The sequence below is a fragment of the Tachyglossus aculeatus genome, chromosome 6 (assembly GCF_015852505.1).
Source record: "Tachyglossus aculeatus isolate mTacAcu1 chromosome 6, mTacAcu1.pri, whole genome shotgun sequence".
Classification (NCBI taxonomy): Eukaryota; Metazoa; Chordata; class Mammalia; order Monotremata; family Tachyglossidae; genus Tachyglossus; species Tachyglossus aculeatus.
Window position 1 is genome coordinate 34,024,736 of NC_052071.1, and position 144,179 is coordinate 34,168,914.

The following is a 144,179-nucleotide window of genomic DNA, read 5'->3' on the forward strand; positions in this document are numbered from 1 at the left end:
AGTCTAAAAGGGAGGGAGAACAGGTAATTTAAGAAACTAGCTTGTTCTTCCTGGGATTTGATACTGAAGACATAATTTCATTAAACGCAGCATTTTTCAGGAATACAACTTCCACACCATGGGGAGTTTTACTTTAATGCAAATGTTCATAAACTTGTTCAATTTTTGGAATAAATGGTGCAGGAGAGGACCTAGCATCCATGGCTGGCCTAGTGGAAAGAGCATGTACTTGGGTGTCAGAGGACCTGTGCTCTAATACTGGCTTCACCACTTGCCTGCTGTGTGACCTTGGCCAAGTCACTTCACTTCCTCTGTGCTTCAGTTTTCCCATTTTAAAAATGGGGATTCAGTACTTGAACTACCTCCTACTTAGATTGTGAGCCTCGTGTGGGGCAGGGATGGTGTCTGACCTTGAATAACTTGTATCTACCACATCACTTAAAACAGTGCTTGACACAAAGCAAGTGCTTAACAAATACCGTTATTAATAACAATAATAATGATGTTTTATGGGTAGGGGAAGTGAACACACTATGCGTTCCCCACTCCCTGCATCCTGCTCGTGGGTGTAGAGGTACAGGCTATGCTCCTGATGGGTTTGGAGTTGTTTGGCGTTGTTTCCAGGGGAGCTGCCAGGTGCTGATAGCACATAAACAGTCAACATGGCAGTAGCTGCTCCTCCATCCTAGAACAGCCTCATGTCTAGTGGAAAGAGCATGGCCCTGAGAGTCAGAGGATCCTAGTTCTAATCGTATCCCCGCCACTTCCTTGCTTCATTACCTTGGGGAAAAAAGGTAACTTATTTGCCTCGGTTTCCTTATCCCGTTCTCCCTCCAACTTAGACTGTGAGCCCCATGTGGGACAGAGACTGTGTCTGCCTTGATTAACTCGTATCTACCCCAGGGTTATAGTTCTTGGTACATGGTGAACTACCTCTCAGGTTGACACCTGTGGAGTTCCCAGTACTCTACCAGTATCAGCTGTGGGAGGGAAAGTCAAGCAGAGGCATACCCATTCCATTCCTAGCTTGGGCAATGTCTAGCAAATGGAAGGCAATCTGCTACAAGGCAAAACTCACCTGTGCTGGGCAGCAGCGGCATGGGAGAGAGTCAAGGGTGGAGACTTAAGTTTACTGCGTGGAAGAAGGCAGTGGTAAACCACTTCTGGATTTTGACTAAGAAAACTCTATGGATACACTACCAGAACGATTACAAATGGAGAGTGGGGTGTTCTGGAAGAGAGGTATCCATCGAGTCTCTGTGGTTAGGAGACAACTCAACAGCATAAGACAAAACAAGACATGGTGAGCACCAAATACCCCAATTATGATTATTTATCATTATTATTACCAGGCAGCTCTGAGAGCTGTTAATGGAGAAAGCACAAGCCCACTGCTCCGGGCCAGTCAATCTCGGAGTCAGATAGGAGTGAGCTTGCCTAAATTGCAAAATCAGGAAAGGGAAGGAGTGAGCTGGCTCATGCCACAGACTCCAGAAGGTTCATTGCTGTGTTCTCTCAACCAGATTGTAAGTGCCTCAAGGGCAGGGATTGTACCTACTTACTCTGTTATATTCTCTCAATCACTTGGTACAATGATCTGCACACATTAAGCACTCAATAAATATCATTGATTGATTGGGGGCCACAGGACTTTGGGTTGGGCTGAACTTTGGCATTTTAAACATGGGCAGCTTGGTTTCCCATTGAACTCTTGTAAATCAATGACCACATTATATTTCAGACTCCTTAAACGCTGCCGCAAAAGCGGCATCTAACTGCTGATGAAAAGCAGGAGAGGAATATGTAATGATAATGTTAAAAAAGTCTGGAGATTTCAAAGTTTTAAATACTCTTTTAATAACTGTGGTATTTGTTAGGTACTTACTATGTACCAGACATCGTACTAAGCATGGAGGTAGAAACAAGATAATCAGGTTGGACACAGTCCCTATCCCACATGGGGCTCACAGTCTAAGAAGCGGGGAGGAAAGATGTACAGATGAAGGAACTGAGACACAGAGAAAGAAGCTAAGTAACTTACCCAGGGTCATACAGTAAGAAGGTAAGTGGCAGAGCCAGGATTAGAAACCAGGTCCTTTGATTCCCTGGCCCATGCTCTTTCCACTAGACCATGTGAAGATGAGCCTTTATTTTTTTGGGGGGGGCAAAGTAATTAATCACAAGAAATTCTATTTCATAGCAATTTAAGAATAGCTCAGATATAAAAAATAATATATTTTGGAGTAATTTTTTTTGAAAAATACTTTAATTCTGTGTTGTGCTTTTAGTCTTCCAAAGAGTTGGTTTCCCATCATTTATCTCACAACATCCATGTGAGTTAGTCAGTTGTGATTATTGAGCACTTACTGTATGCAAAGCACTGTACTAAGCACTTGGAACAGTATAATAATAAACAGACATATACCCTGCCCACAGTAAGCTTACAGTCTAGAGGGTAGACAGACATTAATATAAATAAATGAGTTACTTTTCCACATTTTGGGTACAGTGGTAGAGACAGGATAATCAGGTTAGATACTGTCCCTTTCCCAAATAGGGATTGCCAGGGATAAAAGAGAGCTAGCTCAGGTTAGTAAGAAAAGAATGGTAAATTTTCGTTATTCATTGACACATACAATACCTTATTTAGAAACTAAGGGTTCTTATTTCTTGTTCATGTTACTTATGAATGATTGTAAGAAGAAATGAACATAAATTAAGGACAATTAGGTGAAATTAAAAAAAAAATCCCAGGGGACTTTTCTTCCCATGTGTCGTTTCAAAACTCCCTTTGTTTCCCATTTTTATATGCCCCCTTAAGGGCAGCATATTGCAATTGCTGATCTTTCAGTCACTGGGGGTAGAATTCACATTAGAAGCTATTCACATTATTTCATAATCAGGATAAGAATTTGTGGTCAAGTGATAGGGACTCTCCTCCCTTCCCACGGACTGAATGGGCCAACTGTTAGTTGATCCGGCTACTTGTGTATCTTATATTTCATCTGAAATCCTCTCCAAGAAATGTCAGGGAATTACATGCATAGTTCCCATCAGCTTTTAGAATTTCAAGCACTAGTAGTAGTTATAATGATAATAATGATATTAATAATGATAGTGGTATTTAAGGGCTATGTACCAAGCACCGTATTAAGTGTAGGAATAGGTACAAGATAAGTACCCCACAGTCCCTTCCCACATGGGGCTCATAGTCTAAGTAGTAGGGAAAACTGGTATTTAATACCCATTTTACAGTTGAAGGAACTGAAGCACCAAGAAGTTGCAGCTTGCCCAAGATCACACAGCAGGCAAATGGCTTCTTCCCCACTGCTTTCAAACACGCTTATGTCTCCCCTATCCTGCAAAAGCCTCCCCTGACTCCAAGACTCCCTCCAGTTATCCTGCCATTGCTCGCCAACTCCTTGAGTGGGTTGCCTCCAGTCGCTGTCTCCACTTCTCACCTTGACCCCTTCCAATCTGACTTCCATCCCCTTCAGCCACTGAAACAGCCCTCTCAAAGATCACCAGTGACCTCCTTCTTGCCAAATCCAGTGGCCTCTACTCCATCTTAATTCTCCTCGACCTCTTAGCTGCCTTCGATACTGTGGACCACCTTCTTCTCCGGGAAACGTTACCCAACCTTGGCTTCACTGACACTGTCCTCTCGTGGTTCTCCTACCATCTCTTTGGCTGAATACTCTTCATTGCTTTTGTGGGCTCCTCTTCGGCCTATAACCTCCTAACTATGGGAGTCCCTCAAGGCTCAGTTCTGAGTCCCCTTCTATTCTCCATATACACCCCATCCCTCGGAAAACTTATTTGCTCCCATGACTTCAGCCACCATCTCTATGTGGATGATTCCCAAATCAACATCTCCAGCTCTGTTCTTTCTCCTTTTATAAAGTCTCATGTTTCATCCTGCTTTCAGGACATCTCTAACCTGAACATCTGAAACTTAACAGATCTAGACCAGAGCCCCTTATCTTTCCACTCAAACCTTGTCCTCCCCGTGAGTTTCCCGTCTCTGTAGACAGCACCACCATCCTTCCTGTCTCACACATCCATATTCTTGGCATTGTCCTAGACTCATCTCTCTTATTCAACCCACATATTCAGTGCCACGAAGTCCGCTAAAATCTGCCCTTCCCTTTCCATCCAAACCGCTACTACTTTAATCCTAGCATTTATCTTGTCCACCTTGATTACTGCATCAGTTTCCTTGCTGACCTCCCTTCCTCCTGTGCTCCTCACTGCAGTCTGTACTTCATTCTGCTGCCCAGATCATTTTTCTACAAAACTGTTGAGTCCATGTTGCTCCACTCTTCAAGAACCTCCATTGTTTGCCCATCCACCTCCACATCTGACAGAAACTCCTTACTCTTGGACTTAAAGCACTTGTTCATTTTGCCCTCACCTACCCCAGTTCTCTGACTTCCTTTTACTTTTATTATCCTTTTACTGATAATAATTATGGTATTTTGTTAATAATAATGATGATATTTGTTAAGCGCTTACTGTGTGCCAAGCACTGTTCTAAGTGCTGAGCACTCTTGTAAGCATTACGCGCTTATTATGTGACAGGCGCTGTTCTAAGTGCTGGGGTGGATACAGGCAAATTGGGTTGGACCAGTCCCTGTCCCACATGGGGCTCACAGTCTTAATCCCCATTTTACAAATGAGGTAACTAAAGTACAGAGAAGTTGAGAGACTTGCCCCAGGTCACACAGCAGACAAGTGCCAGAACTGGGATTAGAATCTAGGTCCTTCTGACTGTCAGGCCCATTCTCTGTCCACTAAGCCATGTTCCTTCTTTTGAATTTGCACCCTTTATTCATGCTTTCCTTATCGTACAACACTTATGTACATATTCATAATTTATTTATATTGTCTGTCTCCCCCTTTATACAGTAAGCCCACTGTGGGTAGGGAACCTGTCTACAAACTCTGATATATTGCACTCGCCCACGCGCTTTATACAGTGTTCTACACACAGTAAGTGCTCAATAAATACAACTGATTGATTGACTGATGGTAGCTCAGAACAATACCTCAGATCTGGGCTCCACACAGAAGGGTGTATTTTCTTTTCTAAAAATTCACTGTGGCTTCCTGGAGATCATTTTATAGAAACATAATTATTTTTGAATCCTCCTTATATTTTCAATGGGAGTGTCCCATAGGAAAGAGAATACAGTCATTCCCGGACCATCAGGAAAAATAGGCAAATATTCCTATTTCCCAAACATTTTGTTAAACTCGTAAAGATTTCAGCACAGAAATTTTGTAAAAAAATTGTCATATCTCTAATACATTTGCATGCTAGCCGTCATATATGTCTGTAGTGACTGCTCCAGAAACAAAAAGGTCCTTTAAAACTTTTTATGTGGATGTTTTAAAAAGGGAGAAGGCAATTTTAGAAACAGGACCTTGCATTTTGCAGACGTAACCATGTCTAAGATTATTTCAAGTTTTACTGGACGTTTTTGGTCTATGAATTAAAATACCTTAGATAGCTGAAAATTTTTTCCACCTCTCCTAAATGGTGATTCAGATATTTTATAGAATTTTGTCTAGTCTACACAGCATTGTTTCTGTATAGATATATTTGTAAATATAATGGGGTCTATCAGAAAAAAAAATTCTTCCTCAGCTCCCCGTCCCTTCCATGTCAACTCTGCTTTCTCCCGTTGCTCTTCCCCCCCTCTCCCCGCCCCACAGCACTTAGGTATATGCATATATATCTATAATTCTATTTATTTACACTGGTGACTCTTTACTTGTTTTGATGTCTGTCCGTTTCCCCCCCACCCCCAACTGTAAGCCTGTTGTGGGCAGAGATTGTCTCTCTATTGCTATATTGTACTTTCCAAGTGCTTAATACAGTGCTCTGCACACAGTAAGCACTCAGTAAATACGATTAAATGAATGGATGAAAAGCAAAGAGCCCTTGTAGAGGTGGTCATCCCTCCTTTGTGACTGCAGTAATTATGGTGTAGTTCTCTTTAGTCAGACTATGTTTGCAAATGTAGTTTTTTTTCTTCCTTTTATAGGAAATATCTCTAATCTCCAGCTGCATAAAGTTATCCTTTATCTTTGAATATGACCTCCTGATAATGATAGTGTTACCTCTGGGCAGAGGATGGCTGAAGAGTCTACTTTTAACCAGTATTATTTTGGGGAGCAGGAAAGAAATATAGTCTATTCTTTGGTTAGTGGCCATGACCCATGAATTTGGGCAAGATCCTCTAGTAGAGGATCATGACTATGTCCAAAAGAAGCAAATTTTATTGCTAATTGCAACTTTCCTTCATCTGTCTTATGGTTTCACAGCAAAATAAGTAGGCACCATTTCAGACAGCTCTTTTGATTTATGACTTTATTGGTAACTGGAAAATGGAAAATCTGTGCTTTCTCTGTGTAACTGTTTGGAAGAGAAGAAAATTCCACAGCTCCAGGAAAGTTTTACCTTAAGTTGAGTAAACTTTCCCCTAAGTAAAAAGTTTCCTGGTACAACATGTGCAAGGAGCAGATATTCCAGAGGACCATAATGCATATAAAGGATTTTGGGGGGGTTTATTATTATTATTATTCAAACATTTTCCAACAGAGTAATGTCTCTTTCAGGTTTCTAATTTTTAACCTTTCTATTCCTTGTCTTCCCTAAACTTCCCCAGCACTGGAGTGACCCCCTTTTTGGAGCCTAGCGAATGATGTGGTGGGTTAGTGTCTCTGCTGCTTGCTGAATCTGGGGTCCGTGCTGTAATTTACACTGTGGAAGATGCTGGAATTGACTGTAACTTGTGAATTACAAATTACCTAAAGGCATATGTGGTGAAGCATGCACGAAAGTCAATATCCATTAGGACTGGTCTGTGGTTGCCAATGGAGGAAGGAATTTGATGAACAAGACAACTCCCTTTTTACCCTCTGTTTGAAAGAATTAACCCTCACACCTCCTCACCTCCCTCCAGAAACTCTATGAATTAATCAATCGTGCTTATTGAACACCCACTGTGTTCAGAGCACTGTAGTAAGCTATTGGGAGAATGCAACCCAAAAATATAACAGACACATCCTCTACCTAAAACGAGCTTGAGTACATGCCAGTTAAGCTATCCTACAGACAGAGAATGAACTAAAAACACCATTTTCCACATTTTTAAATCAGTCATGCCTCTTTAAGTTGGTGAGCTCCTTGTGGGATCAGGAGAGTATCCAACTGACTAATTATTATCTTCCCCAGTGCTTAGAATAGTGCTTGACACATTAAGTGCTTAAAACAACCACGATTATTTGTTATTATTAATTATTATTCTAATATAAAGAAGAATGGGAAATAATTACAGATTACCTATTTCTCGGTGTTCAGAAAAGAATGTAAATATGATCCATTTTATGACCTTGTTTTTTCATGAGGTAGTGGGTAACAACGGATTAGCAGAAAAGATTTCCAGGGCCTGTATACTGTGAGTTTATTTGTGAGGCAGATAGAAAGATTTCTGAGTTTTCTGAAGGAAACTTTGAGATTAAAGGTTTGACTCTTTGGATGTGTGTACACACCCTGTTAGTCTTTCTCTAGGTTTGCCACATTGGTCATTGGGCTATCGTGGTGTGTAGAGCCGTCCCTGAGAGCTCTGAGAAATGGACCCAGTGGATCCAGCAGCCAAACCTTTATATAACTGATCAGAAAAGTGATTTAACAAAAGCAGTTTTACCAGCTAAACTACTAAATTCATTGTCACATCGTCATGACGGTAGCACTTTGGGCTGCGCCATTTTGTGGCTTCTGTGGGAAGTGACTGGGAGAATAAAATGTCAAACTCAAAAGCAGTTGTTTGGAAAATGAGAAAAAATATCACTGTGTGATTATTTTTGTTGAATTTTATTTCATGGAAAATATTAACGATAAAAAGCCAAGCACACGTCCTTCTGTTTTTGAAAAAATTGGGGGAGTAAAAGCCAGTGGGGAAATTAAGAAGAAACTCCCAAATGTGGTTGTCTTTATTTTGAAAGTGAGGAGTGGATTTCTGGTTCAAATCGGTGAGAGCTTTTAAGTGTGGAGTCCAATGGTGTAGACAATAGTGGAAGGAGAAAAAGACAGTTAAGAGGAGGCAGAGTCAGAGAGAGTGAGGATGATGAAGGAGACTGACAGATGAGATCAAACCAGCTGAGACCTGTTCATCATCTGTGGAATTTTTGTGTTTTCTTATAGCCCTCTCAGTCTCATCACATGTTTTCTTTTCCTTCTTCAGTCTCTTCAAAATCATTCCCCAGGCTTCATCCTCCCCCCGCCTTCTTGTCTCCTACTACCAGTTTCTACCTTGTCTTCCTCCGGTTCTCCTGTTGCCTGAATCTTGTTTTTGTCGGCGATACTGGGGATGTGTATATTTCACTTTGGTTTCAGAAAGTTTTCTGTGCATGCAAGTTTCTTCCTATGTCTCTTTGTGATTTCCTGAATTTTTTGTTTTATGTGCATGCGTCTGTGAAGCTTGCTGCCGGTGTCTAGTCCTCCCCTGCTTTCGGTAAGCTGTATGATCAGGGTTAAGGGTTGTAGTTCCCCAGACGTGCAGCTAATCTCCCTCCGTGACCATGTTCTATGATCAGCACAGGATTGGGAGGGCCCACTTTCATCACTCTTTCCCATTGAACTGACCCATTCCCTGTGGCTTCCGGGGTGAATGAGTGGGGCCAGGTGAAGCTGCTCCTGGTGTCTTGGCCACTTATGGCCTGACGTGGGCACGCTAAGCCTGCATTCCTTAACATCCCACTCCTAATAATGTCAGCATTTCCTGAACTCAGAGATTGGACATGGGATCCACCAATCAGGGACTCAGAGGTCTATTTCAAAGCTAGGGTCACCTTATGGAGTTTCCTAAAAGGGAAGCACTTGATTTCCCTGGCATGTCATTGAGTTCACTGGGCTCTGGTGACTCTCTTCCTCCATTCCCCCAAGAGAAGCCACCTTCAGATTGGATCTCATAGATTCTTCTGAGTCTCCTAATGTTAAGGACAATCTGATCCAGTCAGTACTAAGCTGAGAATTTCCAAAGCAAACTCAAGGAACTGCCAGAAGTGGTGTGGCTCTCCATAAAAGTGCTTCGTTTGCTATTTCCGAGTTAGTCCCCTAGCATAGCATTAGGGAGTCAGTTTACTGTGGGAGCCAAATTTATCGTGTGTCGATGACAGACATTTTCCACTTCACTACTGATTCCTTTTGCTTCCTGTCCTTTCCCCTTGTTCTTCTGTCTTTGGACCATGCACTATATAATGTCTTCTGGGATGGAAAACCATAGTGTAAATGTAAGGAAAGGTCACAATACTGGGTCTGTGTTTTGCCCCAGGCCCCCACAGAACTAAGCCCCTTGATTTTTTCAAGAGGGTTTGAATCTTGATCAACAAAATGGGCAGTAGAAAAGACAAAAAAAACTGAACCATTTAAGGTAATGAATATCATAAAACACTGTTCAAATAAGATGAGCAACATAAAGGCCAAGCGATGGCGATTTTTCCATATTCTTCATCAAAGGATTTAACTCTCATAAAAGGTAGGAGAGAGCTTGTGTCATTCAGGCTCTCTGCAGTTAGTAATCGAAGCCACTGGAGTGCTGTTACGTAGCAGACAGCTCTGGCTCCGAAGAAAGTTGTTATTCCTTCTAAGATAGAAGTGGAAAAACGCTGTCCATTTTACCAAGTCAGCTTAATGTGGCCTTGGGGAAATTTTCTCGGAGGCATTGCTAAGAAAGCTTCATCCCATCCCCACCCACACTTAACCTGTGTCAGCTCGCTTTAGAAGCTACACCCAACCCCTTCCAAGTCATCTCTCTAAACAATGCCTGTCTCCATCTGCATGTGCTGGCCATGTTTGGTCAAAGGATTATCTTGTATCTATCCCAGTGCTTGGCACATAGTAAGCACTGAACTACCATTATCATTACTATTGTTGTTATTAGAGAGTGCTCAGAGTGTAACAGGAGGGGGTTTCAGGTCCAAAATTCCCCACCCCAGGAAATTACAATTTACTTGGAAAAGTACCATCCTTTCCCATCGTAGCATAAATTCAGCACGCTTGTTAGAACCAGAGAGACCTATTCCTGTTCTGTGTGTGCTTCGCCCAATTTGCAGTTGGGGAAAAAAAAACCTTGATCCTCCTGAGATTGTTTTTTCCCAGCTCTTCACTTGATTACTGTAAGACAATCTCGGTTGCTTTGTAATCTCTTTTCAAGTGTGTCTTGGCTAGTCATGTCACCATTAGCCAAGCAAATATCCAATGGAACAAGTCCAGAGATGTGACCATTTTCTTATTGTGGCTTTAAAACATTTCCTTTACTTAGTCCATTTTCAGTTCAGCTTAGTGCAGGAGAGTAAACTTGAATTAAGCCGATAACATCTTTCATGAATGATTTATATTTACTTTCCTCCCTTATTCCTGTTTGTGACATTTAATCTAAGTCCAGAAATGAACCAGAGAAATCTCGAACAGCTAATCCCCTAAAACTTCACTTTTAAGAAAGAGGAACTTAACTGGAAATTAATGCAAGAAGAAAGTTACAGCTCTCTTTAAAATTTCTGAAACTCTATTCATGGGTAACATAATGAATAAATAAGTCAAAATGTTTTAGTATTGTTCAGCCCTTAAAATTCTGCTTCCTTGTTTCTTGTGACGTTCAGTGTTGCATTTACTTTTGTTTCTGGGTAGTATTTATGTCCTGAGATATCCTGATAGAAACCTAATTTCTGATTCTGAGTTGTGGAAATTGTTACCAGTTAACACTGGGTTAAATGGACTCCCAGGTGGATGCCCAGTGGTTAATATGTGACCAAACTCTGGGTAAAACTTTTTGGCCCTTCTTCGTATGTGCTGAAACCAATATCCTTCTTTCAAGTCGACAGAATTTTTCCTTCGCAGAAGGAAGGAAAGGAAATATTTAAAGGCTTTTATGAAAACAGAACAAAAATCATTTTTTCTTTGCCTGAAAGGCATTGCACAGTTAATGTACCCCACTCTTCTCCTGTTTGCACCATATCTGTCTCACTGCCTTCTGATGGTGGCACACAGCCACCAACAGTTCAGTTTAAACACACACACACACACACACAACCCACCCCCACCCCCCTGCTGTTTATAATATGTACACTTTCTTAGCCATTCCTATTTTGTGGTGTTCAAAAGCTAGTTTGTGAGTTTTGAACTGAATCCCATTAGCAGGCTGTCCAAAGTGAAGTCAGCTAGCTTCTGAAAACGTGATAGAACACAGAGGTATCATAAATGCACAAGAGGCCGTCGCGTCAGGCTGAGGCATTTTCTGTGCAGTGGGCACAAAAATGAATGCCTGCCAGATTAGATCAGTATGAAACAATCTCTTTTATTGGGCTGTTGCCCAGACTTCTGCTGCAACAGTAAATCTAATTGGTTGCTTCCTCTTACCATGCGCAGCTCCATGTGGGAAATGCCCTTTTCATCTACAATGGCTGACTGCACTGTGCCGCACTGTCAGTATCTAGAGGTTTCCTGTTTTAAATGGGTACAGTTGCTTCCCTTAAAGCCTTAAAGCTAGAGTTTGAAAGGAGGAAATTGTATTGTTTTAGCTGATTCTATTTTTTTTTTCCTGCAGGTTGCTGAAAAGTGCCTTTCCTGAAGCCACCGCTGCTTGGATTTCTCTCTAGGGCTGCCTCTCCTTCCCTCCACCCCCTCTTTTTTTTCAAAAAAAATTTGGCGTTGCTTGCAGTTCATACCCTGACGGCAACTCATCCATCCTTTTTTTTTTCTTTTTCACTCAGTTTGCTCAGCCATTTTCCTTCCCCTGAGTATGTAGCAAATACTCTTTTTTTTGACAATTACAACATCTTTGCGCTCGTTGTAATGATTATGAACCTTACTTTTTAAACGCAAGAAATAAGAAGGAAAAAGTTTTATCCCCAAGGACCGAGACCATTCCACACACACTGAAGCGCTGCCAGCAGCATATGCTTTCTGCAAGAATAATTGAAACCATTAACTGGAGAGCACAGAATTCTTTTGAAAGTCTGCCAGTTATTTGCAAGTAACTTCGGCAGAGACACAAAATATAACACTTAATATTTTAACTTCTACAATTGCACTTTTAGGAGCTGGCCTCTAATTTGATTTTCATTTATTCTGATAAGATTTCTATTTTATGATTGGCTTTATGTTGAATTCTTGTTTGAACAGACACAATTTGACTTAAATGAAAACCTAAGTGCTGACGAATAGAAATTTTACCAAAGCAACAATTCACATTTAACTTGAATTCACTTTTTTACCCTTTTTAAAAATCAGCAGTGATATTGTCCTAAAAGAGGGTGTGATTGCTTGCATTTTAATTTTGTTTTTAATATGGCTGTAAACGTTTCCCTGGTTCGTGATACAAAATGGCTGACTTTAGAAGTATGTAGAGAATTTCAGAGAGGTACTTGTTCTCGATCTGATGCAGAGTGCAAGTTTGCCCATCCATCAAGAAGTTGCCATGTGGAAAATGGTCGAGTTATCGCCTGCTTTGATTCTCTAAAGGTGAGGCCCATTTTAACATGCAGAACATTTCATTTCATTTCATTGCCTTGTACTTTCTGAATCATTGAATCTGGAGAAATGAGAGCTATAAACATAGTAATAATGTACAAGTACTTTGTTTTTCCCTTCGGACGGGATGTGATCTGTGTGTGGGGAGTTATTCCAGCTAAAGACTAGGTTGGTAGAACTCCTCCCCTTCAGATTTGATTCATTCTTCTTGACTCAGATGCTAGAAGAATCACAGTGCTCTTGCAGAAAATATTAAAAGAACAGTGTTGGAAAAGTATTTGTGTCCTGTACCGCAAATCCAATTTGCCTCTGGTCCTGTTTTCAGTTAATCACTGCAGAGTGAGGGTCGTATAGGAGAGATCGTCAGTGCAGGACGGATGGTTCAGTTTCGTGACTAAATAAAATCGGAGAGAAATCTCATTCTGCGTAATCAAATCATGTATTTTAGAATTTCCAAATCACGGTTGCGTTACACCCAGGTCACTGAAATGGGCAGTTAGTGGAATCGAATAAAGGAGGCACTTGACATTCTTTCTAACTTGCTTGTTTAACAAATGCGCTGGTACCACGTGTTCTCTGCAATGTCTGCTGCAGTTTCAGATTTTGGAGCAAAGTTCTGTGTACTGAGTACCGGGCGGCATTTTGCAAAGACCTGAATCTTCAATAGTCTGCAAATGGGGCATGGAGTAAAATTTTGTGCCAAACCTACATGAATGATTTTAGGGAAGCTTTCATCACATTGTTCTATTTCAGTGTGCAGAATAATTTTGAAACTGAGAAGATTCCAGGGTCGAGGTTTTTTCTTTTTTCTTTTTTTTTTGTAACTGGAGGAATGAAGTAGGAAAAAAAGATGAAATAAGTCAGAATAAAATGAGTGATTGGGGCCTATCCAGCTTTCTGACATTGTTTTATTCATGCCATTTGCATGTTAACATTACCTAATATTTTCTCTTTCAATATACTAATAGAGAAATGGTTGCTATGTGAATCTTCAGGAAGGCTAATTTTGTCAAATTACTTGCTAACAACTTTTGTGCATTTCTTCATATTTCTGGCTTCATAATAGCAAACCATTTCAATTTCAAATTTTTTTCTATTTCAATTAAAAACGGTTTTGAAAATTTTTTGAAAGGCTCCTAGTTGTGGAACAGATATTTTTAATTAAGCGATCAATGTGTTTTTTTTAATTTACAGGCTAACCTGACTACCATAAATAGTTTGTGTGTGTTTTGAGAATATTTTTTTAGGAGTGTTTTAAAGTATTTGGGAGAGGAAATTATCTTCTTAAATTGCCCATATTCAGGAGTTGGATGTTTTGGGTGGGAATCATGCCTACCATCTCTCCCAAGCTTGTACTCTCTCAAACGCTTAATAACAGTGCTCTTCACATAGTAGATGCTCATTAAATATGATTCGTTGATTTAAACAAAGTCGTCATTTAATTGGAGGTAGTGAAAGTTAATGGCAGTGACTATGCCATAATTTCTTTGTGAGGTATACAAGGTTGTTCTTATAGAATGCAGTTTAGCTTTTGCCTCATCCAGAGATTTTGGATTGTGGAGTGAGAGGGACGTTCAAGGATATGCTGAGTGGTCTCTTGGCAATATGTCCCACTCTCAGTTTCCATTTTACCCAGGAAAGAGAAATCAAGGTCTTAGGGACAAATGTTTTGAAGAAGAGAAATATGGAAGATGTTGGCTTATGAAATGTATATTGTAGCTTTTGATTGAAGACTTGGTAAATGTTTAACCTGGTTAATAAGTAAATCATTAACAAATCTCTTGCTTATTCAAATAAACTGGGTATACTCTCTGCATTTAGTATTAAAAAGTGATCATTGTGTCTGTTAGTATTGTAATGACAGTTGGAGTTAAAAGGAGAGGAAATTTCTTCCACTTTGACATTGCTCCTTTTGGCTTTTTTTAAATGTTTTTTTTTATTTAATGGTATTTGTTAAGCGCTTACTGTGTGCCAGGCACTGTACTAAGTGTTGGAGAAGATATAAGCTAATGAAGCTGGACACATTCCATGTCCCACATGGAGCTCACAGTATTAATCCCCATTTTACAGAAGACGTAACTGTGGCACAGAGGAGATAAGTGACTTGCCCAAGGTGTCACAGGAGGCAAATAGCAGAACTGGGAGTAGAACCCTGGTCCTTCTAACTCCCAGGCCTGTGCGCTATCCACAAGGCCAAGCTACTTCTCATCTTATTTGATCATAAGATGAAAGTTATTGATCATTAATTATTTCTAAAATCGTAGTATAACTCAAATGCATGAAGAATTTCCAAGAACTTTTTTACTTGGTATTGTGATCACCTAATCTGAGTTTGGTTTAGGTTTGGTTCAAGTATACCAGATAATTTGGCTTCCGAAATGTTTGTCCTTCCCCAGTGTCTATCCAGCATACAAAGAAAAGTGTTCGAGGGAATTAGAGGTATGGCAGAGTATTAAACAGACCATAGCTAGGGCCAGATATGAGATTAATACCCTGTTTTATGTTTATTCATTAGCTCCTTTCTTGGAAAACTTTTATCTTCAGCCTGTCATGTTATGCATCCTTCAAATACGGGTCGCTGAAAGTTTGTCTGCAGAGACACACAAAGTGGGGTATCTTGATTAACAGCTAATTAATTGTGGCTGGAAAACCCCTTTGATAAGGCTAAATATCTTGGCTTGGAACCAGAGGTGGAAGTAAGACCCAACCATCCAGAATGAAAAGCAACGTGGCCCAGGGGAGAGATTGCTGGCCTGGGAATCTGGGGACCTGGGTTCTAATCCCACCTCTTCCACTTGCCTGCTCTGTGAACTTGGCCAAGTCCCTTAACTTCTCTGTGCCTCAGTTTCCTCATCTGCCAAGTAGGGATTCAATACCAGTTCTCTCTCAGACTGTAAGTTCCATGTGGATCAGGGATTGTGTCTGACCTAACTGTCTTGTATCTCCCCCAGCACTTAGTTCAGTTCTTGGCACATAGTATGGACTCATACCATCACAGTTATTACTATTGAATGGGACACTAGTAAAACAGTAAGTACCAGTGCCCAGGCTGGGGGCCAGTGAGGCTTCCTTCGTTCTCCTCAGGCTGCTTGGCGATTGGCATTTCCTTGCCAAGATTTTACCTGACTTGCATGTGCCCCCACCATCTGTGATAAGGCTTGGTCTTGTCAGAAAGGCCAAGTGGGAAAAGATACCGTCTCAGCTACTTTTAAAGGTCTTGGCCCACTCCCCCACCCCCTTTATTTAGATGAGTTTACTTTTACTTTCATCCCTATTTGGAACAAATCTCTGGAAGAAATGGTACTGGAGAGTGAATCCTTTTGTTTTGCTAGAAATAAATTCACTCATCTCACCACACAGGTTTATTCTTCCCTAAAACATTGGTTTGCAATGATATTAATGTAGTCTGTATCTAATGGGTGAAACCAGAATAGTTTCAGTGGTTTGGGGCTGAAGAGAGTATGTCTTATAAGTTATACCCAAAATGGGATCCTTTTTGCTCGAAAATAACTTCTCCCCAATGCTTTAATTTACCCCCAGGGAGTGCCATGAAACATGTCTTCACAAAGTCAGTAAAATGGATGATCAGAGTAGGTTGTACCAGAATTTTCAGTTGGAGTAGTTGACAGTGGGCAAGCCCATTGGTGGGAGCAGTCATGAGGCCTAATTGGAACTGGACCAGAGACTCAATCTGCCCTCTTCTCCAGTTGTAAATTATGACCCAGGAAAGCATCACGATCTGTTTCAGAGCACTTGTGAAGATGTGGCCTATTGTAGTGGAAAGAAGGCTAGCTATCTGTATTTGTGTGACCCCCCCCCCCCCCGCCCCAGTCCCCTGCTGTTTGCCCTAGGCCACCTGGCACAACCAGATACCAACTATCCATCAATGTTGACCCCTTAAGCCAATTTAGAGGCACTGCTCCATATTTATGCAAGCCCAGCTTGGTGTTATGGGAATTCATTCTAAATTGTGACCAAAAACACCAGTTGCCTTTCTCCTTTTGTTACACAAAGAATTAAGCTGAGATTTCAATGTCTGTAGACTGTGTGCACTAAATTCTTCCCCTTTTTCTAAATGGTCAGTTGTCTGCCTGTTGTAAATCTAGTGACTCCATTTCTCCCAGGGCCTAAGAAACACAGTCACCTCAGTCAGGATAGTGTTGGGGAAGGAAAGAGGGTAGAGGTTGAGAGGCTGTAATGGTGGAGACAGGAGGAAAAGGAAGAGTGAAATGGAGAGTAGGAAGAAAAATGGAGAGTAGGAAGAAAAATGGAGAGAGAGACCAAAAATAAGGTGGGCAGTGTGGAGAGAATGGGAGAGGGACAGTGGAGTAAGAGGAAATACAACCACCACTGCTACCTCTATCATTTCTGTCCGATTACCCTGATAGAAGCATAATAATAATAATAATAATAATGATAATTGCAATATTCATTAGGCATGTACTATGTGTTAAGCACTGAACTAAGCACTGGGGTAGATACATGGTAATGAAGTTGGACATAATTCCTGTCCCACTTGGGACTGACAGTCTAAGGGGGAGGGAGAAAAATATTGAATCTCCATTTTACAGATGAGGAAAGTGAGGCAGAGAGAAATTAAGCCACCTGCCCATGGTTACACTGTAGGCAAGTTGTGGGGCAGGATTAGAACCCAGGACTTGAGACTTTTTAAAAAAATGTCATTTATTATTCTCTTACTATGTGCCAAGTGCTGTCCTAAGCACTGAGTTAGATGCAAGATAATCAGGTTGAGCATAGTCCCTGTCCCTCATTGGGCACACAGTCTAAAAGTAGGAGGAAAAACAAGAGTGTAAACTCCCATTTTACATATGAGGAAACCGAGGCCCAGAGAAGTTAAGTGATTTGTCCAAGGTGGCACAGCTGGCAAATGGCAGCGCTGGAATTAGAACCCAGGTCTTTTGACCCCTAGGTCGTGTTTTTGCATTAGGCCATGGTGCTTCTGATAGCACAGGACAGGCCTAGTCACCCACAGCCACTGTTGCCAGGTTGTGAGAGGCAGTGCTGTGGCAGGTCACGTCAGATGGGGCCTAAGGCTGGCACCAGTGCCTGTGGCCGTCCTACAATATGGGAACACATTTCCCTCCCCATGAGGTCCCTCCCCACAGCTCAGATGCAAGCAAATCATTTTCTTTAAGTTCCTTTGGGACTCAATTGTAGTGTCAATCCCTAAAATTTTGGGATTGTCATGCCTGTAACTGGATGACCAGTCACAGTAACGTAAAGTTTACTTACTTCCTGAAAGTAAGGCTTTTTTGGAAGGTGTTATCTCTTCCAAGGGAACTGTTTGTTTATTGCTTTGAGTCCCAGTGACTTTTGTTAACACAGTATGAAAAGGTCCTGCAAAATGCCAATTGGTAAAAATGTGATTTTTATACCACCAGACCATTCTTAAATTGTCTAATTTTGATCTAGCTGTTTTACAAATTCCGGTTTCTCCTCCACTTCTTCCCTGAAGAAATGGCACCTTTTTGAAGGGTGTGGGGTGAAAAGTATGTGCATTTATCGTATGTCTAAGCAATAGCAATTAAACATTACAGCAGGAAATAAACCAGTGCCTAGGGATATGAATACTAGTGTTTTTAATGTCCAGACTAGTTCAGTCTTTCTTTCCCTTTGTCTCCAAACCATTGTTTCTGGTTTATTGAGAGGTTTTTTAGCATGAATAAGTCATCTGATTGGCTGTCAGTTACCATATCTTCCCCTGCTAAAAAACACAGACTGTGCTGCTAATCCAAGCCTGAATTTACTACCATAACAGTGAGAAGCAGCATGGCCTAGTGGATATAGTACAGACCTGGGAGTCAGAAGGACCTAGGTTCTAATTCTAATTCCACCTCTTATCTGACTGTGTGACCTTGGGCAAGTCACTTAATTTCTCTGTGCCTCAGTTACCTCATCTGGGAAACGAGAAGCAGCGTGGCTCAGTGGAAGGAGCCTGGGTTTGGGAGTCAGAGGTTCTAATCCCGGCTCCGCCACTCGTCGGCTGTGTGACTTTGGGCAACTCACTTACCTTTTCTGTGCCTCAGTTACCTCATCTGTAAAATGGGGATTAAGATTGTGAGCCGCACGTGGGACGACCTGATCACCTATCCCCCAGCCCTTAGAACAGTTCTTTGCACATAGTAAGCGCTTAGCAAATACCATCATCATCATCATCATGAGGATTAAGGCTCTGAGCTCCATGTGAGACAGGGACTGTGTCCCACTTGATTAGCTTGTATCTACTCCAGAAATGCTTGACACATAGTAAGCACTTGACAAATGCCATTATTATTATAATTGTTGTTATTAACAGTGAGATCCGGAGATATTCATCTTTGGGTGTAGTCATGTGACCATACTGAGCAGAGAATCATACCAGAACTCACTATTTTGATCGTAAATCCTGGACCAGGGTGTCAACATAGTTCGTGTTTTTCCCCAGGGAGAACTTGGTGAGTGAGTTACTTCCAATCAGCCTGATTGGCTGTCTGTGACGGTATTCCTGGGAGCTCAGTGCACTCTAATGGGATTTATAGTTGCAACAGTGAGCTTACAAGCGCCTGACCCCCAGGGATGGTTTTTGCAATTAAGCCTTGTCACTTTGACCCTGCCTATTTGGACCTGTAGAGCAAAGTCAGGTTGTCTGTGGTGTGGCACCTTTGTGGCTGCTCCTGGGAATTGATCCATAGCATTCCTGATGGAAAGCCGATGTCCTGGCACTGCTGGCACCACTCACTGCTTCCTACTTGGGGCACTGCTCTTGGGAGCAGGATGAAGGGAACAGAGACAGGCCGGGGCAAACGCAGAACAGTGTGGTCTAGTGGATAAAGCAAGGACATGAGATCCAAAGGACCTGGGTTCTAATCCTGGCTCCACCACTTGCTTGTTGTGTCGCCTTGGGCAAATCACTTAAATTCTCTGGGCCTCAGTTTCCTCAACTGCAAAATGATTCAATACCTGATCTCTCTCCTATTTAGACTGTGAGCCTAATGTGGGACAGGGACTGTATCTAGCCTTATTGAGTTGTATCTATCCCAGTGCTTAGAAGAGTGTTTGACACCTAGTAAGTACTTAAATATCATTTTTAAAAAATTTGAAGAGGATCACCATCACCATCACAGTCAATCAGTGTTATTTACTGAGCTCTTGCCATGTGTAGAGCCCTGAACTAAACTCTCGGGGGAGAATAATATAACGGGTGAACAGTCCAGAGGGGAAGTCTAGAGTTGATCATTCACTCATTTATTCATTCAATTGTATTTATTGAGTGCTTACTCTGTGCAGAACACTGTACTAAGCACTTCGAAAGTACAATTCAGCAACAAATAGAGACAGTCCCTGCCCACAGCAGGCTCACAGTCTAGAATGGGGAAGGCAGACACCAGAGCAAGAAAACAGGCAAGTGATCAGGGCTCTTGGGGAAGGCTTGGAGACAAAGTATGGGGAGGCTGCCATTATGACTGGTTTCTGAATCTACATGATGCAGCTCTTGGTTACTAAGCACTAATGGGCAGCTTGTTCTGTGAGGAATTATAGCAAATCTACTGATGAATGTTATAAAGAAAAGACTGCTCTTCAGGTGAAAACATGTGGTTCAGTAGCTGCTGTGGTAGAGTTGAAAACCCTCACCTTGGAATCATGACTTCAGACAAGGAGAAGCTCTGATCTTAGTTTTCAGAAGGGAAGTGAGGGCCTGGTTGTTGGCAGTGAGAAGGCTGCTATATGTAATCAAAATTGGTACATTAAACAGCTGAAGTTGGGGCAAAATGGGTAGGTTGTTTTTTATGAAAAAGAGCTCAGAGGAAATGGGACTTTGAAGTCAGCCGTACCCTAGTCACTAAGAGCATGAGTGTGTACTCTACCTATGACTTGGCAGTGGCTACAGTAGGTATTTTATAATGGCCATGCCTCAGGGAAGCACAGTGGATGCCTTGGAGATCAATAAAGCCTCTGTGTCAAGTTGCAGCTTCAGAAACTTTCATGAAATGATCTTTGGCAAGCAGACTAGTGAGTGAATTGTGGAACGTATGTTTGAATGAATATTTGACTGTGATTTAGCAAAAGGGATGGGGGAAAAATAACGTTGAGCAAAACCATCAATGTAAATCCTTATGGTAAGGGTACTTGCTAGAGAAAAGAAGAGCTGTAGATCATTTATTGGCAGGGAAAGTCTCGACCATTTCTGTTGTATTAATAATAGTAATAATAATAACAATGGTATTTGTTAAGCGCTTACTATGTGCAAAGCACTGTTCTAAGTGCTGGGGGGATACAAGGTGATCAGGTTGTCCTGGGTGGGGCCCACAGTCTTAATCCCCATTTTACAGGTGAGGTAACTGAGGCCCAGAGAAGTTAAGTGATTTGCCCAAAGTCACATAGCTGACAAGTGGCAGAGTTGGGATTAGAACTCATGACCTCTGACTCCCAAGCCTGTGCTCTTTCCACTGAGCCACGCTATGCTCCCAATCTTGTAGTACGGTGCTGTGCATATAGTAAGCACTCTATAAATATGATTGATAGATTGATTTGATTAAGGTGTCCAAAACGGTGAATTTTGGTAGGGGAAACATGACTGTGGAGCTGAGTATGAAAAATGCTCATAGTGCTGAAATTGCGTGTTCACGCAGCGATGTTTTTCTTCTTGAAATGGGTAAAAGTAACACTCATTCAGTAAATCAGTCAGTCACCAAATGTATTGGGCGGCTACAGGGTATATTGCTTTTATTAATAATGGCTCTGCTAAAGTGAATCTCAGAGAGATCTAACCTTCCTGATCCTTGACTTGTCATCCGTTGCCATCCTGGGCATATTTTTCTTTCCCACATTTCAGAGATGCCCAAAATCAAGCACAGTATCATTTTGTGACATTCAAAATTGATTAGTACAAATGATTTAAATGAAATATGTGTATTTTAGTATATGTTTAATAGTGGTGTGCACAAATTTGGACTGGTTCCCAGATGAAAAATAGTTGTTCCTTCTGGTCACATCTTTGTCAGGATCTATTATCCCCAGCTTGAGCCTAGTTAGTGAAGTATGAAAGAATAATCTTGGATTTGTTGTGCTGTCTCTTAGTGTAGCCCCTCTTTCTGTGAGCTTCAGTCTCTTTTCCCTCTGGTCTTGCTGCTCTGGGGACCTGTATTCTGCTTCTACTGTGTGACTCCCTCCTTAATGTTTAGTCAGTGCTTGTTGGGAAGGTTAGCCATAGAAATGAGGGCTGCATTTTCTGCTTTAATGGGTTAATTCTTAGATTTTCCCTTTTGGATTCCAGTCTTTAAGGAAATCCTGCTTCAGGTAAATATTTTCTGAGTAAATTATTATTGCTTGCTCATATTCTGTCAGTGGATTCTTTCTCAGGGGTAGTCACTGGCTGCTTTGTAACTTTCCAGAGAGCCCATGCAAGGCTCCAGTTGGAATCCTGGCCAAATTTTTTAGCATCTCTGTTCCTTCCGAACAGTCAGATGGGAGGAGGTCTATATCTTCGGATTCAGAATGTTTTGGCAAGATGGTTCGTTTCTCAATTTTTCAGATTGGCACCAGAGTTCCCAGGGTGGTTCTAAACAGCATTTCAGGTATTTGTGGAAATGAACTGGCCAGCCAGAGTTGAAGATGATCATAATATTTTTGTTCAAGACAAAGAAAAAACACCACCAAGGGAGAAGATAGAGATTTGAACTGGGGGTTGTTTTGAGAAGAGGAGAAGCTCTGGGTAGCTGAGATCCTTTCCATTCACGTGGGGGCACAAATGGCCCAAAGCCCAGAGCAGTTACCCCACTTGCTTTCTCTCCACTGTATTTCAGGAATAAGAACTGTACACGGAGTTGGCAGTTAGATTAAACCTGCAATTTTTATGGGATTAATCACCGGATGGTATTTGAAAGCTTTGTATGTGCTACTAAGCCCTTTGGAGAATACAGTAGAGTTAGTAAACGTGATCCTTGCACACAAATATCCTATAATCTAGTGGAAGACTGAATGGAAATGGCTAGAACTCCCTGGGTCAGTTTTTGGCACCTCAAACTAGGTACATTGCTCAAAGGAAACTGGGAACTTCATACAGAGTGATGATTATTCTTGCTTTTCTGGGTGTCCAGAAAAAGGGCTGGTTAAAAACAGAACACCCGAAACTGTTGTCATCTTCAGTACTACTGGGACAAGGGATGAGCACCAAATATCCCTCCTCCTCTCTTATCTCAACATGCCCCCCACCTTCAACCTCCCGCCCAAACTTCCAGCAGAAAAGGAAAACCCTTCATGAGGATCTGGGTCCAGGCAGACATATACATGGCTAAAGTGTATCAGACTGAGGATAATCCAACAGGTCTAACAAATCCAGAATTTTCCCATGGAAAGTTTTTGCCTTTCAGTCAAGGATGGCCTTGACCAGAACAATAAGGAGCCCGGGGACTGTTTACTTGCCACAGTTTCGGACTGCTGCTTATCTTGTTGGTGTCATATTGTGGTGCTTTTCTCTATTGAATTAATAATAATAATGACATTTGTTAAGCGCTTACTGTGTGCCAGGCACTGTATTAAGCACTGGTGTGGATACAAGCAAATCAAGTTGGACACATTCCCTGTTCCACATGGGGCTCACAGTCTCAATTCCTGTATTACAGATAAGGTAACTGAGGCCCAGAGAAATGAAGTCACTTGCCCAAGGTCACACAGCAGACAAATGACAGACCCGGGATTAGAACCCTTGACCTTCTGACTCCCAGGACCGCGTTCTCTCCATTATGCCACGCTGCTTCTCTAATTAGCTTGGTTATTTTTTCCCCAGGTGCAAGTCCTCTCTTTCTCTCTCCTCCTTTTAGATTATGAGCCCCCTGTGGACCAGGGATCATGAGTGATTCAAGGTCCTTATACATTTCCCCTGAGCTTTTAGTACAGTGCTTTGCAGAAAGCATTTAAATGTTCAAAATAATAGCAACAATGGTATAGCCGGCGCCCCCCAGGAGGCCCTGTCCAGTCCAACCCCAGCTCTTTTCTCTGGCGATCTTCAGCCCTGGCCAGTGGGAGGGCAGAGTACCTCTAATTGGGGCCTGCAGCTCACTAGGAGGATTCTCTTATTAAGATCTTTAAATGAGCCCCAGCTAGGAGCAGACTCCCTCTTAAAGAGCCAACATGGCTTCTTCCCAAGCAGGGCTTTAAAAATATGAGTGTTCATTCAGTCATATTTATTGAGCACTTACTGTGTGCAGAGCACTGTACTAAGCACTTGGGAGAGTGAAGTATAATAATAGACACATTCCTTGCCCGCAACGAGCCTACAGTCTAGGGGGTCTGCGTTAGTACTATTTGATGCTATAATCCTAATTCTACATCTTATAAATGACAATTTAGGTAAACCTGGCATAAAGAAAAGCACCCTTCCACAGGAGTATTAACAAAAATATATTTAAAATTTTGTATTGTCAATCTCTGCTGTTTTAAGAATTGGTATAACTAAAGCCAGTTCCCCGGGAGGTTTTGACTGCCCCTTGAAATCTTTAGGGCTATCTTCCAAAACTCAATTCAGCAACTGCTAATTCTAGTATATGATGCCGGACATTAAAAATTTCATTATCTTTCCAACATTCCTACATAAAGATATTGATCAGAATACGAACCAGAGAGCAGTAAGCTTCTCTCAGTAATTCTTTGAGAAACATTTACAGGTTAATTACATGCCTGAATCCTTTAGGACTTTCCACATTTAAAGATAAAGAAACATGTAGTTAAGAGCTAGAAAAAAGGCTTCTAGACTAAAGAAAATTAGGCCTTTTTAATAAAGTAAAAGATGACTGCCTCCATAACACTACTAACAGTGTGTGTTTAGGGACAGATGAAAACAATTTGAAATGTTTAAAATCACAGAGCAAAAAAAAATCATTGCTACATTTTTGAACTTTAAAGTCAAACAGTTTCTCCTCTTGCAACATTTCTGCCCTGTAAAAATTAACTTAGCATTTTTGGTCCAAAGTAAACAAGAATAAGAGTCCCTTGCTTTGTAGCCTGATAGCAAAGCAAGATTATGTTCAGTTTAATTCTGAATCACAACTCACCCTTTATCAATGGGATTGTGGTTGACATCCTGCTCTGAATTTGGACTAAGTCTTAATTGTGTACAAAGTGAGGACTCCACAGTTTCTAACTCATTGGCTAGGACTAAAGGATGTAGGCTGAAGAGCAGCACGTGGAAAACCAACAGTAAGAAGCTGCCTTTGTTGCACACACCACCTTAAAATAGTGGCTTCAGGAACACAGCCAGCTCATGGCTTCTCTCCCCATTTCCAGGGTGTGTAAACAGTACGACACACACTGTTTCCAGTCCATTCTCAGCAGCTTAAAAAAGCACACACCCATGCCTATGACTAAAAAGGAAGATTCTAGTCAAGGATATAAACCCAAAGTTCAAACTGCTATGTGGTTCCACCACTCCTCACAGGGGAACAATTTCTCTGGTAGCAGGACCAGACAAGGTACTGAAGTGTCTCACAACACATTCCAAGCAGGAGATGTAAGTTCTTGGTACTACTCCCACAGATGCCACTGCAGGCCAAATGGACGGGAAGCACAACGAGACATCTTTTTCTCAGTTTGTCACTTCTCTCGTCGTTTAAAAGATAGTCACATTATTCAGGTCTAACTGGAAGAGGACTGTGTATATGAAAGCATAAATTATGCATATCTATATAAAGGATTTAGCTAGAATCCAAAATTCAGAGAGTAAATATTCTTTTTTCCCCCCAACAATGGCTGAGGGAGAAAAGGAATCACTATATGTATCTTCATAATTCCCCCAAGATGTGCCACAGTGGCAAAAGATTGTTTTTTCTCTATAAGACCTTCTGAAAAATGGTTAGTGTTTTATTAATATAGATGGTATTACTATTACCAGTAATGTCACTAGCCAGGATTGTTTGTATTTCTGTCTAAAATACTATGTGGAAAATGGTGAACATTTTATTGTGTCGGTAATTGGGATAGATGACCACAAAAGTCTTCACATAGATGGAAAGTATTGTTTGAGCATAGGTACCTATGGAAATTGGTGGACACCCCCAGAAAGCCTTCCTGATAGTTCCGCTTTTCCTCTTTGCTAAGAGCTCTATGTTCATTTTCTTTTAAGTTGGTCTTACCAAATTCACATACAAAGTAGTTTGCTATGGTTCTTCCCATTTTATAGATGAAGAACTTGGCACAAGCTAAGTGACGTGTTTCAGGGTGTGAAGCAGGCTGGCAGCAGAGAGAAGATTAAACCCATGCCTGTAATGTGCCACACCTCTGCTCAGCTCACTGGGCCATTCTGCCGTCTAATCTTGGTGAACATTAACTTCTTATGGGCAACTTCTGTTGAAAGGCTTGGAGTGCGCGTCTAAGGCTTTAAAGGGAGGAGAGCAACATGAACCTTAAACTCTCCCGTGGCTAAACTGAGATGCTTGTGGGCTAGTTATGAAAAGGACATTCAAAGGGGCATAAGACCTCCCTTGGGATTCCTGGCTGAATGGCTACTTTCCTTTCTTTTTCATTTTTTAAAAGAATCACACAGTTTTTAAACCTTGGACACGGCATTTCACCTGGCTCAAAATTAACTTCACCTTGAAACTTGAATTTCAGTCCTAAGATCCGTGTTTCTGAATGATCAGTGTCAAGTGAACAGAAATAGATTTGATTCTGAAGAGCAGCCGACACTCCTGCCATCAATGAAGCAGGCTGGTCCTCCCAGCCCTGGGCCAGAGAAGTGTGCCAATGGGCTACCCTGCAGGCTGGCCAAGAACAAAGGCATGGGAAGTTGTGTGGCCTAGTGGAAAGATCAAGGGCCTGGGACTCAGAGGACTGACAGGGATTAGTTAGTACTACAAATTCTGTAAGTCAGTGAGAACTGCTACCCTCTTGGTCTTTTTCCACTAGAAATGGAAATATTCAAACTCAAATCATTCACAAAATTTAGAGTATTGCGTTTGACTGTTTCACTCAGTATCTGAGCCTGCCCGGGAAATTGGATTTTTCGCGAGGATTTTCCCAGAGGAAATATCCATTTATGTTCTAGAATGTGCACAGGGCAAATTTAACCCTTAAAACCAAAACAGCGTTAGCCAAGGGAGCATTGTGTCGGCAGCAGGAACATTTGTGATATCCGGGGCACAGAGAAGTGAAGTGACGTGCCCAAGGTCACCCAGCAGACAAGTGGCAGATCCAGGATTAGAACCCAGGTCTTTCTGGTTCCTAAGCTCATGCTCTATCCATTAGACCACACTGCTTCTCACAGCTTCTTTTGGATTGATGCTCTTATTCATTTAAAGAAAAAAATTTTCATTGTTAGCATTCTTTTAAAAAAACTAATTTTATTGTTACATTTGAATTATATTTTATTTTAATATTTGAGAATAAATTTTCAGCAGATGGTCTGCTTGCAAATTAAGGTATTTTTAGAAGCATGATTAGTGCTAATTAGTGCTAATAAGGTCATCCTGAGTGAAGCAGAAGATCGTAGTCTGCAGAAAAGGTCCTTGTTTCAAAGGTGACTCCATGTGCTGTATGTGAAAAGCAGGTACATCTCTACTAAAAATAAGTTAGGCCTCAAATACAAAGCTTTTAACTAGAGAAAAATAATAACTCAGTGCACTGCCCCAATTAAATTTAGCCCTTTCCGATAATATGTCTTTCAGACATGAGCATTGAGGTCCCTGTTTTGCAGGTAGAAAATAATTATGACTCGCCTACGTTTGCAAGCAATTCAGTAGCAATTCCAACTATAGATCCAGGTTTGCTGTCTCCAGCTTTGTGCTCTATTGTGTTTCATGAAATTTATTATCATAACTAAAATCCTGGTGAGTTAGTATTTGTTATGCCTCTTGTTTATCACAACTTTTTAAATGGAGAGTTGAGTTGTAAAATTCAGTTGTATCTTTTGAAAAAATGATCTTTAACTTTTTTTGGCAGTTTTCTCATTAATAATAATAATAATAATGATGGCATTTATTAAGCACTTACTAGGTTCAAAGCACTGTTCTAAGTGCTGGAGAGGTTACAAGGTGATCAGGTTGTCCCACGAGGGGCTCACAGTCTTAATCCCCATTTTACAGATGAGAGAACTGAGGCACAGAGAAGTTAAGTGACTTGCCCAGTCACACGGCTGACAATTGGCAGAGCTGGGGTTTGAACCCATGACCTCTGACTCCAAAGCCCATGCTCTTTCCACTGAGCCACGCTGCTTCTCTATAGGTCTAAATTTCGTGTCATATGATGACTTCCCTTTCCCAATGCTCCTTCCTTACTCATTTTGTGCTAAAATACTTTAGAACCAAACCCTACTTCAGAGTAAGAGAAACGGAGAGACAGAGACAGCATGCACACATGAGCATAGCTGAGCATATCATCTGTGTTCTGGGAAAAGGATCCCAGGAGCCTGCTTTATCGACACTGCTGTCCAGGTGTACTGTCTATCTTCCCTCTTTAGAAAAAGAAGTGTTGCAAACTTAAAAACATGCTTGTTTTGGTCTTTGCACTGAGTATGTGCAAAGATTACCTGGGCATTCACCAGTTGAAACTGGAGAATAAATTTCAAGTTAAGTCCCTTTGGGCAGTTGGCAGGGTTCTTTAGAATTAGAGAAGTGGACTCAGAATTTGCAATATTGATGACTTTCGTGGGCATTTTCATTTTTTTCTCCTCATGGGACAATATCCCTATAAATTCTTAGTATTTTTCCCAACCCTGCAGTTTTATCAATTTCTTCCAGCTACTTTCCCAATCCCTGAATTTTAACCCTGCCTTCCAGAGCTTTGGGCAACTGCGGTTCTGTGGTGACAAGAGTAAAGAAGGAAAGAGAGAAAGGAAAAGATGTAGGGAAAGTGAAAACTGCCCAACCAGATCAAGATGGCACCGCAGAAAATTGAAAGGAGGGCTAGGAAACCACTGCCCCATACTGCCACACATCGATGCAGGTTTGTTCATCAGGCAGGTGGGTGGACAAATGGGCAGGCCCTGAAGTGAAACCAGTGATATGAGGCTCCAAAAATATTGGTTTTGCCAGGATGTGTCTGTCTTTTTGCAGCCATTTGGTTGACTCTGGAGGTGTGCTATTCCCCTTGTTGATTCTTATCAAAACCTGAAATTTCCACTGGACTGGAGTGTGTATCTTAAAAATGATTTCAAAGACTATATGCAAACTAGTGGCGGGAGGAGGGAGAAGGAGAAGAGGGAGGTGTATATGTGACAGAGACAGAAAATAAAAATTAGGAGTTCCATGCCAATAAAATGCTTGCATTCCAGTGTGGTCATCCAGCACAGTGGAAATGAGGTGCCAGCAGTAGCACATTGTTGAAAAATTCAAACCATGGAATGGGGATGGAAAGAGAAGGAATAGGATGGTTTGAAATGTTAGAAAGTTTCAAAAAGTATCCCACTAAAGGGAAAGGAATGTTTAGGTGAAGAAGAACACGACTGAGACATTTTTCAAGTAATGTAACTTTTCTTTCAGATTTTTCAACTTTCCCGATGACCAGTGAGGGAAGCTCTGTTATAGATTGTAAACTCCTTGAGGGCAGGGATCGGGTCTACTTTATTGTAGTGTCCAAGCACTTAATACAGGGTTCTGCCCATGGTAAGCACTCATTAAATGCCATTGATTGAGAACTTCCGGGACATTCCAAGAGATTGTCATTGCATTTCTTGTTTGTGACTGTGAAGCAATCTTTTCTGTCCACATTAAAGCCAACTAAGGTATAACAGCATTCCAGTGGTTAGAAACTGGGGACTCATCTTTAATGTACACAACATATAGACTTTAAAAGTCACTCACAAGTAAACAGAGTATAGCTGCTTCATGTCTCTGAAGAGCAAAGAAAAAATAAATATCAAATCTCTTAGGTAGGTATTTGCTGTTCTGTGAAGAAAAGAAAGTGTGGGGTGCATTATAGTTTTCTTTTAGTTCTTTGTTATTGTGGATATCATATTCTCTTGCTGATCCACTTCAGGGTACACCTCCTGAGGTTTGCTTATCCTGTGCTTTGTACCTCAGGCTAGATGAGGAAAATGAAGCCCTGATTAGGGACTGGAAGACATGACCAGCATGAGAAACAGCATGGCCTACTGGATAGAGCACAGGCCTGGGAATTAGAAGGTCTTGAGTTCTAATCCCGGATCCACTATTTACCTGCTTTGTGACCTTGGACAAGTCACTTCACTTCTCTGTGCCGAAGTTCCCTCATCTGTAAAATGGGGATGCAGACTGTGAGCCCCACTTGGGACAAGGACTGTGTCCAACCCGATTTGCTTGTATCAATCCCAGCATTCATTCAGTCATTCAGTCGTATTTATTGAGTGCTTACTGGGTGCAGAGCACTGTACTAAGTACTTGGGAAGTACAAGTGGGCAACATATAGAGACGGTCCCTACCCAACAGCGGGCTCTCAGTACAGTGCCTGGCACACAGTAAGCACTTAACAACTCTCATAAATATTATTATTATTATGGCCAGAGGCAGGAGGAAAGGCAGGGTTTCCCAGCCACTCCTCCCGAACTCCCCAGGCTTAGCATATCTGTGGCTCTCCTTTAGGGGATTGGGCGTCAGGAAACTTGGGTTCTAATCTCTGCTCTGCCACTTAGCTGCTGTGGGCCCCTGTGTCTGTGCCTCAGTTTTCTCATCTGTAGAATGGGTATTCAGTACCTGTTCTCCTTCCCCCCGACCCAGACTGTGAACCAGGGTGAGATGGGGACTATGTCCAATCTGGTTGTCTTGCATCTTTCCTGGTGCATATCAGAGTGCTTGGCATATAGTAAATGCTTAATAAATGCCACAATTGTTAATTATTAGTATTACCCATATTATAATGCAGGGATTACTTACCTACAAATCCTGAATTAAGGAGCACCCTTTAGTACTCACCCATGGTACATGGGCGCAACCTTTCTTTCTAACATCCCACTGCATTGTACCCAAACAGACTCATTTTGTCATAAGAACATTCCTTAATTCTCTAATGGTGCTCAAGCAAAAACATGTAGTGAAACATGCCTTCTGACTGAATTGAGTGTAATAATAATAATGCTGATGGTATTTGTTAAGCCCTTACTTTGTACCAGGCACAGTACTAAGCGCTGGGGTGGATACAAACAAGTCGAGTTGGGCACAGTCTTTGTCCCATGTGGGGCATTTTCCAGATGAGGGAACTGAGGCACTGAGAGAAGTGAAGTGACTTGCCCAAGGTCACACAGCAGAAAGTGGTGGAGGCTGGATTAGGTCTCATGATCTGACTCCCAGTCCTGTGCTCTATCCACTACGCCATGCTGCTCAGATATTAGCAGGAAGAGTTTAAGTAGGCAGGGAGTACCATTGGGTGGGACCTTTTAAAAAAAAAATTAAGCACATACTATGTGACCAGCACTGTTCTAAGCCCTGGAGTAGATACCAGTTAACCAGGTCAGGTGCAGTCTCTGCCCCATATGGAATTCACAGTCCAAGTAAGGGGGAGAACAGGTATTGGATCCCTGTTTTACAGATGAAAAAACTGAGGCACAGAGAACTAAAGTGACTTTCCCAAGGTCACATCGCAGGCAAGGGGCAGAGCAAGGATTAGAACCTGGTGGTCTTTCCACTGGGTCATGTTCAAAAGGATGCTAGATATACACTAACAGAGCAGTTCAATAGGACATCAATAGCAAATTTTTCCCAAGATTAAAGTTGTTTGTAGATAGTTCTCATTGCTGCAAATAATATGTGTGCCCCTATCCCTTACCCCTCTTTTCCAAAGAAGCCCTTTCTTTGGCTATTGTTCCCTTGTTTATTTCAGAAGCAGTACTTCAACTCTGGTGAGAGAAGAAATGTTTACTTTCACAGCAGAAGAATTTTATACAAAAGCAGAGACTGTCTCACAGCCTGTTGTAGCTCTTGCCCTTTACAAAGAGTAGTAAAGTCACCAGTTAGTAATCTGGTTAAGCAGAAAGGCATGGGCCCTGTTTCTACATTCTTCTGCTAAGGGTGCTGAAATATTTAAAATGAATGGTAGAAAAATAAATTGATCTTTAAGAACAATTTCTAAGTTAGAAATATGTGGTACAAGGAGATTCATTTTTTTTTTCCCAGTTGAGATCAGTAATAGTCACTAGTACTCTGTCAGTAAATTTGGGGTTTGGTGTGATTTTTTTTTTAACCACTGTCACTCTTCTTTTAAGGGGCTCATCTTTACACTGAACCCCATTCTTCACCCTGAGTAGTAGGGTGGGAGAAGAGGGAGGAAGAGACTGTTAAACGCCTGCAGTTAGATGCCTTTGAAAATTCTGGTTGGTTTATGAAGGAGGAAGGGAGATGCTAAGTGCTCCTCCTCCAAAACTCTCTGCAGGATATTTAGGCATTACAGTATGGTGAATCCTCACACTACAGCACAGCGGCCAGGCACCTGGGCATTTCGGTTACCAAAACAGGTGCTGCTCCTCTTCCCTCCCTCATCTGAGGGAAGAGGGAGGAGGAGGAGGAGCTTGTGGAGGGAATAGGAGCATGGTGATGATCCGCTTGAAGCAACGCTAAGCCAACTTTTAGTGGAGAATAAGGGAGGAATTGCCTTCAGTAGCCTATGGGAGCTCAGGCAGGAGAAGGGGACATTTTGTGTTTTGTTATTTCTTCAAGTAGTTTGTAATTTGTGCAAAATAAAATGCCAAATATAAATACAATTTTGGGGAAATGACAGATCACCATTTTAGAATTAGGTAATAGCTTATGTTTAGTTCTGTTTTTGCATCTGCAGTACAGTATTACCCCGCTACATTTCCATGTATTAGCTGTCTTCTTGAGGTCTTTCTACCATTAAGGTAAAAAAAAATTAAAAAGCCCTCAATTTTTAGGTATAGTTAATTCTGAAAGAAAAGTATCTGAAAGAATTTCTCTACAAGATAAATCAGGCTTTATGACAAATGCCATCATTATTATCAGGCTCATAAAGAGCCACATGTCTACACCCCAGTGTGATTCCAAGCGCTTAGTACAGTGCTCTGCACACAGTACGCACTCAATAAGTGTGATTGAATGAATGAATGAATTAGAAAACAAGGCTGATTTTATTCATTTTCCATAGGAGGTAATGGGCAAGTAAACTTAATGGCCAAGATGGGATAGTATATCTTTGAAAATGTATTCATGAATCTGAGGTAACTTTTTAGTCCCCATTCTTCATCCCTGCAGAAGTTATACTAATTATAGCTTTGCCTGGCCTAGACTCGGCCTGAGTGATGATGATGGTGAAAATGATGATAATAATAATAATAGTAATTGTATTTATTAAGCACTTAGCTACATGCTGAAGCCCTAGGCTAAGTGCCCAAACAGGGCTCACAACCCAAAAGGTAAGGACAAGCAAGTCTCATCCCTCTTTTAAAGATGAGGAAACTGAGGGACAGGTTAAGTGACTTGCCCAAGGTCTCACAGCAAGGCATTGGCAGAGCTGGAACTAGAAGCAGTATCTCCCGATTGTCAATCCCGTGTTCATTCCACAAGGCCGTTCTGCTTCCTTGATTATGCCAAGGACCTATAAACTGTGTTATTAAGTCTAGTTTGGAAGAAGGATACTTAGGATTGAATATTGCATTTTTGTCGTTTTCTTGGGGTATGGTGACTTTAATCAGTCAATCTTATGTACTTATTGAGTGCTTACCATGTGCACAGCACTGTACTAAGCACTTGGGAGAGTATAATACTACAGAATTAGCAGACACGTTCCCTGCCTATAACAAGCTTACCGTCTAGGTCACAATGATCTACACTTATTTTATCCTCTGGTAAAACAGTTTATGTCATATCCTTAAACAATCTCTGATCAGATTCAGAGATTATTTACATTCACAAATTATGTATCAGTACTAGTATCAAGAATTCGGCAACAGTTACATGACTGTTTAATCCTGTCCCAGCTACATGAATGTCAATTCAGTGTTTTTTGAAGTCTCTGACTAGAAACTATATTTAGCTCATGTCCCCTAGAGTTAAAATATAGGAAATATCATCCCACGTGATTGTGCAAACAAACCATGCAGGTGCAAATTTAGGGGCCAGACTGAAACATTTTTCAGTTTGTGTCACGTTTTTCCCCTGGTGGGGATAATACTTCCAACAAATATTTGGGGCAAGGTTTATAGAACATTCTTACTGGCACCCTTCATCTATAGCATGCTTGCCATCTGAATGCTTTGGCATGTCCTGTGCTGTAGAACTGAAACCGTTCAAATATTTACACTGCCTGAACCTTTCATTTTTTTCACTGAAATAATTTTGCGGTGATCTAATCTGCTCAATTTGAATAATCCAGAATGAAAAAGTTTCACAGACGATAAAGAAAAACATGCCTTGAAAGTAAGCTGTTGGAGAGTCCGTCTTTTGTGGGCTGCTATGTTGTTGTTTTTTCACTTGACCCGCTCTGTAATGAGTGAAATCATCTGAAGGAGTTTTCAGTCCTGTTTTGTCAAGGGAGGTTTTTTTTTGGTTGTTTGTTTTTTTAAAAAACTTCACAGAGGCTTTGCCCTAACAGAGTGGAACCTAGATCCTGCAGTGGCCTGATTAAGCCAGCCTGTCCCCCTTTTCTCCCCCCATCATGAATAGGGCTACTGTATTAAAAAAAGATTCTCTTTTGTGTGTTGTTAATAGGAATGCACTAAATGGCTTCTGATAGCTGCAAAATGCACAAGGCCAGCCCTTTCTCTGAGTTTCTGTCCCTTCTCATTCTTTGCCTCCAGAGCTCAGCCTGCCAGCTTTCAGCAGGTCAAGGCCTTTTGTGCTTGTTCTCCCCTGTGGCCCTCAACCACCAGGTAATTTGAACCTGCTCCCCTCATGAAGATACATTTACTGAGAGGCTGTGGCCAAGAGGAAATATTTAGACTCCTAGTTATGCTTCAACAATGATCGAGGAGTATTGTGGAGTTTTCTGTCCCCTGTTTTATATCTGACCCATCTTTGGATGGGGAGAGGATTTCTGAAGCAATTCTCTGGACTTCTGGTGGGAAAGGGCCTTTTAAAGGCAGGCATACGAGTTAATCTAGTTCCCAGTATGACTTTCTCAGGGGGAGATATTTTCCCTCAATAGCATTTAATTTAGCCTCTAGACGAGAAAGAGGCAAGTAATGTTGTAATGTGGATTATTTTTAAAGTTTGGGGGAGTTACCCCCAGGTGTCTTTTCTGAAATGTGAACATTCATTTTAAGATAATTTTTATCTTTTCCATGTATTGTCCAAATTCTCTCTAAGTGGGCTTTCATGGATCACAGCCACATCATTTAGGGAATTTCAGCGCCAGCTTTAAGATTGGACTCTGACCCTGAGCTACCTCTTCAGCAAACATTGTGGCCCTGTGCAGTGGACTCAAACCAAAAAGATATCTATTTTCCCCAAAGTCTATTCTAGTTGTTAAATGCAAAAAATAAAAATAAAAGAAGCTCATCTCTTCCTCACCGTCTGTAAACCAGTGTTTTGGTTCTGATCCTACCAGTGGAGCTGCTTCCCTGTAGTTGTAGGGTCAGGGGCAGGAATTTGAGGAAGTGTAAATTTCTTTGTGGTTGAGAGGTGGTCTGTTGACCGGAACATGACCGGGAATTTGAAAAATGTTGCTCATTGTGCTTAAAGAGGAACAGAAGTAGGTTCATTTGGTTTTGTTTCCTCTCCAGCATGAATATGTTAGAAATATAAAAATACGTGCTCTCCTTCCTATTTAGACAGTCCCATGTGGTTCATAGAGAAGCAGTGTGGCTCAAGAGAAGCAGCGTGGCTCAGTGGAAAGAGCACAGACTCGGGAGTCTGAGGTCATGGGTTCTAGTCCTGACTTTGCCACTTGTCTGCTGTGTGACCTTGGGCAAGTCACCTCACTTCTCTGAGCCTCAGTTTCCTCATCTGTAAAATGGGGATTAAGACTGTGAGCCCCACATGGGACAACCTGATCACCTTATATCCCCTCCAGCACTTAGAACAGTTCTTCGCACATAGTAAGCGCTTAACAAATGTCATTATTATTATAGGCCTGACCTGATGTACCTGTATCTACCCCAGGTCTTAAAACAGTGATAAACACATAGTAAGTGCTTAGCAAATACAATAATAATAATAATATAAATCTCACTTGATCTTTATGCTGCAAGAAACTGTTTCCATTCTTACATCAGGACATATAAATTGTCCAATAATCCAAAATTAGACTCAAGATCACCTGCCTTTCAGTTTAAACTAATTTTAGACCTTCTCTATTTAGAGTTATAGTAATAGTTTTGTTCCAGTAGGGTCTTGTTTTGGTTTTTGTTTCTGTTTTTGACATGGGACATTTTTTATGTTATTTTACTTCAACTAATGTCCATTTCAAAACAACATTTTTCTTTTGGACTGGAAGTTCTTCTAGTATATTTGAAAGAGTGTGAGATGCAGTAAATGTGCTTGCACCAAGTAAAAGATCCTCTTCCTGCCCCCTTACTACAAACACTAATCTAACCCTAGCATCTAGGGCACTTTGACAGAGTCTGAGCTGTGCAAACTAAACCAAAGTTGAGAGGCTTAGCCCACTTCCAGGCTTACCCCTGGAACTCTGTCACCTCCCGTCCATCAGATTGGCAGAGGGGCATTTGCCATTTATCGAGAAACAGTAATGATTGGTCACATAGAATAATAATAATAGTATTTGTTAAGTGCTTACAATGTGCAAAGCACTGTTCTAACATGTACATGTTATGGTCCAATATAACTCACATATGAATAGCCTCAGGCTAGTCAGCTGGTTATCTAGCCCGTCCAAACCCATTGTAGAGTTTCAAGGCTCTATCCATGTTAAATTGCTTAAAAAAGCAGCAGGGTACCAAATCCTTCTTCATTAGATTTGTTTTAATGGTATTTGTTAAGCGCTTATTATGTATTATGGGTAGATTCGAGCTAATCAGGTTTGATGCCGATTGAAAAAAAGATCAGGGATTTTAGCACCATTAAGAATCTGGTGGGATTTTGTGAACTTTTTTTATCTTTATACTGTATTCATCTCTAATGATTACTAATTTTTGACATAAAGATCTCATTGTTATCAAATCTTTTATCAGACTTTTCAAGTCTGATCATGGTGGTGATGCAAGGATTAATTAGTTCTTTAATGCAGATAACATGAACAGTGCCATACTAGATCAGACCAATAGTCCATTTGGCCCTATATCCTGTTTATGACTTATGCAAATGGATGCTTGGAAGTACACTGTGACTACTGTTCTTCATGACCTCTACCGCACTGACTACGGTTGACCCATCCAACAGTTCTACTCTTCCTTCTAAGACCATAACTTTATAAAATCACACCTACAGTGACCCAAACAAGAGGTATTAAAACCATCCACAGATGGTATTTTAAAGTGCTTACTCTTTGCCAAACACTATACTAAGCACTGGGGTAGAGAAAAATTAATCAGGTCGGAAACAGTTCCTGTCCCACATGGGGCTCACAATCTAAAGCACTGTTCAAGCACAATAATAATAATAATAATGATGATGATGATGGTGTTTATTGTTGATAATAATAATAATGGTATTTGTTAAGTGCTTAAGATGTGCCAAGCACTGCTGGTGTAGATACAAGGTAATCAGATTGTCCTCCGAGGGGCTCAAAGTCTTAATTCCCATTTTAGAGATTAGGTAACTGAGGCACAGAGAAGTTAAGTGACTTGCCCAAGGTCACACAGCAGGCAAGTGGCAGAGCTGGGATTAGAACCCAGGTCCTCAAACTCCCAGACACATGCTCTTCCACTAGGCCATGCTGCTTTTGTATGTTAAAACATATGAATAATTGGAAACTTTAAGAAGTCTATTCAAACTAGGAAGCTTTACCTGCCATAACATATACACATATGTGTATGTATCTTAATTCATTTGATCGTATTTATTGAGCAGTTATTATGCGGAGCTCTGTGCTAAGCGTCTGGGAGAGTACAGTACAACAAAGAAAAGACACATTCCTTGCCCACAGTGAGCCTACAGTCTAGAAGAGGAGACAGACATTAATATGAATAAATAAATTACAGGTATGTACGTAAGTGCTGTGGAGCTGGAGGGGGGGAAGAGCAAAGAGAGCAAGTCAGGGTGACGCAGAAGGGAATGGAAAAATAGGAAAAGGGGACTTAGGGAAAGCCTCTTGGAGAGATGTGCCTTCATTAAGGCTTTGAAAGAGGGGAGAGTAATTCTGTCGAATATGCATATGTGTGTTTGTGGGTGTGTATACACATATATACATATGTGTATATATATATATCTATATATATATATATAGATATATATATATATATAGATATATATTTATGTGCCTGAAACCCATTTAAGTTCTTTACTGAAAAATACAAGCATATTTCGACCCCTGAATGTTTAGTCCCAAACTCCAAACTCACAGGACAATGTACTTGCCTGCTCGTTTTCCATGTTTTATTATTTGGTGTATTAGGAAGGAAGCAAATGAAGATGTTTCCAAGTAAAATCACATGAAAGTGACAGAGAAGTGATTTGGGGGTATCTTTTTTGGTTAACAAAAACCTTATCTGATTCCAAGATTAGCTATTAGGTAGGGGGATAGTGGAAATGTGTGCACAGAGGGGTTGGAGAGGAAAAAGGGAGCAAGGGAGAAAGAGGGCAAAGATTCCTTGGTGACGTCAGTTCCCGTATGCTAGAGCCCTAGGCAGGACTTGTAGGGGGAATAGGGTGAGGGTCACTGAGCAGCTCTCTTGTGGTGGCAGGGGCTTGGATATGTGCTCTCCTTCACCTCCTAAGTTGCTGGTTTTTATCAAACTCCACCTGCTTGCTCGTCACTGGACTCAGGAGCACTGTTCTCCTGCATTTCTACAGAGAAAAGCACTGCCTTTTGTCACAGAATCTTCTACAGTATTAACAGGATATGGAAGACTGAGTTGTTCTCATGAACTCTGGTTGGAGAGTTTGTACTCTCTGGGCCGAGTTCAGACCTGATTTTTATTTCTGGGTTTGCAGAAGTTGTGGTAGGAAAAACATCTAAATTGTGTAGAATGAATTGTCATCTTTTACAGGTATACCTGGGGAGGTGGGATGCATCAAAGAGTGATGTTGCTATTAGTCATGCACTGCCTTGTAAGAAATCCAGATATCTCCAAAATGTCTTACTCTCGGTTAGGTTACCTTACTGAATTATCAAGAAACCCATCAATTGTATATATTGAGTGCTGACTGTATGCAGCGTACTGTCTTCATTAAACCTACTTGTTATAGGCATTTTGCTAAGGCATGAATTTACAGTTTACCAGCCAACCTCAGTATTCCTCTAAAACTTATTCAACAAGCTTCTTGACTGTAAATGGAAATCTATCTCTGTTGTCTGTACAGTTCCCCCTGAATCCTTGTATGCAGGGATTATATCATCCAACTCTGTTCAACTGTTTTTCTTCCAAGAGTTTAGTACAGTGCTTTGCACACACAGTAAGTGCTCAGTAAATACTACTGTTTGAATGATTGTTGGATGTCAGGGATGCATACAAAAACTCAGTTGTTAATCGTTAATTTATAATTAAAAGATGATGTTCTGCCTATTGGGAGCCTGGGAATCAGAAGGACCTGGGCCCTAATCCCAGCTCTACCACTTGTGTGCTGTGTGAACTCGGCAAGTCACTTGACTTCTCTGGACCTCAGTTACCTTATTTGTAAAATGGGGATGAAGACTGAGCCCCTTGTGGGACAGGGGCTGTGTCCAACCCAGTTATGTTGTTTCTACCCCAGTGCTTAGAGCCGGGCCTGGCACATAGTAAGCATTTAACAAATACCACAATTATTTTTATTTGTTTATATAGCCAAGGTTTAGTTGTATGTTTTGAAAGCTACCATTTTTTGGTTTCTTATAAGATGAAACAAATAAAAATTACGTTTTTTCATGGTGTTAAGGGTTTACTATGTGTCAAACACTGTTCTAAGTGCTGCGGTAGGCACAACTTAATTAGGTCAGACACAGTCCATATTCTGCATGGGTTTCGCAGTCAAAGTACGAGGGAGAACAGGTATGTAATCCCCCAGTTGAGGGAACTGAGGCACAGAGGATTTAAATGACTTGCCCTAGGTCACGCAGCAAGCAATTGGCAAAGGTGGGATTAGAACCCAGGTCCTCTGACTAACAGGCTCATGTTTTGTTAAGCACGTATTTTGTCCTAAGCACTGGGATAAATACGAAATAATCAGGTCAGACACAGACATTTTATGTGAGGCTTCTAGTCTGTGGGGGAGGGAGAACCAGTATTGAATTCCCATTTTACAAATGAGGAACAGAGGCACATTAGTAAAGTAACTCTCCCAAGTTCACACAGCAGACAAATGGCAGAGCCTGGATTAGAATTTGGGTCCTCTGGTTCCTGGGCCCACGTTCTTTCCATTAGGCCATGCTGTTTTGATAACTTTCCGTATTTTAATGCTAACAAAGTAAACTGCAATAAAAAAAAAAACTATGATTATTCTTCAGAGTACTTCTGACTGTAACTAGTAACAGTAGCTAATGGGCAAGCAGAGTGGTTCTAGAGGATAAAGCATGGTCCTGAGAGCCAGGGGACCTGGGTTTTAATCCTGACTCCACCACCTGCCTGCTGTGTGACTTTGGGCTAAGCACTTACCTTCTCTGTGCCAGTTTCTTCAACTCCAAAATGGAGATTCAATACTTGCTGTCCCAACTACTTGACTAAGTCCAGTGAGGGACAGGGACTATATCTGGCCTGACTAATTTGTGTCTACCCCAATGTTAAGAATAGTGCTTGGCCCATAGTAAGCGTATAACAGATACCACAAAAAAAAAATGTTCCGTGCCTGTCTCTGGGTCTAAACCTGCCTCAGATTTGCCAATTTATTTGATGATAATGTTTTCTTGAATAAGTTATTATTGACAAGAGGTTCAGTTAATGTTTTCCTAAAGAATAATTGCCAGGATTTGTCCAAGCATAAAAGGGTTTGGTTTCAGGGTTATTATCCACTTTATTATTATAGTCTTTGGGAGGTGGAAATAAGAAAATACAAGTTTTGCTATTTTTTAAAAGGGAAAGCAAAGCAAAATTCTTCATTTCTTAAAATACTTAAGAATTTTTTTACCCTGAATGATTTTAACATGTTGTTCAATAAATTGGCTCTATTTTTATGTTAAGGTTGGTTACACAAAACAGAAATCCACATAATGCCCAGGCATCCAGGACTTGGTGGTTGTGTTGTCGACCAACTCCTCTTTATTATATCTACTTTCTTATCTCCCATCCGATTACCTTACAGCTCAAGGCTGTTGGATCAGAGATGCATGAAGGGTGGTTGGTATTTGGTCTTTGGCAAAGGCCATTTTCCAAAGTTTGTTGAGGCTGACATGTTTGTTCTAACACTTATCAGTAACTAATCAACATTGTCAGGCTTAACTTGATTAGTTGGGTGATGCATTACCAATATCAACCCCTGTCCTAAAGAGGGAGGGACTCTTATACATTTCCCCCTGGTCCCATGACCTAAAAGGAGGGGCAGCCCCTCCCCCAAGGAAAAAAAAGCAACCCCAATAAAACAAAACTCTGCTTTGGGCTGTAGTAGTCATGGTATATGGGGAGGGAGCCCATTGTGGAGTGGAACAGTGAAGCAGCTGTAGGAGAAGGTAAGGCACGGCAGTGATAACCATTCTTGGCTGCCCAGACTTTCTGTCTCCAAGCAACTCCAAGAATGGTTACGTGCAGTTCCACAGCAGACTACCGTGATACAGACTTCAGGAAGCCAGCAACAGCTGCTTTCAGAAGTTCTATTTCTTACCTCCTGCTGCATCTCCACTCTATGTCCAATATATCTGAGTGTTAGTGTGGGTTTCTGTGGGTGTGGGAGTGTACTCAAGTAGGTGTGAGTATGCCTGGCTTTTACCCTTTCTCAAGGCACACGTGTGTACTCTCTCTCCCCCGCCCTCTCTCTCCCCACCTCCCTCCCCTCCCTACCTCTGTCTTGTAGGCTATATCTCAGGCCCTATCTCCCTGTTTCTCTGTCTTCATTTCCTGCTTTTTTATCCTTCTTCCCCCTGAAGTATTTGGGCCTTTAGCTCCTCCCCCTGCCCCATTTTGAATTTCAGAAAACATGGTCCCTCTACATTGCTTCACCAGTTAAAAGTTTCCTAGGTATGGATGTGTCCATTCCATGTGCCAGTATGGCACCTAGAAAGCATCTTCAAGTGTTCTTGTCTCACTACACCATGGAATTTTACTTATTGCCCATTCTGAGAGAAAGCTAGAGAGAATGTAGTATATAAAATGCTGAATTGGGCTTGTTGAAGACAATAAATCAGGCTGGTTATATGCCGATAGGGATGAAAAGTTCATAGTTCAAGAGTTATTTCAAGTCCAGTTGACACGTTATTTTCTAGAGCTGACTTTGGTGACAGCTGATTTTGAATAGACAGATGTAAACTTCCTAGATCATAAACAGAGATTAGTGAGGTGAAATATTGTTATTGTGTTCCTAGGAAAGAAAAAGCTTGTGAATAGAATTGCCATGGGAAGAGAGTAGAAGTACAGGCACAGTGTTTTTTGCCAAAAATGGTTATTATCAATTTTGAAAATATTTGCATGGGAACTAGCTATCATTTTAGTAGAAGCATTAAAAATAATTATTGCCTCCTTTTGTAATCTGTTAATTTTTTTGAAAGAAGCTGAGAAGTTTCTAAGGAGATTTTTTTCAATTCCCTGTTTGCTTCCCAAATTAATGTAAAGTCAGCAGAATTTTAGGGAGGCCTTCCTTTTTCTATGTACCAGCTTTCAGAAATCACTGAAAGAAGACATTGTAGAGAAAAAGAGTATTATACATTATGTTTGATTATTCATGAATAGAGACTACACAATGTATAAGTATAATATATAAAATCTATAATATATAAAATCACTTTTTGAGGAAGAATGAGGGGAACTAAATTAGCACCTACCATTGAATATATTTATAACTAATGAATTTGCTCATGTGCAGCAGCAAACATTGGGCACCAACAGATGAATATATTTACTACAAGCCATGTATCCAACGTTTTTTAAGATGAATCGAAAAGATGTGCATCCTTAAAATCATTTTCAATTTTGGGTCACCTTGCTGGAAATGTAGAAGCATTTAAAATAATTTCATTGCGATTCAGCATATGTCATTTAATTTTTGAAATCAATCAGTGGTATTTATTAAGTGCTTACTGTGTGCAGAGCACTGTACTAAGTGCTCAGGAGAGTTGGTAGATACATTTCCTGCGCTCAATGAGTTTACGGTCTAAGGGGAGGAGTCAGATATTAATATACATAAATAAATTATGGATATGTATATTAGTGGTGTGGAACTGAGGGTGGGGTGAATATCAAGCGCTCAAGAGGGTACAGATTCAAGCGTGTGGGATAAGGAAAAGGGAGAGGGAGTCAGGGAAAAGAGGGCTTAATGGGGGAGGCTTTTTGGAGGAGATGAGACTTCGAAGTGGGGAGAATGATGGTCTGGCATATATGGTGTATGTGGGGGTGTGGGTGGAGAAAGCAAGTTTTTTAAGTTGGACCCAAGGCTAAATATTATTTGAAAAATTGGTCTGTAAGCCTGAATATAACAAAACGTCTTCTTGAACCAAAAAGAAAGGTGTTTGAAAACAACACTTTAGCAATACCATTAGAAAAGAACTTTCAGAAGCAATTTTTCACCTTAGACTAGAATGTTCATTGGCTTTGTGTTATTTTCTTATAGATGAATAGCAACTGTTGACCAAGTTCAGTGTAGCGGAGCAGTGGTGTCACTATTAAAGATGTCCAGTATTTGGCAAGAGAATATTTTTCTCTTCAGTTTTTTATAAGTTTATTTTCTTGTTTCTGGTACTGAAGGATAGGAGTTTCTCTCATGAGTGATAAAAACGAATTTCTTAAGGCTCATTAGTCTGTGAAAAGTTTCCCTAGATCACTGTGTCATAAATTCTCTTCCTTATGCTCTTATATCCCCATAACGCCCATGGACTTCAATAGAATTCACATGTCCAGTATTATTATTTTTTCTTTCAAGGGCCAGGCATCAATTGCACTGAATTTTCCCATCCCAGGAAAACCAAATGATTGGAAAGAGAAAATTGGGCAGGTTTCTGGGTGTGTTGTCTTAGTGTTCGGCAACCTTTTTTTCACTTTTGACCGTAGTCAGCTTTCTCCAAATGCACCCTTTCATTGCTGTTTTGAAGTACAAAGATGCAAGTTTTGAAGTATTGTGCTGAGAACACAGATCAAGAGAAATCCCACGGGTGGCAGCATAAAGAATGCCCTCTTTATATCACTTTCTTAATTTCTAACTCAGATACTATAGCAAAAAGCAACATCAGATGTATAGAATTTTCCCTTCCCAAGTTCCTGAACCTAAATAACCTAAATAACCTAAAGTTATTGCAGAGGGAAATTAAGGAATCTGCAGTAAATAAAATGGATTTCACTGTATTTGTTTTTTCCGGTTCTAAAAAATATCTTCACTGGTAAGCCAGCCGTGACTGGCAATTCAGGAGTCAGACACTTTACACAATGCATTTCCCTTAACTTCAGTTAGGTAATGGAGGTTAGGAATCAGCAGACATGTTTCTGTCTCTTTAGTCGCTTGTTTATCTCAGTATGTAGTGGCTAACCACTTCAGAATCTATCCTTAGTTACAAATTAAAGATCCTATTCTGAGGGGTTTTTATTCTTTGAAGAACAAGATTCAAGCAACCAGCGTGGATCTGTTTTTCCCTTGAAGATACAGAAAGTTCAGTGCATATTTCTTTCTCTCTCTCTCTCTCTTGCAATGAAAGAGGTTATTGAGCCTTTTTATATTCAAAAACATTTTTACTTTTAATGTACCTAGGGCTACTCCAGTTCTTTATACTATAGGAGAAAAAAATCATTTTTACCCAGTGCTAAACCAGGAGCACTTCCGCTCTGATTTTATTCCACCCAATTTTGCCCACAGAAACTTGTTCACTTGCCACTAAAGCCAGTGCCCCCATCCCCCCCAAGTCCCAAAAGCCTACTTGACAATGGGCCTCAAAGCAATGGGGACAGCAATGGTAGGTGAGGGAGAGGACAGAAGAACCCCACTGGTTTTCCAGTTAGAAATTTGTGTTTACATTAGCACTGCTTTTACCTCCTGCCTTCTCACACTGTAAAGTTCATGAATAAACCGTGGTATGTCCCTCTTAATGAGGGCCGTCGGCCTTTCCCACACACATTTGGGATTATCTTGGATTTGTGACACAATCCCAGCCGTTCTGAAATAGCCAAGTGCAGCGGAAGGCGGGGTGTAGCTTGTATTCTTCCCAGTGAAATCTGGCAACCCTACACTTAACCTCTTGGTTGGAGTTGAAAAGATTTCTAAAGAAAACTTCAAACAAAGTTTTTGGCTGGGGTTAAAATGCCCAAGATGATATTTTGTTCTGTGCCTTTGCAGTGCACATGCTCACACTGCATATGCTAAACAAGGTACATTTTCATAGGATTTTATGCAGTGTGTGTAAAAATTGTTTGCCTATGAAATATTTTATTCCACAGAAAATGTAGAAATTGAATAAGGTTTTCCATCATTGTAAGCATGTGATAGATTAGATAGGAAGTATTTTTTTTTTAGTTTTGAAGCACTTTGTCATGCATCATTGCAGGGAAAAGAATAATTCTTTAGTATCTGTGTTAGATTACAATAGAGAAGTGTAGTTTTATAATACAAAATTATATGCCTAATAAATCTAATGTATAATCATATAACTAAGATGAATAATTCTCTTGGAGCATCATGCTGGTTCATAGTTTTATAGCATTACATGATGTGCAGTTCACAAAGTGCAAATCAGACTTTCCATTTTATTTTCAGGTAGTAATACTATCTATTTCTCAATAAAAACTTAGGAAATGAAAAGTTGCTTTTGGTAGATGAAATTAACGCATGATCAAAGAGGCAGTCAGATTATTCTTGCAGAGTGGATATTTTTCTCATGCACTTAGTTCTCCTATAGCATGGGCTTATGTTTCTGATGTCACCCCCTAACTCCCCCCCCACACCTCCACACTCACATTGTGCTAAGGGAAATCAGAGTTGTATTATGCATGCTTTAATGTCACAACTACCAGGTTATTACATCGTGTTCTATCCAGACTGATCCACATTGTTGGAAAAATGTTTCTTCATTTCCTGAGAAACAGTCTATATAAAATGTTAGTGTAGTGTTTTTAAAAAGTAACAGTATAAGTACACCAAACAAATTTGTCATCAATTGACCTTATTTTAACTAGTGCGTTAGCTAGTACTTTAGTGTGCATGAAATGATTTTGAAATGTTTTCGTTTGCAGCCAGTGATGAAATCCATGAAGCCCAATTTTAATCTGCAAATAAAGAATGAATAGTAATTGCGTGACCCTTTTCATTAGTTTAAAATTAAGGATGTGTCCTCAACCATATTAGTCTTTAAAGGAAACATTGCATTCATTCTGTAAGTATTCTATGTAAAATGATCCGATATTCGGAGCACAGAGAAGACAGAAGGCAGGACGAAGGATCTAAACCTGTGGGTGGGGAGTGGAAAGATGGGAAAACGGAGGAGCCGGTTCGTAAACAAGCCTTCTCCGGGATCAGTGAAGGCAGGAAATACCAGGAACTCTGGAAAACTGTCAGCTTCTGTCTTGTGGTTTCCGTGTTCATCTCCTGCTCTAACTAACTTTCTTCAGTCATTTCTGCTTGGGCCCCATGTTTCAGTGCGTCCCTTGCGACCATGCCATGTGCATAGCAGGACATTTGCCTACTTAGCCAGTCAATCCATCAACCAGTCAATCAATGGTATTTATTCATTTTTAAATGGTATTTGTTAAGCACCTACTCTGTGCCAGGCCCTGTTCTAAACACTGGGATAGATACGCATGAATAGGTCCCAAGTGGGGCTCACAGTCTTAATCCCCATTTTACTGGTGAGATAACTGAGGTACAGAAAAGTGAAGTGACTTGCCCAAGGTCACACAGCAGACATGTGGAGGAGCCAGGATTAGAACCCAGGTCTTCTGACTTCCAGGCCCATGCTCTTTCCACTTGGCCATGCTGCTTCTAGCAAGTTCTAGTTCTAGCAAGATAATACTGCCAGGTGAATTTTGGATGAATGCAGCTATTCTGGGTTCATTGTATTTTGAAGAATTGAGTATTTCATCAAAATCAGGTAATAAATTCACTGTGAGAACCCGCAGTCCACAAAATGCTAGCACAGTGATGATTAAAACTGGGAAGCAGATATCAGTAGTTCGTTGTAGTATTCTCTCCCAAGCGCTTAGTACAGTGCTCTCTGCACACAGTAAATGCTCAATAAATGCCATTGATTGATTGAGCATTCAGAATGTATTGGAACCATAAATATTATGAGTAATAAAAGGAAAGGAAAACTGAAGTCTAGAAGCAGCATGGCTCAGTGGAAAGAGCACGGGCTTTGGAGTCAGAGGTCATGGGTTCGAATCCCGGCTCCGCCACTTGTCAGCTGTGGGGCCTTGGGCAAGCCACTTAACTTCTCTGTGCCTCAGTTACCTCATCTGTAAAATGGGATTAAGACTGTGAGCCCCACGTGGGACAACCTGATCACCTTGTATCCCCCAGTGCTTAGAACAGTGCTTTGCACATAGTAAGCGCTTAATAAAAATGCCATTTAAAAAACCACAAATTCCACTATAATTTTTATATATTGTTTACCTGAGTTTGATTTCATTAGGCAAATACCTTGAAAAAACAGACTGTTTCAAGTCAACATTTCCTCATGCCTTACTTTTCAATAAAAACTAAATTGCTAAGGTCTTCATTGTCAATCCTCACATGAGATGTGATTTGGGCAAGTCACTTAACTTCTCTGTGCCTCAGTTAACCCATCTGTAAAATGGGGATTAAGACTCTGAGCCCCACATGGGACAACCTGATCACCTTATATCCTCCCCTGCGCTTAGAACTGTGCTTTGTACATAGTAAGCGCTTAACAAGTGCCATCATTATTATTATTACTGGGTATTTTGGATAGAATGGCCTTACGGAATTAGGAATGTTTGTTTTATGTGGTGTTGTTTTTTAATGGTACTTGTTAATGCTTACTGTGAGCCAGGCACTGTACTAGGTGTGCTAGAGTAGATACACGGTCATCAAGTTGGACACGGTCCTTGACCCACATGGGACTCACCATCCAAATTGGAGGGAAGAGGATTTAATCCCAGTTGTACAGATGAGGTAACTGAAGCACAGAGAAATTAAATGATTTGCCCAAGGTCACACAGCAAACCAGTAGCAGAGTCAGGATAGAAAGCCGTGTGGCCTGGTGGAAAAGGCACGGGACTGGGGATCAGAGGGCCTGGATTCTAACCCAGGCTCTGCCACTTGCCTGCTGTGTGACTGGGCAAATCACTTAATTTCTCTGTGCCTCAGTTACCTCAACTGTGAAGTGAAGATTCAAAAACCTGTTCTTCCTCTTTCTTAGACTGAATGCCCCATGTGGGACAGGGACCGATCCTGATCTGATTAACTTGTATGTGCCCCAGCACTTAGAACAGTGAATGACACATAGAAAGCACTTAAGAAATACTATAATTGGTTAATTAGAATCCAGGTCCTTTGACTCCCAGGCCCATGCTCTTTGCTTATCCATCTGGATGGAACGTGATACAGCCTCAGGTACCGTCTCTATATGTTACCAACTTGTACTTCCCAAGCGCTTAGTACAGTGCTCTGCACACAGTAAGCGCTCAATAAATACGATAGAATGAATGAGTGAATCATTAATGTAACAACAAGAACCAAAGAAATGTCTTATGTTTTCAACATCTCTTCTATGAAGAGAGTTGGAGGAAAAAATAAGATTGATTTCCTTTAATTTTTAATATTTTTATTTTTCATAATCCACAAAAATTTAATATTTTGAACTGGATGAAAAATTTTCAACCCTAACTATGCCAGACTCAGCTTTGTTGCATGAAATAACACTGAATAACAGGCACAAGAGAGGCAACATGGCATAGTGCACAGATCCCAGGTCTGGGAATCAGAAGGACCTGGGTTCTAATTCTAGTTCTGCCACTCGTCTGCTTTGTGACCTTGGGTAAGTCTTTTAACTTCTCTGTGCCTCAATTCCCTCATCATAAAATGGGGATTAAGACTGTGAGCTCCATGTGGGACAGGGACTGTGTCCAACCTGATTAACTTGTATCTACCCCAGCGCTTAGAACAGTGCCTGGAACATAATTAGTGCTTAACAAATACCATAAAAAAGCAAGTGCAATGCCAATTTAGAAGGAATATCATTCTTAGTCCTGGTTTTTGCCAAAGTTTTTACTTGTCCTTAGCTTAATTTTGTCTTTGTTTGACTGACTGTCAACCTACAACCCAAGGTTTACTTTCTGCTACGTGGATTACCTCGTCTGTCATTCTGTAGAAAATTTTGTCTTTTAAACAGTGATTCTGACCATTGAGGAGTATAGCTAGTGTAATAACAATATTAATAGTTATTATGGTATTTGTTAAGTGCTTACTCTGTGCCAGGCACTGTTCTAAGCCCTGGGGTGGGTACAACCAGATTGGGTTGGACACAGTTCCTGTCCCAATTGGGGCTTTCAGTCTTAATCCCCATTTTACAGATGAGGGAACTGAGGCCAAGAGAAGGGAAGTGACTTGCCCAAGGTCACACATCAGACAAGTGGCAGATCTGGGATTAGAACCCAGGACCTTCTGACATCCAGGACCTTGCTCTATCCACTATGCCGTGGAGGTTAATAGGTGATTCTGGGTCCAGTCAAGAATTGCCTTCCTTCAAGTAGTATAAGAAATGGTCAGTGCTCATACCATATTGTAAAAGGCAGAAAACAAATTATCTGAATCAGAATGAGTTAATGTGCCAGATATTTAGGCTTTAGTACAGTCCGCTCTTGGCTTTGATGTGGTTCTGTTAGTTCAAAACCAGCTGATTTCCCGTTATGCCACAGGAGGCATGCCATGTAAACTAGAGCAAACCTAGCCCTGTACACACTCTTTAATTTGCTCTGCAAAGAGAAGCATTTATGTAAATGTCCTTTATTGCCTTATTGTTATTTCTTTCCCCTCTTGGGATCCTATTCCTTTCTAGTTATTGCAACTGTGGGCCCCTCTTTTAGCCTTTCTTCAGTAAAACCAATCAACTGAGTAGTGAGGACTGACTCTCCTCTTCTTATCCCTTGAGAGATAGCATCACACCATAAAATCATCTCCATCCATTTCCCAGGTTACACTCAGCCTGCTAAATAGCTCAGAAGCAAAATAATGTGAGCAGTTTCTCCGAATTGATGTCACTAGAATGTCTCCCAGTGCTGGATGCATCCTTTTCAAATTGCGGTGTGAATTGTAATGGAATTTCAAAGCACACAATCACATTCCAGCCCCATGGTGAGGATGCCACTGCAAAAAGTGTCAATGTTTTTCTTCCACAGCACTCAGTAGCCAAAACAGTGGGCGTTTGCACCAAAGGACCTTCCTGAACCTTCTGAGTGTAGGCAGAATTCTAGGGGAGGGCCTTCAGTTTTGTGCTTGTGATCTGTTTTCCAATCCAAGAGATGGAAATAAAGCTTCAGATTCATCCCGGAGCTTGATGGGGAGAGCATACTTTAAACCATTTTTCTAAAATTGCTTTCATGTATATTTTAATTGTGATTTAGAAGTTTTTTAAACTTTTTTTGCACAGTCAATTCAAAATGAAGGGAAAACTGTGATGAAAATGTAAGAATTAGGGCCATTCTGAAAGCCATTTATGTGCCTGATTCACTCCTTTGTGAATCTTGTGCAGCTATGCTAAGCAGTGATATAATAATAATGATGATGGTATTTGTTAAATGCTTACTATGTGCCAGGCACTAAACTAAGCGCTGGGGTGGATACAAGCAAATCGAGTTGGACACAGTCCCTGTCCCGTGTGGGGATTACAGTCTCAAACCCATTTTACAGATGAGGAAACTGAGGCACAGTGCTTTGCCCAATGTCACACAGCAGACAAGTGGCAGAGTTGGGATTAGAACCTAAGACCTGATTTCAAGGCTTTCCCCTGTTGGGATCCTATTCCTTTCTAGTTATGGCAACTGTGGGCCCCTCTTTTAGCCTTTTTTCAGTAAAACCAATCAACTGAGTAGTTTATTGAGGGGAAATCCCAGGGGATTCCTATCCACTTCACCATGATAACCTTATATCTACTCCAGCACTTAGCACATAGTGAATGCTTAACAAATGCTGGTATTATTATTAGATTTTATTTAAAAAGCTTCTTTGATTATCTCTGTTAACTTCCTGCATGTCGGAGACAGTTATAGCAGGTCTTGATTTTAAGATAGCTCATACTTCTCACACCTTTCTGCTTCTGAGTGGAAAGTGTCTTTAACACCTGAACAACAATTCCGAGCCCTAAACAGCATTAAATACGTGGGAAGTTTTAAAGAAAGTGAATATATCCAATGACCTATGGTCACATAAGGAGCCAATAACTTACACATTTTCATTTAAGATAATTGTCTAATTCCATCTAAAGAAGAGAGGGGAGTTATTTCAAGAAGACTTCAATGTTGAGACTTCATAGAAATTGTTGTTTCCAGGCTTAAGTTTATGGTATCAAGTTTTAAAGAAAATGAAATTTTCAGGCCAGGTTCTTAAGTCCCTGAAATGACTGGATCAAAGTGGATTGGCAGCTGGCAGTTGTAATTGTTTTCATTGTATAGGAGGTGTTCAGAAGCCAAAAATATATTCTTTTGGCATGTTAGCTGCTCAGAAGGAGCCCTTTGATGTCTAAAGTTGCTCCTCTCAGAATCTCTGTGAGTGTGGAGAGGTAATAAACAGTAATAATTATAGGATTTGTTAGCACTTACTGTATGCCAAGCACTGTACTAAATGTTAGGATAGATTTCGGATTTTACAAATGTTAATGGTACTCCAATTTTTTAGTCCTTTCAAGTTTTTCAGTGTACATTTCTTGAGAATCGGGAAGACAATCTGCCAGACTCTGTTATTCCAAAGTGTGTACAGTAGACAGAATAGGTATTGGAAGTTTAGAGGTCTCAATTTTTACCTGATAAGAATTGCTGAGGAACCTCTAATAAGTCATTTAACTTTGGTTTTCCCATTTCTCAGATGGGAATAATACTCAGTCTGGGAGTAAATACTGTGTATTAGTATAAGGTAGTACCGTTACTGATAAGTACAAGTTAGGAGCACAGGTAGGTTTCACCGTTTGCTGATTGTGGCCTAGCAGATAGAGCACTGAACTAGAGTCAGAAGGATCTGGATTCTAGTCCCAGCTCTGCCAATTGTCTGCTGTGTGTCCTTGGGGAAATTACTTAACTCACCCATTCCTTAGGAACCTCATCTGTAAAATGGGGATTAAGATTGTGAGCTCCATGTGGGGCAGGGACTGTGTCCAACCCAGTTTGCTTGTATCCACCCTAGTGCCTAGAATAGTGCCTGGCACATAATAAGTGTTTCACAAATGCAATTATTATTATTATTACCTCAAAATATGTATGTTCTGCTCCAATATTGATCCAAGTAACCCAGTACCCTGCATCTCCCTCCTCTGTCACCCCATCCCCAACCTGCCTTCCTCTGTTCCCAGCTGATTTTCTGCCCCCCTCCGTCTCCTGTGTATTGAACTGTACTTTTTAATTCAGTTTTTTGGTTCCTCGACCTTTCATTCTAACCCTGTCAAGTTGTTGCAGCAGCGACTGCCACTGTCTCCCACCTTCCTACCAAACTGCTTCCTTTCCTCTGGTTAGCAGTTCAGCTTCCCCACCCTAGTCAACAGACCCAGAGATGGAAACTTTGATGGGTTAGAGTGGCTGGGAATAGAAGACCACTGTCCCCACTGTCCAGCCCCTGGGCCGTTCCTGCCTCTGTCTTTGGACTGGAGCGAAGAGGTAGGGCTGCGGGCTGGTGGGTGGGAAGCAGAGGGGCAAGCGAGGTGCGGTTGTCATGGTGACCATTAAGGGTAGAATTAAAGTTTAAAAAAAAGAACCAAAAAACAGTTCCCCCTACCACAATTCAATTCAAAGAGGGGCATGGGGAGGAGAGGGGCAGAAAAGTCACTGGGAATGGAAAAGTAAGGAGAGGACAGTGGGTGGAACTATTCACTTAATTTGCACGCGGGACAGCTTGCCCCCTCAACTAGAGCTGGTCCATTCTATTTCCGTACAGTTGGACGGACTAAGGAATTTCAGAGTCAGAGGCCAGGAACTTTATGAAGAAAAAGAGAAAGGTGCAGTTCAACCTAAATTGGACAAATTCTTCACCTAATTTTAAAAACCAATACATATCGTGGTCATCAGATCAAGTATCTATCGTGGCAGCCTTCTTCAAAGACTCATAATTGTATATCACTCCTCATTTATTGTCATCTATGATATTTATGCTTTGAATTGTTTTAACAGATTTGACAATAGCTTGGTAATCTTTAACATTACAGTATATAGCACATAAAGGAGTTTTATATATTTCCAGAGATTCTGGGATGGAGCCCAACTTATAAATGTATATCTGTAGGATACTGTACCCCACTTTCTAGTCTTTATGTATTAGTCTCTGCTGCTCTTACTAGGGAAAATGTCAACTTAACAAGATTCCATGGGAAAATATGGATTCTCGTGTCACGTTCTGTTAATGACTTGGTGAGTCATTTGTTTCATCTAAAGGTTGCCTGTGAATTACTGAAAAACCACTGAAGAAGTCTTTGTCAGAAAATCCTGACTGACTCTTTAGTCCCACACAATTTAAAAGCTCCTCTCAGCTTCTCAGCTTCTTGATATCCAAAACATTCAGCTTTATCCATATCAATTGTTTTTATTAATAATAATAATAATAATAATGGTGTTAAGCACTTACTATGTGCCAAGCACTGTTCTAAGTACTGGGGTAGATACAAGGTAATCAGGTTGTCCCACATGGGGCTCACAGTCTTAATCCCCATTTTACAAATGAGGTCACTGAGGCCCAGAGAAGTTACGTGACTTGCCCAAAGTCATACAGCTGACAAGTGGTGGAGCCAGGATTAGAACCCATGACCTCTGACTCCCAAGCCCAGGCTCTTTCCACTAAGCCATGCTGCTTCTCTAATTTTATTAAGTGCTTATTGCGTGCAGACCACTGTACTAAGTGCTTGGGGGAATACAATATGAAAGAATTAGTAGACATGTTTTCTGCCTACAAGGAGCTTATATGTAAGGTGAGGGGTGGATTAGGTATGCAGAATAACAATAGAGAGGCAGCTGATTTGGAACTGTGTATAGAACTATGAAAAGCAGTGAAGCAGGTGTTTTGATGTTTAGTGACATTTCATTATAGTTTTCACCTAAACTTAATAAGTTGCAGTGAAGGATTACTTTGGAAGCTACCTGGGCAGCTGCTATGGGAAGACTCTTCAGTTGGCATTTCAGCGTTTCAGGCTGTCAGTTCTGATCAAGACCAGTTATTAGTAGCAGTGGAGTTGGGAGGTACGCAGAGATGGAAGCTTCTCAGGCTGCTTCCCCAAATACAGATCTACACAGTTAGCACCAAGACACACAAGGACCCGTAGTAAATATGACTGGACAATGAAGAGTTTGTTTTGTTTCTAAATATATTTAGAACTTGAGAAAGTTGCCTTGCAGAAAGACCTCCAGCAGTGAAGTTGTTTTCCCTCTCCATTTGGAGGAGCCCAAAGGGACCCTGCTGCTTCCTAATGGTCCAGAAGGGTCTGAAACATCTGACTTTCCACTGTTGTCTCAGGGAAATTGGCTCTCCAGATTGACATTGGAATTAGTCACCTGTCAACTTCCCCAATTACTGATTTTGCGGTGGTGGTTGTCTGGTTGCAAGCAGGCTATGGCAGGATCTCCTGTCTCATGGAAATTGCCATTCATAGTGCCTAGCATTTCCTCGTTTCTTCTCTGGAGCACTTTGCCATTGGAGCTCCTTACAAGGATTCATTTGATTTAAGAACCTTCCTAGGCCTGGCTCTTCAACCCCCAGCAGGAACTAATGCCCAAGTATAGAGGGAAAAGCAGTCTCCTAGTTAGTGCTCCCTCCTTCTGGATTCTCTCCTCCAGCTAAGTTTTAGCCTGGCTTAAGTAGAGTGTCATTTCATATTCATTCATTCATTTTCTCAATCAATAGTATTTATTGAGCACTTACTGTGCTCAGAGCACTGTACTAAGAGCTTGGGGGAGTGCGTTATAACACTAAACAGACACATTGCCTGCCCACAACGAGTTTACAGGGGATGATTCACATGCAACATCCTCAACATCCAGAGAAGCAAGTAATGCAACATCCTCAACATCCAGAGAAGCAGTGTGGGATAGTGGAAAGAGCACAGACCTAGAAGTCAGAAGGACCTGGGTTCTAATCTCAGCTCCACCACCCATCTGTTGCGTGACCTAGGACAAGTCACTTAACTTCTCTATGCTTCAGTTCCCTCATCTGTAAAATGGGGATTAAGACTGTAGGCACTGTGTGGGACAGGAACTGTGTCCAACCTGATTTCAGCTTGCATCTACTACAGTGTGTACTGTAGTGCCTGGTACATAGTAAACACCTAACAAATACCATAAAAAAAATCAAATATGTTGGTGTGCACTCCTGAGGAGGCACTCAGAAGAGGCAGCAGCCAGATCAGAATCTCGTGGCTCGATGGAAAAGCTGCGGACCTGAAAGCCGGACGTCCGGGTTTGAGTCCCGGCTCTGATGCCCGTTCCCTGTGTGGCCTTAAGCAGGCCACTTAACCTCCCCATGCTTCAGTTTTCTCAGCTGTAAATTGGGGATAATAATACCTGAATCCTACCTCACAGGGGTGTTGCAAAGAGTAAATACCTAGTGAATATAAGGCACTTTGGTAGTAAAAATACCACAGAGAAACATGAGAAGCATCATGGCATTTTGGATAGAGCGCAGGCCTGGGAGTCAGAAGGTCATGGGTTCTAATTCCAGCTCTGCTACCTGTCTGCTTTGTGAAGTTGGGCAAGTCACTTCACTTTTCTGGGCCTCAGTTACCTCGTCTGTAAAATGAGGACTGAGACTGTGAGCCCCACATGGGACAGGGACTGTGTCCAGCCCAACCTGCTTGTGTCCACCCCAGTGCTTAGTACAGTGCCTGACACATAGTAAGCATTTAACAAATGCAATAATAATAATAATAATTTGATGTCTTCTCTACCTAACCCACCCATAGAAGCAGTGAGGCTTAGTGGAAAGAGCACAGGCTTGGGAGTCAGAGGTCATGGGTTCTAATCCCAGCTCTGCCACTTGTCAGCTGTGTGACTTTGGGCAAGTCACTTAACTTCTCTGTGCCTCAGTGACCTCATCTGTAAAATTGGGATTAAGGCTGTGAGCCCCACATGGGACAATCTGATTACCTTGTATCTAACCCAGTGCCTAGAACAGTGCTTGGCACATAGTAAATGCTTAACAAATATTATTATTAACCTCAATATTAACAATAATTAAATATTATTGTTAACCTCAGCCCGGACAGCTTAGTGAGATAATGCGGACCCAGAACTGTCCCAACTTCCTTGGGGTCTTCTGCACCCTGCATGACTTAAATTCAGGATGGACCTGTTAAGGGCCACGGGGGACCATGATTGTCTATTGCCACACTCCCTTGTCTTGAGCTGGGTGGGGCCAGCTTCTGAGGGTACATAAGGAGAGCCACCCTGGTGCATTCAGCTGTGTGACATTTGGGTCAAATCTCTTCAGAATCAAAAGTAATGGTCCTCCATAGTTGTATCAGGGGTAATGAAACTAAGGACATAAGAAATGTCATTACTGGGTCAGATCGGCAGCCAGTCTGTCCAGGATTTTTTCTCCAACTGTGCCATCAGAATACTTGAAAGAACAGTGCAACAGTTTACCCCCCTTGGCATGTTATCCTAGGAGTTAAGGTTGTTCCATCTAATATTTGCAACCTCTATGTCCTTGACTTTCCTTCTGCTAACCCAGTAGATTGTAACAGCTAGAATCTTTCATATCTTTAGAAACCTTTTATGGTCCTCTTGTTCATAAATTTATCCAGACCTCTATTGTACTAACTGAAATCTTCAGCCAGCACATCTTCCTATGGTAACAAATTCCATATTTTCACTACCTGTTGTGTGAAGAAATACTTCCTTTTATTTATTTTGAGGCAACCTTCTTCAAGGTGTTCTGGCCTGGTGTTGTGGGGTTTCGTGAGCAATTCTCTGGTCACCCTGTCACATCCTTCAAGAAGTAGTAAACCTCAATTGTGCTCCCATACTGAAAATTCCTAGTCCTTTAGTGTCTCCTCAGATGGAAGCTATTCCAGCTCCTAACTTTCTCGTGCTCTTTTATGTCCTTCCTGAAGTGCAGCAACCAGAATTACGCAGTATTCCGTTGTTTTACCTGATTGCAAAGCTAAGTCTTTTGTTTCAGGTTCTTTTTCTGGTGATGCTGTTTCATTATCATTGAATCTCTTTTTGACATGAGAAAATAAGCTTTCTGTGGGGTACTTCGGTAACATCCAATTATAGGGTGCAAAGAGAAAATAACAGAAATAAGGTTCAGTAAATCAATGGTATTTATTGAGTACTTACTGTTTGCAGAGCACTGTACTAAGCCCTTGGGAGAGTACAGTACAGCACAGTTGGTAGACATGTCTTCTGCCCATAAGGAGTTTACAGCTTAGAGGGGAAACAGAGATTAAAATAAATTATGGATATGATCGTAAGTGCTGTGGGATTGAGGATGGGGTGAATATCAAGTGCTTAAAGGGTACAAATCCAAGTCCAAGGACAATGCAGAAGGGAGGGAGAGTAGGGAAATGAGGGTTTAGTTGGTGTAGGCCTCTTGAAGGAGATGTGATTTTAATAAGGCTCTGAAGGTGAGAAAGGTGGTGGTGTCTCGTTAACTTGGCGGGGGGAGCCGGGGGGTGGCGGAGTTCCAAGTCAGAGTGTGGGCAAGGGGTTGGTGGAGAGACATATGAGATCAAGGTACAGTACAGTAGGTTGGCATTAGAAGAGCAAAGTGAGTGGGCTGGGTTGTAGGAAATCAGTGAGGTAAAATAGGAGGGCAAGCTTATTGAGTTCTTTAAAGCCGATGGTAAGGAGTTTCTGTTTGATGCAGAGGTGGATGGGCTACCAATAGAGGCTCTTGAGGAGAAACATAGACTGAACTTTTTTTTAGAAAAATGATCTGGCAACTGAGTGAAGTATGGAGTGAGGAGAGATAGGCTAATAGTCTAGGCGGGATATGATAAGTGCTTATCAGCACAGTAGCAGTTTGAATGGAGTGTAAAGGGTGGATTTTAGGAGTATTGTAAAGGTAGAACTGACAATATTTGGTAACAGATTTATGAATTGAGGATAGTGCCAAGACTTATGAGATAGGGAAGATTGTGGTGCTCTCTGCAGTGATGGGAAAGTCAGGGGGACAATAGCATTTGGGTGGGAAGATGAGGAGTTCTGTTTAGGACATGTTAAGTTTGAGGTGTTGGTGGGACATCCAAGTAGAAATATCCTGAACTACAAGACTTCAGAGAAGGAGAGAGGTCAGGAATGGAGAGATAGATATGGTAATCATCTGAGAAAGGTAGTAGTTGAAGCAATGGGAGTGAATGAGTTCTCTGAGGAAGTGGGTGTAGATGGAGAATAGAAGGGAACCCAGAACTGAGTCTTGGGACTTCCACAATTAAAAGCTGGGCAGGGGCAGAGGAAGAGTTTGCAAAAGACACTGAGAATGAGCAGAGAGGTAGGAGAAGAACCAAAAGAGGACAGTGTCAGTGAAGGCAAATTTGGGTAATGTTTCCAAGAGAAGGGGATGGTGCACAGTTTCAAAGGCAGCTGAGAGGTCAAGGAGGATTAGGATGGAGTAGAGGTAATTGTTGACCTTAGGGCAGTTTCTGTGGAGTGAAGCGGATGGAAGGCATATCAGAGTGAGTCAGAGAACTAGAGGAGAGGGAGATGGAGACAGTGGGTGCAGACAGTTCTTTAAAGGAGTTTGGAAAGAAATGGTAGGTGAGAGATGGGGTGATAACGATGGATCTGTGGGATCAAGGGAGGGGTTTTTTTAGGATAAGGGATACATGATCATTGTTAAAAGCAGTGAGGAAGAAGCTATTGGAACGTTAATGGCTGAAGATGGTGGTCAGGGAGGGAAGAAGGAAGGGGGAGCAAGTGTATTGATAAAGTGCAGAGGGATGGGGAGGGAGGAGCAGATGGAGGGGGTAGCTTTTGAGAGATTTCCACTTGATATATGTGGGAGAGTCAAAGAGGGGCAGGAGGAGGGAGGGACTGGAGAGGAGCAGGGGAAATTTCAGGGAGATCACACTTGATGGTTTCATTTAATCAAAGTATAACAATAATAATAATGGTATTTGTTAAGTGCTTATTATGTGCCAAGCACTGGCGAGGTCATTGGGGCAAGAGGTGGGGACAGGGAGTTTGCGGAAGGAATTGAACATCTGAAACAGCTGGTGCAGGCAATGGACATGGGAGTCAATAAGAATGGAGAAATAATGTTGCTGGGCAGAGAGGGCAGAGTTAAAGCAGGTGAGAATTAATTTGAGATGGTTGAGATTGGCCTGATGTTTGGAAATCCAGATGTCTGGATTTTCACCAGGGGTGCTCCACAGCTTACGCACAGAAGTGAAGGATGCGTGCTGTGGAGATGATCCAGGGCTGTGGGTTAGTGGTATGAGATTGGTGGAGGGAAAAGGGTGTGAGTGTTGAGTTCAATGGAGAGAGCAGTATTGAGGGCTTCAATTTATGGTCATTCATGTATTAATTGTATCAGTCCGTAAATAGATTTCTTGGTGATAGGTTGTTATGGCTTATTTCAAAATTATCTCATATAATGAATTTAGATTGGAAGTAGTCCTGGACTTTTTGACAATTTCTAGTTTGTGCCCCTTCGGCTCCATGGAGACTTAGGGCCTTGAACTCACATATCCCTCTTAGGTTGTTCTGCGCTTTCCCAAGGGCTTAATTCAATATTCTGCACATGGTAAGCGATCAGTAAATATGATTGAATGAATGAATGAATCATGGGTGAATCAAAGCTGATATTGAATCAAAATAAAATTTTCTATTATGTCCTTTCAGAAACCTTGAACTGGTTTGCACTCTGACTCCCTTATTTTTGTTTACATTTTAATATATGGATTTGGAATCATCTTAATGTACATTAATGTAATTAATTGAAAATAGTGTAATGTAAATTGAATATTTGTATATTGACGTTCAGGTGTATATGATGGCAAATTACTAAAGTAGTATGTGCTTTTATTTTTAGGGCCGTTGCACTAGAGAGAACTGCAAATACCTTCACCCTCCTCCACACTTAAAAACACAACTCGAAATCAATGGACGCAACAACCTGATCCAGCAAAAGACAGCAGCTGCCATGTTTGCACAGCAAATGCAGTTCATGCTACCCGGCGCTCAGCTACAGCCAATTGTAAGTTATTCAGCATCTTAATTTACCCCCCAGGAGGAATGTCATTGATGTCTTTACATAAAGATGCAACTCAATTGCCCGTAAGACTTGGTGCTTCTGGTTTTCATTATTCCAGAAAACATGGAAAACTGATGCTTTTCTTTGAAGGAGAAAATTGTACTTTGGTCTTGTAAGAGACCACATACCAGTATAATTAGCAGCATCCCTGCCACTCAGGCTGCTGCTGGCCTTGCTCCCTTCCATTTAACCCCATTCCCTGCTGCTTTCCATGAAGCATCAGAGCAAAGGAAATGAACTTGAGGAGCAAAGTCGGGGAGGGAGAGCTGTTGACTCCCCTTAATGGTTGGGGCCCACAGGGCTTGTGGTTATTCAGGATAGAGCATGGTAAGGAGCAGGCCACTCAGAAAATATCTGACCCATCATGGACTTTTCAGAAGGACCCTTTACAACAAGTAACTTCAGACTCAATTCCCTTTCCGTCATCTAGTGCCAATTTTCCCAACCTCATCAAATATCCTTTACTAACATCTCATGACTCTGTAGCAGACTCAAAATCCTCAGAGTGGAGTATTATCCTTGTGCATGTTAAAGTGTTCCTGTGCTTATAGTGCTTGGAAAACACTTGGCCTGCTTTCATAAACTATCCCAATTCACAGGTGAACTTTATCAGCTGAAAATCAAAGACTTTTGAGGGTTTTCTGCAATGTAGCCTACTGGAAAGAGCATGGGCTTTGTAGTCAGAGGACTTGAGCGCTAATCCTGCTTTGCCACTTGTCAGCTGTGTGTCCTTGGTCAAGTTATTTAACTTCTTTCTGCCTCAGTTTCCTCATCTGTAAAATGGGGATTAAAACTGTGAGCCCCATTTGGGACATGGACACTGTGTCCAACCTGTTTAGCTTGTTTCTAACCCAGCACATAGAATAGTGCTTTATCCAAAACAAATACCGTAAAAAGGGGCCATTGTGTTCTAAGTGATTGCCATGTACCTTGCCCCATACTAAGGTGGAAGATCGCCACCCCCGAGATTCTGCTTGGGTAAATGTGAATGCCTGCTGAGTGCCACAAACTGTACTAAGTGCTTGGAAAAATGTAGTAGACTCCCATTAGACTTTAAGTTACTTGAGTACAGGGATCGTGTCTAGCAACCCTGTTGTACTCTTCCAGGCACTTGGTACAGTGCAGTAAGTGCTCAATAAATGCCTCCGATTGATGATTGATGGATTGAAGAAATATATTCCCCACTCTGTAGTCAAAGAGACAAACATACAAAACTCATACTGTTGTATCATTCCATATATCTATGAGGAAGGTAGTTCACCCACTCTCCATGGATGTACTGTTTCCAAAGTTAACTTGAGGACCTCAGAGAGCTATTTTGCCAGGTCTTTATGCCTCTGTTTCGTTCTCTCCTAGGGAGAAATTAGAACTGACCCCTTTTTGCCACAGTTCTTCCATGTCTCAAATTTAGCTCTGTGGTGTCTCATTCTAATCCCAGCTGCCCTACTTCTTTTACATTGATGGCAAGATAAATTTGAAAAAGGTTGTGTAATCTGTCTTTGGTATCCATTTCAGTAGTCTACATAACAAACTAAATGAATGCCGAAAGACTTAGTATGGTGAGAACTGGAGGCGGTTTACTCTCAGTAAGACCTGTCTTAGGGAAAAGAGATCATTTAGATGCAGGCTGTTCTTCCTTTACATGAATCCCTATTAATCCTATTTAATTAATGCTTAAAGAGAAACTTAGAAAAACTTGTGGCCCACTGAAACTTTTTACCGAAACCCCCTCCCTCAAGACTCACAGGCTGGATGAAACTGTCAGTAAATTTGGTATTCTTTACTACTGGTTAATCAGAAATAATATCCCCATGAGAAGCAGTGTGGTGTAGTGTATAGAGCACGGGCCTGGGTATCGGAAGTACTTGAGTTCTAATCCCAGCTCCATCCCTTGTCTGCTGGGTAACCTTGGGCAAGTCACTTAACTTCTCTGGGCCTCAGTTATCTCAATCTGTAAAATTGGAATTAAGACTGTGAGCCCCTTGTGGGACATGGACTGTGTCCAACGTGATTAGCTTCTATCGTCCCCAGTGCTTAATACAGTGCCTGGCACATAGTAAACACTTAACGAATAGCAACCCCTCCTCACTGCAAAAAAAAAAGTTGTTTTAGCAAGTTGGTCTCAGGAAAGTCTAGTCTGTGCTTAAGTGCTCCGACATACACAGACTCACCCCATGCAATTAGCACATACCCAGGGCATGAAGGAAATAAGGCCATGGGCCAAAACTAAATTTAATAAACTCTTCTTCCTTTTTCTAGGGCAGCTGATGCCTTTGCCTGGTTAGGAGTGGGGGCTGGTATTCCAAGAAAAGCCTGTGTCAAGCAAATATACATACAAGAGATCTGAGTTCTACTGAGTGAAAAAGCCATTAGTTTCTAGAATTCTTTGAGGATTCAATGATACCCTGTTATAGATGGAGTACTGCCCCCGGAGTATTGGGGAAGGACCCCATCTTCTTGGGGTTAGCCTAGTGAGGGCATTTAGTTAATTAGGCACTCACTTCAAATGGGTAACAGAAATTTCTCCCAGAGCAAAGGAAGCAAATTCCTATTCTTTGATCAAGTGCTGTATGGTTTAGCATTTGATCCATAGCACTTATGTATCGATCCATAATTTGTTTGATTGCAATAAGAATAATAATAATAATGGTATTTGTTAAGTACTTACTCTGTGCCAGGCACTGTTCTAAGTGCTAGGGGTAGACATAAGATAATCAGATTGGACACAGTCCCTGTTCCACAAAGGGCTCACTGTCTTAATCCCCATTTTACAGATGAGGGAACTGAGGCGCAGAGAAGTTAAGTGACTTGCCCAAGGTCACACAGCAGAGAAGTGGCAGAGCCAGGATTAGAACACATGACCGTCTGACTCCCAGGCCCGTGCTGTATTCACTAGGCCATGCTGCTTCTATAGTAATGCTTGTCTCCCCCTCTAGACTGTAAACTTGTTGTGGGCAGGGACTGTGTCTATTGAGTCTGTTATATTGTACTCTCCCAAGCATTTAATACAGTGCTCCGCAACTCAGTAAGCACTCTATAAATACAATCGATTAATTCATTGATAGAATGTATGTGGACCCAATTTTCTTGTTTTAATTTCTGTTGGAGCAATAATGTATTCATTCATTGTCATATTTATTGAGCGCTTACTGTGTGCAGAGCACTGTACTAAGAGCTTGGGAAGTACAAGTTGGCAACATATAGAGACGGTCCCTACCCAGAAGCGGGCTCACAGTCTAGAAGGGGGAGACAGACAACAAAACAAAACATATTAACAAAATAAAATAAATAAAATAAATATGTACAAGTAAAATAAATGGAGTAATAAATACATACAAACGTATACATATATACAGGTGCTGTGGGGAGGGGAAGGAGGTAAGGTGGGGGGTGGGGGGGAGAGGAAGGAGAGGGCTCAGTCTGGGAAGGCCTCCTGGAAGAGGTGAGCTTCTCAGTAGGGCTTTGAAGGGAGGAAGAGAGCTAGCTTGGCGGATATGCGGAGGGAGGCTTTCCAGGCCAGGGGGAGGATGTGGGCCGGGGGTCGACGACGGGACAGGCGGGAGCGAGGCACAGTGAGGAGATTAGCGGCAGAGGAGCGGAGGGTGCAGGGTGGGCTGTAGAAGGAAAGAAGGGAGGTGAGGTAGGAGGGGGTGAGGTGATGGAGAGCCTTGAAGCTGAGGGTGAGGAGTTTTTGCCTGATGCGTAGGTTGATCGGTAGCCACTGGAGATTTTTGAGGAGGGGAGTAACATGCCCAGATCGTTTCTGAACAAAGACGATCTGGGCAGTGGCATGAAGTATGGATTGAAGTGGGAAGAGAGAGGAGGATGGGAGATCGGAGAGGAGGATGATGCAGTAATCCAGTCGGGATAGGATGAGAGATTGAATGAGCAGGGTAGCGGTTTGGATGGAGAGGAAAGGGTGGATCTTGGTGATGTTGCGGAGGTGAGACCGGCAGGTTTTGGTGACGGATTAGATGTGATGTTTGGTAGCTGGTGAGAGGAAGAGAAGCTTTTTCTACTTCCCTCATGTATTTGTTTTCTCAAAATAGATCGCTGTCTGGGTAGACTCGAGAATCACTGACAGCTTCCTTGGCCACCCCCAGTGTAGCACATTACATATCTCGAGGAAATATTCACGGGGACCATCACAAAAGCACACAGCATCTTCCACTGTATCTGAGAACTGTCCTGATCCTGAGCTCACCTCCAGTTGGGGATTTGTCAGGATTTGTGCATATTGGGGGCACAGGAATATGTATTATAGCCCCCCATCTTCAACTTAATGAGAAGACATTCTTTCACTCCACCTGGCATAGTGGATAGAGGACGGGCCTCAGAATTAGAAGGTTATGGGTTCTAATTGCAGCTCCGTCACTTCTGTGCTCTGTGATGTTGGGCAACTCACTTTACTTCTCTGTGACTCAGTTACTTCATCTGTAAAATGGGGATTGAGACTGTGAGCCCCACATGGGGCAGGGACTGTGTCCAACTCTATTTGCTTGAATCTGCCCCAGTGCTTAGTACAGTGCATGGCACATAGTAAGCACTTAGCAAGTACCACGGTTATTATCTATTATTAAGTGGCGGAACTGGGCTTAGAATCCAAGTCCTCCGACTTCCAGGCCTGTGTTCTTTCCACAAGGCCATGCTGCTGGTCAAGAATGTGTTTGCTGGAGTTGATGCCAGCGTGAAGCAGCGTGGCTCAGTGGAAAGAGTTTGGGCTTGGGAGTCAGAGGTCATGGGTTCTAATCCTGGCTCCACCACTTATCAGCTGTGTGACTTTGGGCAAGTCACTTAACTTCTCTGTGCCTCACTTAGCGCTTAGTACAGTTCCTGGCACATAGTGCCACTATTATTATTATTATTATTATCATTGTTATCCCTTAATGTACCCATTTGTAAAACTGATGGGCAGGATATTATTTACGTATTAGCAATAAGCAGAGCCCTTTTTGCAGTTTATTCCAGTCCATCTTTTACATGGGTTAGCATCACTGATTCTCATTTTACAAATGTCAAGAGTCATGGAAAAAAGTCCATGCAGAGGATTTAGGGTTACAACCTGCAACCCATTGCTATTGCCTCTCATCCACAGAATCTTTTTGTCTGATTATCTTTGCCCTCTGGGACACCATACAATTCATTTCCCCCTTCTGTTGGAATAAATTCAGTTGTTGTAGCAAATTGGTCTCAGGAAAGATTAATCTGTGCTCATACTCTGAAGGTATGAGACCATAGTAAATGCAGTAATTGTGCCTCTGTTAACCTCATCTGTAAAATGGGGATTAAGACTGTGACCCTTAAGTGGGACAGGCACTGTGTCCAACCCAATTAGGTTGCATCTACCCCAGTGCTTAATACAGTGTTTGCACATAGTAAGTGCTTAACAAATACTATTTTTAAAAATTGAGAACTAATTTATCTACCCCACTGCATGCATTCATTCATTCAATCATATTTATTGAGCACTTACTGTGTGCAGAGCACTGTACTAAGCACTTGGAAAGTACAATTTAGCAACAGATAGAGACAATCCCTACCCAACAACGGGCTCACAGTCTAGAAGGGGGAAGACAGACATCAAAACAAGTAAACAGGCATCAGTAGCAGAACCACATGTAAAATGAACGAAATAGGCAAAAAATATTACCAACTTCATTCGTTTAATCGTACTTATTGAGTGCTTACTGTGTGCAAAGCACTGTACTAAGCACTTGGGAGAGTACAATATAATAATGAACGGACACATTCCCTAACTTTGTTAGCTTTCACTCTGGAGGTCAAAGGAAGACTGGAACCTCTGGCTCTTTAGAGGCAAAATCGCAGCCTGACCTAGTTTTAATAATGCAGTTGGATTTTGGAATTGTATATTGAATGATCTGGGCCAGTTGTGAAGTGTTGGTTTTTAAATTGAGCTCTGCTCCTTGTGACTTCTGGAGCGACTGATAGTCTTACATGTCCTACTGCAAGTCAGGGAGAAGAAGTTATCATTTAGTGTATAAAAGACAAAATCCGGTTCACTTGGTCCAATTATGGCATAGCTTCAGCCCTAATCGCAGGGAATGGTGCCTGTTTTGGTGCTATCAAGCGATCCATCATTGGTAGCATTTGGATTGGACTTTAAAGCTCCATCCTGCTGCAAAACATGAACCAAAGCAATTTAGTTTGCTCATGAATCACCAGAATAATACATCTGTTTTGCAAAGTTAAATAGAATTCACTTCTAATGAGACCCCTCATAAAGGGGCTGTCAGTCTAATTGGGACAGTTGCTAGAGAATAAATTCAATGCAATCCAGTATCTGAACAATGGCTAAATGCCACACCCAACCGATTTGAATGGAGTGCTTGGGGCAGCCAGCAAGTCTATTCAGGATAGTTAACAGGTGTGAATTGACATTTACTAATATCAAATTCCCACTCTGAAGCCCTATATTAACTTCGCTTGCTGCTTAGATGCTTAGCAAGTGAAACAGAGGGCATGTCTACCTGAGATTTTGCAGGTCGTTTTTTTAGAAGAAAAAGCATTTCCTATGTCAGTCCCCCAAGCTGGCCCTTGGATTTTGAGCTTCCTAGGACATTTATTTATCCAGTTGTATTTATTGAGCATTTTATCGTGTGCAGAGCACTGTACTGAGAGTTTGGGAGAGTAAAATACAACAAGGGACACATTCCCTGCCCGCAAGGAGCTTACAGTGTGTGGGGGGGGGGGCGGGAGACAGACAATATAAATAAATAAGTGAAAGATATGTACATAAGCGTTGTGGGGCTGGGAGTGGGGAGAACAAAGGGAGCAAGTCAGGGCAATGCAGAAGGGAGTGGGAGAAGAGGAAAGGAGGGCTTAGAACATCTAAATGCATCACTTGGGGTGGTGTCAGATGTGGAGAAAAATGATGTCATGGGGAAGGAGATTTCAAACTTTCCTAAAGCATGCCTGAGGAATAAGTTTGGTTCCCCATCCTTGAGTTCAGAGAAGGGAGGAGCCAATCAATTAAACAATCAGTCATATTTTGATTGCCTAGCCTGTGCTCTCAAACTCCGTATGAGCACTGTACTAGGTGCTTGGGAGAGTACAATATAATAAAATTGGTAACATGTCCCCTACACACATGGAGCTTACGGTCTAGAGAGAAGAAGCAGCGTGGCTCAGTGGAAAGTGCATGAGCTTAGGAAGTCAGAGGACGTGTGTTCTAACCCTGTCTCCACCACTTGCCAGCTGTGTGAGCTTGGGCAAGCCACTTAACTTCCCTGTGCCTTAGTTACCTCATCTGTAAAATGGGGATTAAGACTGTGAACCTCATGTGGGACAACCTGATTTCCTTGTATCTACTCCAGCTCTTAGAACAGTTCTCAGCACATAGTAAGCACTTAACAAATACCATAATTATTAATCATCATTATTATTAGAGGAGAACACAGTCATTTCTATATATCAATAAATTATGGATATATACATAATTGCTGTGGGCTGAGGGAGGGGTGAATAAAGAGTGCAAATCCAAGGGCAAGGGTGACAGTCCAAGTGCAAGAAACCTCCTGCAGAGTGTCAAAATCTGTGTGTTGCGATAGTGTTCTAAAAATAAAAGGTGCCTCGGAAGTCTTGCCAGGCAGTGGCCTTCCCACAAGGGATTTTCTTTATGTCTTTCTGTATGGGTGCGTTGGGATTTTTAGCCCAGCTCCTACACAACAGCAGGCGTGCCCAAGCAAATGGCGTATTATACTGAGGCTTTGATCATGGAGACAGTTGCTGACTTGGCACAATTTGGTTTCCAACCGGGGAGAGCCAGTTCACAGGGTTCGGCTTGGTGCTTTGTGTGTAGCTAAGTGGTGGAATCCCAACTAAGTAAGCTATAATTGTTGGCTCCACTTGCATCTCGTCCTTCATCTTTGACTGAATCATCAAGAGGCTGTCTGGGGCCTTTTTTAATATCTTGACCCTCCAGTCTCCTTAAATGTATTTCTTGTAAATTGGGCTTTAAGTTTATAAGAGGCTATTTCTGCATGAGTAATGACAGCAACCCCATACTTCAGAACAGGAATAATTAAACAGGAATCTCAATGTGTGTGCTTGGTTTGGGGGGAGATACAATAGTAAATGAACAATACAATTATTTTTAGCCATCAAGACTGTTCAAATGTATTGTTCCCCTTTATATGGAAGCTTTGAAGTAGTGCAGCAATACTACAGAACACTGGAATTGAACAATTGAAATTGATCAGAGAAAAGTGAACTCAAAGTACACAAGAAAGCAGGTTTAAAATTGTCCAAATTAACTGTGAATTTTAGGAAGTTAAATGATTTTAGATCTGAACGGCGAAGTTGTAATCACTCTCCCTTCCTACTATTAATTTCCCAGTTCAGCTCACATTGGATGCATGTTCTTGGGTTGTTCTCCCTGTTGTTTCTTGTGGCCTCGCGTTAGCAGGTGTAGAAAGTATACCTGCTTCCTAGTCTGATATCCCTTTATTTAATCATTTGCTGTTAATTACAAGGAAACTGAGTCCAGTATAAATCCAGATAACCAGAATGAAAGACTACAAAGAATTCAGTATCCGACAGGGGTGGTGGGGTAGGGAGATGTTGCCTAATTCATTTAAATACCCTGTGCCTCAGTTTACCCATTTGTGGAATGTTTCAAGACAGTATTTACGTGAGCATTGGGACACATTGTTTTTAAAGTATTTTGAAACCAATGAATAAATGGTTCTATATAGGTTTAATGTTACTGTGTTTCCTACTATCACTCATGAGAAACTCCATATAGCTGGATTGTTAAAAAAAAAAAAACAACCAAAAACCCAACAGCAATCTATGCCATACCATCTCTCTAATCAATCAAAAAAGAAGCCAAAAAACAAGAACCCTCGTTTTCTAGGCAAATTAGTTAATTTTTGTAAGGATGTCAGTTTTGTTGTTTGGGTATTAACTGCAATATCTGTAGGGAGTTTTGTTTTTCATTTTTATTTTATTAATTTTTTGTGGAATTTATTTGAATTTATTACTAAACTAAAAATGGGTGGGAATCAGTGGCAAAATGGGTAATATTTCTGGGTAAGAATCAGATTTTATTTTGTTGTATTCAAGGGTTGTAAGGGATTAGGTGTTTTTTAAAAAATAAAAAAACACTCACCTTCTCTTCATTCTCCCTTTCCCAGTTCTCAAGCCTGCAGTTGCCCAGGCATGACTGTCTTTCCTCACCCCTGCGTTCCTTATTAACTGGTCATTAACTGGTAGTAGACATTGCCTTCCCTACTCTGTTATATGAACAATTTGGACTGCTGAAATAATGTGATATTTATTGAACATTTACTGCATTTGCAGAGCACTGAACTAAACATTTGGGAGAGAACAGTATAAAAGAGTTGATAGGCACAATCCCTGCCCACAAGGTTTTTACAGTCGAGAGGAGGAGCTTACAGGTTTGGTTAGGATATCAGAGAGTTTAATATAATAAATTCCATTTTATTACCTTTTTATCTATAAAATTTGGTGAAAATTGGGGAAAAGTTAATTTATAAAACATCCTGCTCTTCTCAGAATAGGCTTTCAATGGTTTTGATGATTCATTTTCAGTAAAAATTAGTTTAAACTGAAAATGAAGAGCTTTAATAGGGTTTATTGAGCATCTACTATGAGCAGAGGACTATACTAACCACTTGGGAGAGTGCAAAAGGATTAGTAGGCATGATCCCTGCCCACAGGGATTTTACAGTCTAGCAGGGGACACAAGCACTAAAATATATTTCAGATGAGTGGAAGTAATAGAATATGTGTCCCATACATAACTATTATGGAGGGCTGTGTGTACTTGAGGGCTTCAGTAGTTCAAAAGACATGACATGGCACCAGCGCTTAGAACAGTGCTTTGCACATAGTAAGCGCTTAATAAATGCCATTATTTAGGGAATATAAATGGAAAGATTATAAATTAATCAGGGCAAACCTCATTCATTCATTCAATCGTATTTATTGAGCACTTACTGTGTGCAGAGCACTGTACTAAGCGCTTGGGAAGTACAAGTTGGCAACATATAGAGACGGTCTCTACCCAATAGCGGGCTCACAGTCTACAAGGTGGGTTCACCTGGAGGAGATGTGATTTCAGAAGGGCTTTGAAGATGGGGAGACCAGTGATATGTCAAATCTGTAGGGACAGGGTGTGAGTTAGAAGTTACAAGAGAAATGAAAACGAGGTACAGCGAGAAGGTTAGCTTTGAGAGGACTGAAGAGTGCAGCATGGTCTGGGGGCTAGAGCACATGTCTGGGAGTCAGGAAGACCTGGGCTCTAATCCTGTTTCCCCCACTTGTCTGTTGTGTGACCTTGGGCAAGTCACCTAACTTCTCTGTGCCTCGCTATCTCATCTATAAAATGGGGATTAATACTGAGAGCCCCATGTGAAGCCTGGACTGTGTCCAACCTCATTGGCCTGTACCTATCTAGGACTTACAGTGCCTGGCACATAATAAGAACTTAAAAAAAAGAGTGTGAATTAGGGCATAGTGGGAAAAGAGAGTGATTAAGTAGGAGGGAAAGAACTAATAGTGTCTTATTGCCAATTGTCAGTTATTGGTAACTGCCAATGTATTTGTAAATAAAGAGGCTATTGAGGCTGAACATATTGAGTATGCAACCCAATTAAAAATAAATAAAGGAACAAGGATGCAAATTTGCCTGTCTGTAGTACACCAGCCTCTAGGTCCCTTTTCACTTTTTCAGACATGACTGGGAAGAACATGTTTAAATATGATTGAACCTGATTACCCGGCACTGTTTTAACCAGTCACTGATGTGAAAATGTTAAGACTAAGCTCCTTCAACTCCGACACAATCAGTTATACTATCAAAGAACGATCTTTGGACCTTGCTGTCCTTCTTCGAAGAACCAAACTTTCTTACTAACTGCCAGGTCCCAAATCTTCTGGTCAGTTCAGCTGCTTTGTAAGGTCTGTGAATGCAGGATACAAGTAGTGTTTTTTCCTCCCCTTTTGTTTGATGTATTGCATACCAAAGATTACATCTGCTGTGTATTTTGCAAAGTAACCCACATTGCAAACCTCAGAATTCCAGTTTCATATTTTTCAGTAGTGGTTTAGAAAGATGGGGATCCTACCAGCTATGATGATCAATAAAATGCCCCCCAAATTCCCAGTTGTCTTTCTCACCCTTGTTCTTGAAGGTGGTATTTATGGTAGATATTGGATATTTGTCACCCAGTTCCTGCAGAGGTAAGCAGTATGTTCGGGCAGTACCCTGAATATCTGATCCGTCTTATTTAGGAAACCTCTTCACCACCAAGGGGAAGACACTAGAAATTGTCTGCCTCCCCTGAGCTAGGCTCACGAATTCTCAACCACTGGGCCGTATCCGTAAGGGAATGAAAGTATTGGGAAGTCAACAGAAAAAATAGCCATTGCCTGATAGAACATCAAGACACTAAGAGACAAAGGAATAGTTCTCCGTAAAGAAGAACAGAATTTCTTGCACATGAGCTGGCCAGATATGGCTAAGAGGACTAGGGAGGGGTGGGACTGGAATGAGTGGAGGAAGCAGACATAGAGAGGAGTTGGGAGAGGGAAAGATGATAGAAATGATAATAGTGATAATGACATTTATTAAGCGCTTAATATGTGCCAAGCACTAAGTGCTGGGGTAATAATAATAATAATAGTTATGGTATTTGTTAAGCGTTTACTATGTGCCAGTCACTATACTAAACGCCGGGGTGGATACAGGCAGATCAGGTTGGACACAGTCTCTGTCCTGCGTGGAGCTCACAGTCTCAATCCCCATTTTACAGTTGAGGTCACTGAGGCACAAAGAAGTGAAGTGACTTACCCAAGGTCACACAGCCTACAAGATAAACATATCAGAGAGACTGTGAGCACCATTGGATCAGAGCCTGTACCTGGGAAAGAGAAGAGGTACTGAATCTCCATTTTACATATGAGGATACTGAGGCACAGAGAAGTTAAGTGACTCGCCCAAGATGCCCATCTGCTGTAGAGGATGATGGCCATCAGATAATAATAATAGTAATAATAATATTTGCTAAGCGCTTACTCTGGGCCAAACACTAACCTAAGTGCTGGGGTAGAAACAAGATAATCAGGTCTGAAACAAAGAGAACCTTCCACCATGTGAAGATGGGGCTTTTGTGCCAATTTTTGGACCAGCGACCACTGAAGTCAGAGTTGTGAAGATGGGGACCTATCTGTGGTCTCCAGTCAATCAGTCCATGCTATTTACTGAGTGCTTGCTGTGTGCAGAGCACGGTACTCGGCACTTGGGAAAGTATAATACAACAGAATTGGTAGGCGCAGTCCCTACCCACAAGGAGCTTACAGTCTAATCTCCAAGTAGGGAGATAAGAAGGCTCTGATATTTGCATAGGACTTTTTGTCAACATCTGGAACACAGAAGAAATACAGCTGAGTTTCAAAGATTTAATAAACAATGTGAAATAATGTCCAAAAGCTAAGGGAAAATGGCTGCACTTTTGAAGTCAGATCGAGGGCCACATATCTTTGAAAGCTGTCTCCTCTCATAGGGACCTTAGCATGCCTCCATCTCAGCAGTCGCACTTTAATTCTCCTCCACTCCCCAACTATTTCCTTGGAAAAAGTCAGTCTAATCTCTTCCTAGCCCCCATCTTTCCGTTTCTCAGCCCCTGTCTCTCCCTTCTCTCCATCTTCTACCAAATCAGCATTTATATCTGAAATAAGTACCACCATCTTCCAGGGTATCTTCGCTTATTGCACTTGCTGCCCCAGTGGGAACAGGACTAGCTCGTTGTAAGCAGGAAACGTGTCTACCAACTCTGTTGTATTGTACTCTCCCAAGCACTTAGTACAGTTCTCTGTACCTAGTAAACCCTCAATGAATGTGATAAATTGATTGAATGACAGGATCCAGAGAATGCAAATGGCAGTGAACAGTCTTCTAGAACTACTGGTCAATTTCTTCTTGCAAATCCCTGGGACTAAAGCCTCATGCACTAAGGCTGACCCATTATTCTCAGTTGGTATCTCCATTATAATCATTGTTACCATCATCATTCTTCTCCTTAAATAACTTCTCTTCCAGAAAGACTTCCTTGGTTTCATAGTTCCAGAAGATTCATTCATCCAGTCATATTTATAGAGTGTTTACTGTGTGCAGAGCACTGTAATAAGTGCTTGGGAAAGTGCAATACAAGCAATAAATAGTGACATCCCCTGCCCACAACGAGCTTACAGTCTAGGGGGGGTAGACAGATGTCAGTACAAAAAAATAAAATTGCAGGTATTTACATAAGTGTTGTGGGGCTGGTGGGGAGAAGAGCAAAGGGAACAAGTCAAGATGACAGAAGGGAGTGGGAGATGAGGAGAAGTGGGACTTAGTTTGGGAAGACCTCTCGAAGGAGATGTACCTTCAATAAGGCATTGAAGGGGGCGAGAGGAATTGTTGGGTTAGAGGAGGGAGAGCATTCCAGGCCAGAGGCAGCACGTGGGCTAAGGGTCGGTGGCAAGACTGGTGAGATTGAGGCATAGTGACAAAGTTAGCACTAGAGGAGCAAAGTGTGTGGGTAGGAGAGAAGCAAGGTGAGGTGGTGGGGGGCAAGGTGATGGAGTCCTTTAAAGCCAATAGTGAGGAGGTTTTTTTTGATATGGAGGTGGATGGGCAACCACTGGATGTTTTTGAGGAGGGGTGTGACATGTCCTAAATGTTTTTGTCGAATAATGATCCGGGCAGCAGAGTGAAGTATGGACTGGAATGGGGAGAGACAGGAGGCTTGGATGTCAGTAAGGAGGCTGAGAAGGGGGGATATCCAAGGGGGATAGAATGAGTGGTTGTATTGATAGACTGAGTGATTTTATTAAAGTGGTAGCAGTTTGGATGGAAAGCGATGTTGTGAAGGTGGAACAGAAAGGATTTGGTAACGGATTGAATATGTGGGTTGAATGACAGAGGGGGTCAAGGATAGGCACATAGGAAGTGCTTAACAAATACCATCATTATTATGACGCCAAGGTTACAGGTTTGTGAGACAGGAAGGATGGTGGTGCCATCTAAAGTGATGGGAAGGACAGGGTTTGGGTCAGAAGATAAGGAGCTCTGTTTTGGACATGTTAAGTTTGAGGTGATGGGAGGACATCCAAGTAGAGCTGTCTTGAAGGTGGGAGGAGATACGAGACTTGGAATGAGATAAGGGCTGGAGATTTAGATTTGGGTATCATCTGTATAGAGGGTGGTAGTTGAAGCCTTGGGAGCAAATGAGTTCTCCAAGGGAGTGAGTGCAGATGGAGAATAGAAGGTGACCCAGAACTGAACCTTGAGGGGCCCCCACAAGAAGATTCCTTTTATGCTAGTACAATCATTCCCTTCTGAGTTTTAGAAGGGAATTTATTTGCCCTTGCTGACTGTTTATTAACAAGGGTGAGTGGTACCTAAACAACCCTACTGGTTTGGGGCTTCTTAAACATGAGCTCTTGATTATTCAGGAGCGCTGCTTTTCCAGTTTGTGGATTGGCTAGCCTAATGCTTTTCCACCCGTTTTTTCCCTATGTTTACTGCTCACGTCTTTATTAAGTATCAAGGGTGGAAAGACTGTGACAGAGGGCAGGAGACAGGTTCTCCATGAGGTCTTCTGCACTAAACTTTTTTCTGAATCTCCTCTGAATCTCTTCTCCCTCCCCCACCCTTGTCTTATTAGATCATTCTTTCCTTTTTCTGTAATTGTTCCCTCTCCCTTTGGGGAAGTCTTTAGAGGGGAAATATTTGCAAATAGATTCTGGCATTACTGCTTCCTAGCACCCCTTTCCCCACCCCATATTCTCCTTCCTGGCCTATGGCCCCTATGTAGGAGATGTGTCTGATCATTTATTGATACCAGTCCACTTCATTGCTCCCATTTCTGATTGTCATTGTCCATTAAATAAATCATCCAGCAGGATTTATATAAAACCTTCAGTGCCACCAGATAGTGTTAAACCAACATGGATTATTGATTTTAATACATTTCCATATAATTTGGTTCTTTCTTTAGTTTAAACTCAAGTAAATTGTCAGGTCCACGCCACCCCCCTCTCCTCCTCCATAAACACACACATACAAGGGTCAGTTTAAGATTCCGATGTTTTCTGGACAGTGTGTAAACTGGTGCACTCCTTCCCAAGCATTCCTTAAATATTGGTGACTGATTCATGAAATGGGTGTTTACTAATACTAGTCGAATAAAAATCTTCAGTCATGGTCTCCTTGATTTAGTCATCCTTCAATTTGATGCCAAATATTTGCCAGCCACAAAAACGTTTAGCAACTTACTCATTCCCCACGGGGTTTAGGAAGTGAATCAGATGAAATTGGCATTTTATATTGCACAAATCATTACTCACACAGGATCAGTGTCTATTTGTAAGGTTTGGTTATAATGCTGAACCCTCACTTATTCATGACACAGATAAATCCCCCCTTCTAGACTGTGAGCCCACTGTTGGGTAGGGACCGTCTCTGTGTGTTGCCAACTTGTGCTTCCCAAGCGCTTAGTACAGTGCTCTGCACACAGTAAGTGCTCAATAAATATGATGGATTGATTGATAAGTCCACTATTAGAGTGTATCTTACCAGCAATCCCAATTGAAAGAGATTATTCAAATTAAAGCTAATCTTTTGCCTTGATTTGACCTTGAAATATGTGGCAGCTCACAAAATATAGACCAAGAAGACAGCCCTTTATGTCTTTTGAGTAACGGTTCGGGAAAAGATCTGGGCATTTTTCAAGGATCCAGACAAGTTCAGGGTTCAAGTAGAACGCCGATTCAAGTATTGTGGACATTCTCCCTTAAAGCAAAATTACTCCACAGCCCATGTTGGCTCTAGGGTGCCTGAAGTTGACATTATCAATGCAAGACAGAATTAAAGTTGATTGGCAGAGCGGGATGTGCAAGATTGCAGAGAACCTGGCTTAACCTGTACTTTTTAGCCAATGCTGTCAGCCTTTCACTGCCAGGATGTTCAAATTCACTGAAACACAGCAGTGCCCTTGAGCAGGGGTGGTGGTGGGAACACTGAAATGTCCACTTGAAAATGAATGAGGAGCTCATGAGTTTCTGCCTGTGCCTCAGGGCAGGGAAGGGAAAAACATGCTTCTCCTTAATAAACAGTGCTGCAGCCAGGGATTTATGCCAGCAGAAGAAATGGTTATAATAATAGTGATAATAATGATGGCATTTATTTATGCTTACTGTGTGCAAAGCACTTTTCTAAGTGCTGGGGAGGTTACAAGATGATCAGATTGTCCCATGGGGGGCTTACACTCTTAATCCCCATTTTACAGATGAGGTAACAAGCCCAGAGAAGTTAAGTGACTTGCCCAAAGTCACACAGCTGACAATTGGCAGAGCTGGGATTTGAACCCATGACCTGTGACTCCAAAGCCCGGGCTCTTTTCACCGAGCCACGCTGCTTCTCTATGAAACCCAGGATACCAATTTCAGAACCCATACTTACCGGGTGAAATATCTGTGAATGCTTTACGATGAAGTTTTATCAGAATGCATTTATATGTTTCAGAGTTGAGTTCTTTGAAGAAAAAAATCATTTAAATGCTAGGCACTTTTTAAAATATTCAGCTGTGTAGTCTAGAATTGAGTTTATTTCATCTGCACCCCATTCCTAAATGCTGACAAACCTTGGTAGCAGTAAGACAGCTACTTCATATCGATTAAATGGCATATCAAAAGAGCTTGAAAAACCAGGGATATATTCGAATTATCTTTAATAATAATAATAATAATGGCATTTGTTAAGTGCTTTTTATGTGCCAAGCACTGTTCTAAGTGCTGGGGGCGGCGGGATACAAGGTGATCAGGTTGTCCCACATGGGTCTCTCAGTCTTCATCCCCATTTTACAGATGAGGGAACTGAGGCACAGAGAAGTGAAGTGACTTGCCCAAGGTCACACAGCAGACATGTGGTGGAGTCGGGATTAGAACCCACAACCTCTGACTCCCAAGCCCGGGCTCTTTCCACTGAGCTGCACTGTTTTAAAACTGAAAATAATTAAGGAGTCAAATGTTACAACTGAGAATGTCACAAATGGGTTGTATTTGGCATGATTGCATAAGTGATGGTCATTGTGGACAAGGAATGTATCAGTATATTGTTGTTCATACTCTCCCAAGCGCTTAGTGCAGTGATCTGCATCCAGTAAGTGCTCAGTAAATGTTACTGAATGAATGAATGAATGTATATTGCTTCTCAGGACCATAGTGTAGAGTGGAAAGAGTGTGGGCTTGGGAGTCAGAGGACATGGGTTCTAATCCCGGCTCTGCCACTTGCCTGCTGTGTGACCTTGGGCAAGTAATTTAACTTCTCTGTGCCTCAGTTACCTCATCTGTAAAATGGGGATTAAAAGTGTGAGCCCCACGTGGGACAGCCTGATTACCCTGTATCTACCCCAGCGCTTAGAACAGTGCTTGGCACATAGTAAACGCTTAACAAATACCATTATTATTATTATCAGGATGGAGAATACTGACTATTCCCCGCTGATTCAATAAACTAAACAAACCTCATGGTCACCATAGTTGACTCGCCCAATTCCCAGCAGCGGTACAGTCATTTGTGCAGACACACCTAGTCTTTAAGAACAGACCTGAGCCTGTCCCTCCCAGATGCTTTAAATAAAAAAAAAAGAAACCTCAAGTAAGTATGCCTATGTAGAAGAGTGACTGACAACTGGGTAACAGAGAGACTGTTAATTCACTGTTGGAATTACTAGTGTGATGAATAGGGCTTTTCATGTTTAGCCATTCAAGTAAAATGACCTTTCTGTCCCGTAGTCTGAGGAAACAATAAATATCCCTCCAGCGAACTTGTTCCTTGTTCTAGCATTTTGTTGTTTCTACCTAGTCACCTCCCATATGCTCTGCTTTCTGGCCTCCTTTTCTCTGACCGGCCTGCAAACATAATTTCTAAGAACCTGGGAAGCATTTTTCATTCAGAAAGTCCATTCCATTTGTAACCTCATGCAATGCAGTGCCCAAGAACGTTAAAATTATTCATTTCCAGGTCTGTAAAAAGCCCTTCCCCACTCACCAAGCAAATTGTCAAGGAACTGATATCACTTATGTGAGAAAGCAGTGGTTTATTACATAGTCAGTCAATCAGTCAGTTGTATTTTTGAACACTTACTGTGTACAGAACACTGTACTAAGCGCTTGGGAGGGTACAATATAACATTCCCTGTCCACAGTGAGATTTTTTTTTTCAATCGTATTTAGGGGAGACAGGCATTAATGTGAATTACATTGAGAAAGGAACCATGGAAGAATGGGAAATATTTACTGTTGTGTGGCTCTGAGATGAAATATGAATTATTCCAGGTTCCAAAGGGTTGTTGGAAAGGAGATACCCATTAAGAATTAAAAGAAAATGTCTACCTTACTGCTTCAGCCTGCCTTTACAGTTATTTATGTAATACGTCATTTCTTGACATTCATGTTGCATCTGCCCCTTGGTATGTGATGATATTAAGCACACTATATGGTAATTGGTATGATATACGGGTTCTCGACATAGTCAGAATTTATCATGAATTCCACAAGCAAAACAGCTGCAGGTTTATGTGCCTGTGTAACAAAATACAAACTCCTTGTACCTCAAGTGATTTGCTTTATTATCCATGGCACGTCTTATTGTTCTCTGCTTCTCTTCCCAGTAGTATCATTTCCAAAGGAGCTTGAAGCAGTGTGGCCTAGTGCCCTACTCCACTTGCCTGCTGTGTGACCTTGTGCAAGTCATTTAACTTCTCTATGCCTCATTCCCTCATCTGCAAAATAAGGATTCAGTACCTTCTATTTAGACTATGAGCCCCATGTGAAACCTGATTATCTTTTATCTACCCCAGCTCTAGGTACAGTGCTTGGCATACAGTGAGCACTTAACATATACTGCAATTATTATTATTATTATTGAAATTGCAATATTAATTTGTACTGATGAAGGAACTCGTATGGATGGAGCTCAAAATATTCTTGAAAAAAAGCATCCTTCACACCCCTTTGGGGTGGCTAAGCATTTCTGTCCTCTTTTCATAGTCATCAAAACTCAAGGTTAAACGATGTATCCAACCCTGCGGTAAGTCAGACTAGATTTGGATCCCAGACTTCCAAGGATTAGACTTCCAAGCCTCAGGTCTGCCACTGTAGTTCGGCTGCCAGAATGACTTTGAGTCACTTAGAATTGCTTAAACACTGTTGTCCATCCACACAGAGTGCCCATGTTGACTTTTCTGGGTATCTCATTCTGAATCACAAGTACCATCTCATCTCCGAGATAGGGATGATTTCAGATAACTTTCAATGTGGCCAACTCTGCAGAGGCCATTAGAGCTCTTTTCTCAAAGGACAAATGGAGCTGTACAAGTCCATTGCGATGCCTGTTCCTCATTTGGGTATGCAAGCCATTGCTGTGTGATAGCTCTGCCTTTAATAGCTGCTGTGAAAGTGTACCAGTAATGTTGGTGTTCATCGAGAGAAGAGAAAGAGAAGAGAAATTCATCAACAGATTAAATTAAGAATTTGCAATTGCCTCTCTTGGATTCTTAATTTGGTTATTGAGTTCTAAGGATCATCCATTTCCATGTACCTGTTACTGACCATCAAAGAACTTGGCATTTAGAAAACATCACATTCTAGGGATCAATGTGAGAAAGCCACATGACAGTAAATTAGGATGCGTTTAACCCTGCTGTGAAACACTGCTTATGGGGAAGGTCATTAAGAATTAGGGTATGTCAATCAAGATGCTAGTGTTATTTTTCATTTCCTTTTCATACAGACTACGTTTCCTGTGACACCATCACTTGCAACCAGCCCCACCATGGCTTTCAGTCCCTACCTAAGTCATGTTTCTCCTGGAATGGGCTTGGTTCCTGCAGAGCTTTTACCAAATACACCTGTCCTGGTTTCTGGAAATCCTACTGTTACAGTACCCGGAGGCTCTGCGGGTCAGAAACTGATGCGTACGGATAAACTGGAGGTATTTGGACAGAAAAACATACTATTAAAGGAAAATCACTTTATTGTAGAACTCCATATTCTGAGACTTTGGCATACTTTTTTTAGAAAAGTTTTAAACTTTATGCTATCTGAATACATTATTCTCCTGTTTAAGATCTCTTTGAAATGTGTCGTATGGAATAGCTTTGTTGTATAGATTGCCATCCATTTTTTTTGTATAAGAATCTGTTCTTGGATAATTTTTCAGAAAAGAAAATCCAAATGGAAATCTAGACCACTTTGCTTTATTGAAGCCTTGCTCCCATACACTGCACACACATACCCCACTTAAATAACACTAATAACTTAAATCACTAGCTGGTTCTTCTCAATGTTGGCACTACTGGCAGCTTCTTAAGTACACATTATTGGATCATAATGGAACCTAATCATACATATTGTTGTGTAAATCTTTCATGGTTCCAGGTCTGTTGTAAAAAGCCATCAGTGCATGTGCATTAATGTGAGATAAAGACTAATCCATCTTGTCCTTGAAAAATAGCTACCCATGCAGACAATACTGGTTTACTAATCAGTTTGTGCAATAAATCCAGGATTCCAAATAATACTTTTTCAGCAGATACCTTTGAGGCATATGATCTATGTGATTAAAAAGCCAGCATTTTAAAATAGGTGAGAAATGTTGTGTTTTGCACTTTGTTCTTTGTGCAGCTCATTCTTTAGATTATATACCAAATTCTTTATTCTAAACTTAGTTTTGCCTTTTTTTTTTTGCTTAGGTATTTTGGTCCAATTATATTTAGATTTCTTGACAAAAAATATTCAAGATGATTGCATATCACTGTCAATAATGTGATTTTTCTTTAAGGTTTGCAGAGAATTTCAGCGTGGAAATTGCACACGTGGTGAGAACGATTGCCGTTATGCTCACCCTATAGATATTGCAATGATAGACACAAATGAAAACACTGTTACAGTTTGCATGGACTACATCAAAGGTCGATGCTCTAGGGAGAAATGCAAGTACTTTCATCCCCCTGCACACCTGCAAGCCAAAATCAAGGCAGCTCAACACCAGGTGAACCAGACAGCAGCGGCTGCAATGGTAAGTAAGAGCAATATGTCCTTTTATTTTTGAACAGATCGCGTTTTAATTTATATTTTTGAGCCAGGGATGCACACATTGTTAAATGGAGTCATTTTACTATGGGTAGAATTGGTTTGTAAAGACTAGGAATGAATAAAGAACTGGTGCCTTCTTAAGGGTCCATCCCTTGGCTCTTTTTTGTCCCTAGGCTTGGTGAGTTTTCTAACCTGTAATAGCCCAGCACTGAGGAAATTGATTTTGCGCTGTATTGTTTTCCTGCTCCAATGTTAAATGTGAAGTGCCTCACCCAGTAAAACAACAACAGGAGCCATAAAAACAATGTTGTTAGTGCTTGTACCATAAATACAAATTTAACTAACAGAGTTAGGCCTTGCTAAATATTCTTCTCACCCAAGTCTACAAGTAAATTCTTTCTTATGAGTGGAAAACCCCTAAAATAAGCAGTGGTAGCATACATTCTGACTAAGCAACTTTGAAATTAATTAGAAAGGTTCTGTCCTCTGAAGAATTGACTCCCTATACTCATCCCTGTAAGAGGGGTAAATGAATGTTCCAGGAGTTGAGTGTGGCGATAATTTTCAAGGGAGAGGAGGCCAAACTCTCTCTGAGGAAGAGTTCTTTCTGTCCCTGAGTCACAAGTACAAAGTGACTGTTACCAGGAATGTGGCCTCTGCTGATGAAATAGAAATTCTCCCTTTTTCGCAGGTTTTCTTTAGAGAATACTTGAGAGGCATTTATCTGGTCCTAACAATAATAGTAATAATAATAATAATAATAATAATAATAATAATAACAATAAATACTAGTATTTGTTAAGCGTTTACTATGTGCCAAGCACTGTACTAAGCCATGGAATAAATATGAGATAATCAGGTCAGATACAGTCTCTGTCCTATATGGGGCTCACGGTTCAGGCATATTGCCAGAATCCAAAGGCTGTTACTTTTCAGGTGCTACAGTGGTGTATTTCTTTCAAGCAGTGACCCTGCTGCTCCGGCTTGGAAGGATTTGCAGAAGGAAATCGCTGAAGTAGTGTAGTAACGTTTTGACTTTGCTGTTAGAGGGGCTGAAGTGCTCTGTAGGTTTTTTGGGCAGTACACCGACCCGAACATATGAGCTCTCAGTTCTTTAGTCTGAAACATTTTTTCAAGGAGAACTTCTAGGGAGCAAAACTCACATTTCATATTGTGCGTTTGCCATTGTTTTAAACTACTAAACCCTTACCTACTTGCTATGGGATACTTAAATAAAACTAATATATGTTTTATTCATGCTTCTGGGTTCCGTTACAACTAATCAACCCTATTTATATTTCTATCAGCTAGTAGTTCTAAAACATTTATGGATTACATGTCACAGCATCCTGGCTTTTAAAAACGGTCTGAATTATTCATTAACTTTTTGAGGTCTGATGCATTCACTTTTACCCATTGAGGAAGTATCGGAGAAAAAGGAAACACTCCATCCTGAGGGAATCCCACCAGGGATGTCATTGTGATTCTCTTGTTAATTGACTTTCTAATTCAGGTAGACCTCAGATTCTCAGGAAGCCATGTCCCAAATTCATTATTACTGTCTTTACCCTACTCCAAAATGGCAATTTGAACCTACTATAAAAAGGAAACTCTTAAGCAAGCAATCTGTAGCAATTAGGACTTTTCCATTGTATGAGTTCTATTAATGCAGTTAGTATTTTTAAATGTTAAAGCTGATTGAGGTGTTTTAGATGACTAAAATTTGTTAGTGGACGAATTAACTGTAGCAAACACCCCATGTTGTGCATGCTTAGTCTTTTTTTAATATATTGTATAATGCATTCATTTTTTTTTCTCTTCACCTACCCACAATGTTGCTCTCCTTTTGACGCACCTTTGCTTGCTGTTTTTTGTTATTGTGCTTGAACCCTCCCCTTGGCCCATTGCCATCATGTGCTCGCTGCCTGCTAATTAAGACTCAGCCAGCTGTCAGATCACTGAAGCGACCCCTCGAGGCAACCTTTGACCTGGTACTTGGACCTTTCACCTTCTTGCTTTGCATGTAACCATCTTAGACTGCATGAATACCTTTCCATTTGTATTTTGTGTTACCCATAAGGAGACTGCCCATGCCAGTCTGAAATGTTATGGCCTTCAGAAAATGTCTTTTCCCGGGAAGAGAGTTTGCATTTTGCCAAAGGGTTAATATTGACTTTGAAACAAGGAACTGCCCTAATTCTGGTTTCTGAGCAGTTTAATTAGTCCAAGAATTTGGAGGAAGAGGTCTTGGGTGATTTTGCTTTTATAAACCTTTTTTGTCAAACCACAGCTATGGTATTTGTAAATTGTGATATGAATCAGCCATCCAGCACATGGAATGCTAGCTTGAGAAAATTTTGAAATGCCCCATCAGCTAAGGGAGGCAGGTGGGTCTGGGGAAAATAACCTGGAGCAGCCATTGAAGGACCTCATTCTTGGTTCTGCTGCTGGCCCGCTGTGGAGCCTAGGCAAGTCAGGTAACCTTTCTGTGCTTCAGTTTCCCCATCTGATGGGTGGAAGAGAGAGTACTTTTCTGCTTCACCTCATCCCCAGCCTCCATCTTTCCTTCCTCTCATCCATTTAAATCAGAACGACTGTTTGGTGTTGACCAGGTCTAAGATAATTTTGGTGTAGTAATGCTTTCCACCTGAAGCTGGGAGTCCGTCAACATTTTTGTTATAGACCCTCAGTTATTAGGGAAGTCTTAGACTTTTCCAAATAAATATGAAATGTGCCAATTGCTAAAATTTTAAATCATCATTTTGAGGATTAATCCTTTTGATTATGATCAATTTGAAATATAAAACTGCTTAATGAGGAGATCACAGGAGCTGTTGGGTTGAACTTTTTAAAAAGATGAAAAATTGGGGCCCAAAGGTGATCAGGTAGCCATGTAAATTATCATTTTAAAGGAAGAGGGAAGTATTCATTTCCATTCAATGGTCCTGAAGTTAGAAGAGGCTTAGGGGAGAAAAAAGGAAATGAAGTTATGTCAGTGGTCAGTCCTGGAAAACTGGCATGGGAATGTTGTTTCCAATTCTGCAGTGTCATCTGGCAACCTTGTCAGTTCTCCAGCCTAAGCAGGGTTTTAGTGAGTCAGTAGCTGGGTGAGAGTCTGCCAAGAGCAACCAAGGCAGCACCCAGCTACACTGGGTGGCAAGAAACTGTGTCTGGTGATTCATTGGATTTGGTGCTGATTCTCTCCAAGTCAAGCATGAATGGGCTACTGGAGATTCTGTCCTTTGGAGGACCCATAAGACAGTCATTGTGTTTGCCCTTTGGTTGCCCACAGATCGACTTATCCACACTTGGGAGTCCTTTGTCCAGCAACACGGACCAAAGGTAGCCTCATATAAGTATAGATTTAAAGAAATTTGCTTATTTGTGTTCAGTTTGAAAACCTGTAATTTTCACAGGGAGAGATGTCGAATTAACCGAACCATACTTTTTGTTCCTGTCAAAGTTTCAAAAGCACATTCCTCATACTAACTGTTTGGCTCAGGTTTTAGTCGGGTATAGTAAGGAGAAATCCCATTTTATGTATCATTGTTCTTCCTCAGAGGTGAAAAATGGCCTTTTACCATCTGGGAGAGTCTATCAGTGTCACCCCATTGAGGGTAATCAGTGGAATAACTAGGCAGGGGGAGCAAAGTGGGTTTTAGTTAGAGTACTAGAACCTAGTCTGGCCAGTGGGTTTTTTTGTTGTTTGTTTTTGGGGGTTTTATCTGGTATTTGTTAAGCGCTTGCTATGTGCCAGGTATTAAACTTCGGGGTAGATACAAGCTAGCCAGGTTGGAACGGGCCTCTGTTTCCAAAACATGCTCCCACCCACACAAGGCAGAGCCCCCCAGGGCAGTGACCCAAGGGGGAATCTTCCCCTGCCCAGTCAGGGTAAGTAGCCATTTCAGGGCTCCAGGCTGGAGGGCAGAGAATTGAAAGAGTAGAACTCCCTGCTACTCCAGTAGCTCCTGTCCTTAAACCATCCCCTCCCACGACTGAGCCCAGGGCAGTGTTGAATGCCAGATCCTTTGCCTTCAGGGCTCAGACTCTGGAAGGGAAAGGGAGAGGTTTAAGGAACAAACTACTGGAGCAACAAGCAGTTCTACTCTTTAAACCCTCCTGTCAAGCCTGGGGCTGCAAAATGATGACTTGTTGAAGGCCACCAAACTTTTTCCAACAACCTTGGTCTAGTGGAGCAGTTGCCACAGGTGCAACCCAGTAAAGGGTCCATAGTTCTACGCCCCCGATGAATTTTTTTCGGTAGCACTTCTGGGTGCTGGCCTAGCTCTCTAACCTTCCAGGGGTTTTTTTTACAGCATGCTAGAACCTAGCTGGAGAAAGGGAGAGGAAATGGTTGCCCCCCCAAGCAAACCTTAGCTCTCAAAAACTGAGTGCTGGAGAGCGGGAAGGGGTGCCCAGTGCTATTTTACATCAGCCTCTCCTTGTTTTCCTCTCACACATAAAGATTCTGAAGGTGAGGGCCTCAAAGTCAGTAATCTTACCCCAGGCATAAAAATGGGTAGCTACACCCTCGACTGGAAGAGTGGGCATAGTATGCTGTGGCAGTATGCTAGTCCTGGGTTGGTGGGCCAGTTACCCAGCTGTTGCCACAGGAAAGCAGAGTATTAGTAAACCCAAAGTCACACACTACCATGAATCAGCTAGTCCTGGTTAGGTTTAGCAGTGAACAGCCTGCTATTTATGCATAGATGCCAACTTTTAATTTGGAGCTCAGGACTGAAAAAGGGACAGGAATTTTGGGCAGGGGGGATGAAGACTGGAGTGGACACAGGATTCAGAGAAAGAATAGGCTAGAAAGCCTGATTGTAATCCCTTCATGTCTTATAATAATAATGATGATGGTATTTGTTAAGCACTTACTATGTGCCAAGCACTAAGCGCTGGATCAGAGAACTGAGATGTGCAAGTCTGGGGTTCCAGTCCAAAAAGTTGTGGAACTGGCCCGGGGGTGGGGGGCATTGCCCCCAACGCCCCCATGGAGGGGATACCTGTGTACGCATAAATCCCACCAAAGACCAATTTCTAATCCTGCAAAAGAAACCTTGCCCAACTGGTGGAGGGTAGGTAATGCCTTGAAGGACTTAAGTGACTTCATTGTTTTGGAGCCTTTTATATCTTGCCATTGTTTAGCGGGGAGACTACATCAGGCTAAATCTGCTTCCAGGCTCCTCTGTCAATCACTCAGTCAATCAATCCATCAATGGTATTTATTGAATACTTACTGTGTGCAGACCACTGAACTAAGTGGTTAGGCAAATTCAATACAATAAAGGTGGTAGTCATGATAAGCAAAAATTAAGGCAGTAGTCCAGGCTGAAATGGTTTATAATAAAGTCCCGAATGCATTAAATAGCTGCTAAAAGCAGACTGTTTCTGCATATTTTCCAGCAGAAAGACCTCTCCAGAATTTCCAGTTAATTTCTGATTGAAATGTCCCAACATGCCTTTTCCTGATGAACTTAACTTTGTTTCATCAACAAGCACTTAATCATGACATTTGGCCAGAGAAGAGAGGGTAAATTTTGCCTTTTCCATCTTCAGCTGTTCTGTATGGGCCACCTTCAGGTTTACTTTTCCTGTGGTAGAATTCCCCTCACAAATGTTAGGTAATAGCAAATAAACTGGGTAATGTGGTTAACTACTTTACATGTAAAACCATGTTAAATAGTAAGAGCTGTATTATTTTACCCTAATGTGTGAGTCAGTAAGAGGATTTGCTGTAGGTGGTGGGAATGATAGGCTAACTCAACATTATCAGTAATTTTCTTAAGTACTCTTCTACAACGCCCTTAAAGCGGTTTTGAAAAATAAATTAACCTTCTTTTTAAAATTACTATCCCTTACTTAGCCACAGTTTTGGGTCCAGAATGGCCAGAATAGTTCAGGTAAATGAAATCTACTGTTGGTCCAAAATCCTGTGTGTTTCAATCTCATCCCCCAACATCTGCCCGCAGTTAAAAATATCTGTCAGATTTGAGTTAAGTTTCCTTTTCCTTCCCATGGCTGGAAGTGCTAGGAATAGTGACATCTCTAAAGGGCAGAAGGTGGGAGGTGGGGAAGGAAGTGGAGAGTGAAGAAGTGCTTGAATCATCTACAGACTGGATAAAGAAGAGTTAGCTGTTCATCAGCAAAGGTCTTGGAGACCTTTGAAAACCTGGAGCCGAACTCACCCCAGCCTGTCTGGGCCTGTGCCTGGCTTGGTTACCAGCACCCACCTGGCTACTATGGCATCATTCAATTCCGGTGGTTGCTGCAGTGTGTACAGTGTTGCCCCGTGGACTTGTACTGAGCTCCTTGGAAGTGAGGTTCTAGCCATTCCAGTGTGGCAGTGCTATGGACTCCGCTCCCCACTAGAAACAGGGGATCCGCAGTGGACTGAGAAATATTGTTGTAGCACAGCCTAAGATGGACTGGATTCAGTTTTGGGTTGACCAAATCTAGCCCAGAGGGCCTCTGTCCCAAGAAACCTGTGGACAAAGATCTAGGGTCCAGGGACTTTAAAGTCATTTGGACTTGTTGAAAGATTCCTTTTCATACTTAAGGAAGATAAATATCTGCAGATTATCTGTCTTTTCCCCATTCTATCATGTTTTGTTTTGTTTTTTTTTTCCTTTGAAACATCTGAGTCCTTTCCTTTTGCTCTCTGGGTGGTGTGCTGCTTCACTGGAGAGACATCTAGCTTCAATCAGTCAATCAATCAATCGTATTTATTGAGCGCTTATTGTGTGCAGAGCACTGTACTAAGCGCTTGGGAAGTACTAGTTGGCAACATATAGAGGCAGTCCCTACCCAACAGTGGGCTCACGGGAGTCACTTGTGCCTCACTATAGAAAGGAAATGAAACCTGTGGGATCTGAGGAAATCTAGAGGATTCCATCTGCAGTCAGGCGAGGAGGATAGCTGCCTTATCTTGTGCTCTCTCATTCTACCTTTTGAGCCACCCTGGGAATTAATCGAAGGCTTCTCCTTGAATGCTTTCTTAGGTGATTCTTGTCGCCTTTGGAGGGGGAGATGCACTGCTCTAGGAAAAAGCTGGGTTTCAAACAGTATGGTTTCTTACAAGGGTTTGAGTTAAAGTTCTTGTCTTTTAATTGGTTCCCTGAATTAATTGACCTGCAGCTCAAAGGCATTGTGATCCCAGAGCAGATTCGGCCCATGCCCTGAAATTGGGACCTTCCAGTGAACTTGGGCTGTTGTAGCCTGGCTTTCCTAACTACTTGAGCTCTCAGGTGCACACACTTGAGATATGTGTCCACAAATCCGCATGTCCGTTTCTGCAAGTTGAATGCATTTGGTAAAATTGGATTTTGCAGCTTAACAGCCACCTGCTGATTAAGCCTCCAAGTTTGGCATCTGCCTAAGTCATCAAAAAGCAGCATTGGTCAGGTCTTTTAAAGTGAATTTGGGGGGGCATGGCCTGTGTTCTGAGTCGACCAAAATGAAATAGGAACAGATGGGTTTTGAAGCGGTCTATAGAAAAAGGTGGCTTTTTATTTGAGAGGACCATCTCGTGGGGAAGGAGCCTGGGACTCCTTTTTAGCTCACTATGGGCAGGGAACAGGTCCACTAATTCTGTTGCATTTTACTCTCCCAAGTGCATAGTACAGTGCTCTGCACATAGTAAACACTCAATAAATACCATTGATTGATTGAGGTGCCAGTCTTTGGAGCAGTAGGAGGGCATCTCAGGCTATGAGGACACTTTCTTATCCTGCCTCTTTCCCCCAGAAGCTGAGAAAAGCCAAATTCTTCCCAAATGTGCAAAATGCCTAACTCCTACTGATTAAATTTCCTGGTTATAGAAGAACTAAGTGTTGTCAGATCCCAGTGTTTGACTTAGACCACTGGTACAGGGTCCTGATCAATTAAGAAAAGACAGGGGTGGGGAAACGGATTTATAATGAAACTACCAAAGTCCAAGGAGAAACCGGCCTAACATTTCTCAGATGAGCAGTCTCCTATCACAGTTTAAACCCAATATAAAGCCTGTTTCTAAACAGTGAAAAACTGTTGGAAATTTAAAGTCAAATTCTCTAATGTATGGTTTTGTTTATGACACTGTCAGCAGTTTTCCTTGTGTAGATTTTCGAAATTGTGTCTAGCCTTTTCTTAACCTTTCATTAGTTAAAGCTGTTTTGTTTTACCTTCCTCCGCGTCTCGAGTGCTCTTTTCCTAATTTAGGAATGTTCCAAATGACACGGGTTTTCAGCCTCTGGTGTGCCACATTTCTTGCAACATAGGTTGTTCCAAGAGAAACTTAACAGAAACTTTGACTGCCCAATCGCCTAGTGTTTAGGGAGGACTATGGGAAATGGAATTACCTTCTTGCACACAGTGAGGGCCTGTTACTCATCAGAAGTGTTCCTGCCTCCTGAAGCATTTGACACATAGGTAGTTGTTGGTGCCAGAACCATGTTAAAACAGTGACTTATTTGCTGAGGAAAAAAATGCAAGTTGCATCTTTACCAAATCTGAACTGAGGCAAATTTGATTGAGCATAGTAAATAATGTAGTATGTTTTCGCGGCAAAGAAACCAAAGAAAACACATTGTACGTGCTAATATTCAGTATGTGAACATCAAAATGTACAGAACCTGATCATATCAAATTGTACATATCAAACTGCACAGCAGGCATTTAAACATGAAAAGAATTGCCTGTTTGTGTCTTAGAATGGGTGGCACCTGGCAGATAGAAAAATTCAGAGTCTGAAATGACAGTCCTTTCTGAAAACCAAACAACCTCTTTATACGCTACCAGTAGAAATGGGGCTTTATTTTACAGGAACAATCAAATTCACAATTGGCTTTTAGGCACAACCGATAAACTGATTTTTTTAACTAAGCCACTTTAGCAAAGACAAGCTTCTGTCATTTCTCTGTAGTATCTGTTGCTAATCTTCTCATTTTAATAGTCACCCACTCAGTTTCTCTTAATCATTATTTTAAAATGCTTGTTGCCTGCAACTGCTTTTTGTTGTGGCCTACCCAAAAAGAGCCCTCTCTTTTCTCTGTGCATAAAACAATAACATTGAAAAGTTCCTTTTCTTCTTTCCAACATTTTATTTTGTTTTTAAAGCGTGTTTCTCTCCTTATTTTCCTTTCTCTATGTCTTACTAACTGCTTCTCTAGTGAACCTAGTACTTCATAAATTTACTTTGTTGTGGTTAGCTACTCTTTTATTGTCTTGCAAATTGGACACAGTTGCAGGTGATTCTCAGGCCCGACTTCATAGTATTGGTGCATGCTTTTTGCTCTGTCTAGTCCTGGACTTAGTGTAACAACTCTTTCATGTGATCCTTAATCCACAGGCCCTGCCCCCTGGTGCACTTCAACCTTTACCAAAGAGGCCAGCACTTGAAAAGAACAATGGTGCCACCACAGTCTTTAGTCCAGTTTTCCACTACCAACAAGCTATAGCTAATATGCAGTTGCAACAGCCTGCATTTATCCCTACAGGTAAGGAAATGGCTCAGTCACCTTTCATGATGATGTTCTCTGATCAGATATCATGAATAGAAATACAGGATGTCTGTTTAAATTGGAAGAGACCTAAGAATGCCTGGGAATATTTCTGTAGAAAGCAAAGGCAGTTTGATATTCAAGGACTTTCCTTGATGGCCTATTTTAGAGTAAAGAGTTGTGTGTTTATAGTATTTCTTAAAAATAATGGCGTTAATTAAACTAGGAAAAGTTGCAACACTTTTCTCTAATTCATGTTTCTTGTTTCTCTCCTCTTATGGTTCAAACTGAGAAATTCTAAACTAATTCCTGGACTCTTGGGTAGTATGTTTATATGCCCTTTCTACCCTGTAAATATGGCTTCCCAGTTTTCAAACCATGGATCAATTCAAGCTTGAAGAGAGTCTTGACAAAAAGACTTGCCCTACTCCTTGAGGCTCCAAGAATCATTTAGTTCTTGGCAAAACAGAGGGAGTGGGTTCTACCTTGTGATTTTTAAACTACAGGCTCCTTAACTTAGAAACAGTGTAGTTTAATGCCCTCCCAGCCATTCTGTCACTTTCTTTTCTGGAACCTTGGAATAGATGTGACTCTCCTCCTATGAACCCATGCTTAATACCCCCACATTTTTGTCCCAGTTGGAAATGAAGAATGCAAAGTCAGTCTATCAGGGCATCCAGTGCTTAGAACAGTGCTTGGCACATAGTAAGCACTTAATAAATGCCATCATTATTATTTATTGAGTGCTTACTATATGCAGACCACTGTACTTATTACGTGCAAAACAGAACTTTTTAGAAAAAGGCATCATCTATGAGGGAAATCGACTTTCTTTTGGGGTTCATTTGAACCAAAAGTTATGTAAATCCCAAATTAACAAATCTAATATGAACCTTCTTATTTTCAAGCTGTTTTAAATGGAATTCCCTTTTTTGGAATGGAAAAATCATTCAGTTTTCATTCATTTTTGTATTCATTTCTAAAGTTTTGTTCACTTGAAAAAATATACAGTGCAGAAGAGAAGCTGTTATGCATCTTGAATAAAAGTCGATACTTAATCTGAGGGCGACATTAACAGGACCAGAGCCTCTTTTTTTGTGAAGAATCATATTGCTGAAAGAAGGTTATCTAAAGAGAAGGCCTACTTCTCTTCCCTTGACTTCTGTCCAGTGGGATAATACCTAAATGTTTCAAAATAGATGATTGCCTATCCTATGCACAATTTTTAAAATCCCCATTTCAGCCACACAAACCCATAGGTAAACTTCACCATCCATCAGTAAATAGCTCATCTTTAAATGCAAGTAATAACTGTGTCTCTCTACACATATGAATATATATGTCCATTAAGATGATCTACAAGATGAGAATATTATACCCTCCCATGGTAACCTGTTCAGTGTTCAGATGTCCTTACCATCAAGGCATTTTTCTTGACCCCTAATTGAACAGTCTACAATTTTTGGTCATTTCCCATTTTTTAGGCCTCTGTGGAGATGGAGAGCAAGTGATGAGGCATTGTGTTCAGAATATGAGACTCTGTTAAGCACTTACTATGTGCCAAGCATTGTCCTAAGTGTTGGGGTCAATACAAGACAGTCATGGGATACAGTCCCTGTCCCATGTGGGGCTCACAGTCTAAGTTGGAGGGAGAACAGGCATTGAATCCCCATTTTGCAGATGAAGAAACCTAGGCACAGAGAAGTTGAGAGACTTGCCCAAGGTCACATAGCAGGCAGGTAGCAAAGAAAAAATTAGAACCTGGAACAAGCTGTTTCCACTAGACCACACATTGCTTCTCCAATGGAGAACATAGTTTCTGTACAGATTCCAGAAATTTATTCATATGGCTTATAAAATCTCCGAGAAGGGGGGAAAAAGTTCAAATCCTGTAATACAAAACGTGCCCCCCCCCCCAAAAAAAAAACCCATAGAGAATATTCCTAATCTTAGAAATTGATTAAAAAAACTTGTTCTTCCAGTTAAGAATGACTGGGTTTCTTTTCTCTGTTCTCAGAAACAGCAAACCCTTCCCGCATTTTGGTATATACAATTAAAAATGTCAGACTGCACTCCTAGTGGTTTAATACACATCAAAAGTTGTATGTTTTGCTGAGGTTTAGGATGTGGTTTCTGAACAATAATTAGTTTGTTTGCCATAAAATACTGGTAATTTGGTTCACATACCAAGCCTCTATTTTCCAACTATGCAGTCACCAGAATCCAAACAAGAATACTAGTCATCTTTAAATGAAATCATTCCATCTTTATATTTATTGGATGATCAGAAACTTTGCTTCAGGAGAAGGAATTGTTTAAAATCTCCTTGGGTCTTAGGAGAGTTGCAGGTAAGGGGACAGATGTTAAAAGGAAGGGGTTGATAACACATAGCAAATGTTTAATCTCTGAGCTGCTAAAAAGAATGCATTAAAAAATCAGCCAGCATCTGAAAGGAAAAATGTAGGAAAATTGTAGGAAGACGATATAGTCACTGCCTCTAGCTAGGAATTTGCAGTCCGGGTGCTAGTATTTGTTGAATAAGTTCAGTACTGCCTTTCAAATATATTAGAATCAGCAGCCAAGGTTCTAGTTGTTTGGAATCTATTTTTGCCCAATTATAGTATCACCTTTAAAAGAACAGGAAAAAAAAAGATGTAGGGTAATTCTACCACAGTGAATTCTGCCATTCAAATATGTTAGAATCACCAGCCAGGACTGTAGTTAATTTTGTAATCTATTTTTACCCTTCCCAGTTTACCACCTTTTAGAGAACAGAAAAAAAAGATAGGTAAATTTTATCACTGTGAATTCTAAAAAAGTAGGTAAAGTCTACTGCCATTTTAAATGATCCAGTCGAATAGGTGTTGTACTAAAATAAATGTACCCATCTTCCTGTGGAAGATAAGTGCACTTTAGAATTTAATTTCCCCAAATACATTGTTTCAACTGATAAGTTTTCTGAAAAAAAGTAGAAACTGTTTCCTGCCAAGGAGTCCAAGAATTATTCTGGCCAACTGTATATTTAAAGCAAAATTTAAGTGTTATGTCAGTATTGCATGTGCTCAGTAATGAATGCTGCCAAGAAAATGCCTGCTTTGTAGTTAAAGTTATTTCTAACACTAAAGCTTCACTAATGAAATATCCCTTTTGTTCATCTTTCCACGCTTCCCTGCATGGTGTACAGGGTCAGTACTGTGCATGACACCCACTGCGAGTGTTGGTAGGTTTTTCTACACAAACTTCTAAACTTTCCTAAACTGCAAGAAATAGAATGCCTGGGAGAGCTGGGTGGCTGAGCCGTGTGGCCGGGCCTGGGTATCTTTTGTCTTCTGTCAGACAAAAATGGTCTCAAGCCTTTCATTTTTGTGCATAATAGTAGAATAAAAATGGTGCTCTTCTTGTTTTAATTGATTTTTTTAAAGAGGGGCTTTTCCAAATTGTTGGTCACCCAGAAATAGCAAGGAGAACATTTAAATGATTGCCATATTATGTCACATTACATAGTTAACCAGGTTTCTCTGCAGGTCTCAGCTACATAAAGAAGGACTTTGCTTCTTTAAACAGAACATTTAAGTAGTTGAGCCATAAAAGAATGAACTGGAATGGGTTTTCTCAGTCCTCAAGCTAATATCCAAGTTACCGTGAGAATGGTAATAAAACCCCCCTCCAAAAGTCAAAAGAAACTTGAATGTGAGTCCGGCAAAGCAACCCAGTTCATTGCTCAGCTCTTCATATTTTCACTGTCCCACATCACTCCCTTACCAGCTGCGGTAGCTGGTCCCAGAGGAAAAATTGTGAGTGGCTCTTGGCCCAGCACCCTGAGCAGTTGGGATTTTTTGGTTCAGTCCAGATTCGTTACCTTAACGAGACACTGTGAAGCTTGCCTGCATGACAGCAAACTAGCATGGTGGCCGAGGAAAACCAGTGAGCAACCGTGTTCTATCGTCTCAATTGGATCCACCCTTCAGAACATCTCTTTGATTCTGTTTCTTTTGAGTTCATGCATTGTGATGTATTAAGAGAATGTTCTGGCCAAAATGTTCGTTTACTGACATGTAGCCAGCCAACAAGGTAAGCTGATGAGCAATCCCTGTTACACTACACAGCCTCTTTACTTCTTGGGGGCAGGGAGGAGAAGGAGAGGGTTGGGTGGGGCCGGGGGGGGGGGGGGGGGGGGCAGAGATATGTTTCTTAAATCAATCTGCAGTATTTGCCCAAAATGTTTCTCCCTCTTTTTTGGTTTATTTCAGGTAGATGAGGTTTCTGGGGCATAAACAAAAAAGTTTGAGGTCAAGTAGTTCATTGTGGCCAGGAAGTGCACTCCATTAGGCATACTCTGGAGAGCAAAGCCAAAGTCCGTCTTGTAAATTTCAAAAGAGTTGACATTGAGTCGTAATATGTGTGATCAAGCGTACGTAGGAAAGACCCATTCTTCCAGTAGCAGTTATGTTTTTAAAGATACTAGACTGTGAAATTGGATCGGTTCCACCAACTCTGTTGTACTCTCCCAAGTGCTTAGTATAGTGCTCTGCACACAATCAGTGGTCAGTAAACACCACTGATTGATGGATTGATTGATTTGAAATTTTGCCACCTCAGTTCATGGATCCTTTTCAAATCCTGTTCAGGGCTGTGTGTCAGACCTGAATCTTAACCCTGATTTCTGACGTGGACTCCCTCTTCTAGCCAGGCATTGCGTGGCCACAGTTTTTGTTTCTGTGAAATGGGAATAATAATCCTGTATACGAATGTTTTATGGAATAATTGAGAAGTAAATACAAAACATTTTGAAGATGAAGATCTCTAGTCAAAGACTGCTCCTACTTAAAGAGACCTATCTCCTCTCTCCTGTGACTGCAGTCAGCCAAATAAGATATTCCTCTACTCCCTCACTTCCCAGTCTTATTCTGCCCAGTTCAGAGACCGGACAGTTTAATTGGCCCTGGGAGAATTGACGATGGGAAATCAGACTGAAATCAGGGAGCCCGCTAGTATCGTGACGCTCGGGGAAGGTTCATCCCACTTAGCCATTATCTTTACGTATCAGTTTGTCTTCTACTCTGAGATAGGAAAGAGGCACAATCTCATGTCAGACCTTGTCATCCAACCAATCTACAACCTAGTTAGCTAGTTTCCCATGCACCTGTTTCCAGAGTTTCCCTTCCTTTCAAGCTTTCACATTCTCAGTGCCACCCAGCAACGGGCAGAAGGATCTTCCTTCCCCTTGCACTCATTTTTTTCAGGGGGAGAAGGCATCGACTCTGCACCCCAGTGAATATTAGATCACTAATCCTTAAAGGTCCTCTGGGAATCAGGCTCCTAAAGTTTGCTCATGAATAGCAGGACTATTCTCCTCTGATGAAGGGAGAGGGCGGGGAAAGTGTCTTTCACTCTTTGGCTTAAATGGACCATTTCCCCATCTGATCTTGGGAGGAGCATCAAGCTCAATGATATTCAGCCTAAACCAGACAGAATTCCAGGGTTAGACCAGAGACACCCAAGGGTCATTTTTTTTTCCTCTAAGAAAGGATGAAAGGAAAATGGTGGAGGCAGTACCCACTAGCACGCTGGGGTCAGGTGTTTGCCTGACTCTATGTGAGGCGGGAGCCATCTGTTTTAAAGGGTCTGCTCTTCTCTCTAGACTCTCCTACTTATGTATCACTGCAGGAGATTTATTTGCAAATGAATGGAAGACCGACCCCTCCCTCCCCACCCCCCAATAATTTAAAGAGTTGCCTTCACACTTTGATACTGTCCTTGTTGGTCCAACCGGGAAGCTACCTGATCCTTCTGCCTTAAGTGCTCCTCATTGGAATGCAATTTGCATGTTTCAATTCTGCTTCCTTTCCAACTGCTGCATCTGAAGAGCCAAAAGAGCAAAAAGAAACATCTTAACTCTCCGCCAATGGAAAGATTGCAAGCGAGGGCTCCAAATGGATAGCTCTAGATTTTTCTGTTCATTTCGGTAGTGGCACAGTTTCTAACTTTGCGCTATTGTCTCTCTCGGTTTCTCCCCAATCCGATCTCCTAACATCCGGTAGCTAGAGGAGATGGTGAATTGCTAATGATGCACACACATGCCATTACACATATGTTCACAGGTTTAACTAGACACCAGAAGAGAGGATGTCCCTACAGTAGAGAAGGGAGGAATCCATCGTAATAGAGAAGAGACAACGTAGACAGAAAGAGATGTTGCAGCTGCTAGTCATATTATCAGTGGTATCGTAGCCGTAACGTATGCCATGAGGACGATACGTTTTGTCAGATATTTGCTAAGAAGTGCACCATGTACTTGAATCATAATTGGGCCAAATTTTCTAAGGAGTTTGCAGCAGGTGCACCCATAAAAACTCACGCCCAGCTCACTCTGTCCTGCTTTTCTGCTCACCAGCTGTGTCACCACTGACTTAACTCCCCTTTTGGGCAATACAAGCCAGGTAAGTACACACCTACCTGTCCTTTCGCCCATCGCAAGCTAGGTGACTGTACATAGCACTGCTACTGGCATACACAATCTGGGTACCTGGGCACCCACCTATCTATTTGCAAGGCGTCTGCCAACCTAATGTCCTATTCGAGTGTGCAGCCTGGTTTAACTACCTGCCTAACTCCGTGTTTGTGTGTGCAGTTTGCCCTTGCCAAGGCAGGTTTTTGCGTGTGCACCCACCGCACCCTCTTTGGAAAATTTGGCCCTTCAAGTCTAATACATCATTGTTCTGCTTATAAATGTACTAAGTGTTGAGAATGTTTTAGTTTTCCTTAATGATAATTGTAATTGGCTTTTCCCCTTTTCTCTTTTTTAATTTTTTTTTTCCGTCAATGCTGTCTTGCTTTGCACTGTGATTGCATGTCGCGCCCTGGTGTATCCTTCATGATGATGTCACATGGCTTGTTGCTGTGATACCTGCCACGCCCCAATCACCACATGTTGCCATGGTTACATAAATGCTCCACCCTCCCGTATGTCGCTTCCATGGTTCCCTACTGAAAGTGCCCATGATGCACGGTGCTACGCCCACCACTGTGTCTGCAGCAACAACACCTGCCACCAGCGTCCCCTTCGCTGCAACAGCTACAGCCAATCAGGTTTGGCCCTTTAAATAGCTTTATTTGACATGTTCAGACCGAGATGACTACCATATGCTAGTCAGGCATCTTATCTACCTTTTGGATCTGTGAGGGGCACCGAGTCGAACTCCTGCATGGGCTTCTCGAGGAGTCCTTGCATTAGAAGTTGTAGTTAGCAAAAACCCAGAGTACCGTATGTGCTTTGCTGCTGATGCTGAGATTAATCTTCAGGATTTTATGCATGTCTTCAGGTTGTGATTCTGTTTCAGATTCTACTCATGACATTTTACACAGTGGCTGCTGCCACACCAGCCCTGAAGTGTGTAAACTCTGTCTTTCTTGAAAATGCTTCCTTTCATTACCGCAACTGCAACTTCTCCTTATTACACCAGGGTAGATTTTTGAGCATTTTTCAGTTCCGGTATTTTAAGTTAAACCTAGGGCAGCGCCACTCATTCGCTTCAGACCCACTGGAAGGAAAGCTAGATACCATTTTAAAAGGCATGAACAACCGTAAAGTTACTCAGTAATTGCAACATAAGTGTATTTCTGGTGTTGAAACTAGCTCTCCGTTTGTGGTCTTTCTTTTGTATTTGATAGTTATCGGGCAATCTCGTGGCTCTCCGAGCCCTGCTAGAGAGGCAACCGAGCCTACAAACCACAAATTCTAAAGCACTGCTGTTGGAATTATATTCATGGATAATCCCCAAGGAATCATCAGCATTATTGTGATATCAGCCTACGCTCTAATCTCAGCTGTGTCAAATACACTGGTCCTCAGTGTGGTTCATATTGTTTAAAGGATGGCTGTATAATTGATTATGATCACTGATTGCCATGCTTGAGCAGTGAAGACATTGGATTGGGGCAGATAACTCTTTTAATCTGAAATCTTTTTTTACTGTAGATATCCCAGTTATCAGTAGATGAACTGAGTAGCAGCATGTTTGTTTCACAGATGTAGACCTTACCAGTAGAACTGTAAGTTCCTTTAAGATTAATTCAAATAACAGTATTTGCACTGGATTTATTTTCTTTGGATAATTATATTCTCTACAGTTATTTTCTATTGTGTAGATAATTGCATTCTCTAACATGCTCAATTTATTAATGATTAGATACTGTGTGTGATGTACAACTTGATTTGACAAATCTCATAGTTCCAAATTGAAATGTGGAAAACAAAGGCAATTATACAATTGTTGTTTTTTTTACAAACGATAGCGGGTACTACATGTTTCCAAATGGGTTCCAAATCCTCAAACCACAACTCCCCTGCAAAAAAATCAATTGTGTCTAATTGAAGTCAATAATGTTTTTGAACTTTTAAAATGTATCTGTGACTTGGACATATGTTCTGGTGGAACAGAATAGTGTTTCTTTTCAAGATTTAGGTCATTGAGAGAATTGATTTAAATCAGGAAGTCTCACTAAGCGATCCCCCAGGGCTAAGTCTTATCATCAAACAACCCATTTCAGAGTCTGCCATTTCTACTTTAGTGGTCCCATCTGGCTCCAAGCCAGCCACAAGCACAGGTAGCAATCCCCCCACCCCAGGAATAGTTATGGATGTAAATGACACACTTTCCATTGTTTCTCAGTGGCAAAGTTGTTAAACATATAGTCTTAGGTTATTTGTAACATTCAAAATAGGTTCGGTCTAGCTAAAGAAGGGATTCCAATTGTACGGGGTTTTTTTATTCCAAAAGCTTCTTCTTTCCCTAACATTTTGCCCAATGACCACAAAATGCTTTAAGCATAAAGTACTTGCTTGACCAAGTATGGCAATGACTCCTTCATCTTAAACCAAGCTGCTGAGTGTAAGCTCCTTGTGGGCAGGGATCGTGTCAACCAAGCGTATCGCATTGTACCTTACCAAGCTCTTAATTCGGTGCTGTACACATTGACTGAAATAGTACTGACTGATTGTTAAGTGGGTGGGGCCTAGTTCTAGCTCTTTTGTCCCATCCTTTATTTACAATCCACAGGCCCTTTTATAGCCACTGGTTAAGTTGGTAGACTAGAAGCCTCCCTTTAATAACTCACAAATTTGAAACAGCATTTTAAAGAATATTTCACAGGTTGCTCTAGTTACTCTGGGAAGGAGTGGATCAGTAAATTCAGGCCCGGATGTTAGTTTCTGAAATATTCATCAGTGGTATTGATGGATGCTCTCTGAGTGTGAAACACTGGGCTAAATCCTGCAATAAACAGAACTAACACATGCATTCCTGCCCTCAGGCATCTCACAATCCAAAGGGGGAGACAGACAAAAAAAATTAAAGATAAGGGGCCCTGGAGGATATAACAGGAAGTTGTCCAACTCTTATCAAGGTATAATAGGTGAATGAGGAATTTAATACACAAATGAAAATGCTCACGTACTTAAGTGCAAAAGATAGGAATACAATTCCTTAGTGCTAAGGGTAACTGTTGGGTTGGCACAACCATTGTGCTGCAAATGTTTGCCATAATATAAACATAAATTAATCTGGTGTCACCACTCTATTGGGTAGTTTGTTGCTGGTAGCAGCAGTGTGGCCTAGTGGAAAGAGCACAGTCCTGGGAGTCAGAGGAAGTGGGTTCTAAACCCCTCTCTGCCATATGACTGCTGTGTGATCTTGGGCAAGTCACTTCATTTTCTGGGCCTCAGTTACCACAGCTGTAAAATGGGAATTAAGACCGTGAGCCCCATATGGGACTGGCATTGTGTCCAACCCGACTACCTTGTATCTACCCCAGAGCTTTAAAAAAAATATATTTTATGGTATTTGTTAAGCGCTTACTATGTGCCAAGCACAGTTCTAAGAACTGGGGGGGGGATACAAGGTAATTAGGTTGTCCTGCATGAGGCTTACAGTCTTAATCCCCATTTTACAGATGAGGTAACTGAGGCACAGATGAGGTAACTGAGGCACAGATGAGGTAACTGAGGCACAGAGAAGTTAAGTGACTTGCCCAAAGTCCCACAGCTGACAAGTGGTGGAGCTAGGATTAGAACCCATGACCTCTGACTCCCAAGCCCATGCTCTCTCCACTGAGCCATGCTGCTTCAGTGCTTGGCACATAGTAAGCACTTAACAAATACCACCACAATTATTAGGTTGTCATCTTTGGAGGCATAAATTGGACTCAGTACACATCCTCCTCAATAATAGCATTGAGCATATACTGTATATAGAGCACTATACTAAGGATTTGGGAAAGTACAATAGTCTCAAAAGACACAATCTCTATCAGTCAATCAGTGGTATTTATTGAGCACTTACTGTGTGCACAGAGCACCATACTAAGTGATTGGGAGAGTATAATACAACAGAGTTGGCAGACACATTTCTTGCCCACCAGGAGCTTACAGTCTAGAGGGGAAGAGAGACATGGATATATATGTAAGTGTTGTGGGGTTGAGGTTGGGGTGAATATCAAGTACTTAAAGGGTACAGGTCGAAGGGCATGGGAGGTGCACGAGAGGGAGGATTAAAGGAAATGAGGGCTTAGTTGGGGAAGGCCTTTTTAAGGAGATGTGATTTGAATAAGGCTTTGAAGGTGGAGAGAGTGGCAGTCTGTTGAATAAGAAGGGGGATGGAGTTCCAGGCCAGAAGGAGAACATGGGCAAGGAGTCAGCAGGGAGATAGATGAGAGAGAGGTATAGTGAGTAAGTTGACATTAGAGGAGCAAAGTGTGTGGACTGGGTTGTGGTAGGAAATCAGTGAGGTAAGATAGGAGGCGGTGAGTTGATTGAGTGCTTTGAAGCCAATGATAGGAGTTTCTGTTTGATGTGGAGGTGGATGGGCAGCCATTGGAGGCTTTTAAGGAGTGGGGAGACTAAACTGAATGTTTTTTCAGAAAAGTGATCCATCCAGCAGAGTGAAGTAGGGGGAGAAAGGAGGTAGGGAGGTCAACAAGGAGGCACATGTAGTAGTCAAGGCAGAATAAGATGAGTGCTTGGATCAACATAGTAGCAGTTTGGATGGAGAGGAAAGGGTAGATTTTAGTAATGTTGTGAAGGTAGAACCAATAAGATTTGATGACAGTTGGAATGAGAGGAAGATACGAGTCAAAGATAATGCCAAGGTTACATGAGACAGGGAGGGGATAGTAATGTTCTCTATAAGGAGGGGAAACACTGTGGAGAACAGGGTTTGGGTAGGTAGATGAGGAGTTCTGTTTTGGACATGTTAAGTTTGAGATGACAGTGGGATGTCCAAATAGAGATGTCCTGAAGGCAGGAGAGGTGGTAGTTGAAGCTGTGGGAGTGAATGAGTTCTCTGAGGGAGTGGGCAGCATTCTCATCCTAGAATGAGAATCCTTTCGCAGAATATTTAGGTGATGATGATGGTAAGTGCTTACTGTGTGCCAAGCACTGTTCTGAGTGCTGATGAGATGGTGTCCTCATGGCAAAGCAGTGTGATCTAGTACAGAACTGGGAGTCAGGAGGCCTGCAGTCTAATCTCTTCCACTTGCCTACTGTGTGACTGAGCAAGACGCTTAATTTCTCTGTGCCTCGGTTTTCTCATCTGTACAGTAGGATTTAAATACCGGGCCTCTCTCCCCATTAGACCTTGAGCCCTGTGTGAGACGGGTACTGTGTTGGATCTGATTGTACATAGTAGGTGTTTAACATATCAATTTTTAAAATTATTATTATTTTCCTCATCATCCTCATCACAGGGGCTTCCTCACTGGCCATATTGCCAACTGCTGCCACCTCACCTCACCCCCATCGTGGTTCCTGGTATTAGAGAACTGGCTCTGTTTAGCTTGTCTCCTCTGAGTAAAGAACCTGACTAGACAGGAGCTCCAGTCAATTGGGGTTCATTCCCTAATCCATTTGGCCTTTCTGTACCCACACCTCTGTACTCTGTAATCAGTTAAATCTTACCCTGGAGAGGTCTTAGTGACCTCCAATGAGCATAATCTAGAATGGTTTTCAGTTGTGGTATTTTTAGGGCTGTACAACCGTGAAAATATAGCTATAAAACAGGAGTCAAGCCCAATTTGAACACCAAAGAACTCCCCTGCTGTCACAGGCCATTTGTCCTCCAAATAAACCGATTCAGCCCCACTTGTTTAGCGTTGCCTAATTTGACCACACCACAAAACAGACTTGCATTTGGTTCTATCTGCAAATCTCAAGATGTTTTGTCAGTGTACCCAAGGGAAGTCTTGGGCATGTCACGGGTATTGGGAATTTCCTCCCAAGGCAAAAAAAAACATTAGCACCCTGTGTGAAAATTTCCTACTTGTCTGCCAGTGTGGGGTGCCAAGTCTTTTAAGGCAGTGGTATTAAACTTATTAGGTCTGGGTACTATTTTAATAGGCCTAAAGACCCTGCAGACCCTGTACCCCACCAGCTCACCTATAGTCCCTGTCAGTAATCATAATGATAATAGTGGCATTTGTTAAACACTTACTGTTTGCCCAGCACCTTACTGACCACTGAGCTAGATACAGTATATGTGGATCAGATACAGTCCCTGTCCCAAGTGGGACTCATGGTCTAAGTAGGAGGGAGAACAGTATTGAATCTCCATTTTACAGAGGAGGAAACAGAGGCACAGAGATGTTAAGAGATTTGCTCAAGATCACATAGCAGCTAAGTGGTAGACCTGGGATTATAACCCAAGTTTTCTGACTCCCAGGCTCATGCTCTTTCCACTAGGCTGCTTCTCTCACTCCTCCCTGCCACCCACCTCCCTCATGCCCTGTCCTTCAATTTCACTTCACTCTCCTTCCCACATCACCTTGCCCTTACCCTCTTACCCTTCCTCCCACCCACGCTTTGACCTAACTTTCACGTTCCTTTGTTCCCCGTCCACATACCTACTTTTCCTCCCACTCCTATATGATTGATTCTTATCTCCCTCTCTGACAGTAGCCACAATGCTGCGAAACCAGTTGAAATGAGGGGCTAGGTTTGTGGTCTGGCTAATGAATGTGATAGCATCTGGAAAATTTTGTTGTGGCTACCAAGCCAACCCCTCACTTAAAAATAGTGGCTGCGTTTTGGATCAGTCTGCAGGGGGAATCCTTCCAGACTACATTATGAGAATCACTGCATTAAGAATCCAACTTGTAGAACCCAGATTCTTCAGCCTGTATGCTTGGGTGAAATTACATCCGCCATTTCATCTAATTATTGGAATTTGGTGAATGAACTGACAATGCACCATTAGCTCCATTAGGTTATAAGATCCCTGAAGGCAAGGATCATGCCTGCCATCTTTATTGTATTGTGGTTTCCCAAAAAGTTAGTGCAGTGCCCTGCACACAGTAAGCGCTCTACAACTACAATTGATTGACTAATCCATTGTATTTATTGTATTTATTTATTGTATTTATTGTGACTGGTGTGAAAGAAATTTCTGGTCACTTACTTGATCCTTTTTTTCTTTCCAGTAGACCACGTTGAAATTCTGAACAACAAAATTGTGGAGTACCTGAACCTCTCTCTCCGTGGGAAGCTGCACATGGCCTTCCTGTACATATACTCCCTTCTTTCCTCTTCACCTACCTTTACAGTAAGCCTGTTGCAGCCTACACGTTAACCAAAAACACAGATCAATGGGAATGTCAAAAAAAGCACTATAGAAACCATTAACAAACAGCGCTGTGTTATATAAGATATACAAGTAGAAAATTATAATAGACTTTTGTAATACATTACTTTAACACACTTAATCATTTTCTGACTACCATCACAAGAAGTGCATCTGCACAGTGGACTGTTGGTTTACTGTATATTATCGATGGATAAATGTTTGTCTGTTTTTAAAGTGTTATCTTACTGTTTTGTTTACATCATAGCCTATTGATTTGTTTTAAAATGTACATCATTATCAAGTATACTCAATACCATTTTTTTCATTATTGTTATGTCTTAAGTTTTCATATATGGTAGTGTTTTGGTGTTGTTTTTTTTTTTACTAAAAATGTTATAGTGGGAAACAGGAATGATGTGCTTGAAAAACATGACATGAGAATGTTATAATTTTTATGGGATCTTTCTGTAGGTTTTTTGGAGGCAGCCATTTAAAAGGCCTCTATTTGGAGTGTACACAAATTTATTTTCACACGCCTGCTTGCCTGTGCATTTGCCAGCAATTTGCACGTTCAAGTGGGTCACCATAGCATGTATGCAAGAACCATAATTGCCTGTGCATAAAAAGGGAACTTTTAAAAGCTTCACCTCGAAATTTTAATCTGTGCTTTTTTATAGTTTATTGAAGTGGATTTTTCAGCATTATGAGAAATAATCAAACCAAGGTAGTACTTCTTGGTCAATCCAGAATACTAGTCCCACATCTGAATTTCTCAATCTGGGCCATTTTGACATTCTTAGCTGAGAAACTGGTATTTTAAGGCTTACAGGTACATCTGCTAAACATTAAAAATCAGATCAGACTTATTTTGATATAGTCAGATTTAAAAAAAAAAAACCAATCATGTAAAACTCCTGGACTTTTGCCATTTATAAAAGTGCCATTTCCCAACTGCAAATGGCTCATATTTTATTCTTCTAGTAAGATGCAAACCAGAAAAGCCAGCAGAGAATGAAAGAGAATGGTTCAGAATGAGGCCTTCCCTCCTGATAGAAACACATTTTACTAACTGCTACCCTCTGCTAGAAGAAACATATTTTAAAAGTGTAAAATGCAGAATGCTTTATTGAGAAATTTTGACCGGACACCCCTCATTACCCTCCACTCTTGTGATCTTCTTTTTGGTAAGACGTGCAGTGGAAAACATGATCATTCCGATTTTGATGCATTTCACCAACAGTGATGCTGAAGTGGCTTCCCTGCACATTTCTTAAACCAAGAAAAATTTTCACATTAAGATCCCTACTGTTCTCATGTAAGCCGCCCACTTTGTGAATTTTAGAAACGAGCGGTTTTCAGAGGCTTCCGTCCAGCCCAGAATGAATTCACTCCAAAATGTAACCATCCTAATGGGATAAATTTGCAGTCAAATAAAATCCCCCTAACAATGCAGTAAGCCAGCTGTCAGGCCACTCACTTGCTGAAATGGTCATTAATAGCCAGTGGAAGCATCTGATGTTTTAAGGAATATTCTGGGGAATTCATGTTTTCCACCAAATATCTTTCTTCCTCTTAAGAAGGGTAGAAAAGGCCCCATATGGGCGTCATTTTTTTTCCTTCCTCCAAATGATCGGGCTGAAAAAAAAAGGCATGTTTGTTGACTCAGGGTGGAAGGGCCAAACAAATGCACAGCTGGTCAGGATCTTGTCCTGCGTTCTTCTTTGTTAGTGCTGCAGAAGGCCTCCAAGCTTTGGGAATTTGAGACTTTGTCTCAGACATGCCAATCCTTTTGCAGCTGGTCAAAAACCTGCCCACACAAAGGTTCAGGATTAGGCCTTCTTGACAAGAACCCATGTGGATCCTGGTAACCGGAACAAGAAGTGACCAAAACAGCGTTTTCAGTTACTTACCCTCACGTTTTCTTTTTCACATACATCGAAGTGCTGCCATCCTAGCACAACGTGGCCTGGAAAGAGTGACATGGCAGGCATCCTGGTTGGGTAGCCTGTTGACTCTTTTAACCACTGAGTTTCTGTTTCCCAAAGTTTTAACATTATTAGTGGAAAAAGTGGATATGAGTACTTCCTGTTTGAAATGGTTTGTGTATCAAAATGGGTTTTGCACAACTTGTGCCTGTGCCTCAACAAAAAAGCAGACCTGATTATGTTAGAAAAGGATGCATTCAAGCTAGTATGGCTTTAATAGTAGAAGGAGGTTGGAACTTTTTCAGTGCTAAGTGGGTTTTTGTATCTGTTAACACTTGGCCCATAACTTCTGATTTTCTTTAACTTCTTAAACAGCTGGCAGAGATGTGCATAGAATGTAAACCTAGCATACAGCTGTTTTCGTGTCACATTGAAGCACTGAAAAAGTATTTAAGGATGATTTTTTAGCAAAGAGGTTCAGTGAGGGATGTTCAGGGTAGTTTTATTAGGCGCCACAACAGTTTTTATATTGCTGGCAAATTTAGAGTTAATTTGTAAATGAACTTAAGGAACGAAAGCTTGAAGCACTAAAGTCTTCACCAAATTCAAAACAATCTCGGCAAAAATGCCGTTTTGAGGTAGCACTATTTAAACTAGTTGTGCAATGACTTACTCGAATTTTCTTTGTTCAAGAAAGAAAAACAAGTCGTCAGACTATAAATTTCCTAAATAAATGCAAAGTCTATTACAAAGTCACCAAGCTAATTAGTGACTCTAAACAAATGTCATAAAACTTAGATTTCATCCTTTATTTGACAAGCGTTGTATGTAAAATTTAAATCATTTTGATTTTAGTCACATTTTATAAGCTTCCTTCCCACTTTTCATGAACCTTTATTTTTATTTATCCAAAGTTATTTCTTTTTGTCCATTTCTCTCAGCCTTATGCAAACAATATGCAAGAATGCTGAAACTTGGATAAAACGGGTCATGCAGAGGGAAAATGAAAGCTGAGACTGATCATTTTAAAGGTTGTTAATAGTTTCAGTTAAAGTACCGCTCCATAACTGTAATGTAAGCAGACCTTAAAAGAGGGATTAAAATAAAAATGGATTGATAAAATTATTAAAATTATTTTTTTAAACAGCGTTTCTTTAGTAATTGGAGCAAGACTTCACAATCGGCCATGTCCATTTAATTTCACATCCAGATTAGATTCTCCACTCTGTCATTCATCATTAGGTGACCAATCATCTCCTGCCCTGCCCTTCTCCCCCCTCCCCTCTTTAGTCAGCTCCATCCATTGCGGAACACACTGAAGCACTTTGATCTCGCCATAAGTGTCATCGCATGCTCTTCTCAGCTGTGTTCACAAATGGTCAGCATTGGCTTACCAGCCCAACACTCTGGGGAGGAAAAGAAGCCAATCGTAGACTATAACGCCCCGTCCCTACAGAAGTGTCCTCTCTCCCCCACCCTCAACAGAAACAGATCTGAATCTGCTCTTAACTGCACAAAAGACTAATGAGATGATCGTTGACATTTTATCAAGAGGATATGGGCCCCACGTGCAATTGGGAGGACCGACAGAGACTGCTGTATTGCCGATCTGCTGGACCAGTCACGTCAGGCCACCCTTCTGATAAAATGCACCCACAACTTTTCCTATTAATTTAGACGGTAGCGTAGACTTTAATGCATACTAATACACACAAAATGATCGAGAAACTGGAGCCCTCATTTTTTTTATCCCTTGTACATTTCACATACCTGAAAAGAGAAAAAGGTGAAATTTATGAGGAAAATCTGCTTTCCCATTCCTGTTGAATGGATTTAAAATGATATTGACCTGATTTTACCATGTGCCTGTTGAAGGCCTTAGAATATACTCTATGTTGAAGACTGTAATAACTTTGAAAATTTAGTTGATAGCCTAATACAAATGTAAATATAGCTACATCACGTTTCTAGGCATCAGCATGGTAATTCATGTCACTTATTTTCATTTTCTTACTGTTAGTTTTTAAGGTTTTCATTATATTGCTTTTTGATATCTTTAGTAACTAATGAGTTTAATTTTGAAGGAGAGTTAGAGAAAGTTTAAGATTTTAATACATGTATTCAACCCATTTAGTTACGTTCTAACCCAACACTGAAGCATGATAAGGTATAGATTACAGTCCATAACTAGTTTGTATAGTTTACAGTTTAAGAACAAAATTAACTTTGTATGTAATTCCTACAATGATAGATTCATTGTTAACTAATTATATTAAGTTGTTGTTGCTATGGCAACAAAACTACAACATGGCTACCTTTGTATACATTATTTGTGAAATTTTCACATGTAAATTAAAAATGATGTGGAACAGTATGAGCTTGTTAAAGGTACAGTTCGATACTGTCAGATAATGATTGAATATTTTTAAAATCCCAAAGTCCCATGTGAAAGCTGAATTTGTGTCCATATGTCACTTTTTCAGTCAAGAAGTTTACAACACATGGATTTAGAGTCAGGTTTTATAGCTTGTAGAAATTGTTGTGTGGATAAGGGTTATTCCACAGTATTTTAGATTTTTGAAACACAACCCATTGCATTTACAATACATTAACTGGTCTTTGTTTCATTTCATGTTTATTAGCATTGTGTGAATTCAAACTTATCCAGTTTAAGTACTGTAGTTCTGCCTGCAAATTTTCTGTTTTCTGGGATTAAATACTTACATGCGTATATTAAAAATCAGGGCTAAATAATTAAACATATGAATATTTTAATATTAATTTATATTTACAAAACTGTACATAAAAATATTGTGGAATGACCCCTTAACAGTGTTGAAGATACAAATATGCTGCAGTTAAACTGATTCAGTTAGTGTGCGAATGTGTGAGACACACCTTTTTTGCACTTATGTACATAGTCCATGAAAGAAATCCTTGGAACTTATTTTGAATATAAAAAGTCTGTAATAATACAGGAAAAGTTTGTAAAAGAGATAGGTATTACTAAGGCTTTGAAAAAGGAGGAGTTTTTTGCTATAAAACTTATCTGAAAGCATGATGTTGCTTTGCTGTTGTAAAAGCTTTGTAGTTTGCCATAGCTTACTATACAGCAGATTGATAACAGGTCGACTTCAACCTGCAGCACCGAAAATGGGAAACAGTACTTAATTAGTGAGATCACTAGCAAAGATTTTAATTGCTTTTGTAGCAACCTACATTTTAATTTATACACTCGCACACATATTTAGGTTTCTGGATCACATTTTTTTTTCTGTATACAACAAATTACAACATGGAGATCTTCCCATTAGGAGCTAATTACATTTCTAACTAATGCAGAGTGTATCCATGTGGAGGATTATCAGTCTAACAGGTATATGGAGAGTTAATAGATAGCTAACAAGTGGAAGCATATGATACCAAATTTGGAAATGTTTTGAATAAGCGAGTCTCATTTGAACAGAAAAACACTACAGAGCCATGCCATTTTGAGGAACAGGAAGTTTTCAACAGCATAAATCATTTTCTCCAGTGGCTTTTCTTCTGCTACAACTGATCTTCAGTGGAGAAAGGCGCTGCACCTGTGACACCTTTAAACCAGGATTTATCTTAGCATTTCAGTTTAGAGGAGGCTTCTGTCCTGACTGTTTTAGAAACCCTGGCCCAGAAAAGGCTTCAGTGTATCATGTCTGCCATGCTGCGTTTTCACTCGGCTTGAAGAAGAGGCAGAATGAAATTTTGCCAAGGCCCAGGAGCCTGAAAGGAAAGGATGTCAGACTAGCTCTGTCCTGCCTGTGGCTCCCACACAGCCAACAGAGAGGCCACTTGCACATCCTCTCGGACAACGCCATGTAGCACAGGTCACAGTTCAGTATTGTCGTCGCCCCCACCCATATTTGCTCAGGACTCCAGCATAGTTGTTCCTGCTCCTGCATGAGTTCACCTGTCCTGTGGTTGGGGAGGCCCCCTTGAAGGGACCAGAGTTGGCCAGACTCACCACGTCCATTATTTTTGTTGTCACAGCATCCACGTGCCCCAGATTGGAGAGCAGGTAGCTGCAGAACTATATTTGCCTCATGGAAAGCAACCCAACCCCTTAAAGTTCAGATTTCCCCCGTACTCTCATCAGTGTATTAGTTGCCAATGGACTGTCTCCATAGGATCATTCAGAGTTCTGATTCTTTTTGATATAAGCTGCAGTCACTCATACAGGCTTTCACAGTTAGAAACCACCCTTTCAGCCTTATTTTCTCTATGCCCCTAGAACTGCACTGTCATACTTTAGTACATCATCTCCTGGAATATCCTTTGAAAATACAAAGGGAAAGTATTCATTTTCAAATGACTAAACAATGAAGAATGACTTAGGAAAAACGGCATCAACCCAAAAATAGAGAAAAGATATCAACAGCAACCGTAGTACAGAATGTTTTGGCTGTTAGTGCTTAGTGGCCTTGTCTAAACACAGCCAAGGCAATCATCTAGATAATTAAGATATTTTATGAGCCAGGTAATCAAGTGAAAAGCAGACTTTTAGCCTGAATTTTCCAGATCTTAGTCCCAACCTATGCTTTTTGCCTTGCCTGTGAAGATGAAGCCAATGAGTGATAATTTGAGTGGGTTGTTTACACACAAAACATTCCTGTGGAATTTTCAGGCACTAAAGAGAGCCCAATTTCCATTTCTCTTCTGGCTCCTTTCAGAAATAGTTGCGGGTTTTTTCTGCCTGTAAAAGTTGTCCCTCAGGTATGTGATACCTGCTGACAGACACATAGCGCAGAAGATGACCATTTTCACCATTAGACCTGTTGACATTTAGAACCTGGCTCCACTTACAATACTGTTTTTTCCAAGTGCAGTTTTTCCTCATGCAAACCCAACTTTTAAATTTTCAGAATTTCCAATGAGTGGCCTTTCGTCTTGTTTCTGTGGGGCAATTTCTGTGGCACTCTGGAAACTGAGGACATTGCAGTGAAAACTGCCATAGTAGAAAATGAGATGAAAAGCAGGTGTCTCCCTAACTAGAGTAGTTTCTGTATTTGGGAATTGCAGTTTATTTGGCCTGCTTCTTACTGGTTGCTCTGCCTTTCATGTTTACTGATGGATGGCAAAATATTTGGCATGGGAAAATAAGAAAATGCATGTATAAAATTAATGGAGGCCCAGTTAAATACCCCAAAATCTGAACAAATCCTTTGCTCGTTTGAAAATAACCCAAAGATTATTTGAATATTTAAACTTTCAAAAGTATCACAATTTTTTCTCTCCAATTACACAACAGTTACCTGATGCCGAATACAAGGCTCTAGTTCTTGATTATACTGTACACAGATGCTATGGATAGGCCAGACGTTATTTGCAAAGTTAACGTTGAACTCCTTAGTCCAATCCAAGCTACTTGAAGTGAAATTTTAGAAAATTGGCTTGTTTTTGAATTCATGTAAGAGGCTGAAGCCTGTAATGTAGTCATGGCTTTACAAGATTTTTTTTTTAAAGGAATTTTAAAATGCAAAATCCAGATTAAATATTTTTCCTCCTTTCTCATTCAGGGAATAATGCAAGTGAGGAGAATCTTATTACCAAGTTCTTCCCGATGAGTTAGTGTGTAATAGTGTATGCAGAGCAGTAAGTCATTTCTCTCCCATAATCTCAAATCATTTTACAGTTTAGGTAATCTTCATATGATTTTTAAAGAAAAATATTTTGCACTCGGAAATGAATCTCCACCCTTAAAAACATTTTTCGTGAAAGTAAATACTGCTAAAATCTTTGTTAGTGATCTTCAGTGTCATATTCTCTTATGTATATGCTTCTGTAAGAAGATATTTAAACTTTCAAAAGTATCACAACTTTAAAGAAAGCTGTTTTTTTCCTTTCCAAACACACAACAGAAAGAATTACCTGACACAGAATACAAGGTTCCAGTTCTTTATTACTGTACACAGATGCTATTTGATAGTGTTGGAAGCCAAATGATTTTGTTGCCATGGCTCTTGTATCCTAGCAGATGAGGGGATGATATGACCATCATTCGATTGGATTCTAGGAATTTTCTTTGCAAATTAGGTTCTCTCTCTCTCTCTCTCTCTCTCTCTCTCTCTTTCTCTCTGTCTCTCTCTTTAATCATGAAACATGGCCACCCATTATGTGTCACCTGACAACAGATTTCCACTTTGTTCTTTTATAAATAACAGAATTATGTTTTAAGCAATCATTCAAATCGAGGAGAAAGTGTGTGCTCCTAAATTTACTGTTTTTAAATGCAAACTTTAAAGAGAGCATTCATATAACAATACTGTGTAAAGTAGAGAATTGAAGCACATGCTTCTTTTTATAGGCACTTCTGGATCAACATATGGTAATGGAAACATTAGGCAGAGAACATTTTGATTTCAAGAAGTAGTTTTAGATAACAAATATTGTTAGCCCTGTGGAACTGTAATAAATTAAAATAATGGTCAGCCGATTATTACAGATTTAGACTGTTCCAATAATATATCAGCTCCAAAATGTAATAGCTCATTCCCTCAACTGCTATCAACAGGGTGGATGCTTTGAATTTATTTTTCTTTTTGCCAGATTATATTGCTGTAGTGCTTGTATGTGCTTTAGAAGTGTGCATAATGCTACTCATTTTAGTATGTTACTTCTATATTGTTATTGTTTATTTTTTGATCTTTTAATAAAGTGTATAAAATTCCTGGTTATGTTTTTTATGAACCAATATCTACACATTAATAGGCTCTTTTAAAACTTTTCAGAGTTCCAATTTATTAATCCTAGTCTTTAAGAGTTCTGATGTACAGTGATCATGAATGAGATTTAATTCAATGTTATCTGATGCATAGGACAGGAGACATTTCTTTCCAAATATACCTGCAGTATTTTTAATTCTGTAGATGATGCATCCTTTTTATTGGATGCCTTAAATCTATCACGTTGAAGTTACTAACACAAGAAAGAAATTTGTATTTTAGAAAAATAAAATGAAAAATTTCCAGATTCTGCCTACTGGTTTCTCTTGTGTTGCCGACATTTTGAGGCACCATTCTAAGATGCAATCTTTTCCATTTATTGTTTCCAAGTCATTTTTCCTGCATAACTAAAGAGGCAGTGATAGACTTTGAATTCACTTGAAGAAACCTGGAACTGAAGGTAGTTTAGTGAGTTCACTGCCATAGCCTGGATTTCTTCCCTTAAAATGTTTGCTTTCCCTTAAAGCTGGGTTCTTTTGGAGAACAGGGGTCACGTACAGCAATCCCTGGCTATGACACTTTTCATTTAGGCCATTTTTAGACTGTGCTTGGGAATTTTAGTGAATTTTAATTACTTGCTTTCAACAGTTTTCCTCAGCTTTAAGCACTTCCCTTTACTTTCCTTTGAAGAATTTTAACTTTAGTAGAGTGATTATACCCCCTTTTCAATTTAACAGAGAGAGTGGATGGCAGATCTGTTTAGCAGAGCTAATACCATCTCTAGTCTAGAAATATAAATTACCTTTTTACTGACTAGCAAATGAAAGATAACACTCTAAAAGGTAAGTCCTGTATTTTCCTAAGGACACATAAAATTAAATTCAAAATCATTGATTATTGGTACCTATTTATATTGCTTTTTGACCATGTACCTATACTTACCTTTTTATTACTGCTTTGTAATAAACGTTGTTTTGGCATATTCTATATCCTGTGGGAAACTATATGTGCTTTAAGTTCCCTTGCTTAACACTTGAACCAAGAGTGTTAACCAGGGTATAGCAGTAACTTACTTTAAGGCATTTTAGAATCAGAGGATAGAGGCGTTACATGTATGAATAAAGAATTCCGAGATTTTGCCTCAAAGTGATCAATCTTTATTCCCTCTTGGTGAAGCATCATCAGTTCTTTCTGTTAGAGAGAAGGGGAGAGGGTTTAAGCTATTTATCCAAGGTCACAGAGCATTTCAAACACCCATGTTCATCATCTTGTAATGAAGGCAAATTATTTAAATGTGCACTGTGTTTGGGGACCTGAACTGCCAGGCAAAATGGGAAAGACTTTAGCTATTGGGTAAAATGGGGCAAAGGGCAGATCTCATTCTTCTTTGGGTTGATTCTCTGAGAAAAATTCATGAGACTATGCATCTCCTCTCATTCCCAACTTCCCAACCTGTCCTGTCCAAGTCTATAGAGCCCAGGTCAGGAGGTGACTTCATAGAGTTCACCAAGCAGTAATTTTAAGCCAACTCTAGTGAAGCCATTGCTCAATGGATGCTATTTTATTGAGAGCTGAGCACCCTAATCCCCTCTCAGGGTCGCACCTGGAGAGTTTCCAGTACTCTACCAGTCTCGGCTACGGGAGGGAGAGTCAAGCAAAGGCATACCCATTCCATTCCTAGCTTGGGCAGTGGCTAGCGAGTGGAAGGCAGTCTGCTACAAGTCAAAACTCACCTGTGCTGGGCAGCAGCAGCACAGGAGAGAGTCGAGGGCATAGGCTTGAGTTTACTGCATGGAAGGAAGTAATGGTAAACCACTTCCATATTTTTACCAAGAAAACTTTATGGATACAGTACCAGAAAGATTGCAGGTGGAGAGCGCGGCGTTCTGGGAGAGATGTGTCCATGGTGTCGCTATGGGTCGGAAATGACTCGACAGCATAAGACAAGAGCACTGTACTAAATACTTGGGAGAGAACAACAGGTGGGAAACTCATGCTCCTTCCCGTGAAGGAGCTGAGATTTGAATGAAGAGACGGGCAAAAATTATCTACCGATAAATAGACTTAAACTAATAATCCAGTGAAAAGTCCTGGCTCTCATTTTGCCCCTGAAACTTAATAGCATCAGTTAGAATTGCTGCATCCTGATCTTCCACTCTTTACCTCACCTTGGAAAGAATATCAAAAGAGATTCAGGAGTCCATGGGGACACTTCATAGTTTCCTGAGCAAATCAGGAATGAGGCAGTTCTCATCCCTTCTTCATCATCTGTTAAACCTGCCCTAGAGAGGTGCTGGTTGGACTGTTTATTTCCTATTTGAACCAACAGTGTTTTGAGGTCAGTCATTAGTGGATGTGATTAAACACTTAATGTGTGTACCTCAAAGTACTGAGTGCTTGGCAGAGTGCAGCAGAGTTAGTAGAGGAACTAAGTCACTCCCAGCTGCTGCTTATCAACCCTCTTTTTTCTCTCCATTAAAAGAATAATAATAAGAATTTGGTATGTTATGCACTTACTATGTGCCAAGCACAAAGTAAGCAGGTTGTCCCATGAGGGGCTCACAGTCTTAATTCTCATTTTACAGATGAGGTAACTGAAGCTCAGAGAAGTTAAGTGACTTCCCCAAGGTCACACAGCAGACAAGTGGCAGAGCTGGGATTAGAACCCACATGAAAAAATCTAAGCTCACCCTTTGCTAGTAATGGATAAGTCAAAAGGAGTTAGTTATCTCATTTGATAGAGCTTTTCATCAAGAACATCAGAGTACTTAATTGACTGCTACTAATAGTCCAAAGCATTTATTGAGAATGATGCCAAAGGGAAAAAAAAAAAGGAAATACCAAGCCCCCGGAGCTTAGCTGCTTCACTACTAACAGAAGTTGGATACTTTAAGAGTATTTCCTAACCAAGCTCAATTGCCTCTATGGTTTCTGTATTTCTATGATTCTCCAAGTCCCAGTCCTTAATGCAATGTAGAGATGTTTTCGGAGAAAGGAAGCCTGTGAACACTAAAGAAGTTCCTTAATGATACAAGCACTTAGAACAGTGCTTTGCACATAGTAAGCACTTAATAAATGTCATTATTATTATTATCTGTAGAGCTCTTCCATTTGCTAATAATTGCCCCCGTCTCCCTTAAAAAAAATCTGGATTTCAAGACCAACCCAAAGAGATAGTCAGAATCTCAAAGTAGTCCCTTTTTGGTCTCTAACATTTCAAGGAGTCTAGGTTTTATTGTCATGAGGGATATGGAAAAAAATCGAGGGAATATAAGCACTTGGGACAATTGCGGCATCCAAGAAATAGAGAAATGTCGAGGAGGACCTGGTCACAGCCCCAGGAATGTTTCCTCGCCATCACACTGCCTGAACCACCCAACATTGAAGCAGGTTGGAAAACTCCAATTAGAAGATTCTCTTCACCTAAACAACCTGCTATGAGTAGTAGGTGTGGTGTACTTGGGATCACTGCATTGACCGGTATCCAGTCTGAGGCTTATTTGCTATGTAACTGAGCAAGTACTTCAGTTTCCTCATCTTTATACTGGGTATCAAATGCCAGTTCTCTCCAACCTTAGACTGTGATCGCTGTGTGGGACAGGGACTATGATCTGATTATGTTCTATCTACCTCAGCACTTACAGCAGTGCTTGGCCCATAATAAGTGCTTCATAAGCCGCATCATTATTGAATGGCTACAGTGACCTGGCTGCTGAGGTAATGTTATGTTTAACCACATTGCCTGTACAGGCTGAGGAGACAGAGAGACATTTCACTTGTGATTACTGCAATCTGACAGTCCCTGACTGGGGAGACTTCTGTTTCAGATTCTAAGTGAACTGAACTATTGGGAGGTCTTTTGACCTTCCCTAAAGAAATCCCCCCCCTTCCCATATGCTAAGTAGGAAGACATCTATTTTTAAATTCTTAGCACTTCCGAATTTAAGTCTCCGTTACTGACTTCTTTTATAGCTCCAGGTAGGTCATGGAGGCAATTTGCCTCTATTTCCCAAGAGGGAAAAATGATGATCGTTTTGAGATTGAACGATCATCTGGAAAGCATTCAATAGCTTATGATTATTCTTTTTTGGAGGAACGTATAACCTTGTGGCCTAAAGCACAGGCAGATAGGTCGGTGCCTGCTAAGTTTTTGTGTGGTTGCTCTTTAGTCGAGCATGGTCTCAGCAGCAGCTATTGCCTCTAATTCCTTCCTGACTGCTGGGAGTAACGAGCCTGGAAACCTCTTGACCGAGTAGCAGTGCTGTTTGTACTGTCTGAAGTTCTTCAAATGAGGGGATTACAAGATTTTACAGAGCACAAAACATTTGGGGAAACAGTGTGGCTTAGTGGAAAGAGATTGGGCCTGCAAGTCAGAGGACCTGGTTCTAATCCCAGCTCAGCCACTTGTCTGCTCCTTGATCTTGGGCAAGTCACTTAATTTTTCAGTGCCTCAGTTACTGCAGTGGACTTAACTTTTCAGTGCCTCAGTTACCGCAGTGGTAGAATGGGGCTTAAAAATGTGACACCGTATAGGATATGGATTGTGTCCAACCTGATCATCTGGTATCTACCCCGGTGTTAAGTACAGTGCCTGCCACATAATAAGTATTTAACAAATACCGTTAAAAAAATTTTGAGTTGTAAATGTAAGTGATTTACAGGCCACAACTGCTGGAATGAAGCCAGGGAATATGGTAAATTAGCTTCCTTAGTACTCAGTGAACCAACCAATCAGTAGTATTTTCTGAGCACCTGCTGGCTGCAGAACATTGTTAGAATGAAGCCAGACCTCCTTACCAAAAACACCATTCAATAATGATGCCTTCAAACATTAACCTTTCCCAATTTTTTCTGAGCAATTTAATTGATGTTGGTGAAATGGCCAACAATTTTTACTGTGCAGTTGTTTACTCTGGCAAGTTTTTGCTTCATTCAGAACATACCAAACAACTTCAATTAAGATAAAAGAGAATTTGAAAACCATCAAGTGAGGACCTCAAAATAAGAAAATAGTAGGTGGTTTTACAGACCAAAAGAATAGAGGAATCCAGGAAGGCCCCAACTGGAATGGCATTCTGGGAAAGAAGGACCAGGTTTACATAATGCCTTAACTTGGTTTTGCTGAACTCAGCCTGATCGCCACTGAAGTAAAGGAATTCAAGGTGAGAACCCTAAAAATCCAACTCAGCTCCGTCTTGCTGTTCTGACAATTCAAATCCAATTTATTTCCATGTATTGAGATCCTTTTAATTTGATTTTTGCATTTATTCTTGTCCTTGTCTTTTATGGTGTTTTCATCTTTACTTACATGTCTGTTTCCAGACCCCTTTTCCCCATTATGCTTACATTTGTGAATTCCTTGAGGGGCAGAAATATCTAATTCCCACTCATGTATTCTTACCCAGGACTGCCTCGCCCCCTCCTACCTCACTTCCCTTCTCCCCTTCTACAGCCCAGCCCGCACCCTCCACTCCTCTGCTGCTAATCTCCTCACTGTGCCTCGTTCTCCCCTGTCCCGCCGTCGACCCCTGGCCGACGTCATCCCCCTGGCCTGGAATGCCCTCCCTCCCAGCATCCGCCAAGCTAGCTCTCTTCCTCCCTTCAAGGCCCTACTGAGAGCTCACCTCCTCAAGGAGGCCTTCCCAGACTGAGCCCCCTCCTTCCTCTCCCCCTCCTCCCCCTCTCCACCCCTCCGCCTTACCTCCTTCCCTTCCCCACAGCACCTGTATATATGTATAGATGTTTTTACGTATTTATTACTCTATTTATTTTACTTGTACATATTTATTCTATTTATTTTATTTTGTTAATATGTTTTGTTTTGTTCTCTGTCTCCCCCTTCTAGACTGTGAGCCCACTGTTGGGTAGGGACCATCTCTATGTGTTGCCAACTTGTACTTCCCAAGCGCTTAGTACAGTATTCTGCACACAGTAAGCGCTCAATAAATACGATTGATTGATTGATTGATTGACTTAGTACAGTGCTTTGTACACAGCAAAAATAATAAATATTATTAATGCTGCTGCTGCTAATATCTGGAAGTTAAGGTACCCTACATCCATTTTTTTTAGTGGTACTAGTTAAGCACTTATTAGGTGCCGGGCACTGTACTGATACAAGATAGCCAGGTTGGATACAGTCATTGTCCCATGTGGGACTTATTTGCAGAGAGGAGGATTTAATCCGCATTTTACAGATGAGGGGTAACTGCAGCACAGAAAAGTTAAGTGACTTGCCAAAGGTCACACAGCAAAGATGTGATAGAGGCAGGATTAGAACCCAGGTCCTCTGACTCCCAAGTCTGTGCTCTATCCACTTGCCCATTATGCTTCTCTAGTTCTTAATTCTAATTCATTCTTAATGATATTTGTAGTTTCCAATCCTCATGAAGTTAGGGTTTAAAGTTTTGTTCTTTAGATAAATGAAAGATTAACTGCATTTATTGCATATCTGCTGTGTGCAGAGCATCGTACTTTAAGGGCTCATAATCAAGTCACCAAACAATTTAGGAGAATCAGATAAGTGATTTATAATGGTTTTGAATGAGAATAGTTATACCCTCAGAAAGAGACATAAATAAGTTTGATGTCTGGGTTGCAGTCTCTTGAAAATTTTGACCCTTCTCATCATTCAGAGATTAGTTGGCAATAATTTGGCTTTGGCAAAATGTTGCACATTGCCAGGCTGAGATCTAAATCCAAAGAAAAGGTGCTTTGCCATCTAGATGCTAATATGATAAATAATTGTGACAGCAAAACAGCTTGCATTCAGCATTGTAACTGAAGAACTCCAAGCAGGATTCCTGAACACTCTAAGCAGGATTCCTGAACACTTTGTGACCTCAAGCCTCCTGGGTGAAAATTAGAAAGGTTCCAGGCCAAAAAATACTATGTAGAGAGGACATTTGTTAGTGAAGCTGGTAGGAATTGACTTTTCCTTGAGGCCTCAAAGCAGGTTAATTGGATGATTTCATGTCAAGTCACTGAAGAATCTTTCTATAAATGGCAAGTTCTTATCTAATTATGCATAAAAAATTACTTTTCTTGATTTTTTTCACCTCCTACAAAATAGAGACCCATGGATCAGTTTCCTAACTGGTAGATGTTACATAATTCAGAAATGCTGTGGAGAACTGGGGGGATTTTTATCCTACATCCCTTTTTTCATATTTGATATATTTAATTTCCATCTGTCAGGTATCCTTGTTACTAAGGTCAGTGCATGAGAAACTGAATTTTTTTAGACCAACAATGCATCTCCTTTCACCTGAAAATGGGAATAAATTTGTTAATTTACCCTTCCATGCATAAACTTGCATAACTGGCCTTATGACTACTGTGGTGGCTAGGGTGGTCACTGACAGCTCTTGCAAATAACAGACGTGTTCCACAGAACCTAAAGAGTTTTTCCTGGGGATCCCCTGATCCCCCCCACCCACACTTTGCACTAGAGCCATTATGTACCTTCCATGTCTCTGCTGACATGGTGTGACTCCCAAACTGGGGGACTCTGCAGAAGGAGGCAAGGTGGAAGGAGTTTGGATGCTTACCAGACCTTTAAACACGTCTGGTGGCGTGTCAGTAATGGACTGACCAACTGAAAACCACACTGTCCAGGATGAAGCCCGCTTAATGGCAACCCTAAGTGTGTAAGGCTTTACACTCACCCTCAGGAGATTCACCAGATTCCTGCATTAAGACCCAGCGATGTAGATTCCAAAACCTGTCAAAAGAGTCTTTGTTGAAGGGGTTGGAAGGGAAGTAGAGAGCACTGGGACCAGTATTTTCCAGGAAGTTTCAGTCTCCCAAACCCTAAACTGAAAATGGGAAAACCAAGGCTCAGGGCGCCTTTAGGAAGAAAATGAGATGGTTAAACCCGAGGGGACAGGGAAAGAAGCCTTCTCAGAGATCCAAAATGAAGGAGGAAGAGGTGAATAACTGTCAGTCAACAGGTATTTATTATGAGCCCCCAGGGTGCCAAGCTCTATACGAAGTGCATGAGGCACATGCTATCTGGTATTTGTTAAGCACTTACTATGTGCCAAGCACTGTTCTAAGAGCAGGAGATGCATCTACTCTAGGGAGTAGGTGCAAGGTAATCAGGTTGTCCCTTGTGGAACTCACAGTCTCAATCTCCACTTTACAGATAAGGAAACTGAGGCACAGAGAAGTGGCTTGCCCAAGGTCACACAGCTGACAAGTGGCAGAGCCAGGATTAGAACCCATGTCCTCTGACTCCCAAGTCCATGCTCGTTCCACTAAGCCACAGACATTAAAGAAATAAAATTACAGATATATACATAAGTGCTGCGGGGTGGAGAGAGGGGGGAAGAGCAAAGGGTGCAAGTAAGGGTGACATGGAAGGGAGTGGGAGATGAGGTAGGCAACTGAGGCTCAGAGAACTGAAGTGACTCGCCCAAGGTCACAGCAGACAAGTGGAGGACTGGGGATTAGAACCCATGACCTGACTCTCAGGCCCAGGGTCCATCCCCTCTGCCATCCTGCTCCTTCAGGGTTGCACAACCTGGGCAGAGCAGGGGCAGTTTGGAGGCCGGAACTGCCCGGAGCAGCCGGTGGCTTCCGCTCCTCACGTCTTCCCTCCCGCTCCTGCAGCTGAGCATGTGTGTCTCAACATGTCAAAGAATAGAGTCCCTGCCCTCATGAAGCTTACAAAGTAACCCAAAACAAGAGTGATGAACACACGAGGCATGTAAAAATATCAAAATGCATGTTCCATGGTATTTTCAAGAATGGGTTGAAAAATGGGGCATGATTGGGGCTGAAAAATTTCATGGAATAAGGGAAGGTTTTCTGGAGGAGATGAACCACGAGCTGTGATGTGGAGGAGGCGAGACCACAGGAAGTTCCATGCTCCCCTTCTCGTTGTTCTAGGGTCTGCCCTTGCTCTGACACCCTACCCAATCCTGGAACTCAGATGAGGAGAAAGCCCGGTAAGTTATGTTTTTGAAATTCATTTGCACAACTGACCTAGGTCATGCTCTGGCCTGAATACACAATACCTGGAGAAGTCCTTGACAGAGTAAGCCTAAGTAATAAAACTGACAAGTAGAGGGGGTGGCAGCAGCTAAATACATTAAATTGGGCCTCTGTGTTTCAAAAGTTATGTGTGTGTGTATTATACAGAGAAATACAAAGATACCTTGTGCACATATGAATCTATATATATGAATTTTCAGGCACATAATATTTGAAGTTTTGAATTGCTCAAATCCATTTCCCCCCAAGGGTAATTGTATATGAGAGTTAGGTTTAATGAAAACTTTATCTAGATTCAATGTGGGCCCTGAAGCAAGCCTGGAAAAAATGCATTATTCAGGGGCCTCCACAGTATAGACTGTAGACAGAGTTTTCATTCATTCTGGCCAAATGGCTACTAGTCCTCTTAGATCCCATTTCATTCTGAGAAAAACACATAGACAAAAATATTTTTGTAACCCCAAAAGAGTTTGGGATGTATTAAGGCATCTCAGAATAAAAAGCCTTTCCACAAAAAGTTATTGTTTTACAACACTGAAGCAGAAAAGAGAAACTTCAGAAACCGTGATCATTTTTTATAGTTGGAGAAAGTAATAAAAGCAATTCCATTTAAACTCTTTTTTTCTTCACTCCCATGGGAATCCCACACGAAGAAGTGTGCTGTCTGGCCCAGGGTGCCGTGAGCTTGCAGCAGCACTAGCCTGGAAAGCCTAAGGACTAAAAGGGCTAGGAACTAGAGGATACAAATTTGCCTGAACTTTTTGAAGACTTCCAAGAGGACATTTCCTCTAATAACAGAAACTAAATTAGATTTTTCCCCACCAGAAGTATACAACAGTTTAACAAAGAGACGATCCACGGATAATATTATTTCTCTGGTTGAAGCATAAAATAATGCTTCACTCCTAAATTGGACGAGTAGGGTTATTTTTGTAGTAATAATGCTAAAAATCCTCCAAGTGATTTACACATATCACCTCCATCATCCTCTTGACATCTCTGAGAAGCAGGCATTGTTATAACCTTGTTGTGGTAGACACTTCTAGGACAATGGCTTATCTCAGGCCTCTCAGAAAATATAACTTCAGAATCCCTGGGCAGGACAGGCTTTTAGGGATAGACTTAAAGATAAGCCAAATAACTTGACACTCTGTGTTATCAGTCTTATGTCATCATGATAGATACCTCCCAAGACTATAACAAGACATATGAAAGCAAGATCATGTCAATGCACAATCTTCATGGTTTTATCTGAAATAGAGTTTCCTTTCTCCTTCTTCCAGATCCACATTTCACAGCAACTAAGCTGGTTAGGGATGTTTTTTTTCTCCCTGCTCAATTCCCTCCTAGCTACTGAGGCTGCATAGTTGATTTACCAAACCACAATGTACAAGTCCCAGCTTGAATTGTAAAACAGGGATAATATACCTATTCTACCTCCATCTTAGACTGTGAGTCCCACATGGGACGGGGCAGTATTCCCTCTGATTATCTTGTATTCACCCCAATGCTTGGTACCCACTAAGCACTTAACACTATTATTATTATTATTATTATTGTTATTGTTATTGTTATTATTATTATTATCATTGGTTAGGTGAATGATCTCTTGAGAGACAGCTGAGAAGAGTAGAAGAGTTAGAAAGTTGCTGAATTGGTCTATTGCCAATAACTTTCATCTGTAAATCACTTTCTAAACATTAGTCTACTAAAGCACTGTTGGTCCAGAATTTTTCTATTTGGCATCCACCCTCTGAAATCTGGCATTGATTCCCACTTGGGTTTGGCCCTTCCTCTGACTTTGGTGCCGTAGGGAATCTGTGGCACTAGTGTCTTCATACTGCAGAGTTGCAGCCCACAAAAAGTAATCCTTTGGTCCAACTTTCAAGTACATGATAACCTTAGAGTGGATCATTTCTTCCAGGCTGAAAATCAGTGACCTGTGCAAGAAATAATATCCTCAATAAATGGTGAGGTTGTCTACTGGTGCTTACGTGGGGGCATATCACCTGATAGAGTAATGCTGACACAATGGAAAGAAGAGTACTTGCTTACTTAACCCGCAGCTGGGAAGCAGATAAAGGTGGTTCTACAAAAGCAGATCCGTCACCTTCCTTATTCACAATTGCGGTGTCAGTAGCATCACCATATTCAGCTGCACAGCTCTGCCAGGGGATAAGGAATAGCAAACAGAAGAGGCCAAGAGCTGGGCAGATGATGACTGAGGACTCGGATTTTGTGGTTTTAAGTGATGACAGGGTTTTCATTTGCTTTTGGTGCCCTTTCTGTTTTATCAATCCCTGTACCCCCAGATGCCACCCAAATCAAGTGTTATCCTTCCAACAAATACCTCAGTGTTGTACTGAGTATCTCACCTGCCCCTATAGCATAGTGAAATGGTGGAGGAATGGAGGAATCAATTAGTGTGTATAATGGATATATGTATGTGTGGAACATGTCTACCAATCCTGTTATATTGTACTCTCTCAAACAATTAGTACAGTGTTCTGTACACAGCAAGGAAATAGCATGGCCTAGTAGAAAGAGCACAGGCCTGGGAGTTCGAGGACCTGGGTTCTAATCCCAGCTCTGTCACCTGTCTGCTCTGTGATCCTGGGCAAGTCACTTTACTTCTCTGAGCCTCAGTTCCCTAATCCGTAAGATGGGGATTATGACTGTGAACTCTGTGTGGGACAGGGACTGTGTCACTAACTGCCTTGTATCCAGCCCAGAGCTCAGTACAGTGTCTGGCAAATATTAAGCACTTTAACAAACACCATTTTTTTTTTAAAAAAGTGCTCAATAAATATGTCCGATTGATAGATTGAGTGAAGTAATATGGTATTTATTAAATTCTCACTATCTGCCAAACACTGTACTAAGCACTGGGGAAGATACCAGGTAACCAGGACAGGCACAGTCCCTGACCTACTTGGGGCACAATCTAAGGCAGAGAGAGAACAGGTATTTAATTTTCATTTCACAGAGGAGGAAACAGGGAGAAGTCAGGTGACTTACCCAAGGTCACACAGCAGGCAAGTAGCAGATCCAGGATTAGTACCCTTGTCCTCTGACCCCTGGGCCCAGGCTCTTCCCACTAGGCCACGCAATGGTCAGGAATTACTGTTCCAAGCACTTTGTACAGTAAGGCACACAGTGTGCAAAGGCACACAGAAAGTGCTTAATAAATACAATTGAATGAATGAATGAATGAGAGGAGTGGACATCATTGAAAGTTATGGAGGAATAGAATGACATTTTAGAAAGATGATCCGGGTATCTGAGTGGAATATGGATTGGAGAGGGGAGAAACAGGGAGATGGGTGAGGAGACTGATATAATAGTGTACTTGGGCCCCCTGACTTTCTCTGTCAGGGTGTGTGTGTAAGGCCCCCTCAACATGCTCCCAAGTCTGAAAAATGGTCCTGAAAATTCCTAATAAAGATCTTTCTCATGGGAAAAAAAAAGCCAGAAACAGCTCTTCGTCACATTCCTGATTTGATTTTATTCTCTCCTGTTGTTTTAGTTTTGGAAGTAATGAGGTTATGGGAAGGCAGAATAAAACCTAATTTTCTTTCAAACTGGTCTTGGTTGGAGGGGAGGAAGAGAAAGAGAGTCTTTAAAATCCTTCTTCTTTGTATTTATCTTTCCCTAACCTAGGCATTTGCTCTTCTGCAGCCTCCCTTTGTTTTTGATTGTTGTCATTTATTGACATTGTTTATTGACCATAGCTGTCACAGTTCCATTCTGGTTTCAGTAGAAATAATGTCTTTTACATCCAGCACACAAAGCAGGAAGAGGAATTCTGTGGGGTCCGGGGAGGTTGAAGTATCAGTATTGTTTATGTAGACATGGTCTAATGTTGGATTTTATGCTTGTTTTGACGCTCCCCCCACCCCTCAAAAAAAAGGCTTTTGTTTTAAACAGAAGCACCCAGTTCTGTAGTCCATATTTTCCTACCCAGAAGGAAAGTTAACATCTTTGAGAAGCAGCGTGGCTCAATGGAAAGAGCCCGGGCTTTGGAGTCAGAGGTCACAGGTTCAAATCCCGGCTCTGCCAACTGTTAGCTGTGTGACTTTGGGCAAGTCACTTAACTCTCTGGGCCTCAGTTACCTGATCTGAAAAATGGAGATTAAGAAAGACGGTGAGCCCCCCATGAGACAATCTGATCACCTTGTAACCTACCCAGAGCTTAAAACAATGCTTTGCATATAGTAAGCACTTAATAAATGCCATTATTATTGTTAACTTTCCTTTCAAAGTTCTTTTGAGGATCTTCCCTGTGGATGAGGAACCAGAAACTGTTATTTATCCTGTTATTTATCTTACATTTTGAATTTAATTTTTATTCTCTGCTGCTTTAGTGATAATGAGGATATGGAAAAGCCTGTCTCCCCCTCTAGTCTGTGAGCCCATTGATGGGTAGGGACCGTCTCTATATGTTGCCGACTTGCACTTCCCAAGCACATAGTACAGTACTCTGCACACAGTAAGCACTCAATAAATACGATTGAATTAATGAAATAATGATGTTTGAAAGAGTTCCCAAGGGTGTATCACAAACTGAGCACCAACATCCCTTGTACTGCATTAGTCAAGGTGGCCAGATGCCATGAAAGGAATTCCTTATCTTTCAAACCATAAAAAAAAATTGATTTACCAGTTTGCAGTGGCTTTTCAATTGCTGCATCTTCTACCTTTTTTACAGATTCGTGCCTTGCCTAGAGGCTGTCCTTCATCCTTCACCAATAAGAGTTTGTCCTGATGAAGTAATGCATCCAACTCCTCTTTCATTGGATGAGTTTGGATCACATGGTAGAGAGAGTGGGCTGGAGGTTTCTGTGGAATGGTGGAGTTTTTCGTAGTCATGCAATCATGGACTGGGTTTAATCTGGGATTGTTTTTTCACTTGCCTTCAATCTCCAGATTGTTACTGTACTTAATTCAGGCATTGGCGGAGGGGTAGCATTGGTGATGGTTCAGAAAAAGACAAGGAAGGAGAGAAAGAGACAGAGAAAGACACAGAGAGAGAGAGAGAAAAAAAATATCCTGTAGTCTCTCCTAGAAATAGGGAGGATGTGCATTTGGATTAAAGCACAACCTTTTGGGAAGGGTTAAAAATCTCATAGCTTCCTTTGGCTGCCTCTTCCACAGGACAGGACACTGTTTTTCACTATCTCCCAAAGCTGCTTGTCCCGTTTTTAACACTTTCATGAATGTCACAACCACTCTTCTCTTTCACAACTGAGGATTGTTCTGTACCCTGTCAAGTCAACATCTGACTCTCTTCAGCATGCCAAATAAAATTCCTTGTATCCCTTGAAAGAGCAGAGCCCATCAAACTCTGATAGGATTTAGCGGCCCTCTTATGAGCCTTAAATTTCAGAGCAAAGCTAAAGTTGCATTCTCTCGTCTTTCTGTAATTCTAACAGGCATCAATCATTTTCATTCCATTTTCATGGACACTCTGGTGCATACTCAGTGAAGTCTGAGGAGCACTTTTCTGCATTAGCTGTATTAGTCCTAACAGTAGGACTTCTTAAAGGTTACTGAATAAGACCGTTCTTCTAAAAGGACCTCTAGAATTAGATCCTTAATTCTTTCCAGTGCCTCATAGACAATAAATCAATGTCTCCTTTAATGAAAAAAAAAACCAACAAAAGCAGAGACAGTGCCTTCTTGATAAGAAGTTCTGTGATCAAAACAGGCTCCTAACTGTCAAAACCAAGGCCTGCCAAAAATCCTTGGTCTCAGTGACAGCTGCAAAGCCTTCAAAGCCGAAATGTGTAAATGTGTCCAGAAAAAGTCTTGCAGTGCATGGCTGGGTGGGAGGCAGATAGGTTTCAGTGGGAAGAAGAGAAGGAGGTTTCAACACTGACTCTCACCAGCTATGAAAAACAATGAGGCATGCTCATCAAATCTATCCAAAGCCCTCTAGTATTCCTTGGCCCTATAGCATAGTGGATAGAGCATGGGCCTGGAGTCAGAAGGTCATGGATTCTAATCCCAGTTCCACCAGTTGTCTGCTGTGTGAACTTGGGTAAATCACTTCTCTGGGCCTCAGTTACCTCATCCTTAAAATGGAGATTTGAGACCGTGAGCCCCACATGGGACAGGGACTATGTCCAACCTGATTTGCTTGTATCCTCCCCAGTGCTTTGTACAGAACCTGGAACATAGTATGCACTTAACCAATACCGTCATTACTTCCATCCTGCCCTCCTGAACACAAGCCGGCCATCATCATTTTCATAAGTGCCATTTTGTTCACTTCGTCCTCCTCTCATGTTTTCCACTTCCACAATTCTTGCCAGTCACAGTCTTCCTAGTTGAAGCAATGATATTTACTGAGTGCTTACTGTGTGCACACTGAGGCCTAGAGAAGTGCCGTGACTTCCCCAGTGTCACACAGCTGACACGTGGCGGAGCCGGAATTCGAACCCATGACCTCTGACTCCGAAGCCCGGGCTCTTTCCACTGAGCCACGCTACAAATGAACGAGCGAACGAATGAACGAACGAGTATTTATTACTCTATTTATTTTATTTGTACATATTCTATTTATTTTATTTTGTTAATATGTCTTGTCTCGTTCTCTGTCTCCCCCTTCGAGACTGTGAGCCCGCTGTTGGGTAGGGACTGTTTCTAGATGTTGCCGACTTGGACTTCCCAAGTGCTTAGTACAGTGCTCTGCACACAATAAGCGCTCAATAAATACGATTGAATGAATGAATGAACATATTTATTCTATTGATTTTATTTTGTTAATATGTTTTGTTTTGTTGTCTGTTTCCCCCTTCTAGACTGTGAGCCCGCCGTTGGGTAGGGACCGTCTCTAGACGTTGCCAACTTGGACTTCCCAAGTGCTTAGTACAGTGCTCTGCACACAGTAAGTGCTCAATAAATGCGATTGATTGATTGATTGAATTGCACAGGCAATTTCTCTTGCCCACCTCATATTCACTCATTCACTCTCCAGTCTCCTCTCCTTTTAAAATCTCTATCCTATCATGATAATTTGGTGGTACCACAGAAGGGAGGAAGAAAAGGCAGAGACTACTTAACCTCCTCTACTTTATCCTCTGCCTTCGCTTTGGTAGCCGTTGTAGTTATCACTGATGCCACTTCCATCACCACCACAATTGTTCTGACCTTGTTGAGGCTGTGCTTGATAGAAGTTTCCGGCACAACTCAAACCAAGTCTGCTTCCTCCCCCAGATCTCTCCCCTTCCGTATAGCTTCCTCTCCTTTAGGCCTTTTCCCTAGCTTTCATAAAGGGACTGAGATTTTGGCCATGTTACACTCCCCTTACTCTCTAGTCCTTCTTTTTTTGGGTGCCATTAGTTGGGTGTGATGACCAGTTATTCATGTTGCTTCTGGGACACTGAACCCACGTACCCAGAGGGAGACTTTACTTGATCTTTACCAGCTGTCTTACTCGGCTTCTAGCAACTTCATTTTTTCAGAGCAAAATGACTGCCAGGTGTGCAGGTGGGTGTTTGAATTGCACCCTGAAGCTAGACGGAGGGAGTGGGGAGAGGAAGGGGAACTGAAGGGAAGAAGCCAGGTGATACCTTCTGACTGGAGGGCCAGGTGGAAGCCCTCAGTGGGTCATTTTTGCCCTGTGGACTAAGTGGTAGCTGGCAGCCCTATTTTAACTGCATTTTCTGACTTCAAGATATTTTACCAGCTATCTGCCTTCCTTGGTTATGTCATTTACGGTAAGGTTTACTTCATTCTTTTATCTACTTCACCCTCTGGACAGTGGTGTAGCTTTTGAAACATTTAGGGCAAGTTCCCTTTTTGACCTTGCTTTCCTTTTGAAATCTCCCACTCTGCATTGAATTTGCACCAAAATAGCCTCCTAAGAAAAGTTCTTCACAGATAGTGGGGCTTGCAGACAGGAGCAACTTCTGCAAAGCCTCAGTAGAGCTGCATACCTCCAACCCCATGCCCAGCAGTGGACTTTTCCTTGTTACCTCTGGGTTAGGAAATGTCACCCATACCACCATTCCAACCTAGCAAGGGAAAGTGGGAATGTCTCAGAAATATTCTGGGAGAGACTACTGCTGGTGTTGGCTGGGAGATGGTAAATCTGAGTGGCTATATAGTTTGGATATGGCAGGATTGGTAGTGGAAGGAGTTGTATGGAGAAATAGAAGGAGTTGTATGGAGAAAGACAGGGCTTTAAGCCAAATTACAAAAGCACCGTGGCTCATTGTAAAGAGCATGGGCTTTGGAGTTAGTGGTCACGGGTTCAAATCCAGACTCCGCCAATTGTCAGCTGTGTGACTTTGGGCAAGTCATTTAACTTCTCTGTGCCTCCGTTATCTCATCTGTAAAATGGGGATTGACTGTGAGTCCCCCAAGGGACAACCTGATCACCTTGTATCCCCCCAGCGCTTAGAACAGTGCCTTTGCACATAGTAAGTGCTTAATAAATGCCATCATTATTATTATTAAAACTGGTAGAAAAATCTCCTGTAAAATTTACCCTGTTGATTGCATTGAGAATTAAACTGAAAACATTTCCCTCATTAAGACACCTGGAGCTTTGGATTTTTTTTTCAAATGAGCATTTCTTTTGTGTGGTCAGAACCAATCAATCAATCATATTTATTGAGCGCTTACTGTGTGCAGAGCACTGTACTAAAAACCAGGCTTTAGTAATTTTTTTCTTCTTGGTTTCTTTGTTTTGACTCAGAACCCTTGAACTGTCTATTTCCGTCATAGTGTTCAGCCTGACACAGACCACTTTTGGTGATAGGTAGCCGCTTCTAACTGCACATGGAGGCAGATGGATGTGCCAGGCAGCTCTAACAGATAGATTCCTTTAGAACAGTCTGTAGCGTCTGTGTCTCGCCCATTTTAGCACAAAAATAAAAATGGAAACAATGAACTGGACACAAGTGCTAAGACACCAGTTTATTTTTATCCTAGAACATTTTATAAAGGACATACGCTCACTCCTTTATTACTCCCAGTCTTCAATCTTGGGCATTTTTAACAGTCTAAATGGTAGTATAGCTTTCTAGAACTTGCTATAAACCTGTAGCACGCCCAAAAACAAGAGATTTAAAATTGAGTCTCTTTTCGGGTTGACCCATGGCTGAAAACATTCAGAACTTTCATCTGTAAGTTATTTTAATGTCTGTCTCCCTTGCAGACTGTAAGCATATTGTGGACAGGGATGGAACCTACCAAATATGTATTGTACTTTCCCAAGTGCTTAATACAGTGCTGTACACACAAGAAGCACTCAATAAATACCATTGATTGAATTATCTTAATGGGAGTGCCCAAATATCTTTCCTTTTAAATTTTTTCACATCATAGACTATTCATTGCCATTCTGCTCAAAGCAGGATAAAAGTAAAACTGCATAAAATATGCAGGGGAGAAGGGGCAAAACATCTGTGACTTATGAGGAGAGGCTACTTTTTGGAAATTTCCAGTGCCACCAATGGGTTACAAGCTTTCAATCAGTCTATGAGTAGTTCTTCAGTCTTTAATGTTTTAGCAAATGGTTGAGATAATAGTAACAAATGTTAAGTACCTAAACATGCCAGGAAAACCAAGTAGTTGCAGTACATTTTCTTAGTGGTCTCACCTGCATGAGCTCTCTGTTCTCTTGGAAAGCACAATCTCCCTTCTTCAGTAGGGATTCATGACAGAATTGCAGCTCTCTAATCTATAACTCCCTCGGTTTTTGAAAAGCTTCTGGGAAAACTATGTTTGGATTTGTCCAAATAAAACTTTACAAGCCGACTTTTTCCTGAGTCCTCACTGGATTGATTCTCCCAAGCAAGATTTGATTCTTGGTCAAAACTGCCAGTTGAGCTAGAGCTACCCACCCTTCCTCTGAGGAGTTTAACACACTATTGAAATAGTCCAAAGACAGTTTTCCATCCCAATGCATGTTTTTTCTGGTTTGGTTGAGATGACAATTTAATCTTGCTTATGTCAAATCTTGTAAGATCATGTTTCCACTAGCAAAGTAAAATAGAAAACTGAAACAACTATCAGGGTAACCCAGTCAAGGTGCATTTGTTTTTGTCTTGTTTTTGGATTGTTACACCATTTACTGTGCTGCTGGGACCCTGGCCTAAGAGTGTCAGGGGTTTTTTGTTTGTTTTAATAATAAGCGCTTAACAAATACTATGTGTCAGGCACTGCACTAAGCTCTAGGGTAGATACAAGCTATACAGGTTGGACAGAATCCATGTCCCACCTGGGGCTCGCAGTCTTAATCCCTGTTTTACTGATGAAATAACAGAGGCACAGTTAAGTGACTTGCCCAAGGTCATTGGGAAGACATCAAGCAAAAACTTCTCACTCGGCTTCAAAGCTCTCCATCACCTCGTCCCCTCCTACCTCACCTCCCTTCTCTCCTTCTACAGCCCAGCTCTTCTACACTCTGCTCTTCTGCCACCGCCAACCTCCTCACTGTGCCTCATTCTCACCTGTCCTGCTGTCAACCCCTGATCCACATCCTACCTCTGGCCTGGAATGCCCTCCCTCCACACATCCTCCAAACTAGCTCTCTTCCTCCCTTCAAAGCCCTACTGAGTGTTCACCTCCTCCAGGAGGCCTTCCCAGACTGAGCCCCCCCTTTCTCCTCTCCTCCTCCTCCCCTCTCCATCCCCACTACTTCCCTCTACCCTACCCTCTTCCCCTCCCCACAACACTTGTATATATTTGTACATATTTACAACTCTACTATTAATGATGTGTATATAGCTATAATTCTATTTATTCTGTTGGTATTGACACCTGTCTACTTGTTTTGTTTTCTGTCTCCCCCTTCTAGACTGTGAGCCTTTTGTTGGGTAGGGACCATCTCTATATGTTGCCGATTTGTACTTCCCAAGCACTTAGTACAGTGTTCTGCACACAACAAGCGCTCAATAAATATGATTGAATGAATGAATGAACATGTGGCTAGTGGAAATACAGTCTCATTAGGGAGTGCTAAGTGCTTTCTGAGCCAGCCCTCAGTTTGCTAATTCTGTTTAGGGATGACTTCTTGGCATTTTTTAGCTCCTGGAACTTTGCAATTGTAACTGTAACCATTTCTCTCCACAGCCCCATGATAGGACAACCACAGTTTAGCTTGCTCTGCCTTTTTTAGGGATGGGAAAATTAGGGCAGCAGATAGATTGGGTCTCCAGTTTCCAGAATAAATCCAGAGTGTATTCAGTAGACTCTGGGTTCTAGTACAGTCTTGTAGCTGGAGCTCCTGAGTCAGTTACCTCATCTAAAAAATGAGGATTAAATCCTCTTCCCTCCAGTTTAGACTATGAGCCCCAGGTGGGACAGAGACCGCGTTCAACCTGATAAACTTGTATCTACCCCAGCACTTAGAACAATACTTGACACACAGTAAACACTTAACAAATACATTTATTTTTAAAGCCACTCTGCTCATTCTGCCTTCACATGCAGAGATTGTTACTAGTGTCCAGTTTGTCTCTAGGTTTAGAACTTTTATTACTCTCCAGATCCCTTAGGAAGTATCCACAAAGATGATGACCTGCTCCAGAACTTAATTGGAGGTTTCATTTTTTTTAAAGCCAGATTTATGAATGTCTTGCCATCAGTAGTATTTATTGAGCAAAGAATACTGTTTGAAGTTCTTGGAAGAGAAGGTGAAAGACCCAGTCTCTGCCCTCAGGGGATTTATTATCTAATGGAGGAGAAAAACAATGTAATTTACTGATGGGAAGAAAGAGAGAATGGAAAGATGGAAAAGCAGATAAATAAGTGCTTAAATAGTAGAATAAGTCAATAGGTACAGAAGCACAACGGGACTGGGACTGCAAATATGTTGAAGAGGTAGTTGAAACGTAGTAATTGGAAGCAGTTGAGACCTGGGGAAAAGAAAATTAACCCTGGAAGGGGTGGGATTTCAGGAGGGCTTTAAAGCTCAGGAAAACTGGGGACTGGCTGGGAGGAAGATTGTCAGTAACAACCATGCAGGTGTTGAAGTCCCTGATGATTGGCGTGGTTGCATGGCTCAGTGGAAAGAGCCTGTGCTTGGGAGTCAGAGGTCATGGGTCCTAATCCCAGCTCTACCACTTGTCAGCTATGTGACTTTGGGCAAGTCACTTAACTTCTCTGTGCCTTAGTTACCTCATCTGTAAAATGGGGATTAAGACTGTGAGCCCCGTGTGGGACAACCTGATCACTTTGTATCCCCCCCAGTGCTTAGAACAGTGCTTTGCACATAGTAAGTGCTGAACAAATGCCATAATTATTGTTATTATTGGTACAGAAGAGAAAAAGGCATCAATTGCTTTTGGACATTGTCCAAAAAGGCTTGGAACACCCTCCCGCTCCATAACCCACAGAACACCACTCTCCCCACTTTCAAAGCCTTATTAAAATCACATCTCCTGCAAGAGGTCTTTCCCAAGTAAGCCCTCATTTTCCCTGTTCCCTCTCCCTTCTGTATTCCATGCTCTTGGATCTGCATCCTATAATTACTTGATATCCACCCCACCCTCAGTCCCACAGCACTTATGTACATACCCACAACTTAATGTCATCCTCCCCCTCTAGACTTTAAGTGCCTTGTTGGCAGAAAAGGTGTCTACCAACTATATTGTATTGTACTCCCCCAAGCACTTAGTAAGCACTTAATAAATGCCACTGGTTGAGGAAAGAGGAGGAGAGAATAGTTTATACAGTTGATTAAGTTTTTCAAGCATTCAGCTCCCTTCAACTTCCAGGTACTCATTTATCTGAATATAATTTCCATGTAGTTTATTATCCCTGCCTCTGACTTCCCTGCTCTACTATATTGATTGCCAACCTTTGTGACTCACTTGTAAGTCTGTGACCCCAGTACATTTTCCAGTACTTTAGACATCATATTTTTTTTTCCAGAGGTCAGAGTAATCTGGTTATTTAATTTCTCCAAAGCATAATAACTGATTCAGTCCCTTGGAGCAAGGTCATGGGAAATTTACAAGCATTTTGCCTTGTTATCAGCATAGCTCCTAGTGCAGAACAAGGGGAAGATCAACTGATGCAAAATTTATGGGCAAAGATGTCTGTCAGTCAGTCATTTATTGAGTACTTATTGTATGCAGAGCACTGTACTAAGTGCTTGGGAGAGTACAGTACAACAGTGAACAGACACATTCCCTGCCCAAAAGGAGCGTATAGTCTAGTGGGGGGAGACAGACATTAATATAAATAATATATATGTACTTAAGTTCTGTGGACTAGGAGGGGAGATGAAGAAAGGGAGCAAGTCAGGGTGGCACAAGGGCGTGGGAGAAGAGGAAAGGAGGGCTTAGTTAGGGAAGGCCTCTTTTAGGAGATGTTACTTAAATAAGGTTTTGAAAAGGGGGAGAGTCATCGTCTCTCCGATATGAGGAGGCAGTTTGTTCCAGGCCAGAAGCAGGATGTGGATGAGTGGTCAGCGGTGAGATAGAAAAGATTGAGGTACAGTGAAATGAAGCATTACAGGAGTGAAGTGTGCTGGCTGGGTTGTAATAGGAGAGTAGTGAGGTAGGAGGAGGCAGGGTGATTGAGTGATTTTAAAGCCAATTGTGAGGAGTGTTTGTTTGATGCAGAGGTGGATGGGAAACCACTGGAGTTTCTTGAGGAGTGGGGAATCATGGCATGAACGTTTTTGTAGAAAACTTATCTGGGCAGCCAAGTGAAGTATGGACTGGAGTGGTTAGAGGCAGGGAGGTCAGGAAGGAAGTTGATACAGTAATCAAGGCAGGGTAAGATAAGTGATTGGCTGGAGAGGAAAGGGTGGATTTGTTGAGGAAGTGGAGGTATTTTAACTTGCCAGGCTCAGAATCTTGGAATATGCAGAGCTTTGAGAACTCGCTTTTACCTCCACTCGCTTTCGGCCTTCAGTTGTCCTCTGTCTTCTGGGAGACAGCCTCTCACCAGAAGAACCAGTGAGAAGGGCCTGCATTCTCCTGGCTGGAGCTTTGACTGATCATTTTCGATGTTCCGTTGCTACCTCCCAAAATGACTCTGTCTCAAGGAGCAGTGAGCCTCAACTGCCCTTTAAGGGGCCTTTGTTTAGCCTCTTTCCAAGTTGGTGCTAACCCATCAAACTTCATGTTGTTCTTCAATGTGTGAAGGACCTGCAGTCTTTTCCTAAAAGGCTTTCTTAAGTAACGGCTATTATGAAGAATGTTTACTTGTACTCTTGGAGAGTCCAAGAATGCTCAGGTTAATATTTGAAAAACACAGGAGTGGCTTGGTGCATTTAGCCTCAAATCTGAAACCTGTCAAGTTTCCTGGGCTCCATCATCTGTGACCTCCCCTCACCCTGACCCCTCTCTATTTTAATTAGCAGGATATTGTGCAAGACTAATCAGCTAGCTGAAAAGAGAGAGGGGCTGTTTCTTCCTGCTGCAAATGGAGGAATAAGGGTTTTTAAACTTTAGCTCCTGATTCAGTCCCTCCCTTCAGTGCAACCCCCACCAACTATTCTAAACCTTAAACCACCCCCAACCCGAAGCCTTCAGTGCCCCTCACTACTTCCCTCCCACCTTAACCCCAGTGACTTCGCCAACAACTTTGCTGATAAAATAGAAAGCATTAGGCCTGAACTTCCCAAAGTGTCTCCCTCACACCACCTCCTAATCTACTCTCCCTGCCTCTTCTGGTGTCTCCCATCTGATTTCTGAATCTAGCCCCTATATCTGTGCCTCTAACCCCATCCCCTCTCACCACTTAACAACACTTTATCCCACTCTCCTTCCTTCCCTTACCACAATATTTAACTTCTCACTCTTAGGCGGCTCTTTCTCCTCAGCCTTCCAGTATGCTCAAGTCTCTCCTCTAGAATGTGAGCTCACCGTGGGGAGGGAATGTGTCTGTTTAGTGTTGTATTTTACTCTCTCAAGTGCTTAGTAGTTGCACACAGTAGACACTCAATGAATACGATTGACTGACTCCCCTATATTGAAAATGCTTAATCTGGATCCCGCAGTCTCCTCCAGGTACCACCCCATATCCTTACTTCCATTCCTGTCTAAATTCCCTGAACTGGCTGAAGACAACCCCTATCTACAATTCCTCTCTACCAGATTTTCTCTTAATTCACAACAGTCTAGATTCACCCCTTTGTTCTACTGAGGCAGCCCTCTCCAAGGTCACCAGTGATCTCTTCATTGCTGGAGAGCACAATGGACTCTAGCCAAACTTTCCTTGACCCCTCAACCACCTTTGACACTAGGGACCATTGCCTCCTTGATATATTTCAGTCCTTGGTTTCATTAAGATGGTTGTCACCTGTTACTTCACTGACTGCTCTTTTTTGGGCACATTCCTTATCCAAAATGGGGATGGTGACCCAATCCCTAACAGTGAATTGGGGAGCTTGCAAGACTCTTCAGGGTTCACTGTTATTCTCCACTCACCTGGTTTCAGCTACCATCTCTCTAGTCCAAACCTCCCACCCAATATACAATCCTCTATTTCTTCTTGCCTCTGGGACGTTTCCACTTCAATGTTTATGCTAGCAGCTCAAAGTCAATATGCGTAAAATTTAGCTTCTTCTCTTTCCTTCTCCTAACTTTCCCATCACAATTGACAGTGCCACCATTCTCTCTGCCCCCAGAGCTCATAAACTTGACACTGTCTTTGACTCCTTTCTATCCTTCAGCACTCGTATTCAATCAATTTCTAAATCCTGTGAGTTCTTTTTCCCCCCAACATTTTCCAGATCCGCCTCTTCCTCTCCAAATGAAGCCTTACCACCCTGGTCCTTATTACCCTAGTCCAAGCTCTTCTATCACAGTTAAACTACTGTGTTGGTACTACTGTGGTAAACTACTTTAGGAACAGTTAATGAGCCTCTGCCCTGAGACTTAACGATGGCGAATCTACTTGGAGGAACCGATTAGAGTTCCAGTGGCTTGTAATAATAATAATAATGATGGTATTTGTTAAGAGCTTACTATGTGCAAAGCAGTGCAAAGTTCTAAGCAGTGGAGAGGTTACAAGGTGATCAGATTGTCCCACGGGGGGCTCACAGTTTTAATCCCCATTTTATAGATGAGGTAACTGAGGCACAGAGAAGTTAAGTGACTTGCCCAAAGTCACACAGTTGACAGTTGGTGGAGTCGGGATTGGAACCCATGACCTCTGACTCCAAAGCCCATGCTGTTTCCACTGAGCCATGCTGCTTGTACATCCTGTTCCCTTCCAGTCATGTTCCTGCTTAGCCATGAAGTTCAGCAAGTGATGGGTATATGCAGCCTTTGCCCATGTTAGTCTGCTCCAGGCAGAACCAGGACAAGAGCACAGAGCTCTTGATTCCCAGAACAGTGGTCTTTCCACTGGACCAACAGAAGGGCTTCTGGACTACAAAAGCAGGTCCTTAATAATAATAATTTTGGTATTTGTTAAGCACTTACTATGTGCCAAGCACTGTTCTAAGCACTGGATAGATACAAGGTAAACAGGTTGTCCCACATGGGGCTCACAGTCTTAATCCCCATTTTCCTGAGGCACAGAGAAGTTGTGACTTGCCCAAAGTCACACAGCTGATAAGTGGCAGAGCCAGGATTAGAACCCACAACCTCTGACTCCCAAGCCCATGCTCTTTCCACTGAGCCACACTGCTTCTCAGTAGTCTCTCTGCCTCCAGTCTCTCCCCAGCACCTTCAGTATATAGTTCTGTTTCTGCTGCCCAGACCATCTTCATGGCATCCTTACCTTGTGCCCACACCCCTAAAGAGGCTTCAACTGAATCTAAAAACTTGTCTCACGAGATGAGGTGAGCTTGAGTGTTCCAACTAAGCTCATCTTCTCACCATGCTTTGCCCAGACCTCCTCCTCCTCCTCTTCTTTTTTTTTTTTTTTAATCTACAGACAAACCAAACACCAGAGATGAACTCTGCATGTGGAGGCAGTGTGAGCCAAGAGTGACTTTTTTTTTTTGAATGTTAAGTGCTTACTATGTGCCAGGCACCATACTAAGTGCTGGGGTAGATAAAGGACAGTCAGGTTAGTTGGATACAGTTCCTGTTCCACATGGGGCTCACAATCTTAATCCTCATTTTACAGTTAAGGTAACTGAGGTTCAGAGAAATGAAGTGACTTGCACAAGGTCACACAGCAGACAAGTGACGGAGCCAGAATTCGAACCCAGGTCCTCTGACTCCCAGGCCCACACTCTTTCCACTAGACCAAGCCGCTTCCCTCTTCAGCATACAATCTCTGGTTTATGCTCTTCCTGCTGCCTGGAAACTCTCTCCACCTTCAAATCCACTAGACCGCAGTTCTTCCCAACTTTAAAGCCCTTCTGAAATCCCACCTCTCTCAGGAGCTTTTCCCAATTAATCTTTCTTTTCCCCATCCTCTCAACAATCATGGTAGCACTTCTACCCCACCTCTGAATTTAGATATTCAGAGAGCAGTGGATTAGGAGTCAGAAGAACTGGGTTTTTGTTCCAGTACCACTACTTGCTTGCTGTGTGACCTTGAGCAGGTCATTTAACTTCTCAGGGCTCAGTCTTCTCATCTGTAAACGGTTTACCCGTTCTCTTTGCCTCTTCGGCTGTGAACCCCATATGGGACGGAGTCTGTGCCCGAACTGATTGTATGGTCTCTACCACAGTGTGTGGCTCATAGTAACCACTTAATTGCCCTTATGACAACTATTTTCATTATTATTTCATACATAACAATTTGCATACTACACAACTTAAGCACGTCCTCCTATCTGTAAATTGTTTGGTGTGTTCTACCCCATTAGATTGTAGGCTTCTTGAGGGACAGATTATGTTTATCTCTTTTTGTACTCAGTGCTCTGCACAGTAGATACAGTAAATACTTATTGGTTGAGGTGAATCTGGTCCTAGGATTAGTGAGTATAAAAATGGAGGTGTCTCAGCGTAAGGAGCTGAGAAGCTCCTCTGTGAGGAAAATTGTCAGTTTGCCATCACCACATCTTTCCTTTTGAAGGAACTGGGCAAGTCAGTATATGACTCATCACTCGTCTATTAATCATGAATGAATCGGCAAAATCACATTACTACAGACCCAGCTAACCACTCCTAGAAACATCTGGTTGGGAGGGAGAATTATGTGCATGAGTAAAGATGGAAATATTTTGAGTTAATCTCAGTTTTAGTGCCCATGGCATAATCAGTCACTGGTATTCACTGAACACTTACTGTTCGCAGAGCACTGTACTAAGCACTTGGGAGAGTATAATATAACGAAGTTGATAGAAATGTTCGTTGCCCAAAAGGAGCTTACAGACAAAGGGGTAGACAGGTATTAATATAAATACATTACAAATGTGTACAGAAGTGTTGGGGGGCTGAGGATGGGGTGATTATCAAGTGTTTAAAGGGCACAGATCCCAAGGCACAAGTGAAACAAAAGGGAGAGAGAGGAGGGAAAAGAGGGTTTAGTTGGGGAGTCTCTCTTGGAGGAGATGTGATTTTTTTTATAATGCTTTAAAGGAGGGAAGAGTGTCAGTCTGTCATATATGGAGGGGGAGGGAGTTCCAGGCCAGAGGGAGGATGTGGGCAGTGGGTCAGCAGAGACAGACAAGATAAGAGGTGCATTGTGTAAGTTGACTTTACAGGAACAAAATGTATAGACTGGGTTGTAGAAGGAAATCAGTGAGGAAAAATAGGAGGGGGAATGATTGAGTGCTTTTAAGTCAAAGATAAGGAGTTTGCAGGGGTGAATGGGCAACCACTGGAGGTTCTTGAGGAGAGAAGAGATGTGGACTGAAGGTTTGGGGTTATTGGGGGGGTTTTTTTGAGGAAAAATGATCCGGGCAGCAGAGAAGTGTGGATTGAAGTGGGGAGGTTCAGGAGACAGGGAGGTAAGTGAGGAGGCTGATGCAGTAGCCAAGGCTGGATGTGCTAAGTGCCGAGATCAGCATGATATCAGTTTGGATGGAAAGTAAAGGGTGGATTTTACTGATGTTGTGAAGACAGAACCGAAAGGATTTGGTGACTGTATTTTTTCATCCAGCCAAAAAGCTAAATAATTTATACTGGTTTTCTATTTAGCCTTTTTTAGTCCATTAGGAAAATGGGAATCTGTTTCTAAAATTATAAACCATCATCTCTGAGTCCTTTCCTTGCTTCACTGTTTCTCTGTGGATTTCTCTCATACAAATCACTGTGGTAAAAGAGAGCTAAATTAGAAGAAATTTTTCAATCATATGCATTAGGGCTGAATTAAGAACTCTGCTGTAATATAATTCAGAGTCGAGTGGAAACATTCTTCAATTCATAAAATGACTTTAAAGAACTGTCACGTTAAATCTAGAGTCCTTAAGCTGTGCCTTTGGGAGTGAGAAGCCTGCTGTAGATAAGTTCAGCCACTGTATATGGGGAACTCTACATATATATATAGGGAGACTTATAGAGTAATGACCCTAGCCAAGTGGATGAAACCTTCATCAACTTGCATTGGCCAAAACTTGAATTCCCACCTCGCCTAGAGCTTCCACCCTAGAGAGACTGTCAACCTTTCCTGGGCTAGGATGGTGGAAAATGTTAGCTACAAATCTTAGTGAGCAAAAATAATTTTTTTTTAAATCATTAACCTTTTCCCAACCCTGCTGGGCAGCTCATCATTCTGTTTCTTCTCTGCCCTTTTGTTAACCAAAGAAACTAAACAATGAGGAATTTGTTCCCTGAGAGGATATGAGAATCTCTCTTTTATCTTCATCCTGTCCATATTGAACTTTCAAACATTCCCAGTGTTTGGTGAAATCCTGTCAACTGTAAATCCATTTTGTCAGGGAAGAAGAAACCCCATTCTCTAGAAATAGACTCGTTAGCATTGTGGCCTGGCCCCAAATGTTGTGAACAGGTCCTGAGGGAGTCAAGTCACTAAGAAAATATTTTTACTGGAACAGACACTGTACTCTTCTGCATTTAGTCATAGCCACACCCAGATTGGTGAGGGAGGATCTCAGACAATCTGCAGTGCATTTGGCCCCGGAGAAGAATCATGGGCCTGAACCCTTTTCCCATAAACCACTGGATTGGGACCAGACACAATAAGAGGATCCCAGTTGCCAATGGGGCCTTTCTTTCAAAGGAACCAACAGTGTGTTATGAATCAGAAGCAGGAAGATGAAGAGTGGGACACTCATGCAAACCATGATTCTCACTTGCCATCAAAATGAAGGGCTTTTTCTATCGTGAGATGTTATTGGCCCATGAGCAAAAAAAAAAAATAAGATAAAAAACCCAATTAAAGGGTGGGGGTTAGGATGCCAAGGTGTGTTTCACTGCAGTATCTTAGCTGATGGCACAGATGGATGAGCTCCAGTCAAGCAGTCAGACCACCCCATTCGGTCAACTGTAGACATCTTTGGATCTTTCAGGAAGCTCTGGCAAATCCATCAAAATGGCAGCTGAGTTTTCTCCTGGATCTTTAACCCAAAAAGATTGGGGTTTGAAGGAACTCTATACTGATATGCTATGGTGTCCAGTAAAAGAATCATTCTAACCAGACTTTGTAGTTAGTGTTATCTCCCAAATAACCTCTGTGCTACACCTCCTGCCAGCCCATGGTAATGTTTCACCATTGAAAGATGAACTCCGAAGGCAAACTTTAATGCCTTTCAACTTGTGGCAAATTCCTCATCAAGCAATACATCATTGGTCACCTGAGTCTCCTTGCTGCTCCTTACCATGAGTTCAAACCTTTAAGAGATTAAGGCTTTAAAAATGTATAACCTTCGCAGTTTGAATAAATGGATAGTCAGAAAAATTGAGTATCAAATTTGAAGGACTTGAAAGTTCTACTGGTAATATTTAGTTTATTGTCTATTTTTGACATCTCTAGTCATTATTCAGTCATGGAAAAGCCATGGTTTTTGTTACCCACAATCCACTCATAGTTGACAAAATGTATAAATTAAGCGTTTTTGGCACTTATTCAAGTTTCCACTGAAGTTAAGATGCCTACATTAGTAAATGATAAAAGTAGACATTTGTGTATATTGGATCAGACACAGAAATAGCCACAGCAAAAGGTAGTAAATTGATCATATTATTAATAATAATGGTATTAAGCATTCACTATGCGCCAGGCATTGTTCTAAACGCTAGGGTGGATACAAGCAAATTGGGTTGGACACAGACTGCTCACAGTCTTGATCCCCATTTTACAGTGTGGTAACTGAGGCACAGAGAAGTAAAGTGACTTGCCCAAGGTCACACAGCAGACAAGTGGTAGAGCCAGGATTAAGATCTATGGCCTTCTGACTCCTAGGCTTGTGCTCTATCCACTAGGCCAATTATTAGGTGCCTACTGTGTGCAGAGCATTGTACTAAGTGCTTGAGGAGAGCACAATATTACAGAGTTTGTAGACATGTCCCCTGTCCATAATGAGCTTACAGTATAGAGAGACAGACATTAATATAAATAAATAATGGATATGAATAAAAGTGCATTAGAACTGAGGAAGGGGTGAATAAAAGGTGCAAGGGTGATGCAGAATGGAGTGGGAAAAGAGGAAAATGAGGACTTTGTCAGGGAAGGCCTTTTGGAAAAGACATGCTTTTAATAAGGCTTTGAAGATACGGAGAGTGGTCAACTGTAGTTATGAAGAGGGAAGAAGTTCCAGGCCAGAAGCAGGGTATGGGCAAGGGTTGGCAAAATAGATGAAACTGAGATACAGTGAGTAGGTTGGCATTAGAGGAGCAAAGTGTGAAGGCCGGGTTGTAGTAGGAAATCAAAGAGGGAGGGGACAAGGTGAATGAATGCTTTAAAGCTGATGGTAAGGGGTTTCTGTTTGATGCAGAGGTGAATGGGCAACCGCTGGATGTTCTTGAGGAGTGGCAAAACATGGACTGAATGGTTTTGTAGAAAAATGATCTGGGCATCAGAGTGAAGTATGGACTGGAGTGGGGAGAGGCAAAAGACCAACTTATCCCAAAAGTTCAGGAAGCGACGTGCCTGATGAGTGACTCTAAAGTCAAAGCTAAGAGTGATGGTTTTAGTTTCATCCCTTCTCCCTTTCTATGCCTGCACAAGGAGAGGAAGTTCTGCAGGGAAGAAACCAAGTACCTGCATCAGTTTTTGATCTGAAATCCTCACGTATAACACAGTTCAGAGAATAATGCAAATTTCAGAATTATGACCTAATCATACTGGTGATCATTCATGAGCGATCAGATGACAATAGAAGTTTTTCTTTTTAACAGAGTGAGAATTGAGGGGAGGGATGATTAGTGTGATTCCTTATTAGTCCCTGAGGAAAGGGAGTCAGGGGTGGCTGAGTTGTTCCTAGGTACAAGGGCATCTGGGGCTGGCCCACTAGCTCACCTCCATCTCTCTTCCCCCTTACCCCCCAACTGAGCAATA

At 41.4% G+C, this 144,179-nt stretch overlaps 1 protein-coding gene and 2 non-coding genes across 17 annotated transcripts; all 3 read left to right on the forward strand.

The window, feature by feature from the left end:
- Positions 1-930: 930 nt before the first annotated feature.
- LOC119930257 lies at positions 931-1,068 on the forward strand. Its single transcript, XR_005451740.1, has one exon. It is a non-coding gene; the product is annotated as a small nucleolar RNA SNORA7 (small nucleolar RNA).
- A 10,958-nt stretch (positions 1,069-12,026) lies between these two features.
- Positions 12,027-112,852, forward strand: MBNL3 (muscleblind like splicing regulator 3). Of its 15 annotated transcripts, none has more exons than XR_005451611.1 (12): positions 12,027-12,529; positions 59,782-59,946; positions 79,826-80,026; positions 80,876-81,112; positions 83,067-83,120; positions 90,461-90,608; positions 93,796-93,831; positions 97,606-97,700; positions 98,590-98,663; positions 104,082-104,203; positions 104,902-104,948; positions 107,091-112,852. XR_005451611.1 is itself a non-coding variant. In XM_038748440.1 (10 exons), exons 1-9 carry the CDS (start codon positions 12,356-12,358, stop codon positions 98,644-98,646), a joined length of 1,167 nt encoding a protein of 388 aa, XP_038604368.1. In that variant the 5' UTR covers positions 12,027-12,355; the 3' UTR covers positions 98,647-98,663; positions 104,082-112,852. The 15 variants fall into 15 exon arrangements, 5 of the variants coding, with proteins under 5 accessions (XP_038604368.1, XP_038604369.1, XP_038604370.1 ...); XR_005451613.1 differs by having other exon boundaries at positions 104,082-104,163; XR_005451608.1 differs by having other exon boundaries at positions 104,082-104,948.
- A 1,580-nt stretch (positions 112,853-114,432) lies between these two features.
- Positions 114,433-114,570, forward strand: LOC119930328. Its single transcript, XR_005451806.1, has one exon. It is a non-coding gene; the product is annotated as a small nucleolar RNA SNORA7 (small nucleolar RNA).
- Positions 114,571-144,179: the final 29,609 nt, after the last annotated feature.

What these genes read in the sequence shown, in the direction of transcription:
- MBNL3 (XM_038748440.1), top strand. Translation starts at nt 12,356, where the DNA reads ATGGCTGTAAACGTTTCCCTGGTTCGTGATACAAAATGGCTGACTTTA. An exon ending in TGCGTACGGATAAACTGGAG is followed by an intron (nt 80,027 to 80,875) that starts GTATTTGGACAG and finishes TTTTTCTTTAAG; the next exon opens with GTTTGCAGAGAATTTCAGCG. An exon ending in GCCTGCATTTATCCCTACAG is followed by an intron (nt 90,609 to 93,795) that starts GTAAGGAAATGG and finishes CATGGTGTACAG; the next exon opens with GGTCAGTACTGTGCATGACA.